General features: G+C 36.8%; 2 long non-coding RNA genes across 2 annotated transcripts; both read left to right on the top strand.

Annotated features, from left to right (window-relative positions):
• Positions 1–56004: 56004 nt before the first annotated feature.
• On the top strand, positions 56005–99389 carry LOC129524064 (uncharacterized). Its single transcript, XR_008667721.2, has 3 exons — positions 56005–56171; positions 63355–63437; positions 94571–99389. It is a non-coding gene; the product is annotated as an uncharacterized lncRNA (long non-coding RNA).
• A 3869-nt stretch (positions 99390–103258) lies between these two features.
• Positions 103259–105878, top strand: LOC129524332 (uncharacterized). Its single transcript, XR_008668118.2, has 3 exons — positions 103259–103432; positions 104642–104787; positions 105835–105878. It is a non-coding gene; the product is annotated as an uncharacterized lncRNA (long non-coding RNA).
• The last annotated feature ends 24400 nt before the right edge of the window (positions 105879–130278 follow it).

Below are 130278 nucleotides of genomic sequence, written 5' to 3'. Positions count from 1 at the left end.
ACTAATTCTCACCAGAGCCCCAATTCTTTCTCTCCTTTGTGGAATGAACTCAGAGTCCATTTATATTGGATTCTAGACTATGTTTAAGCCTTGGCAAGAGGTTAGGAGGAGGGCAAAGGCATTTTATAACACGTGGAACCTTTGATACAATACAGAGGAGAAAGATTTACTCTTCCAATTTTTACAAGTTATTGCTCCTTTAATTAATTTTACTTCCACAGGTGAAAATGGATATACCATTTCTGGGAAGAGAAAAGAAGCCAATTAAAAGTGGGGCATGTCAGTACACTGACCAGAAATGAATGTACCTTTTTAAAAATAAAGAATCTGTATATTCCTGTGGCTCTGATTTATTCCTAAGTTTCTTGTCTCACTCATTAAGGACACTTCTTCAGCCACTAGTGTTTGTGTATATATATTGGTGTGCATGGCCATGTGTATCCCACGATATAAATATAAAGAATTTAATATTCTTTTTCACTACAAATGTAGTTTATATTTCAATATAAAACCTAATTTGACTAAGAAGCCAGGATTTATGCATTATCTAATTTCTCTTGCTATAGTAGAAATAACTAAATTCAGGTTGTAGTTTTAATATGTTCCTCCTTCTTACAATACCTTTCTTCAAATGATTGTGTGTCAATAAAAGTACATGTACATTGGAATAAATGGAAATACTGTAATAAATTATAGCTTCTAAATTCTCTTTAAAAAAAACAAAGTACCAAAATAAGCCAAAGAAATGTCATCTTTTTAAAGTATTGGACTATGTTAAAAAGACTCTATCATCTATCTATCATCTATCTATCTACCTGATATAGATACATAAGCTATATGTATCTGTATAAATACAAATATAGATAGAGTCAGGGCTGGTCATGTGTGTGAGTGTGTGTATGCATATATATGAACCTATATAATAAATTAACTATTAGAGAGGTCCTAGAACCATTTCAATTTCTCTCCCATCCCACAATACTTTTGTTTCTTCTTTTTTTGTTGTTTTGAGAGCATATTTTTAGTGGGAGATGCTGTTGTTTGTGCTTTGTAATGATGAAAACTTCTGTCTTTTTGTTTTTAATCAGTTCCCACACACCGACTGTGTGGCTCAAAGTGTAATATGGCTGTTTTTCTTAAACTAGTGAGCAAATATGAGACTGTGTATATTAGCCTTCATGGTCCTGCTCACACACAGCAAAGCTGATCTTTAGTTTTATCATACCTTATAATTGTTCAAACAAAAATGGTCAGAGTGCTGTGAGTGTTGGGTTTGGCAACCAACACAGTTTCATATGGTAATGAGATTTCCCCCCTGTAGGAGGGCTATGAACTGCTAATTAGCATCTATGACCTAATATTCTTTAGCAACCAAGAGTAATAGCAGTAATTTCCAGTTTTATGCAGAGTACAAGTCTCTAATATTACCAACACTTTTGTTTCATTTATAATTAACTGCATGCAATTATTACAGTCAAGAAAGTAAATCCTAATGTTCCTAGGTAATAAAAAAAAGAAATTATGTTTGTAAAACTTGTATGTGTGTCATGCTGACTGACTGGAGTTCTTTGGAAGCCCTGAGGATCTTTATCTATCAATTAATTTTTCTTTTTGTCTATACCGATATCACCCTTAATTTTAATTTGTAATTTTTAGTTTACTACTTAATTCTTTGTTCTTTGCTTGAAAACTCATATTTATTAGACCCGCTTTTAAGTTCATGAACAAAGAAAACATTTAAAAGCTAGTAACTAGGGCAAAATGTTCTGATATTAGCTGACAATGTGTTTCAAGAGACCGGTAATGCATACCTCTTAGGTAGGGATATACTTTGCACAGGAAGAATGTTTTATGAGGTGGGAATAAAGGAATTTTATTTGAGGTTCTCCCATGAAAGTTATGCTTCTGTGAATGTCAGTAAAATTGTTCTATAATAATTAAAAATGACATTTGAGAAAATTTCCTACTTTAAAAAAGGAGTTAAACCTTATTTATCTAAAATTGTGAAGGACTACAATTTTCTGTAGGAGAGATTTTTCCCCAGATAATATACCCCTTAATACACCAAACTGTATTTTAAATATTTTGATGTTTATTTTCTGAAAATAAAATTAATCTCATGCTTTTCTCTGCATCATTTTCTAAGGTTCTGGATGACACTTCCTGTGCAACAGGGATGTCAAATTAGGTCTTTATCAAGTTAGATGGGTGTAGTTTTTAGAGTCTTTATCTCCACTACCACACCAAGAAAAATTCTACTTTTCTGCCTTCTGTACTGTACTGTACTGGATTTTTACCTCCAAGTCTACTCATAAAACATATTTTGTTGCTCAATCTTAGCCTTTAAAAAGTTTCTGCTTTAGAAAACAGAATATCTATATACTTTAATGGCTTTTTTGAATAAGTAGGGTCATCTTTATGCACATCAATTATATTATACAGAAGTATAATAGTGTAATTAACATTTAGATGCTTGCTCCTTACCCCCACACTGAATGGCTTCAGATATCTGTGCTTTTGTGCTTAATATTCCTTGTTTCCTCCTTGATTGACAATTGCAACTTAATCCTACTGTAACCACCTTAAGTCATCTCTATTTCTAATTCTCATCTATTTTAAGGCCAATGAAGAACGGAAGGTGGCCAAGGGAAACCATATGACAAAGTTCAGTAAATCCTAATGTGATGATATAAAAGCACATGGTGAAACTGTCAAATACTCTAAAACCGTAAAGCATTGCTATTAAACAGAACTGGACCAACAGGTGGGGAATATAATAATGTAGACTTAAGCACAAAGTAAAGAAATACTTATTCAAGGTCTGTTCCAAGATGGCTGAATAGGAACAGCTCCGGTCTGCAGCTCCCAGCATGATAGACCCAGAAGATGGGTGATTTCTGCAATTCCAACTGAGGTACCTGGTTCATCTCACTGGAACTGGTTGGAAAGCGGGTGCAGCCCACGGAGGGTGAGCTGAAGCAGGGCGGAGCATCACCTCACCTGGGAAGCACAAGGGGTTGGAGATTTCCCTTTCCTAGCCAAAGGAAGCCATGACCTGGAAAAATGGGACATTCTCGCCTAAATATTGGCTTTTCCAATGATCTTAGCAAATGGCACACCAGGAGATTATATCCTGCACATAGCTCAGCGGGTCCCACACCCACAGAGCCTTGCTCACTGCTAGTGCAGCAGTCTGAGATCGATCTGCAAGGCAGCAGCTTGGCAGGGGGTGGGTTGTCCACCATTGCTGAGGCTTGATTAGGTAAACAAAGCAGCCTGGGAAGCTCGAAGTGGGTGGAGCCCACTGCAGCTCACCAAGGCCTGCTCCCTCTGTTGACTCCACCTCTGGGGGCAGGGCATAGCTGAAAAAAGGGCAACAGAAACTTCTGCAGACTTAAATGTCCCTGTCTGACAGCTCTGAAGAAACGAGTGGTTCTCCCAGCATGGTATTTGAGCTCTGAAAACGGTCAGACTGCCTCCTCAAGTGGGTCCCTGACCCCTCGTGTAGCCTATCTGGGAGACACCTCCCAGTAGGTGCTGACTGACACCTCATACAGGTGGGTGCCCCTCTGGGACGAAGCTTCCAAAGGAAAGGGCAGGCAGCAATATTTGCTGTTCTGCAATATTTGCTGTTCTGCAATATTTGCTGTTCTGAAGCCTCCGCTGGTAATACCCAGGCAAACAGTGTCTGGAATGGACCTCCAGCAAACTCCAACAGACCTGCAGTTGAGGGACCAAATGGTTAGAAGGAAAACTAACAAACAGAAAGGAATTGCACCAACATCAAGAAAAAAGACATCCACACCAAAACCCCATCTCTAGGTCACCAACATCAAAGACCAAAGGTAGATAAAACCACAAAGATGGGGAGAAACCAGAGCAGAAAAACTGAAAATTCTAAAAACCAGAGTGCCTCTTCTCCTCTGAAGAATCGCAGCTCCTTGCTGGCTACGAAACAAAGCTGGAAGGAGAATGACTTGACAAGCTGACACAAGTAGGCCTTAGAAGGTCGATAATTTCAAACTTCTCCGAGCTAAAGGAGGATGTTGAAACCCATAGCAAGGAAGCTAAAAACCTTGAAAAAAAGATTAGATGGATGGCTAACTAGAATAAACAGTGCAGAGAAGACCTTAAATGACCTGATGGAGCTGAAAACCATGGCACGAGAACAACGTGATGCATGCACAAGCTTCAGTAGCCGGTTCGATCAAGTGGAAGAAAGGGTATCAGTGATTGAAGATCAAATTAATGAAACAAAACAAGAAGAGAAGTTTAGAGAAAAAAGAGTAAAAAGAAATGAACAAAGCCTCCAAGAAATATGGGACTATGTGAAAAGACCAAATCTACGTTTGATTTAGGTACCTGAAAGTGATGGGGAGAATGGAACCAAGTTGGAAAACACTCTTCAGTATATTATCCAGGAGAACTTCCCCAACCTAGCAAGGCAGGTCAACATTCAAATTTAGGAAACACAGAGAACACCACAAAGATACTCCTCAAGAAGAGCAACCCCAAGCACCACATAATTGTCAGATTCACCAAGGTTGAAAGGAAGGAAAAAATGTTAAGGGCAGCCAGAGAGAAAGGTTGGGTTACCCACAAAGGGAAGCCCGTCAGACTAACAGTGGATTTCTCAGCAGAAACTCTACAAGCCAGAAGAGAGTGGGGGCCAATATTCAACATTCTTAAAGAAAAGAATTTTCAACCTAGAATTTCATATCCAGACAAACTAAACTTCAAAAGTGAAGGAGAAATAAAATCCTTTACAGACAAGCAAATGCTGAGAGATTTTGTCACCACCAAGCCTGCATTACAAGAGCTACTGAAGGAAGCACTAAACATGGAAAGAAACAACAGGTACCAGCCACTGCAAAAACATGCCAAACTGTAAAGACCATCGATGCTAGGAAGAAACTGCATCAACTAACAGGCAAAATAACCAGCTAACATCAAAGTGACAGGATCAAATTCACACATAATAATATTAACCTTAAATGTAAATGGGCTAAATGCCCCAATTAAAAGACACAGACTGGCAAATTGGATAGTCAAGACCCATCAGTGTGCTGTATTCAGGTCTCATGTGCGGAGACACACACAGACTCAAAATAAAGGGATGGAGGAAGATCTACCAAGCAAATGGAAAGCAAAGAAAAGCAGGGGTTGCAATCCTAGTCTTGGATAAAACAGACTTTAAACCAACAAAGATCAAAAGAGACAAAGAAGGCCATTACATAATGGTAAAGGGATCAATTCAACAAGAAGAACTTACTGTCCTAAATATATATGTACCCAATACAGGAGCACCCAGATTCATAAAGCAAGTCCTTAGAGACCTACAAAGAGACTTAGACTCCCACACAATAATAATGGGAGACTTTAACACCCCATTGTCAACCTAAGACAGATCAATGAGACAAAAGGTTAACAAGGATATCCAGGACTTCAATTCAGCTCTGCACCAAGCAGATCTAATAGACATCTACAGAACTCTCCACCCCAAATCAATGGAATATACATTCTTCTCAGCACCACATCACACTTATTCCAAAATTGACCACATAGTTGGAAGTAAAGCACTCCTCAGCAAATGTAAAAGAATAGAAATCACAACAAACTGTCTCTCAGACCACAGTGCAATCAAATTAGAACTCAGGATTAAGAAACTCACTCAAAACCACACAACTACATGGAACCTGAACAACCTGCTCCTGAATGACTACTGGGTACATAACGAAATGAAGGCAGAAATAAAGATGTTCTTTGAAACCAGTGAGGACAAAGACACAACCTACCAGAATGTCTGGGACACATTTAAAGCAGTATGTAGAGGGAAATTTATAGCACTAAATGCCCACAATAGAAAGCAGGAAAGATCTAAAATCAACACGCTAACATCACAATTAAAAGAACTAGAGAAGCAAGAGCAAACACATTCAAAAGCTAGCAGAAGGCAAGAAATAACTAAGATCAGAGAAGAACTGAAGGATATAGAGACATAAAAAACCCTTCAAAAAATCAATGAATACAGGAGGTAGTTTTTTGAAAAGATCAACAAAATTGATAGACCACTAGCAAAACTAGTAAGGAATAAAAGGGAGAAGAATCAAATAGATGCAATAAAAAATGATAAAGGGGATATCACCACTGATCCCACAGAAATACAAACTACCATCAGAGAATACTATAAACACCTCTATGCAAATAAACTAGAGAATCTAGAAGAAATGGATAAATTCCTCGACACATACACCCTCCCAAGACTAAACCAGGAAGAAGTTGAATTTCTGAATAGACCAATAACAGACTCTGAAATTGAGTCAATGATTAATAGCCTACCAAGCAAAAAAAGTCCAGGACCAGACGGTTTCATAGCCGAATTCTATCAGAGGTACAAAGAGGAGCTGGTACCATTCCTTCTGAAACTATTCCAATCTATAGAAAAAGAGGGAATCCTCCCTAACTCATTTTATGAGGCCAGCATCATCCTGATACCAAAGCATGGCAAATACACACAAAAAAAGAGGATTTTAGACCAATATCCCTGATGAACATCCCTCAATAAAATACTGGCAAACTGAATCCAGCAGCACATCAAAAAGCTTATCCACCACGATCAAGTTAGCTTCATCCCTGGGATGCAAGGTTGGTTCAACATACACAAACCAATTAACGTAATCCATCACATAAACAGAACTAAAGACCACATGCTTATCTCAATAGATGCGGAAAAGGCCTTTGACAAAATTCAACAGCCCTTCATGCTAAAAACTCTCAATAAACTAGGTATTGATGGAACGTATCTCAAAATAATAAGAGCCATTTATCACAAACCCACGGCGAATATCATACTGAATGGGCAAAAACTGGAAACATTCCCTTTGAAAACTGGCACAAGACAGGTATGCCCTCTCTCACCACTCCTATTCAACATAGTGTTGGAAGTTCTGGCGAGGGCAAGCAGGCAAGAGAAAGAAATAGAGGGTATAGAGGGTATTAAATTAGGAAAAGAGGAAGTCAAATTGTCCCTGTTTGCAGATGACATGAATTGTATATTTAGAAAACCCCATTGTCTCAGCCCAAAATCTCCTTAAGCTGACAAGGAACTTCAACAAAGTCTCAGGATACAAAATCAATGTGCAAAAATCACAAGCATTCCTATACACCAATAACAGACAAACAGAGAGCCAAATCATGAGTGACCTCCCATTCACAATTGCTACAAAGAGAATAAAATACCTAGGAATCAACTTATGAAGGATGTGAAGGACCTCTTCTAGGAGAACTACAAACCACTGCACAACGAAATAAAAGAGGACACAAACAAATGGAAGAACATTCCATGCTCGTGGATAGGAAGAATCAATATTGTGAAAATGGCTATACTGCCCAAGGTAATTTATAGATTCAATGCCATCCCCATCAAGCTACCAATGACTTTCTTCACAGAATTGAAAAAACTACTTTAAAGTTCATATGGAACCAAAAAAGAGCCTGCATTGCCAAGACAATCCTAAGCAAAAAGAACAAAGTTGGAGGCATCATGCTACCTGACTTCAAACTATACTACAAGGCTACAGTAACCAAAACAGCATGGTACTGGTACCAAAACAGAGATATAGACCAATGGAACAGAACAGAGGCCTCAGAAATAACACCACACATCTACAACAATCTGAATTTTGACAAACCTGACAAAAACAGGAAATGGGGAAAGGATTCCCTATTAATAAATGGTGCTGGGAAAACTGGCTAGCCATATGTGGAAAGCTGAAACTGGATCTCTTTCTTACACCTTATACAAAAATTAATTCAAGCTGGATTAAAGACTTAAATGTTAGGCCTAGAACCATAAAAACCCTAGAAGAAAACCTAGGCAGTACCCTTCAGGACATAGGCATGGGCAAGGACGTCGTGACTGAAACATCGAAAGCAACGGCAGCAAAAGCCAAAGAGACAAATGGAATCTAATTAAACTGAAGAGCTTCTGCACAGCAAAAGAAACTACCATCAGAGTGAACAGGCAACCTACAGAATGGAGGAAAATTTTTGCAATCTGCCCATCTGACAAAAGGCTAATATCCAGAATCTACAAAGAACTTAAACAAATTTACAAGAAAAAAACAACTGCATCAAAAAGTGGGCAAAGGATATGAACAGACACTTCTCAAAAGAAGACATTTATGCAGCCAACAGACACATGAAAAATTGCTCATCACCACTGGTTATCAGAGAAATGCAAATCAAAACCACAATTAGATACCATCTCACACCAGTTAGAATGGCAATCATTAAAAAGTCAGGAAAAAACAGATGCTGGAGAGGATGTGGAGAAATAGAAACGCTTTTACACTGTTGGTGGGAGTGTAAACTAATTCAACCGTTGTGGAAGACAGTGTGGCGATTTCTCAAGGATCTAGAACTAGAAATACCATTTGACCCAGCAATGCCTTTAGTGGGTATATACCCAAAGGATTATAAATCATGCTACTATAAAGACTCATGAACACATATATTTATTGTGGCACTATTCACAATAGCAAAGACTTGGAACCAACCCAAATGTCCATCAATGATAGACTGGATTAAGAAAATGTAGCACATATATACCACGGAATACAATGCAGCCATAAAAATGGAAGAGTTCATGTCCTTTGCAGGGATATGGATGAAGCTGGAAACGATCATTCTGAGCAAACTGTTACAAGGACAGGAAACCAAACACTGCATATTTTCACTCATAGGTGGGAATTGAACAATGAGAACCAACATGGCACATGTATACCCATGTAACAAACATGCACGTTATGCACATGTACCCTACTATTAAAGTATAATAAAATTAAATAAATAAATAAAATAAAAAAATACTTATACAAGTTTTAGGAGCGATGATGATGATGATGATGATGATGATGCTATTAACAATGAAAATATGCCAGGCACTGCACTAGCTCATTATAGCATTTAATTTAATGTAATATGTTATGCTAGTGGGTGGATATAATTATTAGTGTTATCAATAGTGTTATTATCTAACATCAGAAAATTTAGACTTTGTCTATGTAACCTTAAATAAAAAAACACACAAATTAGGGGAAGGAGTTTGTAATAACAGCCACACCTGTCTTATTTCAAACCTGTGTATGAGAAGAACTTGTTCTTCTGCCTCCCACTAACAATAGAGTACAAGTAAAGGAAGCATTTTCCACAACCATCAAGAACAACCTCCTTATTTTATCGCTGAAGACACTAAGGATCATAGTGTTCTTGCCTCTAATCTCCTCTCCCAGGGAAGGGAACTTTTTCTTAATTACATTGGACATGAAGCCTTTACTCTCCATCTCTATTTCTCCTGCCATTGGTCTTCCCCACCCACCTCATTACTTGAAACTGCACTTTCAGGTTAGCAGAGTCCTGCTCATTGCCAAATGCAATAGATTGTTAGTTATGTCTGGTGTGTTTGGAATAATTCACATTGTCAACCACTCTCTTCTCTTTGTATTTCTTTCCGTCCTTACATCTTAATGCTAGCTTATGCTGGCTCTCCTCCTTCTCTATCTCAATTTCTGTATCAATTACCTTTACTTTTTACCGCATGACAAGCTCTCCTAAAAGTTAATAGCTGAAAACAACAACCATTTATTTAGTTTACAATTCCACAAGTCAGTAATTTGGGCTGTGCTTGGCTCAGCAGTTCTGGTCCCAGCTGGGCTCACTCATGTCTCTGTGGTTAGCTGCTGGCTTAACTGGGGGATGGTTGGCCTAGAATGTCCTCTACTGGGCTGGCTTGCTTCTGCTCCAGAAGGCCTCGTATCCTCTAGCTTGCACTTGCACAGGACAGCCTGGGCTTGTATACTTGACAACTGCTCAAAGTTCTAAATAAGAATGTGGAATCATGCAAGTCAGATAATCACTTCTGTTGAATTCTGTTGACAAAGCCAGTCTAAAAGGCAACCAAGATTCAAGATGAGGGAAAATAGACTCTACCTCTTTATAGAAAACTTAAAAGCCACACTGCATGGGCAAAGCTATAGGGAAGAGTGAAGAAGGGATTGTGGATGTTTTTTGCAATGTACAACAATCTCTTTTGTGAGTTCCACTTCTCTCACTTCCATTTTAATTGCAAGTTTAACTTTCATGTTCACTTTTGGACTTTTTTCTTCTTTTTCAACTTTTTCCCCTTCAACCATCACATTTATTCCCATGACTTCAGACATCACTCAACAGATGATTATCAAATATCTATATTGAACTCTTACCTTATTCATAAGCTCCCAACTGTAATTTCCAAGTACTTACTAGAAATGTACCTGGTTCCCTATGTGTGCCTCAAATACAAGTTCAAAACTCAGCTCTATATTCTCCCACAAACTTGTTTCTATTTTTTTAAATATCCATTCTCTGCCATTTGTGTTATTTGCCATCCAGAATCATAGTCTAGAGACTTCAGAACCATTTAAGTTTTTTTATTTTTAATTTTTGTGGGTATATAGTAGGTTATATATTTATAGGGTACATGAGATGTTTTGATATAGGCATGCGATGTGTAATAATCACATCATGGAGAAAGGGGTATCCATCCCCTCAAGCATTTATCCTTTATGTTACAAAGGATATAAACAATCCAATTATACTCTTCTAGGTATTTTTAAATGTACACAAGTTATTATTGACTGTAGTGACCCTGTTGTGATATCAAATGGTGGATATTATTCATTTTTTCTATATTTTTTACCCACCTTAGAACCATTTTTGATGCTTCTCTCTCCTTCAGTCCTTACATTCAGTCACTCAGCAAATCCTGGCCATTCAACCTAAATGTGGCTCATCTTCCTCTTTGTTTATTCCTAGTATCACCCAGATTGGGTCCATTGTTGCTTGTTAGATTACTTATGAATTTATTCATTATCTTTTACTCCTTCATATGCACAATCTAACATATCCTCCTCACTGACAATAGTATGCCTAAAACACACACAAGACTACACAGTTTCTTTTGAAGAAGTCTTTTATAATAAGTTTATCATTATTTGGAATAAGTGGAAAGTCTACAGACCCTGGTTATTGGAGATTTGGGGCATTTCTGGGGGTCTGTAGGGTCAAGAACTATTTTATATGTCTTTGTTGTTTTCCCAGTGTCTAACATCCTGCCTGATGGTTGCTTATAAATATTTGTTGAATGAATAGATACATGAATGAATAATAATAGATCTACTAGAGGGGGGAAGAGCAGGCAAAGACTTTCTATGTGTTACGTTAGAAAAGGTAAGAAGACTTAGGCCAGATGCAGTGGCTCACACCTGTAATCCCAGCACTTTGGGAGGCCAAGGCGGGTGGATCACCTGAAGTCAGGCATTCGAGACTAGCCTGGCCAACATGGTGAAACCTCGTCTCTATTAAAAATATAAAAATTTGCTGGGCGTAGTGGTGCATGCCTGTAATCCCAGCTAGTCAGGTGGCTGAAGGAGGAAAATCGCTTGAATCTGGGAGGCTGAGGGTGCAGTGAGCCAAGACCGCGCCATTGCAATTCAGCCTTGGCAACAAGAGTGAAACTCCATCTTGAAAGAAAAAAAAAAAAAGAAAAGAAAAGAAGACTTAGAGATCAACAGTCATGGGTTTGAATCTAGCTGCACCACCTCCTCACAGTGAATCTTGGACAATGTATTTAACCCTTCTGAGACTTGGTTTCTTTGTCCATAAAATGAAGATAATTATAATTAACTTCATGTATAATTATAATTATACATGAAGATATTACTAATCATCTCTGTCATCATCACTGGTTCCAACAAGAGAGTCATTAGTTTCAGGTGTGACAATATGTGACAAGGACTGTATAAGGGTCTGAGATTTGAGCTTGGGTGGAATCCAAGTGTCAAGATACTACTCCCAAGTCCTAAAAACAAACAAATAAAACAAATTGGGGCTCAGGATAAAGAACTTCAACAGGAATTCAGACATAGGGAAAGAACAATTGGAATTGGCTTAGAAGAAAGGAATAGGGGAAGAAGTCTGGACATTACAATAGGAAGCATGGGTAGAATAAGAGAGGACAGACAGGGTTCATTGGTGTTGGAGAGATAAGCATCCCAGCTAGTGGTCTATATATCCTCAGAATCTGGATGGGAATGAATCTGCAGGAGTATCAGTAAGATATGGCTCCATCTGCAATGGAAAGAGGTTTTGGGGCAAAGGACACAACTGTTTTTTTCTATCTGTAAGGTCTTTATTGAGCTGTTACTGTACCTGTTTAGGAGACCTTGGGGTCCATACTGTCTGCAAACAATAAAAGAATCAGCCACTTCATAGGGCATGTTTCAATTTGGTCTCTCTTTTCAAAGGGTTATTCTTTTCATATTTTATGAATGTTTAATTTTCTCTTAATAGCCATGAAGTCATTCTCCTTATTAATAGGTACACAACTTTGATTCCTTTTTTTTCTTTCTGCCCATCTATATGTCAAATTACATGACTATTCTCAATAAATACAGGGTAATAATATCTTGAATAACCTAAAGAATTAATGCTTTTAAAGATAATATGTAATAGCTTAAAATATCTTTCATGGTATGCAAATATATTTGTTCCTAGTTAAAACCTTTCAATAGGAAAGGTAGGCAATTCATCAGAAGATTGGTTTGATTATATTACCTTTTTTCTTCATCCACTTTTTTCAATCACCCTAATCTTCCACATCAGAATGGCAATTTGGCTTCATCTTGCATTCTTGATTCTGATTGATTGGTAATGGCTGCCTAGAGCACAGTGTTCAGGAGAATTCAAAGGTATCATCCAGACACAGGAGCAGAGTCCCATGATTGATTAACAATGTCTGCTATGGAAACGTAAAGGGGAAAGGGCAGAACTTTTGTAGTCTATTTGACAAACCTATTCTGTGTAATGGTATAACCATCTCTTATATCAGTGGTTTTCAAATTACTGGTAGCCATATAGATTTTCTCATCTCAACCGCGGAACACAGGAAATGAACTTAGTGACTACTTTCTTAATTCTCTAAGAATGATACATAATTGCTGCTATACTAAATGCATAGGAGAGAAGTTAATTCTAACATACAATGTATAACTTAGGGCATAAAAGCTTAATTATCTCCACGTTGAAAAAGACTGAAGTCCAATAAGTGCCTCAAAGGCTGCTATAGTTGTAAGGAAGGTCCAAGAGGGAAATATTCCAGTCTTCCATTTGTAAATCAATCAGATCTCTTTTACAGGGAAATGTGTGTGTATATGTGTGTGTGTGGGGTGGGGGGTGTTGGGAGTGCATGCATATATATTATATATTTGTATACACAACATACATGCTACAATTCAGAATTCATTTGAAGACTCTTTGAAGTTTATTCTCTTCTTTTTTTGTCTCTATATAAATTTCTCCCTATGTCTGAGATAAATTCAAATGTTTCCGTATATTTTGCTTTTAATTTCTTTTTTTTATCATGAGAGTACAAAAATGTCCTCTGTCTATGAAAATAATGTGAATGTTAGAACAAATGTCATCAACCCTTGAGATAAATAAAATCTGGATTGTGTAGTCAGTAGGAAAATCAGGCCCATAATATCATGATTAACAGAATCCTTGAAATAAAAAATTGGATGTAAATTTCTATTTCCACCTTAGCACCTGGATCTTGAAACAGCTGCCCCTTTAATCATTTACAAAGTCCTTCAAATAGTGTTTTTCCCTATGTGTGTTATAGCAAGTATAATTAATATAATTTCAGCAAACCTGTAATAATCTGTGTGTAGATTTTTTGAATTGTGTCTAGTAATGTCTTCAGATATATTGAAGCTACTTAAAGCAGGATCTGCTTTTCGGTGCACATCATTTCAATGCCCTATAAATAATTAATCACAAAAACCTACATTAATGCAGCCCTCAGATTATAAATTGGGACCTAGAAGCTAAATGAATGCAAAGTTCACATTCTCCAAGAAATATTCATTTTCTCACATGGCTTATTTTACACAATTTATTTGCTCTATATTTAGAAGCCCAATTAGCAGCCCAATATCATATGCGCAGTGTGGAAAAAATTCCTGTTATTGTGAGCCCTCTGCATTGCATCTATTTCTTCAATGATTATTTACTAGGCACCTACTCATGCCAGGCACCAGGTTAAAAGGATAGAAGAGTTCAAGGGTGACTATGGTCACAAAAACCTTACAGTTCTGTGAAAGACATAAATGATTAAATATAAATAAAAATAGTCATTAGAAATTGTGATCAATGCTATGAAAGATATAAACTGTTGCTTGAGCTAAAAACTAATGAGGCAGGCTCTTTAGGCATGGTTGGACAGTATTTTCTGAGGAAGCCCATTTATACCAGGACTCCCATCTCAGTATGTCCAAGGTGCCTGAGTAAGATCTGTGAGCCTGAGCTCAGTGCAGGGAAGGGTAGAACATGAGGTAGTTCTGCAGACATGGGCTGGGACCTAATTATAAACCATTGATTGGTTTGATGGTGGGCATTACTACAATTAGCTTATTTTTGGTTTTAAAGGATGAGTTTAACAGGAGGATTGTTGGTGGGCAAAAGCAGCAAAAAGAAGATGTACTAAGTGGCAATCGCAGTAATTCTGGCCACCAATTGTCTGAAACCTGGGCAGAAGGAGGCATAGAATGGATGACTGTGATCTATATTTGAAAGATAGAATAAGCCAGGCACGGTGGCTCACACCTGCAATCCCAGCACTTTGGGAGGCTGAGGCTGGTGGATCACCTGAGGTCAGGAGTTCGAGAACACCCTGGCCAACATGGTGAAACCCTGTCTCTACTAAAAATACAAAATTAGCTGGGCATGGTGGCACACAACTGTAATCCCAGCTACTTGGGAAGCTGAGGTAGAAGAATCCCTTGAACCTGGGAGGCAGAGGCTGCAGTGAGCTGAGATCGCACCACTGCATTCCAGCCTTGGAGACGAGAGCAAAACTCCGTCTCAAAAAGAAAAAAAAAAAAAAAAAAGGATAAAGAAGAAAAGTAGAATGAGTAGAATTTGCTGGTGGATTGTGTGGGGTGGGGAGGAAGGCATGGTAAGAGAAAAGAAGAAATCAGGAGTAACTCTTAAGAAAGTGAGTGGATAATGGTGCCATTTACTAAGATAAAGAAAGCTGGGCAAAGGGGCTTGTTGGAAAAATTGAGAGTTCTATTTGAATGAGTTAAACTTTAGATGTCTGTGAGACATCTGGACAGGGATTTTGAGGAAGCAATCAGATAGATGGGGAGTACTTTAGGTTTGAAATACAAATTTGTGAGTCATTACCATAGAGATGGCATCTAAAGCTGTAGAACTGGATAAAGTCACTTAGGGAAATAATATGGTTAGAGAAATGAAGTGGGCTCAGTACTTGGCCCGAAGAACACCAATAGTTAGAGATCTGTTTGAAAAAAAGCCTTGCAAAGTAAATAGGGAGTAAGAAACTATGGATTTGGGAAGAGTACAAGGAAGGTGTATTGTCATGGAATCCAAGAAAAGAGTGTTTGAAAAGCGGGGGGAGAGTCAGCCCTGGAGAATGCTCCTGAGAGGTAGATGGAGTTGCCAACAATCGGCGCTTCTTGGGTCTGGCAGCATGGAAGATGCTCATGACCTTGAAAAAAGCAGGTCAGTGGACTAGTGTTTTGTGATACAATTGGTTGAGTAAAGATGGGGGATCATCAATCCAGGAGAATATGGTGAATAGTAGCATGAGCAAAATCTTTAAGAAAGTGCAAGATGGAACTGAAATTCAAAATAGGGGTTGAGGATTTGGCCTTTCACGAAAAAGGTAGGAAGGTTCACCCTATTGATTCTCTTTCCTCAATAAACTAAGACACTTTGACCGAAGAGAGGAAATAATGTTAAGATCTGTGGTGAGAGAAGAGGGTTTTTCTGAGAAGCTGTATTTTCCTGTGGACAGCCGTGAGGCAGAGCAGCGTCGAAGAAAGCCTCCCATGCCCACTTGCACTGCCAGAGACCCCCAAGACGTCCAGGGAAAACCCGAGGAGTGCGGTCTCACCTTCCTGATCTATTAACAGGCAGAAAGTACTTACATTTTAAAATCAAAATGGCAAAGACTCAGAAAATAGCCAAATTAATGTATCTCTACAGTGAACGATTTCTTACTTTCAGAGGTCAGGTTTGGAAACTGGAGTCTAGAAAGTGTTTGTTTTTTGATCAGGCTATGAAGAAAAAGTTATTCACCTCCACCTAAACACTGAGTATTATTTGGCTTGAATTCTATTTCTAAACCCTCAGTAAAGTTACATAGGTCTTTTAAGAAACATAGATTTTCAAAAAAAGAAAAAAGTTCTGCCAGAATGGTGGAAAGTGATCTTAAACATTTCAATGCAAATTAATTTTTATACCAGCTTTAAGGTTTGAAAGAAATGGGGGCTGAGGGAAAACAAGTGTGAAGGGAAAGAAAATGACTCTTTTCTGACTAGAAAACAATCACTGTTAGACAATTGTGTGGTTTTACACACTCCTGGATCAGAGAACAAACTCGTGTCTACCTGAATATGTGAGGAGCTGGCATTCTTTCTATTTTATAACTCATACCAATCTATGTGGAGCAGAAAGATGCATGAAACAAAAATAGATTTTTCTTCTTAGCAAACAGTCAGTAAACCCCAGAGAGCAGAGTGAGAAAGTGTGTGCCACCACAGGATCTAGAATTAAAGTTGAGGGCAAGTATGACTGAGGAAAAGACAAGCTTTAAGGGTTTGTGACATTTTGCTCCAAAACATAGATGGAAAATCAAGGTTAGATCATTCAAAAATGAATACTTGAAATTTGGTGCAGAAGTTAACACATTTTGCCTTTGTTTTGAGATTTAATATTATGTAAACATGTAAAATAATGTTACTAGCAATTGTCATCACAGTTCATTTAAAGAATGATTTTACATTTTTACAGAAAATATGTTTTATGTGAAAATACAGTTATCCAAACTATTTGCTCTGTTCTTTGTTTAGTTTATGATAAATTTAGCTATTTATATTATGCCATAAAAATTTATCAATATCATTTCACTGATGCCAGCACCTGATATTTGAAAATTAGTAAATAGAATGAAATGTCACTGTAAATCTAAAAGATGTGATGCTTTCCATACAAAACTCTCTGAGGAAGTGGTTTGACCTCAGGTATAGTAGGTATATGTTTAGCTTTAAACACTAGCTCCTATTCTCTATTGCTGTAAGTTTACAGCTCTCAAATTCTTACTAGAAAGAGTTTAAAAGGACAGAGAAGCCAGCTTTTTTTTTTTAGCTTCATGCCTATACAAACTTCCATAAACCAATTGTAATAACTTTGGGGGAAAAAAAACTAGCATCTCTGTATGGGATTGGATGCTACTATTAATGAATACAAACAACACTTATTCTAAATGTGTCTGACATCCTGCTGTGTGAAACCACTAACACATTTTATCAAAGTACTTAATCCAGTGGCCTCATGCTTATATGTCTATACATATAACTTAAAATAAAACAAAAGGATATATTTCCTATTCAGGTTCCCTTTTTAATGTCTAGTATGCACAAGGCCCTAAAATTAGTGTTCCAGGAAGTCCCTACCTTCAAGGATATGAACACTTTTGCTATGCATTATGGGCCTAGTAGTGTCTTACTTCTGTTAAGATTTTAAGGACCAAGGACAGTTACAGCACATCTCTCTGGATCCAAATTACAAATAAGCTTGATAGTTTTTATTAAAATACATGAATCATTATTGCCTAGTTATAACAGCAGAAATGTAATTGAAGAGTAACAGACACTGCTTGGAAAGAATAATTTCATGTTTATAGTATTTTCTAAGAAACAAAACCCCAATCCTAAAATGAAATTATCTTTAAATATTTTTTTCAGAATCATTTCCATAATCCAGGAGAGAATTAGAACACAAGGACATTGCACTATATTCATCTCCTTGGTACTCTGGGGACATGAAATGATAAGAAGAAGAAAGGCAGGAGGATTGGAAACTGTAGCACTCACTACCTTTGGAAGGGCTGAAGGTTGAGGTTTACCTTAGGAGGTTATCCAGTCCTTGGTCTATTTTGGGGTATGCATCAGTAACTGCAGGGAGCAGGGAGGGTGGGCCAATCCTGGGAGGCTAAGCAGAGTGTGGTCTCAGGAGGAGGGGTGTTTGGAGTAGAAGTGGAGAGAAGGCAGGAAGGCAAACTAAGTCGTTCTCTGTGAATCATATTTCATTATGAGCTGTGAAATATCAGAGTTAAGGATGTATTCCTGGAAAATTACTTTCAGGTTGTCTATGAGTATGCTAGCTCTCAGCCAAGCTAATGGGTTACCTTGGTTTTGGAGACCCAGAAGTGGAGAGGACAGATACCTAAAAAATCTCCTTTGGGCAGAGGGAAGACCCAGAGGAAGACAGGCCTCCTGAGTGAGGGAGAGGGAAAGGGCAGTAGGTCTTGGCACTTCAACTAGAAATTGAATTCTTATTTTGACAGACCTATAGGAGCTTCAGTTTACTTGTTCTATGGATATCTGTAGAGATAATACTGTCTATGGATCGCTGTGAAGATTGTGTAAAGTTCTTTGCACATAGTAGATATTCATTCAAGGACTGCTATTAGTGTTAAAGAAAGTGTTCTCTGGTTGTGCCATTAAAGAATTTAAGAAGTGGTTACCTCCACAAGTCTTAGGATTTTTTAGAATAGAGCTATTGAAGATGCTCTCTGAGCCCTAAACTCAAGAGTTATTGAATTTAGGAAGCGAAGGATAATTTGCAGATGACTGGGTGCACGTTGCAAAGAATTGGATGAATGGAGGACTAAAACTTCTATCTTGTTTTGGGAAACAGTAATTCTCTATCAATATGCTAGTTGTGAACAATCTTGATCACAACGTTAGATTCAAAGTAAAGTTAATACCCTGGGGAACCTGAACAAGTTTTAGCACAGCCACATTAAGCACTCGATAAGTAGACCTAATTTTCTCAAGCAAACTAATCTCAAATGGTCGAGTAGCCCAATTTGCAATTGATACTGTTGATTCACATGAATGTGAAAATAACAGCTTAAATCCAAGAACCAAGAAGACAATGATTACTTCACTAAAGTTAAAGTGATAATCAAAGGTCTTTTTCAGACTATTTCCTGGTCTTTTTGGTCAATTAATTGTAGAATTTTTTTAAATGAACTGAATTTGTAATTTGGTCATTGCTGAGTTGTTTGCACATGTGGTAGCTTCCCTTTGTACACAAGCATTCCTCTATGTACAAAATAGCAGATAATGTTAAGTCTCGTATCTTTTTTTTTTTTTCTTCTTCTTTTTGAGATGGAGTCTTGCTCTGTTGCCGGGCTGGAGTACAGTGGCGCCATTTCGGCTCACTGCAAGCTCTGCCTCCCGGGTTCAAGCAATTCCCCTGCCTCAGCCTCCCAAGTAGCTGGGACTACAGGCGTATGCCACCACACCCGGATAATTTTTTGTATTTTAGTAGAGACGGGGTTTCACCGTGTTAGCCAGGATGGTCTCGATCTCCTGACTTCATGATCTGCCCTCCTCAGCCTCCCAAAGTGCTGGGATTACAGGCATGAGCCACTGCGCCTGGCCAAGTCTCATATCATTTTTGATTCTGCTCATTTTGAGTTTCTAAATTGGTTGGAAGAGTCCATGCAAGAATACCTAATATATAGATTTTACTATTAATATTTATAAAATGAGTATTAAGAATTACTAAAAGTTACTCTGCCATAACAAACACACCAAATAACTAAACTTTTAGGCATTGAAAAATCTGACCATGTTTTAGTTTTAAAAAATGATTAAATACTATTTTTTGAATGTTTTGGTTTTGGAAAGTTGCCAAATGGGTTTTGCCAAACACATTTTCCATCATTTCTCAACCCATGTGGGTGTTTTAATGAATGTGTGTACTTATGTTCTGATTAACTTAAACTTAGCTTCACAAAATCTGTTTTAAAAATAATATGACTTCCAAGAAGACTTTAGAACTGTCCTAAGCAGCCACATCTTTACTGTCAAAAAGGAAGTCATAGTTAATGATGAATAAACATAATAGATGTCTAAATTTAGAATGCACATCTAAATCTTAGACCCACATCTTAAATGAGTTGTAATAGCTTTACTAACTGGTGCTTAGTGAAATAAGATTTCACTCTGAGCTATTGCTATGATATATAAAGTGGAAGGTAAAGTGAAACATCATCCATCTTTCCACGTCTATTAAACATACCAAGAAGAAAGATAGCAATAGTGAAAAGACAGTTCAAACCTTTGCTTCTTTCATATGGCAAACTAAATCTTTAAGTATCTGTCACAATAATTTACAATAAACATATTTTAAAATCAACAGTGAACTGAAAACAGGTGTTAAGGAAAGCAATGGATAGTAATACAAAAGCAATGTGCTCCTAGGGAAAAATTCAAAGCTGGTACGCTGGAATCATCAATGAAACCTGGGCTACACAAGAAAGGGAAACTGAACCTGAGATGGGGAAGAAGTCTGAGATGGTCCTAGGCTGGTAGCAGCCCTTATATCACAACTGAAGAATACCCAAATTCTCTCTAGATAAAAGAATTCCCAAGTTAGGTCCTCAGAATTTTTGCCAAGTAAGTTACGTGATAGAAGATTCAAGTTACTAGAAGATAGAACAAAGTCCTATGCTATAGGTGTTCACAATTTAAAAACAAAACAAACACTGACACAACGAAGCAAGCTACCATAAGTGAAAGTCAGACTAGATTCTCAAACAGTTCAGATATTGAAAATTTCAGATATAGTATAACTATGTATAAAGAGTTTTAAAAATATAATTTAAAAACGAGTAACATATTCTGAAATATAACCTAGCTTATTTGAAAAAGGAACCAAATAAAACTTTTAGAAAGTAAAATGAGACTATAGTAATAAAAAAAGCACAACGGACAAATAAAACAAATATAGTTAAGAACAATATTAGTAGAATGTTACACAGTGACACAAGAGATGAGAAAATGAAAGTATAAAATACATGAAAAAATGATAAACAATATGTGTCAAAATGAGAAAACAAAACAGAAATAAATTTAATCACAGAGGTGGAAGAACTATACACAGAAACTGTAAACATTGATGAAATTAAATACACAAATAAATGGGAAGGTACTCCATGCTCACAAACAATGTGAGTGAATTTAATTTCATTTGTTTTGCTTGCTGTACAATTCGATTTCTCTGGTTCATGTTTCTTATTGTTCCAGAAATTTATCACCATTACCTCCTTGACTATTGTGTCTACATTTATTTATTTTTTTCTCACTTTAACACAGATTATTTGTCTCTCTCCTAGCTTTTTTTTCCTCTTGTTTTTTTTTTCAGTTAGGTCTTCATTTGTTTATAAAAATGCTATTGATTTTTGTATGTTGTTTTTGTATCCTGCCATTTTAGAGAATTCATTTATTAGTTGTAACAGATCTTTCACGGAATCTTTGCTGTTTTTAACATATATAATCACATCATCTGCAAATACAGATAATTTTACTTATTTTCCAATTTAGATGCCTTTTTATTTTCCTCTTATCTAAATTCTCTTGGGAGTACTCTCAGTGCTACGTTGAATTGAAGTGGTAGGAGTGGGCATCCTTCCTTGTACTGGATCTTCAAGAACTATTGGTAAGATAATTGTACAGTGTTTGGAATTCAGGCTAAATGAGTAGATTTTAGTTCCTCTTGCCATGATAAACAAAACAAAAAAAAAGCTATGTGAGTTGATAGATATGCTAAGTTGCTTCACTATAGTAACCTCTTTACTGTCCCATAACATCATGTTGAATACCTCGAATATACACAATACATTTTTAAAGTTAGCATATAATGTATGAATCAAAGCAATAAAAAGTGTAAACAATCTAATAGAAAATTGAAAAACACATAAACAGTAATGTACAGAATATCTATAAGTGACAAATAAACATATAAAAATGCTCAATATTGCCAGCAACATTTCCAGTAATCAAGGAAATGAAAATTGACAACCTAATAACATTTCATACTAAAATGGCAAAAACTTATAAATCTGGCAATATCAAGCACTGACAAGAATATGGAACAAAGTAAAACACCATCCATTAGTATTAGAGATCTATTAATAGATCTAATACATTGATACAACTATTGGGAAAGCAGTTTGGCTTTATCCTCAGCTTTGCTACCCAATGCATTTATAACATGCAGATATAAAACTGAACATTTGATAAATACTTTTACTCTGATTCTTTATATTTATTTTATTTTAAAAAGTTTATTGTTGAGGCTTATTAAATTTATTTTCTAATCCAATAATGACTTTTTACCTATGGTTTGAAAAATATTCCTATAGAGAAGCTCATGTGTTACCCTGGAAATAGGTATGAAAATTCAAAATTTTTTATAACTTGATTTAAAACAGCAAAAAAAAAAAAAAAATGCTGGGCATATGGTGGCTCACGCCTGTAATTCCAGCACTTTGGGAGGCCGAGGTGGGCAGATCACTTGAGGCTAGGAGTTTGAGACCAGTTGGGCCAACCTGGTGAAACCCTATCACTACTAAAAATACAAAAATTAGCTGGGGATGGTGGTGGGCGCCTGTAATTCCAGCTACTCGGGAGGCTGAGGCAAGAGAATTGCTTGAACCCAGGAGGCAGAGGTTGCAGTGAGCAGAGATTGAGCCACTGTACTCCCACTCCAGCCTGGGCAAGAGAGTGACACTCTGTCTCAAAAAATATAAATAAATAAAAACAAAAATAAGATAAAGTGAAACAGTGAAAAAAGAAAGAATTGAAATGTTCATCATCAGAAATAAACAGATAATTAAGTTTTGGTATATTCAAACAAAAAACCACATAACAATGAAAATAAATGAACTATTACAACATAAATTAATTTTAGAAATAGTACTTTGAAGGAAAAAAGCAAGGCAGGAATTAATGCTTACAATATAATTTTTATAAAACTAAAAATCTAATTTTTATGTACATATGTAATAAAACTTTTACAAAGCAAAGGAATATTAAATCCAAAATTCAGAATAATTGTTACCCTTAGGGGCAAAGCAATGGGCTCAGAAAGAAATATGCAGGTGGCTGCAGTGGAACTAATTCCTAGCTCAGACTGTGGGTTTATGTCCATGTATTTTATTATTTTACTTTCACCCAAATATGTTATGTATATATCAAATATTGCATAGTGATATCTGAAAAGAGATCTGAAAAATAACTCTTTAATAGTTCAAGGTTTTGAAACCTGAGATGCTATTGAGGTGGATGCTAACACACACGTCTTAATTTCCATGAAATAGGTAATAGATGGCAGGGGAGAAACATGCAAGAACTTTCTGCCAGGTTTATTGGAATCTGAATGAGTTACAGAGGGAGGGTGTGTCTCCTGAGACACTTTAGTGTGGGCTTGACAGTCATATGTTTTCAGTGGTTCAGGAGTGGTCTCATCCAAGGCAATGATTGATGTCTCAGGGATGGATTAGATGACCTCTTTGATCCTCTTCAGCATGTGGTCCTTGGTCGTTCAGTCATGTCCTCCTCTGGGCCTTGACAACTGCATGGCCTCACTCTCTGCCTCTCTTTGTCTCTTACTCATCTACTTTAAATAGTCTGCAGGAAACACAGACATTTTATTTTCAAGTAAATGGTATCTCTCAGACAAAACATTCATCAGAAGAGGCAAATAAATCTAACAACCTTAATGATCAACTCTGGACTTCGAATTCTTCACCTTCTTCAAGGAATGTCTGTGTCTATAGGGACTGAAAGGCATGCATACTAATATATCCACACTCTGCATGATTATCTAAAAAAAAATTTGTGTCATGTGTTTATTAACAAAAAATTAAGACAACTATGTATCTTTGCAAATATATGTGTGTGTGTATATATATACACACACACAATTATATATATGCACACATATGTGAAAAATATATGTGAAAAAATAATTTCTAAGGAAGATCCTGCTACTAATAACCATGGTTTTAGGAACTAAACAAAGAGGTAATATTCACATTGCCAGTCTCTTGATGGCATCTTCATCAGTATCCTGATCAAGGAAACCAACAATTCAGCATGTTCAGGCTCCAGTGATGCTTTCAGGTCTAGCCTAGGTTTCACCCCAGTCACATGGAGGAAGGATCTGTTTCAGAACCTGAGACCAGCCAAGTGTTCATAACACTTAGTCACAACTACAAGAACATATACTACATTGCCACACTTGATTATTAGCTTATATCTCTAAATTTCAGGTTTAGGCACACAAGTGTCTTTTTTTTTTCTGTGTTAGTGTTTACTGGGAGCCCACCACTGACCAAGCACTGAGCAAGGCGTTTGCGAGACACAAAGTCACATGACACCTCACAACAGCCCTGTGAGGTAGGGATGAGTCCCATGGAATATTCCAGAAAACTGCCAGCTCACATGTTAGCAAGTTGTGTGGTACAATCAGGGACTGAATGCAGTTCTTTTTGACTCCAGGTTCAACCGAACTCTTGGTTCCATTGTTTTAGAAAATACAAAAGGTTTGGTCCTAATCTACAGAATCCTTTAACTACATTTCCAGGTTTTGTTTTGTAACCCCCACCATCATAATCTTTTCTGAAGTTTGGAAAAAATAGGATATAATTTAAAAATTAATATAGGTGTGTAGTTTGAAGTTCGGCAAATGAGTACACATGTTCTGCATGGTTCAGGGTTCCTTTCTACCTGGTTCTCTGACATGGGTCTTTATACTAAACTTTTTAGACTCATCAGACCAATTCAATCCCCCCTTACAGGCACACACTCATTAATATACAGCCTTTCTTTTCATGGAATGTTTTCACTTTGTGATTTAGGGGGACTTTGTGAAGTACTTTCCTTTGGTTTCTTCCGTTTGGAAAAGTTTTGGAGGTCTTTGAATGTCTGCCCAGGTACAATATATAAAATGCTTGTTTTTTAAGGACAGGAAATTCCAGCTCCATAGAAAACATCTCATTTATTATATACGATGAAGGGAGGAAAGTGTGCTCAAGGAAATTTTTCTTTTTTATATTCCAATACAAGCTTTTTACAATAAGAATATATTTGTATATTACTTGTGTCATTTAAAATGAATAAATAAAATAGATTAAAGAAGAATTCATTGGAATGAACTGAGACGTGACAGGGTGTATGATGTCACACACATGACCACGATTTCTGATGCTCAAGGCAAATGTCTGTGTTAATTTGCCACTGGAGTCTTACAGCAAACACCGTACTTCCCCCAGCTTCTCCTACCTTTGAAGCAGCAGCCAGCTGCAAGACAGATTCCCACCCAGACGGAATGCAGGTGAAACATCAATACAGCAAGAGCCTAGTCAAAAGGGGGCATGTGGAGTTTGGAGAGTTTTAGAAATTTTTATTGCAGAAACACAAGTGTTAGTGTAGCAGATGGAAGTAATTATGGCAGGAAAACTTTGCCCTATCTTTAAAACCAAATTCCAATAGTGTGAGCTCAGGCTAATGACTATCCTTAAGGACAAGTAAAATCAGACCACAGTGAATTTTAAAGATTGACTTCACATTGCATCAGGTCATGATCTGCACTGCAAAAACTCATCAAAACTTGATTTTATCTCTACCTGATTTCTCATTGGAAAAGGATGTGACCTCAAACTCACTCATCTAAAATTAATATGCTTTCCTGTATTCTCTGTTACAAACCTCATCTGACACTGGTATTTTACAGTCTGACTTGTAGAAAGTACTATTATGATTGCTAATGAATAGCATGATTATTCCAAACTGGAGAAATATGCTTTGTTTGGCTATTTCTTTGCATGTAGTTCTTTCTGAAAGCCTCTTGTTCTCTTTGAAGGAGACAGGCCGATACCTGACATCTCCCTTAATAAATAGTACCATGGGAGTTAAGATGAAGAAAATAAAGCGAAATAAGGTTGAGTGCTAAATCTGTGACCTATAAAACAGTCAGAAGGATTCGAAATAAATCCAGCCCCATGAACTCTCTTGTCTAAGGGTTTACCCTGCAGACTTGGGCACTAAAGTAATTTCTCTCCCTCTTTGGTGTTGTCATACAATTGTCTCTACTTACTGGTGACTCAAAAGAACAAAAAAGAAAACCTGGCTGGTAATGATTATGGATGTACAGAAGTGTGTTAGTTTTACAGTGATATAGTATCACTTGTCAGAGTTCAACACCGTTACTCTCATGGAACCAGTGGCTGAAGGATTTACTGAAAAAGGAGCAGAAGGACTAGAAAAGTACAAAAATTCAGGACCCAGAAGGGATAAAGTGAACTGTTCAGTTTCTTAAATCAGTTTTCTGGCAACATACCCAGTGGCTTACTTTCTATTGAAAGATTAACTTGATATTTAAAACTTGACTTTTTAATATTTTGCTATTCTAAGTAGAGAAGAGAATGATGACCTAAGCAAAAAAAAAAAAAAAAAAAAAAAAAAAAAAAAAAAAAAATTCTGACAATTGTATATCAGTTTAAAGCTAGTCAGTTAAAGACACAAGGTCAAATTCCAAAAGTGGTTCAGTCATACCTGTTTTTTCAACCCAACGGTCTTGTTCCTTTGGACCAGCAACTTGACTTCTCTACTTCTCAGTGGACTCATGCAAACACGGGGGAATAATACTTGCCCTACCTATTTCATTAGGTTGATTAAGTATGGAAGTGAGAAAATACATTAGAAAGAATGAATGGAAGTGTATTTTCCTAGGTGACTCAAACAAGTAATGTTTTCCTTAGGTGAGGAAACCTGTAACCCTCATTTTCTTTTATTTTGTAAGTTTTATTTTTAATTTTCATGGGTATATAGTAAGTGTATATATTTAGGGGCACATGAGATATTATGATACAGACATATAGAACATAATAACCACTTCGGGGTAAATGGGGTATCCATCTCCTCTAGCATTTATCCTTTCTTTGTGTTATAAACAATCTAATTATACTCTTTTAGTTAATGTAGTTATTTTAAAATGTATAATAAATTATTGTTGACTGTAGTCATCCTGTGTGCTATCAAATGCTAGATCTTACTCATTCTACCTAATTATATTTTTGTACCCATTAACCATCGCCGCCACCCCACCACCACCTACTACTCTTCCCAGCCTCTGGTAACCATCATTCTACCCTCTATGTCCATGAGTTCAGTCGTTTTAATGTTTAGCTCCACCACAAATATGTGAGAACTGGGAAAGTTCGTCTTTCTGTGCCTGGCTTATTTCACTTAACAAAACGACCTCCGGTTCCATCCATGTTGTTGCAAGTAACAGGACCTCATTCTTTTTTTATGTCTGAACAGTACCCCATTGTGTATATGTACCACATTTTCTTTATCCATTCTTCTGTTGATGGACACTTAGGTTGCTTCCAAATCTTAACTATTGTGATAGCTATAGTGCTACAATAAACGTGGGAGTGCAGATTTCTCTTTGATACCCTGATTTCCTTTCTTTTGGGTATATACCTACTGATGAGATTGCTGGATCGTATGATAGCTCTACTTTTAGTTTCTTGAGGAACCTCCAAACTGTTCTCCATAGTGTTTGTACTAATTTACATTCCCAACAACAGCATATAAGGGTTGCCTTTTCTCCACTTCCTCAGTAGCATTTGTTACTGCCTGTCTTTGGGATATAAGCCATTTTAACTGGGGTGAGATTATATCTCATTGTCATTTTGATTTGCATTTGTCTGATGATCAATGATGTTGAGCACCTTTTCATATTCCTCTTTGCCATCTGTATGTTGTCTTTTGAGAAATGTCTATTCAGATATTTTCCCATTTTTTAATCACATTATTAGATTTTTTTTTCCTATAGAGTTGTTTGAGTTCCTTATATATTCTAGTTATTAATCACTTCTCAGATGCATAGCTTGCAAATATTTTCCCCCATTCTGTGGATTTTCTCTTCATTTTGTTGACTGTTTTCTTTGTTGCACAGAAGCCTTTTACTTGATGTGATTCCATTTGTCCATTTTCGTTTTGGTTGCCTATGCTTGTGGGTTATTACTCAAGAAAGCTGTACCTAGTCCAATGCCCTGGAGAGTTTCCTCAATGTTTTCTTGTACAACTATCATACCTTCAGTTCTTAGATTTAAGAGTTTAATCTATTTTGATTTTATTTTTGTATAAGGTTTCACTAGTCTGCATACAGATATGTAGTTTTTCCAGCATCATTTATTGAAGAGACTGTCTTTTCCCCAATGTATGTCCTTAGCACCTTTGTAAAAAATCAGTTTACTGTAGATACATGGATTGGTTTCTGGGTTCTCTATTCTGTTCCATTGGTCTATGTGTCTGTTTTTATGCTGGTAATGTGCTATTTTGGTTACTATAGTTCTGTAGTATAATTTGAGGTCAGGTAATGTGATTCCTCCAGTTTTGTTTCTTTTACTGAGGATGGCTTGGTTATTCTGGGTCTTTTGTGGTTCCACATAAATTTTAAGATTTTTTTTCTGTTTCTGTGAAGAATGTCATTAGTATTTTCATAGGGATTGCATTTAATCTGTAGATCGCTTTGGGTAGTATGAACATTTTAACAACATTGATTCTTCCAATCTATGAACACGGACTTTCTTCCCATTTTTTGTGTGTCCTCTTCAGTTCCTTTTATCAATATTTTGTAGTTTTTATTATAGAGGTCTTTCAATTATTTGGTTATGTTTATTCCTAGGTATTTTATTTTATTTGTAACTATTGTAAATGGAATTACTTTCTTGATTTCTTTTTCAGTTTGTTTTCTGTTGGTATACAGAAATGCTACCGATTTTTGTATGTTGATTTGGTATCCTACAACTTACTGAATTTATCAGTTCGAATGGTTTTTTAATGAAATCTTTAGGTTTTTTCCAAATATAAGATAATATCATCTGCAAACAATGAGTAAAATGGGTAAAAAGTAAAATTTGGTGTTTCCAATGTGATAATACACTGTTCTGAGGTGACTGAAAATTATGGTGTAGTAAAACATGTATTTACCTTGTAAAATGTGTGCGATATATTGTAGATGAAAAAATAAAGTATACTTTTATTTACATGAAACAAAAACAACCAAACAAAAATCTCTATCTCTTTGCTTGAATATACTGTCACATAGCAAACCTGTATCAATGATAGTGGTTAGGAGGTGGGAATCTGGCTGATATTTTTTCATTGCATTTCTTGTGTATGCTCTTAGATTTTTTAATTAAGCATTTACTGTTTGTTTGGGTGAAATGTTATTATAAATAGAAAACAGATTATAAAATAGAAAATAGGATCGATTAGAATAGTATTGAACTTTTTAACCAAACTTGCTTTTCTCTTTGTTCTTGGGTTTAGATGATTGAATCACAATCTACTAAGTCCTGTAAATTAAAAGGCAGGGATTCACCTCTCTATCTTTCTTCACAGCTCACTTCCTATAGGCTATTACTGCATTCACTCTGTCGCTGTAATTTATCTCTTTTCTGGCTCCTCTTTTTCCTGCTACTACTGTCTTACTTTAAGCCCCCATCACTTGTGATCTGATTAACTGAAAACTTCTCAAATTATCTTCCTCTCACCAGTCTTTGCTCACTCCATTTCATCCTCTGTTACATCTATTTCCCTAAAAGTCAAATCCAATCATATGTTCCTCCTTTTATAAACTTTTATTGATTTCTGTTGTTCACTAAATAAACTACAAACATCTTAACATGTTCATATTAAACTCTTAACTAGCTGGGTGCAATTTTAGTCTCACATACGGCACTCCAATGACTGATTCTATGCTCTGTTTATAGTAAATCCTAAAATGTGTGATTTGGCGTATAAGACCTTGCTTTTATTCATAGCTTTGTTATTGCATGGAGTAGCCCCTTTCTCTTTGTGATCTAGCAACAGTTCTTTTACCCTTCTGTGCACAGCCTTCAGTTTCCTTGTCCCAAACTTTCTTTTCTTTCCCTTCTATGCCACCCCTGTCCCTTGACTCATTACTAGTTTCACTTGTGTCCTCTTACAACTTTATTTTATAACAAACTATGAAAAAGTTTGGGGTTACATTATTTATATATTCATCCACTTAAGGATAGTTTTGAGTGCCTGTGTGATGATAGACACTGTGCAAGATGGTGAGAATAAAGCAACAAGGAATACAAAGGCTTCAGATGCTGTCCAGTGGGACCTCTCATTACCAAGGAGAGGATGGAGCCGCATTCTACAGTTTGCTGTCCATTTTTTTCAGTGCTTTCACTTTGACTAATCAAAAACATCAGTCTCTGCCTTTCATTAGGGCCATGTAATTTCAGTCTGAGGCTTTTTAGCCATACACTCAGCATTGAACAGTCAAGCCCAGGCAAGTTCCTGATGGTTAGTCATCATCTTCCAGCTCCCAGCTTCTGTTGAGCTTCTGGTCTGACTTCACAGTGTTATCCTGTTTCTGCCTCTCTCTGTCTTCAATCTAGTTAGTTCACTTCTACATCCCATATTGGTCCATTCTGACAAGGTTTCTCATAGGCTGGTAGAAAATGCCGTATCTAAGCTGGTAGAAAATGCTGTATCTAAGAATTGCTTTCTGTTCAAAGTGCTGACTTTAACTACTTGCCTAAAATGTAAAGATGTCAACAACATACATTTTGGTATATTTAAATTATATTTTATTTAATTTAATAATGTAGTAATAGATATGTAAATCATAAATTATGCTAAATAATATATTAAGTAAGCAATTAGGAAATAATGTTAATCTGTTTTCTAACATTCTATGAAAAAATTTTATTGCAACTTTTCACCAACATATTCAGTATCAGTGCATCATTAGAGAACTTTTTGCCTTGTAAAATATATTCCAAAGCATGTGTTGCTCTTTTCTGCTTTTAACTTAGACAAGAACAAATTTTGAAACTAGGTATAGGGTTATGACTAAAAATATTACGCCATAAAAATCTTTTTCTATGTCAATACAGGTGTTTTATCCTGAAGGATATATAAGGCATAGCCAGTTATTAATTTAATTTTTTAAATTTACATTTTATAACTTAAATTCTTATGTATGTAGTTTTGAGTTTGTTTGGATGCTGAAATCAGAACTGAGATGAGAATGTGGATGGAGGTTGTTTATTATGCAGATGATTCCAGGAAGCAGGAGTGAGAGAGCAGGGAGAGTGAATGAGGAAAGGAGAAAATATGAGGCCTGGAGAAAAAGATACAGAGGTTGCTGCTGTGGGTAGGAGGAGCTGGACTAGAAGGTAAGTTCTTCCAGGACCTCTTGTAAAGCATCCAGAATATCTTCCAGAATTGTTCCCTTGAAGGCTGGAAGGCTAGAACATATATTCCCTGACTTCCATTTCCCATCTGTTGAGGATGACCCTGGGGGCTTTTATTTCCCATCCCTTGGACTTCAAGGATGCTACTGTGCAAGAGTCCCACTTGCCCCCAAAGCCTTGGAAAAGACACTGTGGCAGAAAGCCAGTGCTTGAGATAGGACCCTGTAAGCACGAGGAGTGTCTGCCCTCCCAAGATATTACCAAAATGAGAACTGGATTGAGCTGATGTGATGCAGGCATATTCACAATAGTCAAATGAGCCAAATAACATCCTTGCTTACTTTCTATCCTTTTTTTTTCTAATTCATTGTTTCATTGTAATCTTGGTCTATTTTCTGAATAGTTTTTTCTCCATTTTTTTTTTTCCACCTTATAGCTCTTTCTTGGCCTCTGATTTGTCCCTTGTGGGTTTCTGTTGTTGCTTCCTGTTTTTGGTACCCTACCCTTGATCACACTGCCTTCTCCTAAGGCTAATATTGTGTGCTTCATTGTTAAGTCTTTAATGCCTCCCGACCTGCTATACAAAAAACGAATTCACTAAGCATACAATTTTAGATATTTTGCAAATTTAAAAATATATGTAATAATTGCACATATTTAGGGAGAACGTATGGTATTTTCACAAATGCATACAGTGTATAATGGTAAAATCAGGGTATTTAGGGAATCTGTCATCTCAAACATTTATTATTTCATTGTGTTGGAAACACTTCAAATAATCTCTTCAGGCTATTCTTAAATACACAACAAATTATTGTTTACTATACTCACTCCAGTATGCTATCAAACATTAGAATGTATTCCTCCTATCTAACTGTATCATTTGTACCTATATACCAACCTCCCATCATACTCCTAACACATTTTCCAACATCTGGTACTATCATTCTACTCTCTACCTCCCTAAGATTAACTTCCTTAGCTCCTACATATGAAGAAAAACATAAAATATTTGTCTTTCTGTGTCTGACTTATTTTACTTAAGATAATAACCCCCAGTTTCACCCATGTTGCTGCAAAGGACAGGATTTTATTCCTTTTATAGCTAAATAGTATTCCATTATGTGTGTGTGTGTGTGTGTGTGTGTGTGTGTGTGTATAAAATTTTAAAAAATGTATTCATTCATTGATGGATACTTAGATTAATTAAATATCTTGGCTATTGTGAATAGTGCTGCAATAAGCATGGATGCACAGGTATGCGTTTGATATACTGGTTTCCTGACTTTCGAATAAATACCCTGTAATGGGATTGCTGGATCGTATGTTAGTTCTATTTTTAGTTTTTTGAAAAAATTCCATACTATTTTTCATAATGGCTGCATTAATTTACATTCCCACCAACAGTGTATAAGAGTTCCCTTTTCTCTACATCCTCACCAGCATTTACTATTTTTTTTTCTTTTTTATGATAGCCACTCTAACTGGAGTGAGATGATATCTCATTGTAGTTTTGATTTGCATTTTCCTGATGATTAGTGATGTTGATCATTTTTTCATATACCTGTTGAGCATTTATATCTCTTCTTTTGAAAAATGTCTATTCAGATCCTTTGGTCACTTTTTAATGGAATTATTTGTTTTTGTGCTGTTGAGTTTGAGTTTCTTCATATACTGTATATTATTCCTTTGTCAGATGAATAGTTTGGCAATAATTTCATCCATTCTACAGGTTGTCCCTTTGCTTTCTTGATTACAGGTTGTCTCTTTGCTTTGTTGATTATTTCCTTTACTGTGCAGAAGCTTTCAGTTTAATATAGTCCCATTGGTTTGTTTTTGTTGTCTGTGCTTTTGAAGTCTTAGCCAAAAATCTTTGCTTAAACTAGTATCCTGAAGCATTTTCCCTGTGTTTTCTTCTAATAGTTTTATAGTTTCTGGTCTTAGATTTAAGTCTTTAATCCATCTTGAGTTTACTTTTGTATATGATGAGACATAGGGGAGTAGTTTCATTCTTCTATCTATAGATGTCCAGTTTTCCAGAAACTACACCATTTATTGAAGAAAGTATCCTTTCCGCAATGTAGGTTCTTGGTGCCTTTGTTGAAAATCACTTGGCTATAAATTAATTAAGTTATTTCTGGGCTCTCCATTCTGTTCCATTGTTCTGTATGTCTATTTTTATACCAATACTACTGCTTTAGTTACTATAGCTTTGTAGTATATTTTGAAGTCAGATAGTGTGATGACTTTATCTTTCTTCTTTATCCTCAGTATATTTTGGCTTTTGGTATCTTTTTTGGTTCCATATTAATTTTAGGATTTTTTTCTATTTCTGTGAAGCATGTCATTGATATTTTAATAGAGATTATGTTAAATCTGTAGATTGCTTTGGATAGTATAGTTGTTTTAACAAAATTAACATTTCTGATCCACAAACATGGGATGTCTCTCCATGTATATGCCTCCATTTTCTTTCATCAGTGTTTTGTAGTTTTCCATGTAGTGAAAACTACACTTCCTTAGTTAAATTTATTCTTAGGTATTTTTTTTCTTTCACTTCCTTGGTTAAATTTATTCTTAGGTATTTTTTGTAGCTGTTATAATATAAATGAGATTACTTTTGATTTCCTTTTCAGCTAGTTTGTTATAAGTGTATAGATTTTGTATCCTGGAACTTTACTGAAATTGTTTATCAGTTCCAGCAGTTTTTTGGTAGAGTCGTTAGGTTTTTCTATATATAAGATCATATCCTCTGCAAAAAGAGACAATTTGACTTCCTTTTTTCCAATTTGGTTGCCTTTTCTTTATCTCTCTTGCCTGATTTCTCTGGCTAGGACTTCTAATGCTATGTTTAATAAGCATGGTAAAAGCTGGTATCCTTGTTTTCCTCCAGTTCTTCAATAAAAGCCTTTCAGCTCTTCCCCATTTAATATGATGTTAGCTGTGGGTTTGTCATATATTGTCTTTATTATATTAAGATATATTCTTTCTATGTCTAATTTATTGAGAGTTTTTATCATGAAGACATGTTGAATTTTATCAAATCCTTTTTCTGCACATGTTGAGATAATCATGGTTTTTGTTCTTCATTTTGTTAATGTGATGTATCATGTTTTTGATTGATATATATTAAACCATCCTTGCATTCCTGGTATAAATCCCACTTGACCATGTTGTATTGTCTTTTTGATGTGTTGTTGGATTTAGTTTGTTCATAATATATGAAAGACTTCTGCATGTATGCTCATCAGGAATATTGGTATATAGCTTTATTTTTTGTTGTGCCTTTCTCTGATTATGATATTATGGTAATGCTGACCTCTCAAATGAATTAGAAAGAATTCCCTCCTTTTAAATTTTTTGGAATAGTTTGAAAAAAGCTGGTGGTAGTTCTTTACAGGTTTGGTGGAATTCAACAGTAAAGCCATCCAGTCCTTGACTTTTATTTGTGGAAAGACATTTTATTAATAATTCAATCTCATTATTAGTCTGTTTATGTTTTCTATGTCTTTCTGTTTCAATCTGGGTGGATTGGATCCTAGAATTTATTCATTTCTTCTAGGTTTTGATCTAGGTGATTTTTCTAGTGAACAACTATAGACTAACAAATTATATAGTTAATCATTTTTTCTACTGATCCTTAGTATTTTTGTGGTATCAGTTGTAATGTCTCCTTTTACATTTCTCAATATATGTATTTGGGTCTTCTCACTTTTTTCTTTATTAATCTAGCTGTTAGTCTGTCATTTTTTCTTACTAATTCAAAAAATCAACTTTTGTTTGCTAGATCCTTTGTATTTTTTTTTGTTTCTGTGTCATTTAGTTCTGCTCTGATCTTTAGAATCATAATCCTGAAAGACACAATCCTGAATGTCATCATCCCAAATGTTGAAATTTCTAAAGATCAAATTCCTGAAGTAAAAATCCCCAAAGTTTAAAACCCTTAATGTCTACAATCTCCAATATTACAATCACATGATAATTGTATCACGTTAGGTGGAGCTTTGTTATTTTCTTTATGAAGAAGAAAATGAATTTCAATTCAATCCCCAAACCATGTTGACAGACTTGGAATTAGACGTGATGAAGACTTCTAAAATTGAATTTTAAGGTGTTATTAAGTTTATTTTTTCCACTCCGTCCAATGCATTTGGCAGAAAAGTCAGATGAGTAGATTGGCCATGCAATACAACAACAATGAAAACTTAAGTTTAAAAAATGCTTCATTTTCTGAATTGGCATATTTTTCAGAAGACGACATTTCAGGAGCTTTTAATGAAGTAAGCCATATTTGCCTGAAGGAGTCAATGAAGTTACTGACTGGTTTGAAAATACTTATGTGCATGGTGGGATAAGAAGACACTTAGGCAAAGATGTTGCTGTCCAATAACCAGTAATTTTTTCTGCCATATTTGTAGTCTGCAGATGAGTGCATATAGAATCTTTCCACATACCTGAAACAACATAGAAGCTTGGCATAGAAGATGAAAAAAATCTAATGGGAAATACTCATGTCGGTATATATTGAATCATAGAAGAATTCCAAAAGAGCATCACCATGTAGAAAATGAAGTGAATGTATTCTCCAAGGAGAGCTATGTCCTTTAAAATGAAAAGAAGCTATTCATTGTAATGCAAGACTTCAAAATATAGTTAATTAACATGAAAGTCAGCCAGTTCTTGTGAACCATCTGGGTGTCGTTACCTATGATCTATTTATCCCTGTAATACACTTTTTCATATGTCTAAATTTATTTTTAGTTTATTTGTCCCTTTTATTTTATTTTTAATTTTTTCAGGGTTTTTTTTTTTACTATTTTTAATGGTCAATTATGCTATGTATTTCATCTTCACATTATTTCCAGTATTGGAGGTACAAATCTGTAGGTTTTTAGAGAGTTCTAATTCATTTATACATTTTTTGCAACTGTGACTCTATGAAAATGCACTAACACAACATTGACTTTGTGTCTAAGTAAAAACACTGCAATTTCCTCAGTAAATGAATGGAATGAATCTGTAGTTGTGAAAGATAAAAATATCTTGAGATCTTGTCTCTTTGAGTGACTAGTGTGGTGGTGATGCAATGGTGACCCACTAGAGTTTTTCATCAATTTCATCAAAAGACTTAACTTGCCACAAAATTTCAGATGACTCAGTTATAATGCACAAAATTACCGACCATATTGATATGAATTTATACATTTCACTTTTTGAGCTATTTCTTTGTAAATATGGTTTGTCTGTTCATAACTGTTATGCCCACATGATTATCGTTGATATAACTGAGTGGTTACACTTGCAAACATATTTGCTGTTATTGCTTAATTTATTGGCCTCTGAAGTGGTCTGTCATGTTCTTATATGATTCTCAAAGAAATCTCCTTTTACAAGTGTAAATAAATATTTTTTAAAAAAATTTAAATTATTTTTCCAGAATTATATTTTTGGGATTTCGATCTTTTGGAATTTCAAAATTCATAATTAAGATGTTCAGGATTGTGTCTTTCAGGATTGTGATCACCTCCAGCCTTTATTATTTCATTCCTTGTACTAATTTGGTGTTTGCTTTGTTCTTTTCTAGTTCCTGAGGTGCATCATTATGTTGTTTATTTGAAATCTTTCTACTTATCTGATGTAGGCATGTATTGCTATAAACTTCCCTCTTAGCATTGCTTTTGCTGTATTCCATAGGTTTTTGTATGTTATATTTTGATTTTTCTTTGTTTCAAGAATTTTTTATGTCCTTTTTAATTTCTTCATTGGCCCAGTGTTTGTTCAGGAGTATGTTATTTAATTTCCACGTATATGTACAGTTTCCAAAATTATTCTTGTTATTGATTACTAGCTTTATTCTATTGTGGTCCAAAGAGACACTTGATAAGACATCAGTTTTTTTTATTATTATACTTTAAGTGCTGGGATACATGTGCAGAATGTGAAGGTTTTTTACATAGGTATACATGTGCCATGGTGGTTTGCTGCACCTATCAGCCCATCATCCACATTAGGTATTTCTCCTAATGCTATCCCTCCCCTAGCCCCGGACTCCCTGACAGGCCCTGATGTGTGATGTTCCCCTCCCTGTGTCCATGTGTTTCATTGTTCAACTCCCACTTATGAGTGAGAACATGTGGTCTTTGGTTTCCTGTTCCTATGTTAGTTTGCTGAGAATGATGGTTTCCGGCTTCATCCCTGTCCCTGCAAAGGAAATGAAGTCATCCTTTTTATGGCTATGTAGTATTCCATCCCTGAACTTTCAGTCTATATGTGCCTTTATAGGTGAAGTGACTGTCTTGTAGGCAGCATATAGTTGGGTCATGATATTTTATCCATTCAGCCAGTCTCTGTCTTTTAATTTGGGAATTTAATCCATTTATATTCAAGGTTATTATTTATTGGTGATGTCTTATTCTTTTCATCTTCTTAATTGTTTTCTGGTTGTTTTGTATATCCTCCACCCCTTTCTTTCTCTCTTATTGTTTATAATTATAGTTGGGTGGTTTTTTATAGTGGTAACTTCTGACTTCTTTCTCTTTCTCATTTAGTATCTGCTTTACCAGTGAGTTTTGCATTTTTTTGTTGGTTTTCATGATGGTAGATATTTTCCTTTTGCTTCCAGAAGTATGACTGTCTTAAGCATTTCTCATTAGTCTGGTCAAGTGGTGATAAATTTCCTTAGTTTTTGCTTGCCTGGGACTATTTCTCCTTTATTTCTGAAGAATAGCTTTGTTGGGTGTATTGTTCTTGGTGACATAGTATTTTTTTTTCTTTTAACACTTTCTATATATTATCCTATTCTCTTCTGATTTGTGAGGTTTCTGCTGAGAAATCCAATGTTATTTGTATTCTGTCTTTGTCTTTGACTTTTGAAAGTTTGACTATAACGTGCCTTGGAAAATAATTTTTTGGGTTGAATCTATTTGGACATCTTTGAGTTTCCTGAGAAACTCTGGGTGTCTATATCTGTTAGAATACTTGGGAAATTTTCTGTTATTATTTTGTTAAATAGGTTTTCTCTGCCTTTGTCAATCTCTTCCTCTGGAACTGCCAAAATTCAGAAATTTGGTTGCTTTATGATGTCCCATGTGTTACCTAGGCTTTCTTCATTCTTTTTAATTATTTTTTGCAAATCCAACTGAATAATTTTAAAGGACCTGTCTTCAAGTTTAGAAATTATTTCTTCTGTTTGGTTTAGTCAATTCTTGAAACTCCAAATTGTATATTTCATTTATTGAATTCTTCAGTTTCAGGATTTCTGCTTGGTTCTTTTTTGTAATTATTTATCTCTGTTGAGTTAATTATTCAAATTATGAATTGTGTTTCTGTCTTATTTGTATTGTATATCTATGTTCTCTGTATCTCACTGAGTTTCTTTAATATCATTCTTTTGAATTCTTTTTTTGGGTATGATATAGATTTTGTGTTTGTTGGAATCTGTTGCTAGAGAATTATTGTGTTCTTTTTGAGGTGTCATGTTTTCTTGCTTTTACATGTTTCTTGTATCCTCATGTTGATATCTGTGTATTTGGCATAACAGTTACTTCTTCCAATTTTATGCATTGGCTTTTGTAGGGAGACTTTTTCCTATAGAGACGTTTTTCTATAATGTAGTTTCTATATGAATGTTTTTGGATGTAATCAGCATCAGTAGTTTCTGTGACTTCTGCAGTGGCTCAGGCTGCAGTTCTTAGTAGATGCTGTGATGAGGGTTTGCTGGGCACAGGGATGCCAGGTGGGATGGTCCTCAGGCACCAGTGGTGGCAATGGCAAGCAGCGATGCTGGTCCTTGAGCCACTGGATGACATACAGTTGAACCAGGGTAGCAGGGCAGGTCAGGCCAATTTTTGGGCCTCCAGGCAAATTGCTTGGGTGCCAGCAGTGGCAGCAGAGGACTGGCTGGGCAGGGAGTTCTCAGGCCCCTAAGCAGCATATGTGAGGTCCACAATGGTAGAGTAGCAGTGGCAGGCCAGTATTTAGGCCGTCAAAAGTCAAGTGAGGGTGCCAGTGGTGGTGGCAGCGGGCTGAGAAGGTTAGTCCCCATGTCCCCAGGTGGCATGTGTGAGTGTATGCCAGCAGCAGTGGTGGTAGCAGGCAGGGTGGTCCCATCCTCAGATCCCCAGAAATTGCACATGGATGCCAGTGGCAGGAGGCAGGGTGGGCTGATCCTGAGGCCCCTAGATAGTGAGTGTGAATGCCAGCAGAGGTAAGCGGGGTGGGCCTTTCTTCCCATCCCGTCAATGGTGTGTGTGTGTGTGTGTGTGTGTGTGTGTACCAGTGGCAGTGAACAGGGCATGATGACCTGCAGGCTCCCAAGTGATGCATGTGGACACTGGCAGGGGTGGTATTGAGTGGGGCAGTTCTGTTCTCAGGAACCCCTAGATGGTGTACATGGCTTCAGGCTGTGGTTGGCAGGGTAGGTCAATTCCCAGGCCCCCAGCACACTGGGGTACCAGTTGTGGTTGTGGTAGGTGGGACAGGCCTGAGTTAGGCCCCCAGAAATGTGCATGGGTGCCTCCATGGCAGGTAGGGAAGGTCATTTTTCAAGTCCCCAGATGGTGTGCACCAATGATAGTAATAGCAGGTGGCATGGGACTGTTCTCAGGCCCCTGGCTGTCATTTGCAAGTGCCTATGGCAGCAAGACAGTCAGGCCTGTACTCAGGCCCTGGGTTGGTGCCCAGGTGGGTGGGTCCCCAGTTTCCCTGAAGGTATGTGTAAGTGCACAGTAGCCCTGCTGCTGGGGACTGATGGAGATGCTGTCAGTGGCAGCAACCCCAGATGGGCAGCCCTCAGGCTCTGAAGAGTATGAGCTTCAGCTTCCTTCGTCTTGCTGGCAGCCTCCTCTGTACACAGTCCTATCCATTCCCTGGGGTATAGGACACTGCATGGTCTAGAGTGCTGGGGACCTGGCTGCACCACTGGATCCAGCTGGTGTTGCAATGCTACAGCCATCTGGGTGGATGTAGGGTATGTTAGCAGGGCTCCCAGGATATAGAGATGCAGGGGCTCTTGAACCCCAGAGTATATAGTCTGGTAGGGTCTGAGCTCTCAAAATGATGCCCTACAGCAGTACCTTGGGTGCAGAGCAATGTGGGACCCGGTGTAAACTTTTTCTCTGGGACAGTGCCATTGTGTGGATTCCATGCAGCCTTTTTGTACTAGTCTCAGGGCCTGTGTGGACCAAAGGGCTCTCCCTGTAGCTAGGATTGCAGGAGTCCATGGTGGGAATGTGGAATCCTGGGGATCTCTCACTTCCTTTTCCCTACACTGGGACGTTTCTTGTGGCTTGGAGCCAATCCAAGCCAGGCTGGCTGCTTCACGTCCCTCTCTTTCCATGCCACAGAGGTTTCCTGTCACTTCCCTTCTGAATTCCAGTGTTGTCTCTTAGACACTCTATTCGATATGTGATTACCCACTGTCTTCGTTCTTTGTGGAGGAGGCAAGTGCCAAGTGCCTCTAGTCAGCCACTCCAAAGACGCCTCTATTTTCCCAGTTTTCCTCTGCTCCTTTCATTGCCTCCCTTTCAGACAAATTTTCTTCACCTATTTATTTAAACTTGGATCTTTCTTGTTAGAATCATTCCATAAATGTCGGTGATCTTTGGTGACTCACTCGGTCATAATACCAAGACACTAAAAAGCTGATTGAAAGGTCTGTGTGTGAGAGCAGAGATTTCAATGAGTGAGCTTTATTGTAAGATGGTCGGGCAGGGATTTTGACCATTTTCATGGGGACTTCAAATGTTGGAATCTCAGATTCTTTTTTCTTTCTAACAGTTTATCCGGAAATGAATTGCCTAACTTCCTCTCTTGGGTCTTTAGCTTGGCTGCCCATATTCTAGGAGTAAAACAGAGGAAATGATACTTGAGGTTTCAATGTGCAATGAGTTTACTTTCTCTTACTGTTTCTTTTTCATACTAGTACCTCAACTCCATGCTCCACTGTGCCTGGGATCCATAGTCTGGTGACTCCATGGTTTAGTTTCTTCAGGAAATAAGCCTCTATTTTCTTAGCAGGGTGAAGGAAGCGTCATCACCTTGCTGGGCATATGGCATAGGGGTGGAGAAATGGCAGGATCTGAGAACCTACCTGCTTCTTACACAGACTTTCAGGTAACTTTCCTATCTTCAGCCCCACTTTTCACTCTCATTTTCTATGGAAGAAAGCAAGCATCTCAATCCTGGTTTTTCCTAATATTCTTTTACTTGAATAGACTTGCTTCTCATTTATATACCTTTCTGATGCACTTGGGTTCAGCTTTCTTTTATCTCCTAAGTCATGTACTTCTCACCCATCTTATTTCTATTTCCAAATGTTTGTCAGCATCTCTCATTCACTTTTGCCTTCTCTTTCATCCCCTTTGTATTTGCAGGTATATACCTTTTCAGTTTCTTTATAGTCATTTTAAAGGGCCTTCAGAAATATAAATACACATGATCATGTCACCATACTCAACCAAAGGCCCCCCAAAACTATAATTCTGTTGTTTTTGCTATTTACATTTTTGTTGCTAATTGTCATTGAACAAATGCATAAAATAATAATTCACAAAACCAAAGAGCAGTGAAAAGGAGATGACATTCATCAATTCTTGTCTTTATGACAACCACAGTGCTAGGTGCTACTGACATAAAATCTTATTGGATCCTTACAATCTCTATGTTGTTCTATGATAGTCATTTTACAGATGAGGAATTGAAGCTTATAAAAATTAAGTAATTTGATGAAGATTATGAAGCCAGCAAGTAGAAGAACTGAGACTTCAATTTAATGCTTATGTCCTTTTCAGTGCATCAGTGATTGTCCCTAAAGTAATTCCCCTCAAATGCAAGGAAATGTCTCAGAAGGTCAATGTATGCACCACTATTGATGACAATTGATGACAAATATAAGCATCTGATCATTCCAAAGATATTAATGACTATTTTTGTGCTAAGTACTATATCAAATATTTACTTTTTAAATTATGCCCTGTATTCCTTTAGAAATGACTTTTATCTGAAGGATTTGGTAGTGGGGGCAGGGGACAATCTATCTTGATGCCTTTTGCTGGGGCTTACAGTTGAGTTTGTTGTTTGACTGTTTTATATTAATTGAGTTGCTGTATCATAAGGCATTCTTAGCAAGCCAGGAAAGCAAGATGTTATCACCCCTAGAGGTCTAGCTGAGGAACAAGAAACTTAGATGAAAGCAAAGCTTTAACCGTACGGAATACAGACTTGCTTGCTCTGATCCCAGAATCAGAGGACCATGGTCTCAAGCTGGAAATGAAAGGAGGACTGAGATCATGTCATCCAGTGCCTGGGGGTATGGTGAGACAGGGCTGGGAATGGAAATGTGAGGTGGACTCACTTATCATATTCTTCATTAGCTGGGTTTTGCCCGAGGTAGTGAGGGGTGTAATGTGCTAGGTTTTATGTTTGTCACTTGTTCAGCTCTGTTTATCCACTGGCTCAGTTACTTGACACACACACTTATGGAATGAAGCTTTTTTCTCTTGGGCCCCTCCAAGCATCTTCAGTCTCAGCTGCCTTAAGAATGCACAGATGAGGCTAGCATCCATCCTTTTGGATGTGATAACTCAATGGCCCTGTGAGGAAGAGCCCATATGACTTTATCCTTATCACAGTGATGTATTCCTATCTTAGCCATTTTTCTTTTTCTGTGTCTTGCAATACCACTTCCTTACCTTATCCCTAACACATGTGAACACACATAGACACACACATACAACAAATCAAAATGTGTTATCCCAAGAAGCCCAAATTCATGTGTAGCAAACTAAATCTTTTCCCTAATGAAAAAACTTCCATTTTCTTCAAGTAAAATCCTTCTGAGCAAGGCTGTATGTCCTCATTTCCCTTTTATTTAAGGAAGACTTCACTCAGAATAGAGCCTTTTTTTTTTTTTTATCTTCGATGAATATGCTGCTGGCTTCCAAAATGCATTAGAGCTTTCATTATGATTTATAAAGACACACATGCACAAATATATGTAATATATTAAATAAAAACTGTAATACACTTCTATAGACATTGTTATGGCATAGAGTTGAGAGGACTAATTTTATTTGACACTGTCTTTTAGCAGAGACAAAATAATGTTACACTCAGCATGCCATGTGTAAAGAATCCAGGGTAGAGAGGATAAAAATATACAAGAGTAAGAAGCCATGACAGCATAGTCTCATGACACGCTGCTTTATTATTATTCTTAATCAGAATATTGATAGGGTGGGAAGTATTTTGGCACTAAAATGTCCATATAATTATCAGCTGCATTTTATATATATATATATAATATATATATATTATATATATATAATATATATATATATAATATATATATTATATATAATATATATATATATATATATATAAAAAAAACAAGTGTTCAACATGTTTTGTATTTAAATATTTTATTTAGGATGTATTCCTTCCCACCCACAGAAACAAGAGGTGGAGGGTCGGGGATGAAGCAACAAAATAAAATAAATGCTCTGACTGAAGGCATTGTTTCACCAAACGTTATTAAGCTGATAAGGAAAGCTGATACAAAGTTCAGTGTTACAGGACTGGGGATGCTCAGGGGACGGAAAGTCAATTATGGTCTTTTCACCTTTGTATTGTTGTGGCTAAATGCAGAGCAGGTTTGGAAGTTAGAAACTGCTGATGCTGTGTGAGGCCAGTTGAGCGATCTCTGTGAAATGATTTATGATGGTCTTAAATCCATTGTTAGTGGGCAAGAGCCACATTTCATGTGTGATTGGTGTGAGTAGTTCTTCATGACAGTTCCTCTATCGGTTTTCCCCATTTTTGCATCATTATTCGACATTTTCTAGGAACAGTTCTTTCACTCCCTGAGCAATAAAAGAAGCTCTTGTTATTGATTGTCGATAATGTGCCAAGCTCTGTTTTTGATACTTGGCTCACATTATTTCTAATCCTTAAAACAATCTGGCAAAATGGACATTATCTCCATTTTACCCAAGAGGAGACTGGGGTTCAAAAAAATTAAACAATATAACTAATTGTGATTGATAGAAATAGATTTGATTCATGTCCATGGGACTCAGAAGCCTGTGTTTTTCTGCTAATTTAACACATAGTCCCTTTATAAATTCAACCTGGATGCTCACAGATTCTTTCTTTCTGTAATGACTCCAGTGAAATGCCATGATTTTGATCCTGGGGGCCTTGGGACCATGACCACTCAGATGCTTCATGAATTTCTTCAGAAGCGTTTAGTAAAATTAGTAAAGGTAGAACACGTATTTTTTTTAAAAATAGAAATCCACAGTTCAAGTAAAGATGGAGAAATCTAGCTGACCCCAAAGAAACTTAACTTTTGTTTTTTTTAAAAAAAGAAGAAAATAATGAGTAAAAGTAAGAGGGACTTGCAAAAATATAGAAAAACTAGAGCAAACTGAGAGAAGGGTAACCAAAACATTGAGTGGCCCTAAAATTAAGAAGCAGAAGCAATTGGTGAATAAATCAGGAGTGGATAGGCAGAGAGCTGATCTTGCTCATCAATACTTGAAAGGAGAACTATGGGAGAGAAAGTTAACCTTCCACATATAAGGTAGAAGAATGCAGACCTTGGAATATCCAGCTCAGGGATAAAGGGGAACTGTCTCTAAAGTTCCTCTAAAGAACACTCAGGGTTCTTACATGAAACAGGCAGTCCAGAGAAGTAGTAAATTCCCAATTATTAAAGGTGTCTAGGGAAGACCAAGCCTGTCAGCTGAAGGGAATTAAATACAGGGAATTTAGGAATCAGAGAGGTGATTGAAAAAGATTTCCTTTAATGTTCCTTTGAGTCCTGGTTGGAAATTGGCAACCCTGATGCTACTTGCCAAATATATGCCACAAACACTTTTGGATAGAATTAAACCAGCACATATTGGTGTGCGAATAGTTTCTTAATAATAAAATTGGATGACATTATCGAAGCGTTGTGTATTTCTTTCTCTCTTTTTTTTCTTTTTTTAATTTTTGGCTTTATGGATTCTGCCACAGGTTTTAGGCCAAAATGGTTAATTAATGCTCAATTAACACAGCCCCGGTGCTGATTAGTTAATACTATATTTGTATCAGTGATGAGGAAAGTGACAGACTGAATAGAAAATTTAGACAGGGTGTTAAAAATAAGGCAGGACATAAGCCCTACACCTGGTGTGGTCACTGGTCAGGACACACCCTTCTGCCTTCTGTTCAGCTTTTTTTTTTTTTTTTTTTGCATCCTTTATGTGCGTCTCTGTTTTGCTACACACGGCCTTGAGCCAGATAGTGTCGTGAGCTCTCAAATGCTTGTCTGCTACCAGCATTGTCTGATATTCCTCATGAGTGACGGCCAGCTCCTGTAAACAAGAAGCAAACTCGGCATACATCATAGACTTCAAACCATGGAGGGTTCAGTTCCTTTCTATATCCTTGAGGAAAGAAGAAGGGCAAAGAATAGGAGACAGAATGAAGGCCCAAGAGTACTTAAAACAGGATGAACTGAAACTGGTCTACTTTTTAATAGGTCAGGTTAATCACAGACAGGCTGGATTCCCATGATTTTATGAAAGAATAAAGAAATTCCGAAGGTGCATTTTTTTTTCCAGTGTTGGGGACTGAGAGAGTTTTGGGATCTACCTAAACTAGATGCTTCTATTTTAGCATCACAGTGATACAGCTACCATGCATTTATTTTTTTAATGAATTCATTGCTAGACATCAACACTTGTACCATAAATTCTTTCTAGGCATTTAACATCTTAACAGCATTTCAAGTGCACATTGTAACAGAGTCCCCCAGTAATCAAGTTGCAGGAAGGCTGTTATAATAGTCTTTCTCTGTCTCTGAATTGCAGCGGGAAAGGCAGTTTCTTTTCTGTGAACAAAAACTTTTTAAACTAGTTTCTAACAGGGTGATTTTTACTTTTGTCTATGGCAATTCTGAATAACCTGGTAACTATATGTAGAAAAATGCATTTCAATGTCTGTTTTTATAGAGAAGCTATTGAGAGCATTTTGCACTTTGTCCTGATTAATTCTAACATGTGTTCCATATATTTCTGAACATGTAAATACTGTCATGGGACCTGTAAACTGTTGTTCCTTTAGGTGAAGGCACATTAATTATTTTCTCTGATTATGTTTTTCTTGGGGGGAGGAGGAAATTGAGCTCACCCAGGATGAAACATTTTCTTTCTTAACAGTAAATGGATTTAATAGAAATCCCAAAACATTTTGGCCTGATTTCTATATTTGTTTAAATGTTTTAAGATGCACACAAATTAATGCTGAATGAAACCTTTAGCCAATGAACAATAAAATGCTCTAGATTCTACAGAGATTGTTGAAAACTAACAGATCCTTCGTTTATACTTAGCACTAGTTGATGAGGCCTTAGATTTAGTAAGGTTGTGGTCTCAGGACTTATTCTTCAGATAGAGAGAAAAAAAAAGATTTACATATTGAAAAGCATTATTAAAGCGGCAAAATTGCAGGACTACATTTTTCCCCAGGAGGAGTCATTTCTGGAGAAATATCTCTTCAGCATTTTCCCCTCCTTCTTCCCCAAGATCCGCAATGTACCTTTCAAATATGCTGTCTATTTGCTTCTGAGAAAGTGCCTCCATATTTCTCTGTGTGTGGCATGTGTGTGTTTTTGTGTAAACCTGTTACTTAAGAAACATCTCTACAAGCAAACCAAATCTAGACCTGAAGTTCCCACTTCATGAACAAGTGGACCCTTTCATGTCCCATTTCTTGAACATGGTGAGCGCCTATGAGACAAGATAAATATTTATATGTGTACGATGCTGTGTTTCGAACTGCTTTATTGAAAAATAACTGGTTATTTTAAACCTTTTCTCTCAGGGCACTTGAACCCTGAAAACACAGCAAATGTTCAGGAGACTGTGAAAACTAGCCCCAAGATGTCCCCTCTATCAGGAGTTAAGAAACAACAAGGCATTTCTGAAAAAAATTGTGCTGCTTTGGCAACATTTTGACAGTGAGAATTCTCTTGGTTCCTACTCCCCACAGCCTGCTTCTACCCAGCATAAACATAACCAAACTGCTGTTCAATTACATAATGGCCATTTTAATTATTTTGTTTAAGTCATAATGTATATTAGTTCCCACAAAGCTAATTTTTAGCAGGAAGGTAAAACAGTGTAACTCCAAAACAGAAGCTTTCCTTGCAGTGCTGCAGAGGTCTGCATTTAGGGTGGCCCTCCATGTCTCCCTCATGGTTTGGCAGGTCTCTTACCATTTTATTTCAATTATTACCAAAAGCTATCCATGTAGGAGTAGCTCCATAAAACTGAAAATTGCAGTTAGGTTCACATCTTAACAGCATTTCAAGTGCACATTGTAACAGAGTCCCCCAGTAATCAAGTTGCAGGAAGGCTGTTATAATAGTCTTTCTCTGTCTCTGAATTGCAGCGGGAAAGGCAGATGTGGAAATTATGAGTAATGTAATTGATAATCTTAAAGCTTTTAAATACCCAAGCTCTCAACAATCAAGATCTATTTGAGTTCAGAATCTAATAAGAAGTAAATACAATAGGTTTCAATAAGACATTTCATCAGGAGCTCAGCAGCACTTTCACTCCTGCTTTTATGGGCAGTATTATCATCTCATCAGCTGACAAGTTGGAGAATTTTATTGTGACACATAATCATTTTTAGTTCATCATATTTCTCCTTTTTCTTGTGCAGTTTTTTAAAAAATAAAGTTTGCTCATTAAATACAACATTTCAGAGGGTTTTTGTCCCTATTAGATTTAATAGGAAAGGAAGCAGAGTGTTGTTAAAACAAGCTGTTTATTGACAACTAATTTATTGTGTTCCACTGTAGGAGGCTCTGTAAAACACATCATTGTGTTAAAAATAATGCCACTAAGAATTTTTCTAGATACCTAGAATCAGAAAGCCCAGCTATTGACAATTATTTCCAAATTCATCCTACAGTTTATTCTCTAGCCTGGCCCCGAGAACGTGCATGCCATTAAGAGTTAATTCAAATGCCACATTAAATACACCTCAATATTATTTTCATTAATATGCAAATTATTCATAATATCAGGGTGATCTTACATTCAGTGGGAACAGCAATAATGCCTGCTTAATGATGTATTCATCAGTGCCGTAGGTGTCTTCATACTATTACTGTTATATATGGTTTTCAGAAACAGGCTTGACTACAAAGAAAATTGTATTGTCTCTGCAATAAAGGTTTCAATCTTTTTTTCTCTTTTGGTGAAAAAATATCTTTGTCAAGCAGGCAGAAGTACTGATAATCCTTCTAATGTTATCATTTTCACATCCAGATATACTGCTACCAAGTAACCTAGCTTCTGTGATCTGGAGTTATTATCATTACATTTTAATCACAAAGGAATCTCATCAAAATATGGCTTTTTCTTTTTTGATTGAGAAGAAAAATGATTTTCACATTTCCATCATTTTTTTCTAGATCTTCTAATAATATGATAAGCAAATTATTTATGAAATAGTGTCTTCCCTTGCCTAAAACAAAACAAACGAGTATGCAAGTGTATATAAATGAATAAATAATTTCTGGCAAAATAATTCGAACTTTTCATGGCACCAATAACATAAAATATATATTGATGTTTATTCTCTGAACATGTTTTGTCACTTTCCAGTGGAGCAAAAAGGATAAAACTGGTTTAAGAAGATGCAACTTGTGAAATCTGGTCATGATTGCTCTATCGCCTAAAAAGTCATGTGGGGGTATGCGGTGGCAAGGTAAATCAGCAACAACCTCAAAAGGGCATTTACATACCTCTATCCTCTGCATTTAAGGCATTATTTAATGCAAAATTTTAAAATTAAAAATCTCCAAATTTGGAATTATCCTAACTATATAAGCAAAAAAAACAAAAAAAAAAAACAAAAAAAAAACCTTCCTGTGATTGTAAGCCTCAGGTTAGACCACAAACCGTGTCAAACCTTAATACCTCTCTTTAGAATGTTGACTTTCAGTCACAGCCTTCCTGCCTTGGGTGTGCACTCAGCTACAGTTGACAGGAAGAACACATCGATTGACTATACAAAACATTCAAATTAAATGTACGGCTATGAAAGAAAAGCATAAAAGAGGCAGAGGAATTTTCCTCCTCCCAAGCTCACCATCCCAGGATTTCCCAGTGATAAAAATTAAAGCTAACCAAAGGATCTTTTGGAAGCAAGATTGTTTTGCCATGGATGAGGGATTACTGATTGGCTTTTTAACTTCAGCTTTTCCAAATAGTTTTTCAGTTATTTAATTTACTCTACATGGAGTCTATTGATTATTCAAGTTGGCAGTCAATTTTATAGGGCACCCCGCTGTTTCTTTGCTTAATGTAGTCAATGATTGTAATTGCTTGATCAGTGCAGCCCATGAAATAGGTTTTGTGTCTTTTTTACAATGCATTGATGGCTTTATCTGATGCAGCCTTGGCAGGGGCCGGGTTTTACAGCGCTACCCGGAACTCCCAGAGGTCTCTAGATTAATGGCTATGGCGAGCTGCCGGGGCTGCTGATGCTGCGCTCCAGAATGTATTCACACATCTGGCATGCCACACTTGGCGCTGGCGCCAGCTTTGTGTTGTGCAGCTACAGAATCTCTCACCAGTGCCTAGTTAACTGTTTTCACTAAGGGAATGAGATAAAAAGCCATCCAGAGAGCTGTTGGCACCCACTCTCTGTCACTGTAGTCACACATTAAAAATTTTTTTCAGTCTTTTTTTTTTTAAGAGGCAAATGATGTATGGAAACAACAAATTACGTGGAATGTTTATGTTTTGAACTCTGTTTGGATTCTGAAAAGCATCCCATGGGTGTTCAAATTTCCTGTAAACCAACAAGCAGCCCCTCCTTCCTTTAACCACCGCCTTCCCTTGGATGAGAGCATGATAGTATGAAACGCATCCAAGTTTTCCGTATGAGCTGACAGGGGCTTTGGATTTCGAGAGAAAGGTGGATAGTAGAATCACAAATGTGAAAAAGCAGCCTGAACCGCCCTCCACAGTTCATTACAATAAAAGGTAATTCTCCTGTCCTTCAGTGAATCGGGTTAAATTGCTCAGGCATCATTTGCCTATGCCTGCATGTCAGTGTTTCATATTTGCTACAACTTGAATTACATTATTGGCCATGTAAAATGTAGTTTTAATAAGTGGACCAAGAAAAAGTAATGAAATCTGCAATGGAGTTTCATAAATCCATGGACAATATAATTATATAGTACACATACACTATTTACAATGCCCAGGATGACATCTACCAAAAAAAGTAAAAATGTGATAGATTTTTAGACCAGCTGGGCTCTGAGTTGATTTTCTCAACAGAGTTTGACATCGGAACTGGACAGGTACAGTTTCTTTATTAATACTTTTCTCTATGAGTAATAAACTATAAATGAATAATGCATCTCTGAAAAGGAAAAGTCTACTGAGAAGACAGAAAATAATACTTTAAATTCGTAGGTCTGCATGGAACTGAAATTTCATTAGGGAAAGCAACTATATAAGAATACCATATATGTGTGTGCAATACTAATAACCTGCTGGACTATGCGCAAGAAAAAAATATTAAAATTTTCTGAAAATAACCATTCTCGTTTTTAGATTTTACAGCCATTGCGTGATGTCATTGCTAGGATCATTTCACCGTTAATTCAGATTTTAATGCATTTACAATAGAAGGCTCTCCAGCAAACTCCCCCTCTCACCCTTTCCTTTCTTGGCCTTCAGACACATTCTAAACATAATTCATCCATTTTGTGCATAGCCGTATATATTACACAACTTTCTTTCCTTATACAGAATGTTATTATTTAATAAGTTGAACAGAAAGAAGCCAAGTCAGCAATTTATCCCAGTTTACTGCCAGCCAAGCTTTTGAAATATGAAGAAATGCCTTTCTCTCAAGCACTGGGGAAAGCATCTTTCTGTTCCTCTACTCCTAATTTCATTTTACTTTGAAATGTCATAAAAATGACAGTCATTTTGAAATAGATGTCTGAGTCACGTTATCATTGCTGTGTGCATCAAGATGGTCTTGTCTGCATGACTGAAAGCCTGGATCCATCCTCCTGCACCCCACAACACACACACACACACACACAAACACATATACAATGGGTGGCACAGCAAAGAATGACATGAGAGCTAAACAAAATACTCAAAGGAGCTGAAGGACTCACTAATATGACAGCTGATGAAAAGCCTTGCTTCAAACTGATTTAAGATAATTTGTGATATGGGATGAGTGTTTGGAGAAGGTCTGGGAAGATTTTCATTGTTCAGGTTAGGATGATCACACCCATCCTCTCCCCCAGCTCCCTCACAGTGACAAAAGCTTGGCAAGTCAGTTCCTGAGGGAGACCGTGTGCTGTTAGTTGATCCTGTGGTGGGATTAGCTTGATTCTGGGTCTCCATTCATTCATTTCTCGGTTTGCTGAGCACTTATTTGGGAGGCTAGGTCCCTTTTTCCACACCTCTCACCCATCTGTTATTGATTATAAAGTTCCAGAGGGCAGTGCCTTTGTCATTTTCGCTTGCCTTTTATTTTTCCTTTTGGTAGCAAGGTGTTATGCAGATGTGGACACGTAATAAATACTACAGTGCTGAGCTTTGTTGCCCCTACATAAAAGGAAACATGACCAGAGGAAAATAAGTGCAAGTGGGTTTAATCACACAGCTGAAAAGATGGAGAAAGTGTGTGGACAATACAGACTTTTACAAGGATGATAGGGTTCTCTCTTTGGTTATCTTCCTCCCAGAGTACAACGTTGTGAGAAAGAAATCAGGGACAGGAGTAGCTTTGTCCAATGGAAGTAGATTTGAAACCCTACCCTTGTCCTTAGTGCTGTGTGATCTTGAGCAAATTATTTATTATATCTGAACTTCGCTTTCCTTTGAGGAGAAGTACAGAGACTAAAACAAATTGCCCATTGTCATTGCGAGGATTAAACAGGGCGTCATGAAGCAGCACCTGGCTCAGTGTCTGCCACATAGACGGTATTGCATAAATGTTGTTCCACCCAGCTGTGCTTACAAGAGGACAAGGTTCACTTTCTTGCTCTTTCTTTCCTCCTGAATACCTGTGCTACTTGTATGATCTATCTTTTTCCCCCCGCCTCTGGCCTTTGTTTTAATCCAACTTTGCTTTTCATGCCTAATCATACCAATTGCTTCCTGAAGACACAAACTAAAATATGGTTTAGAACAATAAAACGAACACAATGTTCAATAGCTAAAGATCATCAGGTTTGGGGGAATATTACTGGTTCTCCTACACTGCATATATTTCAGAAAAGATCAAAACTTAATTGATACCATTTGTTGCTTGAATTCCTTTACTTGGAAACTTCCCTGGGCTACCAGGCAGCAGAATGAGCCAGGAGTTGAGAAGCCAGGACCTAGTGAAAGCAGGCTATCCTGGCCAAGGTACTTTAGCCTGAAGTGAAAGAGGTGAATTTTAACTAAGGTTTACAAATGAAGCCAAAGATTTAAAGCCAGGATAACCAAAAGCAAAGTCTAAGATGTGAGCGATGGATGCGAATTTTCTGGTTTACATGGTAACAGGAAAGAAATGGGAATATATCTAGAAAAGCAACAAAAGTCTTATATGATTGTCATGAACACAACTGGCCTGGCCCCTCAGCTTCCTGTTGGTATGGGGGTATGTCAGGTTGTCTTAAAGAAAATGGGTTGAGGCAAAGAATCCTGAATATTGAATTCTGAGCCAGATGGCATGTGACTCTCTGCCTAGGTAGCAGACAGCTCTGTGGTTCTCCTGATTGGTTAGGTCCTAGTTTACTTGGCAGGTTAAAGAAAGAAGTCCTTGGAGATAGCAGTCACACCTGACCCTTCTCATACCTCTCAACAATTCAAGGGCTTAGGGTTGATACCATGATAGAGAAGTTGTCTAAGAAATGAAGTCTTCTACCTTGGTACATGCTGCATATTTTCAAACCTACTGCCAATAACAGCAGTTTTCCGAGAAAGTTTATAGCTCTCAGTATTTCTCAGAGGGGATATATCTGTCTACAGAGAAGCTGGGGGGAAATGGGAAGAATGTTCTCTAATATCCCTTTAAAGGTTAAACTCTTCGGATACTCTAACATCAATGTTTGTGTTATTCTCGTACATAGAGATAACCACCCATTCTCCTAGGTTTTTCTGTAACCACTGGTGAATATCATAACATAAATGCTAAAATGGAAATGTATAATAGTAAACTGAAGTTTTATTCATTTTCTATGAATCACAATGTTTGTGGTGTTTCCACCATTGAGTTAGGGGCATTCAGCGTGGGCATTCAGGGTGCTTCGGGAAAGGAGAGATACCCACAGTGATACGAAGGGCAGGGTGGGACAGGAGGCCCAAGCTGTGGCTACAATAGCTCTGATCCTAACCAGATGTCATTCTGGAAATGGGGAGAGGGGTACAGTTTGAGAGATAAACAACTCTAATGGAGGATAAAATTTAATTTGACTAAAAATATACTAGAAGTGGGTGTGATTTTAACTGCTTACTTTGCCATCATCTCACATCTAACATCAAACATTCCTCCTGCTTTCCGCCCATCTCCACCACAATTAACAAGAATAAGGGCCTAAGAACAGGAAGAGGCAGGCTTAAGAGTGAGAAGATTACTTTTCCCACAATTCTGAGTCATAGTGAATATATTTCACATCTACTATGAGGACTGATTAGTGAGAAATCTACAAAAGGCATAACCCTTTCTCTTCCACTTTAATTTTGGCCGTAGTAAAATACTCTGGCTTATATTCCAACAGAAAGAAAAAAAAAGTGTGGGGGGTGTCTAAACCAGCACTTATTGATCACTTAGCATGTATAGGTATTAAGTAGTATACATGCTTTTACATAAATATAAGTGTGCACATTTGTGTGTGTGTGTGTGTGTGTATTCTCCGACATTAAGTTTCATTTAAGCCTATTTACTTAAAGTGAGATAAATATTATTATATTCACTTTGTAAATGGGGAACTGAAACTCAGAGAGAGTCTAAGTAACTTCCCTGAGGTTACACAGATAGTAAGAGGTATATGCGTGGTTCACACCCAGTGTGACTTAACCTGAAACCATTCCTTTTACCCTCCTTCTTGTTGCTTTATACTATGAGTAAGCGGTGTACTTTACACTACGAATATGCACAATTCAAAATTGGCTTCTTGAGCTCTAGATCCTTGGAGGACTCATTTGTGGGTCTGATTCCTGAATGTGGTACATATGTTTGTTATAGAACACTGTGTCCTGCTTGCTTAGTCTTGGACATGTTGGTTGTGGACCCATCCTGGAAAGGTGAACCTCAGCTGCTAGGTTCTGTGGTCTCCTATCTACATATTCATGTGCAACTCCTATGTGGGCATGAAGAGGGTCCAGTTTGGATGTTCTAGACTTTGAATATTCCAGGAAAAAAAATCCCATTTATAAAAAAGCTTTAAAAATATAGACAGTTGTTTATAGAAGAACTGTAAGTGATTTTTACAGCTAGTATTCAGAGAAAAGCTTAATTCAAATGCTACATCTGCATTTTGTTTTAATTTAAAAGCTTTATTATCTGTGTAAAGGACATACTGATATTAAGTACACATATTCAATGTGAATTAAAGATTTGAAAGTCGTTCCCCAATTATTGTCCTTGGTTCCCACAAAATTTCTTCTCCCCTCAAATCTAAGACTTCAAACTTAAAAAAAAATAGGATGATGTGTTTTTTATTTAGGTTGAATGCCTTGAAGATTGAATGCTTCAGTCTTCTGCAACCTGTGGGCAGACAGAGCCACACTGTCTTCCTCTTGGCAATGAGGATATTTGCTTACGTTTTGGTTTGCTAAAACACCATGCCCTTCAGTTACTTACCCAAGTGACATATTCACCTCAGTGATGGAAAAGTAACCTGACTCAAACCTAAAAATAATCTTCACAAAAAGGGGCTATTTAAAAATGTTCCATATGATATTCCTAACCAATAGTTTCATAGACCAATGAATTTTAAAACAATAAAATAGATACAATAAAATAAAAAACAAAATCATAGAATTTTCAAAGAAATATCTGTGATTGTGAGAAATTTGTTCAATATCTCTGAACATAAAAAGAAAACATTTTATTGATCTGCACTTGCATCCTTTAGGTAACTATTAATATGTTAACTATACATTTAATTTGCTATATTTTATCAATGCTTAAAACTATACTTATATGCTTAAATCCACTTACTGATGAGAAGCTCTTTGAAAAAGTCGGCCTCCACAGAAAAGTTTTTATTTTCTATCTTATTATCTCTTTAAAAATAAAATTATATATTCATTTTATTTACATCAAGTATTCTTTTGGTTTACCAACTAATTGTTTTCATTCATGGTAAGCAAAATCTTTTATTGCAAAGAGTATTTTTAAACTTTTGTTCTCATAGATTGGACTGAATGAGAAGTCACTAATTGTGTATCTCTGTGGATATCATATACATTCTAGAGGTAAAACCCATGTTGTCAGTGAACCGTGGGGGTGCTGGCTAGACTTCAACTTTGTCATTAGGGAAACTGCTCATACATGGACTGTTCCTGAGAACTCTAGTTCTGTTAAATGTGCTTCCCTAACATTTTTTGTGCTCCTAATTTGAAACTTTTCAATCAGTTTTAATCTCCACATCCCTCTGCACGTCCAGATTCTCGCTGTGCCTTGCAGAGGAAGTGCCAGCATTCCATGAGAACAACGGTCTCTGTGGAATTTTTGGCTTGACCAGAAGCAGGAAGAGTAGGAAATGTTATTTTAAAAAGTCCCGTTTTTCACACTGCTGATGTCTGGAGAGTCGAGATAAGCTTTGAGCCTACTTCCAAATCTCTGGGTGCTCCTCCAAGCGTGCTGGAAATGGGGGTGTGAAACATAGCTTGCTGAGGTGGGATTGGACAGGGATCAAGACGCAACAGAATTGGCAGTAGGTCTTTTCTCCGTTTAGTTTCCAGGATGCTGGAGGTGAAGCTGGAGTTTTCCCATCCTTAATGCCTTATCTAGAAGACAGCTCTGTGAATACTGGTCCAAAATGTTACTTTTCTTTTTTGTAAATATTATACTTTGAGTTGTTGAGTTTTGGTGAGCCAGAGAGCCCAAAAGTAATCTTTATTCTTGAAATATTTATACATAGAAGCATTACTGAAATAAGAATGCATGATTCCTTGGATTGGATTACATAGTTGTGACATAATTACTTTATTTTTAGTTCTTAGTGCTTAATGGAAACATGACATGGAAGTGGGTGCTGGGGCAGAAACTAAGTTGTGGAAGTGACTGAATGGTTAAGAAGCTGTTGACTCCCCCAAGTCTCTGCATCCTTTTTATTCTTCAAACTATTAACTATTTTCTTAACATTACCTGTGGATTTAGAAAAGATGTAAATCATTGCATATTTGAAAGCTGTTAGTGATGAAATACTACAGTGAGCTCTCCAAAGATCTTTTTTTTAACACACGAGTATTTCCCAATCTAAAACTATATTGTAAATATCTTCAAGCTGCTAAAGATCTAGCCAATATATATATGAGAAAGGAAAATTATTCTTATAAGTTTAGTAAATAAAAGCATCATGTACAATAGCTCTTTTAAATTTAAAAATTACCCTTTATAACAGGTCTCATATATTTACCTATTTTATAACCAATATTCTTTAACCAGAATAGAGAGATGTTAATATTCCAGAAATGCAGTTCTGCAAATAATGCTGGAAATAGTCATTTATTCTCTCTGAAAATGCACAGTACTTATAAACTTTTTTTTTCTAGTTATCTAGGAATTCATGAGAAGAGAGAAGACTCGAGACAGGTTTTAGACATTGGACACTATTGCATGGCAACAATTGAGAACAAAAATTCATCTGCCTCAGCTAATATCCAGTGCCTCCTCATAATTGAATTAAGCAAGTGGTGTAATTAAATGATTCAATGACAGCATTTACTAAGTGGATCCCTCAAAGATGCGCAGTGTAGGGCATTCAGAAGGTTTAAAAGGGAGGACACTTTTTGTTTTAACATGGACAATGACTCCTTATGAAATTGAATATTGTTTTAAACTTTCTCTTCATCTTTCTACTCTTTAATCAAAAGGATACATTTATTTAGCCTATACTTAATATGTCCAGTCTCTGAGTTTTTACTTGGTCATTTGTAATTCTCTCTTCTACATTTTCTCTGAAATCTCCAGTTATGATAGATATCTTTAATATAGACTATCTAAATAAGTATAGATACATATATAACAGCAACTAATGATGTTGCATCTTAATCAGAAAACTATAAACAACCATAAGGTCACTATTCCCATGAATTTGTTACTATGGCTGGAGAAGATAATCTCTTAAAGCAGTGGCTTAACTTTATCTATGTTTGTCCTCATAACGAAGTCCTTCTGGAATAGTCCATATTAAAGTCACCTTGCCCCTTACTTTAAAAAGAAAAATTTTAGCATTCAAGCAAAACTGAAAACTTTGGCATTAATATTAGACCACAAAACCCTGACTTTCAGAAGCAGGGAAATACTAAAGAGGCAAATGGTTGAGGAGGTTTCATTTCCTGCAAATGGAATCATATTAGTGCAATCAGCCTGGGTTTATTCAATGACTCAAATAATATTTTTCTCCTTTAATGAATATTAAATTTACCAATACTCTTTACAAATACTATTTAATAAGGTTTAATAATAAACATGTGATCATGTATAATGTGCAAGCCAAAGAATAATAAGACATAGTCCTTTTCCTTTAAGAGTTGATTTCTTATGGGGCAAAATAAGCACACGAGAGGTCCTACTTCTGCGTGTGGACATTGGGATAGTGCATTGGGGATGAAATATCTCCAGTCAACTATATCTAAATAGCTAATGAAAACACCTTGTAATTTGAGACAATATAAATACACAAATGTATAAATAATATGACCTTCTAATTTTCAGGGATTTTCATAATCCTTAACATACTTTCACAAGCATATGCCACAAATATATGAAGTGGGAAGAGTGGAGTTTATAGAAAATGGAGAATCAAAAAAGTAATTAACAGAGCTGGGTCTGGAGTCAAGTTTTCCAACTCCCATTATTTTCCTGTTTCCATTTCAACCTGGACTTTTTCATTTGAGAGTGACTAGGGTGAAAAGTGATTCTAAATTTTTCAAGGGCAACAGAAATAGTATTATCATAAAAATTGTTCATATTTAAAAAAAGAAGGAACAGATTATCCTTGGTTTTATAGCAATACCATGCTATGGAACACAAACAAGTGTACACCCTTGAGGACTTAAAAATGAGTTATTACATTTATTTGCTTACCTTGGCATCAGTGGCAACATGGCTTAAAGGCAGTGACATGTGGCAGAAAGAAATCAATAACTAGAGATAGATATGCCATGGCTCTAGTTTGAAAGGGTAATGATTTCATTTTTCTTTAGTATTTCATGGACTTTGTCACCTTAAATTAAAAAATAAGAGATCAAACTGGATCTGAAAGTTTAATATTTATTTGAAAATTTTTTACTAAAGTAGCTAGCAGCCTTCAGTGTCTCTTGTTTTTAGTCTATTGTGTTCAATTGTGAGTATCATGTACATTCCACAAGAACTAATTTGTGTTATTTAGGTAGAACTGTTGGATTTATTTGCTTGGCCTTGATTAGATTAGATCTGGCCTTATCAGTTGGGTCATTCTGTTTAACTTCTTATACTTATATTTTATAATATTATAATAAAAGATAAGCACTTCCCATCAGTGCCTGTTCACAATCATTTATCCTTAATGTGTCTGAAAGAAACAGAGAGAAATGAAAGAAGACACTTTCTCATTCATGATTCTTTTAAAAACTGTTCCCTTGTCTTCACCCCTCCCATCCTGATATCGCATGCATGGCTTGTTCTCAGCCTGCTCTGAGACAAGCTAGGGCAGGCCCTGTAATATGATTCAAATTGCAATCTCATGTCTTGCATCCCCCAAACACCTCATCTCCCATGCAACCTGGAACCTTCATTCCAGTCCCCAATTAGACTAATATCTCTGCCCAGCTCCGATTGGGGGTGATGAATCGGCTGGGAGGATGGGGGGAGACAAGGCGATCTTCTCAGCTCCTCTGCATTCCCATAGGCACGCAGCATTTGACAGATTGGGCAGAACTGCCACGAAAGAGTCTGACACAGATGGTGTAATTAGAAAATGCGAAGTGCGAGTGTGAAATTTATCTTTGATCAGCACCTCCTTGCCAGATTGTCATCTATGTTAATATGATGATGGCTTCTTGGAGATGGATAGAAGGAAACAGCAGCCTTGAAGAGGAAACAGAGACTGTTCACTCCATAGAGAAGATATTCTATTTACTTCTGAAATCCAATCAATTTCAACAGGCCAAAATGAAATTGTACTTACTTAATTTATATGAAAAACAAGCCTAACCTGATTCGCACACTTTATTAAGCCTATAATCAATATGGTAAAATCTGAGCTTTAGTTGGAAGGGGAGACATGTTAATTTTTTATGGAGTAATAAATAAAAAAATACAATCTATAACTGTAGGAGCTGTTGAAGACAATGTGCATCTCTCTTTATCAAGGCTCTATGAAAAATGCATAGACGAAAATCACTATACGCCATAGCATTAAAACTCTAGACACTGCCAGCAAAGTTTTATTCTTTACTTTTCCTCCACTCTTTATCTTTCAAAATAATACCTAGGATTTTTACTCAGTTCAAAGTACACCAGCCTTATTTTCCTTGATGTGTTAAATTTTGTGCTTTTTCTCTGTATTTCGCAACTTTGAAATTTTTAAAAAATTAATAAAACACGTTTTTAGTCGGGATTTGATAAAGTTGCTTTCTTTTTATATTACCTTCCTGAAAAATCCAGACATTTACCATTACAAGGACCAAGTATAGCCATAAACCATTTCTTCTTAAGTTTTATATATCCAATAAGAGTCATCTTTTCTTTGGATGGCTCAAAAGGTTCAGGTTTGCAAGCATCTATGATAGACTACATTTTGCTATGATCTGCTCAAATGTTCACATTGATGGTGCTAATTTTCAGGAAGGTAAATTAGCATAATTAATGACCAGCCAAATTTGGGGGTAATACAGTATGTAATTAACATTAGAGAGTTCTGTTGTACCACCTGCCCCCACATTTCATTGTTGCAGGGATCGAACTGTACAGGAGGAAATTTTCCCCTTTGCTGCACTGAGCAGAAAGCAGCTTTCTTCATCAGAATAAGCCATTAGCTGTAATGGCATGTAGGTGTAATGGAATGTGCTCGAAACATCTGTGCTGAGAGCACGGGAGAAATTGCTGCATGCAGTCGTAGGCCTTTGGGGAGCTTGATTAAGGGTTGCTTCAGAGAACTTGAGATCTGGCTTGGGATGCAAAAACAAAAAAAAAAAAGGAGAGAGAGAAGAAAGGAAAATAATGCTAATAGATTTACGGATGTACTGCAGGGAGAGCAAAGGATTTTTAATTTTTTTCTTCCTTTATTGCTCTTATATTGCATCTGTTCTCTGTTGGGCTTTCACTTATTGAAGTGATCTCGAAAAAATGTAGCTCTAAATGCAGTTTAGTGGGAAAGATCATAGCTGTAGAAATAAAATAGGTTGATTTCCCCCACCCCCCATTTTGGTTAGCTAATGGAAAATTCCTCACAACCTGTGAAGAAAAATACTAAGCATTATTTATCTTAAGTGTGATCTTAAAATTAGTCTCAGAAAATAACATGAATATACAGATTTGGGGCTGTAAATACTTTCTTGTTTTTTTTTATTTTCTATTTATTTATTTTTTATCAGTCTCCACAGAGCAGTTCTTGCAATGTATCAGGTAGCTGGGTTATTCATTTTCAACTGTTTAATTCAGTATTTCCAGCAGTACTTTAAGCTGATTTTGAACTCACTTTTTAGACAAAATTTGCATGAATATATGTATTATAGGTAACATGATTTGAACTTCTGAGGACAACAGAAATTATTTTCTACTCATTTATTTTCTCAGCAAATACCTACTGAGCACACGCTAAGTAAAAAATACTTTTTCCCTGCTGAGTGTTTGGTCACCATTGCTAGGAATGTAATACATTACATTTGGCAGCAAGCATTGCTGATTGTATTACCTTAGCCATCTCCTTATTCCATGCTGACTGCTGAAGCCAAATCGATCATGCAGTGATATACATTGATTGCTAAAACAACTGAATTGAATACATCGATTATGATGGGCTTTGGCCATTTTAGAAGTGTTAAAGAAACAAAATATTTGCTTTACTATAGCCTTCACAGTAAAGATAAGCTAAAAGAGAGTTATATTTAGATAATGGGCTAGGGAAGGGTTAAACATTTGTGAAACTCATGCAACCAAAAGGGAATTAGCATTCTGCATGGGACAGATGTGAATGTATTGCTTAGAAAATTAGAAACAAACCTGAAAATATTGGGTGATTTTATGATTAGGTAACTCTTACACTTTCTAATTATAAATGACAATGAAGCACTCTATTTGCTGGAATCTGTCTTCCTTATGAACTAAGAAGCTTGCTGAGCTTGTGCCAAAAACTCCTTGCACTGAAGTTTAAAATATGTAGGAAGGCAAGAATGTAATAAAAATTCAAAAGCTAATAATATTATGGTGGCTGGCATTGTTTACAATGTAGAGCACCTGCTGTTTAAAAAAAAAAAAAAAAGAAAGAAGAAAAAGTGAAATCATCAAACTGTTCCTAAATGGAAAATCTGGGCTCTCTGCCAGTTACACAATGTGTTTCAGGTGCACTGTAAATAGGAACAATAAAAGGTACAGGCGAAAGAATATGAAATGTTAAATCTCAAATACGCGAGAATATTAATATGATGTTTCTTGAAAGAAAATCTTGGGACTCTTCCAGTGTTCTCCTTTGCAAGGAGGGGGTTTAAAATTTTTACACTGCATATGTAAAGTTCTAAAACTTTTAATTGCCTTTATCTCAAAAAGAATACATATGAATGCAGGACCATTTGCTTCAGCTGCATTGCCCTTAGTTGTTTCAGACAGAAAGGTCCATCTAGACCTGCAAACATGAATTGCATTGCTTCCAGTGTCTCTGTTACGTACCTGTGTGTGTGAGTGTGTGTGTGTGTGTGTATGTGAATTCCAGTTTGCAGAATTAAGTCCTGAGAGAAAAAAAAAAGAAGGAAAGAGTAACTTATATTGCCTATTGTTGAATACTAACTTTCTACATTAAAATTAGCATTATGAGCAACTATAAAATATCAGACACAAAGGGTGATGGGATGTCATATTTCTATCTTCTCACTATGAAGCACTTAATAATGGATTCTTCCAGAATTAGACACCTATTTTTACCAGCTAACAACTCATATGTGCCAAATTTCCCTTTCTAGTTCAAATGTTTTCCTTTCTCAATGAGGCATTTTAAAATCAAGTCATCTTTAAAAAATGCCTATTACATTTTAAAATGCCAATCTTTCACAAATCAAACTGAGACATAATCTTAATGCCTATCTTTTAAAAATAATTTCTAGAGTGACACAATTGTTTTCCAATGATAAATGGAAACTAATCTTCAAGAACTCAGCGTCTTTCAAATATACAGTATTTTTAGAAAATGAAAATAAAATTAATTTAGTCATGTCTTTCAGACACTGAAAATTAAGAACTAAACAGTTGCAAAATATTTGGGGTAAGTTGTGTTTGAGTCAGGAAATAAATGGGAATCCTAGGTCCTCTTAAATGTCTTTATCACAATGGTAATGATTAATACAAAAAGGGGGGCTCTGCAATGAGACAAAATAGAAGAAGAATTCTTGCCTTTGTATACCTACTCTACGTGGGATAATATTTGTTGCTCTACCATTTACTGAGTCAGCTTGAGAAAGTTAATCTCCCTTAGCTCAGTTTCTTCATCTTTAAAAGTGGCTTAATATAGCACCTAATATGTACAATTTTTATGAGGATTAGATGAGATAATACAGCTAAAGCACTTAGTCTAATGACTGACACATAATAAGATTTAGCTAGGTTAGTTAGGTATTGTTATTGTGATTATTTCTGAAATATTTGTACTTTCTTTATCACAGCTGTCAAGAGGCAAGATAAGGCATTTGCAATTGGCGGTGTTTCAAAGGACTCCAGATATCTCCAAAGAACCTAGATTTCCCAGGTATGTTTCCTCACATGTCCTTTCATCTGGCATCATCGGTGGTAGAAATTCCATGTCACCCTGGCACTGATTTCCTTTTGACTTTACTATCACACACTCACATTCAGGACCCCATGTAAAGCAATGGGTTATTATGAAAAATATAGGGCCCAACTCTTTCAATAGTTCCTTGAAGAATATGAATTAGAATTAAGAAGGTGGAGAAGCTAGCAGAATAGGAAATGGACAATATTGGCAAAAGAAATTTGTAAGTGCACAGTATAATACGGCAGGAGATTGGAAAGCAGAGAGATCAGATTAGAAGCATAAGAAAGAAGATTAGAAAGTGAGCTTTGCCTCAGACAGACTTGTGTTGTGTTCCTGGTTCTGTCATCTATTACTATCTATGCGTCTTTGGCAAGTAAATCTTCTTCAGCCTCAGTGTCTCATCTGTAAAATAGGGATATTAATACCTACATCATTGTGAGAACTAAATACCAAAATGGCTAGTAAAGTGTCTGACAAATAAAATACATACATAAATATTTGCTGCTTATACCGTAAATTGTCTTTACCTCACTTCCCTTTTTAGATTTATTTTTAGAAATCTACATACGTATACTCTCTATAAAAATCTGTAAGGTGCTTATCATAAAGGAACTTCAACTCTTTAATAAAGAATAATCAGGAAAGTCTATTTCAAAACTAACTTTATGAGTCAAGTTTCAAATATCAGGCCTTCCTCCTGTCTAATCAATATTCTCCAATTCTATAATCTACAAAAATTATATATCTCCATATAACATGATGTAAATATGTTAATATAATGCTGCTAGTTTAGTTATTACAATTATGGAATTAGAAAAATAAAAAAGAGATTTTTAAAACAGCAAGGTTTTATGAAATATCAGATACTACCATGGCATTGAACAACTCATTGTAGACTCCTAAATGAGTACATAATTTGTATCAAGTTTTTCGATTTTGTCAAATCACTTAAACAAGTAGTGGCTTTAGGTACCACCAAAAGGTGGGTACCTTGGATTTGGCCCCAGTCATTTAATGCCTGCCTAGATTATTGAGATGTTCTTTTCAACTTCCATTCCCTTCTCCAATTAACTTTCCACATCATCTCTCCTTAGAGGACAATGATATTGTCATTGTTCTTCCTCTTAAATTCAATTGTCTGCTCTCTTAAATTTTGCAAATCACCTCATAAATCATAATTACAAAATATTGAACAGTTAAATATTTCCCTAGTAATATGATGTACCTTTTGACTACATTCTTGTGCGGGTATTAGCTATCTACATTAGTGCAGCTTACTGATATTATCTTGAAGATAGATATATCTATATTATCACTTTTAAAGTACAAGACATAAGTACTAAAAAAGCAATGATAATATGCAACCCCTTGAATGAATATGATCTCATATTGATTATAATGATGGTGATTACTTTAATGAAGGTACTGAACATGTGCAAAATAGAAACAAACATTCAAGATGAGTGAGTGATGAGTTCTGCCTGTGGTCAGAAGAAAACAACACTCCCAACTCTGCAACCTGATCACATCCCTACTTAGTCCTGTTTGTGGAGCCGCCTTATTAACGACATTAGAACAAAGATATGAAGGTGATGCACAATCATTACTAGTTTTTAACCAAAGATTTTGGTCACAATAAGGACCAATAGCTGTTTCTTTGGACCTCTGAGCCCATCTCTGCTGGAAAGATATTTGATACATTTTAGCATGCAGGAAACAATAAACATTTACGTTTATTTTAAAAATGCTTTCCAATTAACAGTTAATTTTTTTTCACTGTTTTCTTAATTATTTGTGACATTTCTAAGGTTTTTGTGAATAGAGGCATTTGAAAAAATTACAGGAAATTTTAATCCCTTTCCAGATGCTTGAAGTAATGACACAATCTACAGTTTTTAACAACATAATGCATTATATTAAAATCTTTGGGATTTAAATCACACGGTCACAGAAATCTCAAACCTGCTTAAGCAAATAAGAAAATTTAGTGGATCACTAGTTGAAAACTGCTGAGACATTATTGCCTTCAGGCATGACTTGATCCAGGAGCTCACATAGTTACCAAGGTGAAGCTCTCTCCATCTCACCACTGTACTCCCCTTCATGTTGGCGTGTAGGCGTTTCCCTCGAATTTCACCCAGGGCTCACTAGCAGCTCCTGATTTAACTACCCTAGAATTCAAATTTAATGGAAAAGCAAAAAGAACCTTCCCATTTCTCCTTTAGAAATCCTTGGTTTAGTAGTGATTTTCTTGGTTTGGATCCCATGCCCATCTTTAACTATCACCATGGCACGGGGAATGTGACACCTCAATTGGCCAAGACCACTTCAGTGCCTCTTCTAGACTGAGGTATGGAAGACAATTTATCCTAACATGCAGTCTAAGAGTAGGTCTGTTTCCCAAAGGAAAGTCAGGATATGATTGCTAAAGGAAGAGAAAAAAAATGTTGGATGGCGATCCTATGAAACAGCAGACATCTCACTAACTACTGTATCCTCAGACTGGAGTAAGGCATTGCACACAACAGATTCCTGATACTTGTGCGTTACCATTGCAAATAGTGCATCACAGTGAGTACGTGAATCAGACAGAAGTGAACATTAGTTTTGTTCACTCAAATAACAAATATGGAATACCTAGATTTGAATGAGGGTGCTTTATAATTTTTATAGTAATTTATTATATGGGCTACGATAATGGAACAAGCAGGGGAGAGTGATATGAATGGCAATTCCACATAGAGCGTATGGTATGAGGAATTGTCTTATGTGTAAAATTCGGTGGGTCTCCATCATAGTGGCATGGCGTTTTGTCAAATTACACCAATGGTAAAATACTAGGAATATAAAAAGAGCATGCATAACATAGTGTAGTTAATAGGATGGCTACAAAAAAAGTGTGTAATTCTTCTTTATTCATTCATTACTTCTCTAAAATCTTTCTTATGCCTATCATGTATAGCTTGATCACATCATCTGGAGTACGGGTGGCCTTGAATGCCTTGCTAAGGACCTTGATCTTTCTCAGTAGGCAAAAGGGACCTGAAAGGTTTTAAAGAGAGTCAAAATGTAAATCTGGCTCTGAATTACTGTTGACAAATGGCAAAATAAACTATGGAAAAGAAAGAGAGAGGGGGAAGTAGAGAAGGAAGGAGAAAGCAAAATAAAAGGGTTGGTAGGAGGGAAGAAGTAAACTAGAAATGATATTGAGGGACCAGTGTATTTTCCCACTTATCTTCTTCTTCCTTTCCTGCTCTTTTTTCTGCCTTTATTACCAATGTAGTATGCATTCATTTATAAAAAAAACAACTGTACAGAATTATATATAATAAATGTTAAAACCTGTCTTCCAATAGCCCTCCATAAAGTTAATTATTGATAATATTATAGGATGTTTTTCAGATTATGTACTCAAGATCCTTCTTCCTTTTCTCATTTTCTCCCTTTCTCCCTCCCTGCCTCTCTCTCTCTTTCTTTCTCTCTCTCTCCCCCGCTCCAGAAATGGTATCATCCTCTATGTGTTATTTTGTAACTAGCCTTTTTCTTTCAATGATACATCCTGAACAATCTTCCAAGTCAGTACATCCGTATGTATACATATATATGTGTGGATGCATGTGTGTGTATGTATTTTTAAGGCTGTATGGAATGTAATAGCTTGATTTTACTCTAATATATTTAAACATTTTTTAGTGATGGATATTTAAATGGTCTCAAATTTTTTTACCTAAAAAAATGAATAAACCTGCTGTACATCCGTCCTTACCTAATCACGTGAGGATTTCTGTAGTATAAATTCCAAGAAATGAAATGTTGGATTGAAAGAGGTGCAGATTGGAAAAATACTGCCAAAATGCTTTCGAAAATTTTGTACCAATTTATAGTCCCAGCCATGGTGTTTGAGAGTGCCTATTTCCATAGTCTCAAAAGCCTTGCCCTAGTCTTTTAAATTTTTGCCAGTATTATGGGAGAAAAATGAAATTAAAATTTAACATTCCCCTGATCATCTTTCCTTATCTAATTCTCACTATAACCGTGCGAGGTGCATATTATCATCATCCCAACTTACAGATTTGGAGACAAGATTCAAAGATGTTTTTGCTTTGGTTCAGGCCAAAATGTCATGGTTTGGTGGCTATTAGTGTTCAAAGGCTAAGGTAGCCAATGTCCAATTGATGGGGTAGGTCAGACAAAGAGGCATGTTTCAATCAAGAAATATTTCTTGTCAGCTTTCCACCGAACTGTGGAGTTGGCTGTGGGCAATACAATTGAAGTGAAAAAAGCATTATTCTAGCTTTTATATTTGGGTCTTCTGAACAACTACCAATAACTTGTGAGGCAAACTTAGACAATTATCCTGTGAGCCTAGGTGGGAAAAAGCCAGCTGTTGAGTTTTACCTCCCTCACAGGAGGTCCCTGAATATTAATGAGGCAATCACTAGTATTTCCATATTTTTAGCAATTTGCAAAGTAATACCAATTAAAACAAACGTGTCAAGTGAACAGGTTAGATTAAAACACTACTAAAGGACTTAGGTTCTCCTAAGGTAATTGACACATACCTTGTGTAATTCCTGGGGTCTAGATTAAAAGAACAAGTGGTTTTCTCAAGCATTCCACCTGCCCTTGTTCCCAGATGTCATTCTCAGGCCCCATAGTGTATTAGGTATTTCTTAATTGCCAATTAAAACACATGCCACCTTTAGAAAGGTGTAATAATGAGCCTTTTAAAACAATCTATTGCAGAGATTCTTTTTTTGCTTCAGTTGGTAGTTACTGAAAATCATTTCTGTATTTCTGGAGAATATGCTCAACGAGTTCATTCCTCCTGCTTCGGTAGCATATAATACCCATTTCCTAACTGTGACCGTAACCTAAACACTAAATGGCTATTTAAGCATATCAAATGCCTAACACAGTATCTATCACATACTAGACAATCGATATATATGTCGGTTCATTTTCCATTTGCTTTGCTTTATCTTTTTCTAGAAAGTGAGCATGACAATTGGATCTTTGAAATTTAACTACAAATGTTCTCACCTTTAAGGCAGTCTGATAGAGTAGTATTCCAAACTTTTAGCTACCAATACCAACATTATAACAGACCCCAAAACCCAGCAACCCTCCACTTTATTTTCTTTTATTTTTCTGGTAAATATATTTATCGTATTTTCTAGTAATAAAATAATACATGTTCATTTGACTAAACGAAGAAAATCTAGACAAACAATAGAGTGCAATAAAACCTTCACTAACACCACTGTGCAAAAGAGAGTACCAGGAACATTACAAGTATGTCACAGTTTTTATTTTCTAAACAGGAAACAAATCACCACAATTTTCTCCTTATTATTAATATTTTCCATGTATATAAAATTATATTGTTACTGCTTTTATATATATAATTATATAATATTACTATTGTATATTATCTAATTTAAGCATATGTTTACTAATTCTCTGTTGAGATACACTCATTCTTATATATATATATATATATATATATATATATAGTTTTTAAAATATTAAAAGTTGAGCTTTGATGAACATTTTGTGCATCTGCTTTGGTTCACCTGACCAGTGATCTCTAGGTGAATTCCTAGAAATGAAACTGGATATGTTTTAAATTTTGATGCATTATGCCAAATTCTCCTCAAGAGAGGTTGTACCAATTTGTACATCCATCAAAAGATTATGACCATGGATATTGGCTCATACACAGTCTATTGCTACAGTTTTTTCACCTTTGGCAATTTGATTAGTCAAAGATATATTTTTTGTGTGTTGTATTTATTTGATTAATTTTATACATCTGCCTATTTGAGTCTTCATATTTTTCTATTATGATATACATGTTTTTCTTATATAGGTTTTTTTGAAAAAACCTTAAAGGGGGTAGTCATATATGTTATGATTATTTATCAGTTTATTGTCATTTTGTTGTTGTAGTCATTTTACTGTTAGGTATAGTAATTCTTGTCAAACAGGTTTTAATTTTTATGTGGTCAAGTCTAGCAGTTCTTCACCTTAAGCCTCCTGAATTTAGTATCATTCTTTAAAAAGTTTCCTATCCCAGAACAACTACATTTAATTTTTAGAGTTTTCATAAATTTTATGTATTTAATTCATCTGAGATATATTCCAGTATAGATATAAAAGAGGAGTATGATTTTAAACTTTTGCCAAATGCTTAACCATTTACCCTAACATCAGTTATTGAATAATCCATCACTTTCAAATTAATTTTAGTGTCTCATTTATCATATATAAATTTTTATGTATACTTGGCCTAGCAATCTGGCATTTTCAAAAGCAATGAATTGACTTATTTTAGGAAAAAGAGTGTAGAAACGCTCTAATTCCTCAATTTAAAAAAGTATGGCAATGTGAAAAAGCATGTAAGAGGTGGGGTTATAGGTACATGTTTCCCTTTTACAAATTTCTTTTGAGCTTGTTTTTATATACAAAAGATATTACTTGTGAATAACGTTCAAGTCTAAGTTGTTAACTTACTGGGTGGATTATAGTGCCATTCATGGATGCTGAGACTATAGGAAAAGGAGATTAGACGGAGGTGAGATGTCATGTAAAGTGTGAACAGACTGAGCACCCAAGTAGAGGCACTACATGGATGAGTATAGAATACAGGAGACATACCCTAGATTAAAATCAAGGCTGTAAATGTGAACTTGGATGTCTACTGGGGCTGGAGGAACCAAGCACAGCTGAGATCTCCTGAAAAAACTGAGAGCATGGCAGAGCCTCTTATTCTTGGTTACTTGTCCAGACATATGTCAAGAAAGTGTTTGTACAAATAAATGTCCAGTTCTGAATCAAAATCTCTGGGTAGAACCATGACATCTGTATTTTTATAAACTTCACTGGTGAGCCTAAATACAGCCACAGTTGAGAACCACCAGTAAGAGAAAATGGTAGAGGCAAGAACCCTGGCCAACATAACATTTAAAAGTGGACATAAAGCAGTAAAACATTTTTCAGGAAAAGCAGATATATATATATAAAGGTCCTGGGTGTAAATAAAACAGCTTGTCATGGCCTAGCAACTGAATGCAAGCAGGAGTTTGGATATGAATGATGGCAAACTTTAAACAGCTACCATTCCTTGAACTGTTACGTTAAGCTAAACACTAACCTATCTATACCTCTCTATTTATCTAGATGTGTGGATACCTACACAAATATATAGATACTGATATATTATATAAACTTAATTTTTACAACAATCCTAGGGGCTGGATGTTATTATAACCATTTATAGAAGAATACATTGAAGTTTAAAGAGATTAAATAGCATTATCAAAGTCATACAATTGAATTAATGGAAAAGACAAAATTTAAAACCAACACCGTGTTCTTCAGCATTAAGCTAATGCTTTAAGAGCCTTACTCTGGCAATGTTAGGGATGGAGACAAGAACCAGCCTGGAGGCAGAGAGACCCAGTAGTTGAGGTGAAAAGTAGTGACAGCCTTGTTGGTGTGAATGGAAAGAATGGGCTGGGGAGTAACAGGAGCTGAAATTCACACTACCCATTCCTTGGATCTTGGGAATGAGTGAAATAAATGAACTAAATTGGTTCTTGTAATTTTAGCTTGGATTATTGGGTAGGTGGTGGTACCATTAATGGGGGAAAATAGATTTAAGGTAGATGGTTCTAGTTTTAGAAATGTTGAGTTTGACATACCTGTGAGACTTTTGTTTAGTGATAAAGTTGAAAACCAAATAAAGTAAAAGATCCTAAGCTAATTATTTTACTTTATTTTTAAACTTTTTATTGGAAATAGAACACGTATACAGTAAAGAAGATTAAATGTATGTACCTCAATGATTTAACACCAAGTGATTAACTACGTATCTATTTCAATATCTATTTCCTTATGATATATTTTCTGCTTATCTTATAAATGCTGAGAAATGTAGGGCAAAATCTAACACGGTGATTGTGGAGTTGTCTGTTTCTCCTTGACATTCTGTCAACTTATGCTTTATGTTCTTTCTTTTCCCCCTTTTGCCCATTATGGATTAATTTTATTTCATTCTAACTATTCCTCTATTAACTTGAAAATTACTCTTTCACTGTTCTAGATATTACAACATGCATCATTGACATATCAAAGTAAAATAGTAATTGGTTCTTTCTCTTTCTTTCTGGATAATGCAATAATCTTAAAACATTTTAATTTCATTTTTTCTCCTACTCCAATTTATATGTCACTGTTATGCATTTGAATCATATAAATATTTGAAGCTAAATAAGACATTGCATTAATATTATAGTTAGTTTATATAGTCAATATTATTTTAGATATGACCACATACTTATCATTATCTTTGCTTTACATCTCTGCTTGTATCTCCAATACTCCATCTGGCATCATTTTTCTTCTATCTGAAAAATGAAGTCCTTTAGTATTTCCTTGAGCAAAAATCTGCTGATAACAAATTCTCATGTTTTGTTTGTCTAAAAATATCAATACTTTGTTCTTGAAATATATTTTTGTTGCATTTGGAGTTATAGGTTGACACTTGTTTTCTTTTAATACTTTAAAGATAGCAATCCTTTGTTTCTTGGTATCCACTGTTTCTTTTGAGATCTCAGCTCTTAGTCTGTTTCACCTTCAAAAGCAATCTTTTGTTTTTCTTTTGCTTCTTGGGTGTGGATTTCTTTTTCTTTATCATTCTTAAATTTTTTGTAGATCCTTGAATTTTTACCTTGATGCCTTAACATCAGTTCTTAAAAGTTGTCTCAAAGGTTACCTCTGCTCCATTGTCTTTCTTCTCCTCCAGGAACACCCACTGCAATGTATTATGCCTATTCAATGAATCCTCTATATCTCTTACCCTTACCACTGTACTTTCCATCCATTTTTCCCTTCATTTTCTTCTCATGTATTTTCCATTCCACTAACTGTCCCTACAGCTGAGTCTAATCTGCTGTTAAATCTATCTGTTAAGTTCTTGATTTTTGATTACCTTATTTTTGAGTGATAGAATGCCCTTTTTGTTCTTTTTTATTTTTATTTATTGATTTTGAGACAGGGCCTTGTTCTGTTGCCCAGGTTGGAGTGCAGTGCTGCAAACATGGCTCACTGCAGCCTCAACCTCTTAGGATCAAGTGATCCTCCCACCTCTGCCTCCCAAGTAGCTGAGACTATAGGTATGTGCCACCACGTTTGGCTAACTTTTTAAATTTTTTGCAAAGACGAGGTCTCATCATGTTGCCCAGGCTGATCTCCAACTCCTGGGCTCAGGTGATCCTCCTGCCTCAGCCTCCTGAAGTGCTGGGATTAAGACCATGCCTGGCCTTGTTTTTATTTTTAATAGTTTCCCATTCTCTGCTTAAATTATTAATCTTTTCTTATGCCTTTGAACATAGTAAAAGTTATTTTAAAGTTTGTGTTTGATACTCAGTTATCTGGAGCTCTTGTGAATATTTGTCTATTGCCCATTTAAAAAAATGGTTTTTATTATTTATATTAGTCTATTTTCATGCAGCTGATAGACATACCTGAGACTGGGCAATTTACAAAAGAAAGAGGTTTAATGGACTTACAGTTCCACATGGCTGGGAGGCCTCACCGTCATGGCGGAAGGCAAGGAGGAGTAAGTTGTGTCTTACGCGGATGGCAGCAGGCAAAGAAAGAGCTTGTGCAGGGAAACTCTCCTTTTTAAAACCATCAGATTGCATGAGACCCACTTGCTATTACCAGAACAGTATGGCAGAAACCACCCCCATGATTAAATGATCTCCCACTGGGTACCTCCCACAAAATGTGGGAATTATGGGAGCTACAAGATGAGATTTGGGTGGGGATGCAGAGCCAAACCATATCATTCTTGTTATTATGTCTGTTCATGTTTCTGGTTGTTTTTATTGATAATACAAACAACATACACAAAATTATTTACAGATATAATTTGAGGCCTAGGATAATATCATTTTCCTCTATAGAGCATTTGGGGCACTGGCAATTACCTCAATTTAATTTCAGTGATGAAAATGACAAAGTTAAACTGCTGTCTATTCCATTTCATCATTACTTTTATTGTGCAGTTTTTAGGGACCCAACACAATGCAACGGGCTTATCTCCTGGGAAGCCCCTAAACCCTAATATCTGTTCTTGTAACTCATAGACTAGCAGGGTTGTTGTTCACTCTCTCAAAGTCTTAGCTGACCTCTCATGTATAAACAATTTTCCCAAGTGGAAAAGCAGCCTCATACACTAGGCTCTCTCCCTACACCTCTGCCCTGGGTAATACTTCATCCCTTGTTGCTTCTTCAAATATTTGCCTCTAGAGAAGGAATCAGAAAATAAAAAAGACAAATTCAGGTATTAAGAGATATAGAAGAGATAGAATACCATAAAGAATTACTGAGGTAGGGGAGGGAAAAATACTTCCCCTGGGTTGATCAGGAAAGGTCTCTTGCTGGAGCTGACATTGAGACCAGGATAGTGAGAAGGAGGCAACCCTTTAAAGATCTAAGGGAAGACAATTCTAAAAAGAGATGAGAATGAGCTTCTTTGAGACATGGAAGGAAGACCAGGAGGCTGCAAAGTGGAGGATCATGGCAACAGTGAAGGGAAGTGGCATTGTGGGGGCAGACAATGGCTCCACCAGGTAAATTAGAAGTTGAAGTTCATTTATTCTGGTTTCTATGGGAAACCACTGGAAAATACTAAGCTAGAGATGTATGCCTTGTAGCGGTTACCTGGGCTATGGTGTGGGGTTGGATTGTGAGAGGTCGAGAGTGGAGTCAGATCACAAAAGAGGATGCTTCAGAAGTCCATGGAGTGATTGTGTCATTTGAAGAAGGGGGCAGTAGTGAAGACAGTGATAAGTAATAGGAATCAGGATATGTTTCATTTCCCCTTTGAAATGTTTGCTTTCTGTCTAGTTCTGGGTGCATGTGTATAAATTTGCAATATCTCTCTGGCTCAGCCTGCTCAGTAAAACAGCTTGACATCCGTCTAAATAAAACTCAGCAGAGACAGTGCTCCTACAGTAAATAAGTAAATAAATATTAAAGGTAACATAGCTGTAACTGGGCACTGTTCTAATGTGCTTTACACATAACAACTCAATCTTCCAGTAATTCTATGAGGCATAATGAATAATACTAATATCATTATTCCCACTTTAAATATGAGGAAACAGGAACAGGGCTGGATCATTTGCCCAAGACCATACAGCTATGCATGGACATCATTCACTAGTGGCTGCTGTTATTCCTTGATTTTTTTTTGTTTTTGTTTCTGCTTTGAGAGCAGCACCTTGATGTCCTTTTGAGAAATCGCTCCTTTTCTACTCTTAGCCTATGCTGTTCCTGTGGTGCTGACTTCACTCACAGCTCCAAGGGAGGGCATGTGACTCAAGCTTAGCCAATCAGCACTGCCTTCTTCTTGATACAGCTAATGGTTCAAAGATGAGTCAATCAGAAGCAATGCAATTGCGAAATTGGAGGTCTGGCGTCTTTGTTGCCAACATTAGATGGGAAGTGTCTAAGTATGATGTCAGTATAAAAAGAGTGAAACTAACAGAAAAGAATTTGACCCCAGAGATATTGTTGAAGCATCCGGGGCCTTGTACTACCTCAGTTTTACAATTAAGTTGCCCATTAAACTCCCTATTTGGCTAGGCCAATTTGAAGTAGGTGCACTGTCACTTGCAACTGAAAAAGACTTCAAACAGCTGCACCCATCCTTTGAGGAATCCCCTGCACACTCACTGCAGGGAATCTGCAAATAGGGAAAGTTGCCATTTTAAGAAAGGTCCATGTTTCTCTAGTGCACTCAGCCTCTTGCTGCCCAACAAAAAGTTGTTTTCTCTCTCCCACTGATCAGACAGATAGAATGACGAGTAGTTAGGATCCTCAATAGTCCTGTATCACACATTCTGTACTTTAGACTTCTACAAGAAAATGAACAATTCAATTACACGTTTACTACCCAGTTATAAATCTCACCTTTGGTTCCATGCCTCTGGGAAAGGATTGCAAATTATGGAGGGCAGGCTTTGGTCCATACTATTCACTTATTGGATTTGAGTTTTTCTATTTGCCTTTCTAAAGAAAGCTTGCCATGAGTACTATTGGAAATGCTTTCAGACAGGGAAAGCAAGAACTACTTGCTAAGATCTAATTTTCAGTTAGGGGAAAAATAGTTTCTTTTTTCCTGCCTATGGCAATCTCACCACATAACAGACAGGCAACGCATAATGGAGACCCCAGATCCCACCAGAAGGGCAATATGGTGCAAAGAGAAACTAGAGGTTCAAAATCTTTTGTAATTGAGCATTAAGATTTATGTAAGTTCTACAAAGGAAGGGATAGAGTCCTAAGAAGTAGGGCATAAAAGCAGCAACTTTGAGTGCTCAGTCGCAACTATACTCAGAAGAAAAGGAGGCCTGCAGAGGGCCAGGAGTGAGGCAATGAGAAGCATGAAAAGGAGGGGACCTGACTGATTTCCAACCAAAGACCTGACTTCTGTGTCATATTAGAGCAGCTGTGCCTAGGATCACAATGCTGCTTGGGTGTCACTGTCCTGATTTCATCCCAGACACTACTTTCATACTCCTTTGCCACCAAGCGGCCCCACTCCCAACTCAGACTTTTTAGCTACTCCTGCTTCCACATGGATGCAGCAACCTCCCAACACCTCATCCCTCACTGCCAAAACTTCCACCCTTGTTCTTCCTGAACCAGGTCCTAATCTAGAAAAGCATAAATCTTCTGTCACCCCTTTGCATGTCATTCTATAATGGTTTTTTTCATTGTAAATTAATTGCAGTGAAGTGAATACCTCCCCCAAATATATATCCACGGGGAACCTGTGAATGTGAACTTATTTGAAAGCATGGCCTTTGCAGGGGTAACCAAGTTATAAATCTTGAGATGAGATCGTCCTAGACTATTCAAGTATGCCTAAAATCAAGTGGCAAGTGCTCTATAGGAAGAGAAGACATAGAAGAAGAGAGACACAGGAGAGGAGGAGGTGATGTGAAGACAGAGGCAGGGACTGGAGTGATGCATGTACAAGCCAAGGATCAAGAGGGTTATCAACACCATCAGGAGCTAGGAGAGAGGCATGGAACAGATTTTCCCTCAGAGCCTCCAGAAGGAACCAACCCTGCCAAAACCTTGATTTTGAACTTCTGGTTCCCAAAACTGTGAGCAAATAAATCTCTGTTGCTTTAAGCCACCCAGTTTGTAGTAATTTGTTATGACATCCCTAGGAGATGAATACATAGAGTAAAACTCAAATTTCCTTACCATGGTTAGGAGACCCTATGTGACTTGGTCCCTACCCACTACTCAGATTAAATGTTTTACTTCTGCTCGTCTCACTTGTTGTCTCCCTTCCCCTTATCCCCTCTGTTTCTTTTCTCTTTCTGTTTTGTTTTTGTTTTTGTTTTTTTGTTTTGTTTTGTTTTGTTTTGAGATGGAGTTGTGCTCTTGTCACCCAGCTAGAGTCCAGTGGCATGCTCTCAGCTCACTGCAACCTCCGCCTCCCAGGTTCAAGTGATTCTCCTGCCTCAGCCTCCCGAGTAGCTGAGATTGTAGGTGACCACCACCATGCCTGGCTAATTTTGTATTTTTAGTACAGATGCGGTTTCACCATGTTGGCCAGGCTGGTCTCGAACTCCTGACCTCAGGTGATCCACCCACCTCAGCCTCCCAAACTGCTGGGATTACAAGCATGAGCCACCACTCCCAGCCCCCCTCGATTTCTTTAACACACATGTTATTTGCTTCCTAATGGCCTTTGTCTATTGCTGTTGTCTGCTTAAAAATCTCCCCCTCCCCACAATGTTTGCATAGATGGCTCCTTCTTGTCATGCTTCTCTCAACTCAAACACAGGCCTTCCTGAACCTTACTAACCAAAGTACATCTCCCTCCACTCCCCAGTTAGTGTCTACCACATCATGTCACAACACTTTATAGCACTCATCAAAAGTGACAAATGTCTTGTTTATGTATTTCCTAGATTGTGAGCTCAGAGCTCAGTGAAGGTAAAGTTCGTGTATACCTATTTATTCAACAGCTATTAATTGAGCATCTGTTATATACCAGGTAGCATTTTAGACATTTGGCAAATGTAGTAACCAAACGAAATCAGCCTCTGCTCTTAGGGATTTACATTCTAGCTCATTTTCCATGGCTGTCTCCCTGTGCATGAAGCTCTCTCCATTATTTTTGGTCATTCATTCAATGTTAAATGACTATTAATTGACTAATAGATAAAAGCATTAAGTTCTAGTTATGAATTCTTTCCCTTTTCCTAGTAAAAGCTTGGCTCTGTCTGCTTAAGGAATTTAATAAGCACAGACAATTTTGAGATACCTTCACACTTGTCATTGACAGGGCCTTTTTCTTACAAGAACATGGGAATTCCTTCATCTGTCTAGTCCCATCCCCACATTTTCATAATTTCTACTGGTGTGATTGAAAGTATGATTTCTCCCTTAGAACATGTTCTGGGAAGCCAAACAAAAGACCAAGCCACACTGGACTTGCAAGTCTTTGCCAAAGATGGCAGCCACCAGGGCAGTTGGCTCGATTAACCACTGCCACGTCTAAAGGTCAGCCTCTGGGACTGTTTAATTGTGGCCATTAAAGTGTTTGAGCAGCTGCTTCATAGCAGTAATTTGGAGCCCAGGAGAAACCAGAGGCAGCTTCAGTACACCAGGTCATTTGAAAAGAGGCTGGCTGCGCTCCATATGCAGCCTGGTAGCAGCTGGGATTTCCAGAAGTACTTAACCTAGCTTAGAGGTCATGGCCTAAGTAAAAGTAAGATTCCCTTTCTCCCAAAGTAAAATTGTAGAGTAGTTCATTTGCCTCCACATTCCCCCTCATCACTTCATGCCCTCCTCATTTTTCATCTTTGACCCAGGACTCCAGAAACCTTACTAATCAATCCACTAGTCAATCAATTAACAATCAATTAACATGCATTAACTGAGCAACTGTTATATACAAAGCAATGTCAAGATACTACCACATTTTCACTATTCACCCCCTCCAGACCACTCTGTTCCATTCCTCATCAAGCCTGCACCTCAAAGATACAGCTAGCTCATCATGAGCACACTTTCCTGCTGAGCCTAGATACAGGCTCACATTTTTTTCTCAACACAACTTTCTAGGCAGTCACTACTCATTGCCTGGGATGGAATCTTTTTTGCTATCCCTGAATTTTTGTGCAATCTCCTCCTTTGACTTGCTAAAGTTACACAGCTGGTCTGTGGTAGACCTGGAACCTAGGTCCCTGTCTCTTGTCTAGGACTCTTTATGATGTCCCAGTATAAACAAGTTAAATAGCATTTCAAAGCTAGCTAGACTTGTTAACTAAAACAAAAATACAATCTAAGTTAGCAAGAAGTGCAAAATAAAATAATATATAGCATTATATTGGAATATTTAAAATGTAATGTCATATATTACCTGTGTAATATACATGTTATCACAGTTACTTTATAGACCATTTTATTTAATTTTTATAGTAATTCTATATAATAGGTAATATCCTCCCTATTTTATACATAGGGAAACTGAAATTCAGAGAGTTTAAGTAACTTCCTTGAAAGCTGCTAAACAGTAATTGTGGAGCTGGGTTTGAAACCAGGTAGATTCACCTGGCTCTCAATATATCTTATTGGCAGTACACACTGCTACCATTGTTGGGAGATAATTCTCCATGGGTGTCTCAGATTTCTGCACATCTTGTGAACAGACACAGTGACAACATTTTGTTCCAGTCCATATTTTCAAGAATGTCTGTAGAGCAAACAGTCTTCAAGAGGAGAGCCAGTGTCTCCCTCCAAAGAAGAGCAGAGATTTATTTGTTGTCCAAGATATTAAAGATACCATCTCCCTCTGGGGGCAAATCTTGGACAGGTTTGCTTGCAGCCCATTATAAAAGATTGGGATGTTCCAATCTGAGGGTTCCTCAGATGTGTCCCAAATGTGTTACTGCATGCACACAGTCTCCATGGGACCTGGGTGACAAAGGCAACCAACGCAAACATGAAGCTCACATTTGCCTTTTGCTCAAGATTCACATGTCTCTTGTTAGCTTACAAGTAGGGTCAAATCTCATACCCTTCAAAGTTTTTAACAACCACGAGTTCCACAGCATGAGACATTGAAAGAGGCTGGGGTGCTCCTGTTCCTGACTGCCTACTCCACTGGGATTCCGAGTTGTTGGTTCATCCTGTCTTCACCTAAGGCAAGTTATATAGAGTCCCAATCCCTCAGGGACTAAATAAATATGCCTGGAGATAAGTCTGAAGTAATATTAATAATGATTATATTTACCTCTCACAGATAAAAAAATTGCATTTTCATGCATCTTAAACTGATATCATTAGAAATGTGGCTGTTTCCAACAAGATGGGCATTTGGAAGGAAGAGGTGTTATTAACAAGAGAAGATTCTCCCTGTGGGAATTAAATTGGAGCATATCTGAACTGCACTACTTTTTTCAATATGGCCAGCTCTGCCCACCTCTCTTAATATTGTTCACTCATGACTCTCAGGAAAATTTCCTTCCCTTGGAATGAATTCTTAACTTTGTTCTGATTGTGAAGACTTGTTTATGACTGCTTATTGTCAGAATGAAGGTTTGAATATTCTGATTTTTTCCTTCTCAGGTCACCTAAGTTATTAGATCAAATCATATGACAAGGTAGAAAATTTTATTCACTGGAAATGTTCCATAAGAATGATTTACAAGATAAGCTGTTAGAAGAAATTAGAATCACACTTCCAAGAGGAAGTAAACCTTCTTCCATGAAGTAGAAGACAGGACGTGAGGCTCATGGCAGTGTGTGGTTGGGTTTGGCCAGTGGGTAGGGTCAGAAATTCCATTGGTTTTCTTCAGCAGGGAGACAGCAATGAAGGGGAGAAGAGAGGGAGGTCAAGGATGACTCTGATGGAAAGAAAACCAAGTAGATAAGAGCATGAGAGGGATTTTAACAGTTGTCATGAGAATCAGCGGAGAGAATTTGATGTCTGGAAAGTATTTCCGAGAAACTCTGTGCAACACGTTTGTGTTAAATCCCTGTGGCATCCCCTTTGAGAAAATTAGTAATGATCTATATTAACCTTTAATGCTGCTAGACTTCTCTTTGTGTTTTCATTTAACGTGACTCTGTTCAGACTGGCCTCACAGGGCCCCAGCTATGTTTTACACTGAATTAAGGACTTAAAGCTCCTTGTCATTCCTTCCAAGGAATTGTTTATTCACAGGCACGAGTGTTGGGCTACTTTGCTTTTCCTACAATTTTTCTCCAACTAACAACCAAAGTGGATATCAGAGAATGAGGACTAGGGATCCTTTTTTACTGTAATAAGAAAAAGTATAAATACACAAAAGAAGGAAAAAATAGCTTGAGGACAAGAAAGAAGAACCATTTCAGGTCCACATAACAACCTTATGAGGTAGGTATGTTAGCTCCATTAACAAATAAATTAGAGCATGGAGTTTAAGAATCTTATTCAATGGAGAGGATGTGGAGAAATAGGAACACTTTTACACTGCTGGTGGGACTGTAAACTCGTTCAACCATTGTGGAAGTCAGTGTGGCGATTCCTCAGGGATCTAGAACTAGAAATACCATTTGACCTAGCCATCCCATTACTGGGTGTATACCCAAAGGACTATAAATCATGCTGCTATGAAGACACATGCACACGTATGTTTATTGCGGCATTATTCACAATAGCAAAGACTTGGAACCAACCCAAATGTCCAACAACGATAGACTGGATTAACAAAATGTGGCACATATACACCATGGAATACTATGCAGCCATAAAAAATGATGAGTTCATGTCCTTTGTAGGGACATGGATGAAATTGGAAATCATCATTCTCAGTAAACTATCGCAAGAACAAAAAACCAAACACCGCATATTCTCACTCATATGTGGGAATTGAACAATGAGATCACATGGACACAGGAAGGGGAACATCACACTCTGGGGACTGTTGTGGGATGGGGGGAGGGGGAAGGGATAGCATTGGGAGATATACCTAATGCTAGATGACGAGTTAGTGGGTGCAGCGCACCAGCATGGCACATGTATACATATGTAACTAACCTGCACAATGTGCACATGTACCCTAAAACTTAAATTATAATAATAAAAATAAATAAATCAATAAATTGTAAAAAAAATAAAAAATAAATAAATAAAGAGCTCACTGGAAGTTTAAAAAAAAAGAATCTTATTCAAATGTGTAAAGGTAGGCTAGCTGCTAGAAGAACCTCAAAATTCTTGCTGCCAAACCCATCAAAACTTAATTTTTGTCTCGTGGAACATTCCAGTGTAGTTGGCTGTGGGTTACTGGAGGTGGTCATGGGTCAGAACTCCCTCACGAGGCCACACCTAGGTGCAAAGGAAGCTAGGAAATGCAGTCTGGCTGTGAGTCCAGGAAGCGATGATTTTGGAGCTCTAACAAGCTCCACCCACAAGGTAGAATAATTAGTCAGTAGCAGTGGACTCCTTCAGACATAGGTCTATTTGGTGCCAAGACTATTCACTTAGCTAATGTGCTGTATCATTTCCTCTTCTGAAGCTTTATTTACTTTTTGATTAGGGCATATTTAGATAAACAGCTAATCTGCTTCTCCCCTTACACTTCTGCATGTCACAATTTTTTCTAAGGCCAATAGTGCAATATCAGTCTTTGGGGTGGCCTTTTCACAGACTTCTTGATCATGAAACAAATCTTATCAGAATTTTGTTTTCTGATCATCTTTCTTGTAGTAAGATTTCACATTAATTGAAAGAAAAACAGGGTGAAAATAAATTTTACATTTTTATCATCTCCCTGCAATAGAGAAAGGAGGGGGAAGAAAGGCCTCAGCTAGAATAGGCCCCATGCCTGAAAGCATATCAGAGCTAAAGAAGAAAGGGGAAAATGAAAATGATCTTTAGATGTCCTTCCAGAAACTTGTGCCCAAAGATTTGCCCAGGAATATCACATGGATGCCCAAGTGGCTCACATCAAGAATTGTACTAAAAAAGTTCCCATTGTTATATATGAATACTTTTCCTTTTCAACATCTGAAAGCCACATGTGATTTTCAATCAGCCGGTGAAAACAAACTGACAGACAACATCCCTTAGGAAATGCTTGATATGCCATTAAGTTTCAACACACTTCTCCTTCCCTTTCTTGAGCAATCCTATATTTCTGCATTTGTGTAAGTACATATGTGTGGCACATTTGTTCACATGCTGCTGAGGAGAGCAAACGACTCTGCATTCTTTCCTGGGTATGTGCTCATGCAGTGACTACACATTCCTTGCATGGTGAGTGGCGTTCACCACACTGGGGAGTCCACAGGTGCTCACGAAATACCTCGCAGTCCAAGGCTACAGCCTGCCTTGCAAGGCCACGCGCCTTCCTGGCCACCACCCACACCCACAGGAGGGTTGTGTGAGGTGTGTCCTCCTCCCTGCTCCCCCTCAGTGTCCCCATGGTTCTGGATACATAGCTTTTGATGCTATTGTGCTGTAAATGCTAGTTTACATCTGTTCTCAACTTTATGGCAATTGATCCATTTTAGAACCGATCACAGACCATTGCATATAATAATTCTGTAAAATGTTCTTGATACGTGAAGTCATAAAGAAAACAATCAGAGCCCTGAACAGCAGGTTGCCTTGATAATTCAGGGACCTAAAAATTTGGCATATAATGATCATAGTATTCTGACTCCACCTAAAACCCTAAGCATTTGATCAACTTATGTAGTTACTAATATGCTGTTCAGTTTTAGTTATGATTAGAAATTTAAATATCATTCTTTAAATGGTGATCTGATTTTTCTGACTGCACACAATGTACCATGCAAATGTTACACCTTTCCATTGCATATGTTAATTTATTTAATCTTGACAACAACCCTATGAAGTAGGTGCTCTTAGTATCCCCATTTTACAGATTAGGAAACTGAGTCACAATGAGGATAATTAACTTGCCCACAGACACACAGATGGCAAATGCCAGAGCCAAGATTCACTTAGCAAGACTGGCTCTGGAGCTTGAGTTCTTATCCACTCTGCTAAATGCATTAATTTAATAGCAGCTTATTGATATCTAATGATGTGCTCAACAGAAATAAATTAATTTCAAATAGTGCTAAGTGCTCTGAGAAAATAGTCTGATATGGTGAGAGAGAGAAGCATTAATTAGTAGGGGCCAGGGAAGGTCTCTCTGAGAGGTGACTTTTATGTTGAGATTTATTTGATGAGGAGGCACCAGCAAGGCAAAGCTGAAAGGACAAGATGTTCCCAGCAGGAGACATTGCAAGTGTAAAAGCCAAGAAAAAAGGGAGAGCTTGGTGTGTTTGAGGAATAGGCCAGTGTGGCTAGAATATAGTTGACAGGGGGAAAGTGGTACCAGGTGATGTCAGAGGGGCTCGCAGAAGCTAGATCAGTGGAGTTATTCTTAGGATTTATGATCAGTGCGATAGACAGCCACTGGAGCATTTTAAATCATTCTGACTCTTGTGTGTGAAATTAATTGTGATGAGAAGACTAGAATGGAAGAAGAGAGACTAGTTGGGAGGCTGTTGCAGTACTCCATATAAGTTCAGGTAAATGATGATGATGGCTCAGGCTAACATAGTAGTACTGGGGGGAAGTAAGTGGTATCCAAATATGGTGGCGATGACGGGAAACATTTAGGATGTGTTTTGGTGATAGTGCCTATAAATAGAAGCAGCCATCAGGAAAGGGCTATGCCAGGAGCCACCTCTGATCTTCGTCCACCTTGACCCTCTGGCCAGTCGTCAGGAACCGGGAATTTGGAAATAACTCTCTCGTCAGCAAGTATCTTCTGCTCTGGTTTCTGACCTGGAGTTGTAATGTATGGGATCTCTTCAGTGAGAGATCATCATTCAAAATCTATTAGAATGACTTCTAGGAACTGTCAAGGCTGTTTACCTCCCCTGCCTTCAAGAGATCTGTGTATTCACATAACACTGAAGGGCATTCACTCATGCAGAGTGGATGGGAATTTGATAGGAAGATATGTCTCCAAGCAGAGGGAAGAGGTAGAGCAGAATGTAAAGTCAGGAAAATACAAGGAGAATTCAGGTATGTTTAGAGCAAATTAAGCTGGAAAGAGAGTGAACCGGGTGCATTTATGGAGAGTACTGATGTTTTGTGTGCTTTATGTAGGGTAGTAGAGAATCAGCAGCAGATTTTGGAAATGGGAGAGAGCCATGAGCTGTCTTTCTTTTAAAGCTAAAAGGAACTCAGCAATTACCTATTCCACCTGCCTACTATTCCCTTTTAAAGAAAATAGCCCCACTGTGCCTTATCTATGGGAAAGCCTACAAATTTCATTATGTTAGCACTCGTGTTGCACAGGAGTCTTTTGCTCAGAGTAAATCAGCAAATATTTTTGATCACTTAATGTGTGCCAGGTTCTCTGGAAAAATCCAAGATGACTAAGACCGGTCACCTGCCCTCCACTCATTCATACCAATGATGTCAAACTTATCAAACCTAAAACATATAAGACCAAATGTAAATCTCTACATTTGGTCCAGATTTACATATAAGACCAAATGTAAATCTCTAAATTCTCAATTCTCTACCTCATCTACAAGCTTTTGTTACTGTGCTCCTCTGACCAAATCTTCAGGCTCCTCAAATTGAACAGAATGTCAGAAAGACAAGGTCTTAACCATTGTAAAGTAAATATGTCCAGAAAGGAAACAAACTTAGCAATTCAGACATTCAAAACCTACTTAATTGACTTTTCTGAATAGTGAATGCCTTTTAGTTAGCATATTGGTGAAGATATCAGTTTAATTATTTAGCAGAGGAAAGAATAACAATAATTTATACAAAATAAAAGTTTACTTATCTCACTTAAGAATATGAACTGGGAGGCAATCCATGAGTTTATTTAATACCCAAACTGCTATCTTGATGCTTTGCAATTCACTAATGTTGTCTTTATCTACACAGTCATGGATGGCTCACCCTATTCACAGTTTAGCTCCTGGGAAGAAGGAAAAAAAAATGAATGGAAATTAAACCCCTTACTTTTACGAATATGAGCCAGAAATGGCGTGCATCACTTCTGTTCAAATGTCATTGGCCAGCAGTTAGTTACATGATCATACCCGGCAGCAAGGGATGCTGGGTAATCATGACCTCAGCTAAAATTCTGGGATAATAGTGCTAAAAGAAAGAAGGGAAGAATGGATATTGGAGGCCAACAGCAGCCTCTGCACAATGGGAATTTGTGGTGTGATTCTAGAATGCTCTAATATCATTACATTGACTTTAGGTAATATATCTGAGAACCATTTTCACTCAAGTTTGGTTCTCAATTTTAGGATAGAAATGGATCATTTTCAGAATTATTTAAAATGAAGGTTTTTAAGCTCCAATCCTTGTCTGTCGAGGAATCTGCATTTTCAAGAGACGTCACAGGTGATTCTTTTGCAGTTTCCGCAGCTTGGGACTGGTGGCCACTACTATGGGCTACCTTGAATAGAATTCAGGCCTGGTTTATAAGTTGTACATAATAAAAACCTACCACTTGTGGCATATAAACATGAACTTGGGTTTACATTAGGGAATGGTGACCTGAACTGAAGGAGTTTAGATCACTGTTAAGACTATGTTAATCGGCTGGGCGTGGTGGCTCACGCTTGTAGTCCCAGCGCTTTGGGAGGCTGAGGTGGGCGGACCACCTGAGGTTGGGAGTTTGAGACCAGCCTGACCAACAAGGAGAAACCCTGTTTCTACTAAAAATACAAAATTAGCTGGGCGTGGTGGCCCATGTCTGTAATCCCAGCTACTTGGGAGGCTGAGGCAGGAGAATTGCTTGAACCCAGGAGACGGAGGTTGCAATGAGCTGAGATTGCGCCATTGTACTCCAGCCTGGGCAGCAGGAGCAAAACTTAGTCTCAAAAAATAAATAAATAAATAAATAAAGGCTATGTTAATCAAACTTTCTCACACTAGATCTAGAATTCCTTGAGTATAAAGAGATTATTATATTTTGAAAAGTTGACTCATTTATCTCTTCATGCTGTAATAAACACAATATTAATAAACTACTATACTATTTATGTGGTTTTGTAAGTACAATTTTGGGCCTTATCTCATTTTGTCTTTCCAGTAAACAAGATTTTGCAGGTGAAGTAGTTGAGAGATAGAATTGCCTTGCTCATAGACTCCAAACCCAGATCTTCTTGCTTTCAATGCCAGTGTTTTTTTTTTCACCATGCTACAGTGCATCTCTTTGTTTCCCATCCTAAGTTGAGATCAAAATAGAAACAGCTCAAAATAGAGCAGAAGCAGTGAGCAGAGTGAGGAGTAGACAAATGCATTATAAAAAGCATGAGGCAACAAGAGAGAGGGGTCTCAGAAACATTATACTAAGTGGAAGAAGCCAGACACAAAAGACTTTATATTACACCATTCCATTTACATGAAACATCTAGAAAAGTAAAACCTATAGACACAGAAATAGATTAGTGGTTGCCTAGGGCTAAGGGTAGGAACAGAGATTAACTGTAAACAGGCATGAGGGATCTTACTGGGGAGAATAAATTTCTAAAACTGGATTATGATGATTGATGCACAACTCAGTATGTTTACTAATAATCATTGAATTGTACATTTATGCATGAATTTGATAGGATGCAGATTATAACTCAATAAATTTGTTTTTTAAAAGAATCATGAGTTAATATTAGAAGTATAGATTTTATTTTCAGTTCTGCCACTTACAACTTGGATTAAATTGAGAAATTAACATAACCTTCCTAAGATCCTTCTATTAGTCAGAGTCCTCAGAGAAACAGAACCAACGGGAGATTACATAAATAAATGGAAGGTTAGGGCGATAGATAGATGATAGATAGATAGATAGATAAGATAGATAAACAAACAGATCGATAGATAGAGATAGATAGATGATAGATAGATAGATGATAGATAGATAGATAGATGATAGATAGATAGATAGATAGATAGATAGATAGATAGATAGATAGATAGATGATAGATAGGCAGATGAGAGAGATTGAGATCTGGAGACCCAGGAGAGTCAGTGATGTAGTTCTGGTCTGAGTCCAAAGGCCTGAGAAACAGAAGAGTCAGTAAGTCTACTGTAAGTCTCTCCTACAAGGACAGAGTGTACATTCCAGTTCAATGGCAGGTGATCAACATCTAGCTCAAGAGGTCAGGTAGAGAGAGAGAGAAAGAGAGAGAGAGTGCTCATGCACATTTTCCCTTTCTCTGAATTTTCTATTCAAGGCCTCAACAGACAGGATGATGCGCACCCATATTAGAGTGGACAATCTGGGCAATCAGCTTTATTTAGCCTATGATTCAAATGCTAATCTTGTCCAGAAGTATCCTTACAGACATACCCAGAAATAACATTTAACCTAATATCTGGGCATCTCATGGCTCAGTCAAGTTAACATACAAAATTAACCATCACAACTCTGAATTCTCATCTCTAAAATGGGGATAAAATTAGTGTGTACCACATACAGTGTTCTATCTTCTTAACACATTGGAAGAGACAAAAAATGTTGGACATCCTTGGCATTAGGGCTGGAAGTTTACAATCACATGTAAAATAAGTCATGATAATTCACATATGATAATGTTGGTTAGGGATAAAACTGTCAGTAAAAGATCATTAAAATGACACTTAAAAAATACATTAAGGACAATATATGAGGACCATGATGACTGATTGTGACTTCAAGTTCAGTATTCTATTTATCTACATTATATCTACAAATATGTATTTAAATTGGTACATTCCATACCTATATATGTGTACAAATTCATGTATATACCTGAATATATGTGTACATATATATATATGTACACATGTTGAAATGTTGATCATATGTTGATCTCCTGCCATTGAACTGGAATTTACACTCTGTTTTTATAGGAGAGACTTACGGGGGCACTTATTGGCTCTCCTGTTTCTCAGGCCTGTGGACTCAGACCAAATACTTGACTATTTATATTTCAAGTATACTTTCTATATATATTTTATATCTGTCTCATATATATTTACATATACATGTGTGTGCACATATATATATACACATGCACACATTCCATTTATCTGCAACATATATTCCATCTGTGTGTCCATGATGATTTGACAGCAGCATTGAAGCAGGAGATGAAATACAGGATATCTTACGTAGCCTCTTGTTCTTAAATTCTACAAAACAAGAGTAATTTTGAAGTGCATCTGTCTACCTTGGCTGCCTTCAGATTTGTGAGTAGCATCTAGCATTCCCTTTTACTTCACACCTGAAATCTAGAAACCACTCTCCTATGGGAATATACACTTGAAGAATGAACTTCTGTTTTGCCTTATGAACAAGAGTCATCACAAAATAATGGCACATGCTGGACGACCTGTCTGTGTTGCACCATTTGTAGTTCACATCAGAACATTACAGCAACAACAATGATCAGGCAAACAGCTCTGATTACTAAACACTATTTCCATTAGGCCGATACAAATATGCCACTCCTCTTCTTTCCCTGGAATTACTTCCTGACAAAAGATTATTTAAATTATTTTAAGATGTTTGTTTTATCATCTTCTTCCTTCCTCATGTGATTTTTGAGAGTTTAGCTTTAATGCATTATGTGCCTCTGCTGTAAGCCTTGTCAAAAACTTGTCAAAAACTAATTACATTTTTTAAGTCAGAAAACACTTGATAGCTGATTTTTTTTTAAATATTATTTAAGTCAGTATCACTTTTCTATCTAACATTCCAGGAAATCTGCCATGTGTATGCTCATCCTTCTTTAGGTCCAGGATGCACTTATAAAGAATGCAGTGCTCTAATAGGGCAGAGCTGAAATTCCCTCCTGTGTTGCAGTGGTTTGCTGTGCTATTTAATGCATCTTTAGCAGACTGGCACACCAGTTTCCTGATATAATTTAATGTTAAATAACACTCCCAAGACTGTGTCAGGAAATAAGCTACATGTGAAATGTCACCTTTGAAGAAAAGAAAACAATTACAGTTATGACATGCAATTTGTATCAGCCTCTTAAGAGATAATCAAAGAAAGATAACAGAATACACTAGCCAATAAATGGGCTAGCAGGGAGGAAAAGAGAAGAGCCTTTGTATTTTCATGGTTCCATTTCTCTTTGGCACACCCAAGCCAGTCTTTTTCTGAGTCCACTGGATAAGCATTTGTCATAAGCTTTACTGTACCATGGAGTTATGATTAATATTACAGCTCAAGTATAGCAGGTTGAAAGACCACATTCATTTTCAAAGTCACGTCGCATTGATTAGAATTCACTGCAGGTTATTCAAATAACGATCCTCTCTTTCCCCAGGAGAATCTCTGTCTGATTTTTCTTTATCCTCATTAAAGATCCCAGGTGCAGACAAAGCTTTACGTACTTCTAATTTGCATTATCCTTGGGAAGGAGGTAATTCACATGCCTTCAGTATATAGCACTTGTTTTTGTAGTTTGCTCTTTCCTATCATCTATTTAAATAAATCAAGAAATTTAGCCTTTATAAACCCTCAGACAATAGAAAATGCCAAATTTTATTATCCTTAGTAATGAGCCCATGGATCCCGAACCCTTCATGATAATTCAGATAAAATGAGGCATTTTTGTTCAGTTCTTGGCTGTACTTCGCTTAAAAAGACAATGATTTTTTTTTTCTTTCTCAGGGGAAAAGGATTTATTTTAGGAATAAAGAGCAGCACAGAGCATTTTTCGGCCTTATCAGAACTGAAAAGCAAGGGTTCATCATGAAATAAATGTAGCACTCAGATAAACCTCGGCAGAACTTGATATGTTGTTTGGCTAATTAGATAAATTTATATGCGAGGACTGATCAATTATTGCCTCGGTTGAGATAATTTATTAGCTACTCTTCCCAATTTAGCATTTTCATTGAATCACATATGGATTTCATTGGCATAAGGTGTGGGCCTCAAAATTATGACAAAGAATTCTGCCTTGTACTATTTTTACCTTTAGTTTTTGTGTAATGAGTTTAGCCTGAAGCAGACTGACAGCATTGTTGACATTTCATTGAGTTTCCATTTCTCAAGAGAGAAGAAATTTTAGCTAATTAAATAATGCTAGAGTGTCTTAGAAACTACAAAAGCAACACGAAACCACACGGCAGTCGCACTATATTTGTTAAGACCACTTGTGTATTTCTGAGATGTTTAGAAAATTGAAGTCTGCATAACAAAACTTTTAAAGAGACTCAGAGGCTCAAAATGATGTGGCTGGCATAATTGGAAAGGTAGGAGAAGAACAACTGAAAGAGAATTTTCATACAAATAATCATTGTTCAGGATGTGAATGGGGAGTGAATATGATTGTTTCCTTGGGTATGGTACAGCAGCTTAACTGTTCTGAAAATTGTGTATTTTATATGTATTGCATGTGTGTGTTTCACGCTGAAAGTCACATGTGTTATTTACAGGGTGGAATCGCTACTTCCAGGCCAGGGAATCAGCATTAGCTATATATTATATTTAGGTATTAATGAAAGCTGATCTCTAGCCTCCTCTTTCATTTTTGGGGGACAACATAGTTGCTATGATCTGTGAACATGCTCTTGGTAAGTCTCTTTATACATAACCAATATAAAATAAAATTAAATATTTTATTGGCATTGGTATTAATTTGTTTCTGATAAAAGGATGTGTAATCAGGCCCAGAATCTCATTGACTCTGAGTGAAATAAAATAGAGTGCACAGTTGGTGAAAAAAAAAAAAAGCCCTTTTAATTCAATGAGGAATTATTTCACATGAAATAAAATTTTAATGAAAAATGACTGAAGATTCTACTCAGGTATGTCTTTTCAGTTGCGCTTGACAGAGCATCACTGTGCATTTAATAAAAATATGAGTCAATGACAGAATAGAAAGGCAATACAGAAATGTTATTATGTCCACTCCGAGAAATATGCTAAATCATTCTGATGACAAGAGACAATATAGCTGTTGACATTCTAGAGCCATGTTGAGAATTATAGTAAAGTGACATGTGAACCTACCCTGAAAAAATTAAATTTTTAAAAAGAGCATTGCATAATGAAATAGACGCCTACTCTCTGTATATGTGCACCTGAATGTGTGTGCACATGTGTGCATATGGGTGTAATATGTGCACACACACAGGTGATGTGTGTGTGTGTGTGTGTGTGTGTCTTCAATCTTGAGTATCTCAGAGAGGAAGGCATGGAGAATCCAGAGAGATTTATTTTCTCTTTAATCCTCAGGAAACCTCAGAGATTTCATTGACATTAATTAAGCCCACCCCAGGATCATGGACTTGGTGGGCTTGGTGAACTTTTGTTTTAAAAGGCAAGCTTGCCTGCCAGACGAGTTTTTTCCCAAGCTCTCATTTATTGTGGTTTCCAGCAGGGGATCTTGTTTCAAGGGATATGATCAAAGTAAAGGACATTTCTTCTGGGACATATTTTACATAGATTAAATCTCATTATGCAACTTATTCTTTAGTCTATATTCTTTTTTATGAGCTTCTATTGTATGAACAAATTTAACACAGCAAAGTGTGAATTTATTACATCAGATACACTGAGCTCCAAGGAAGGTAAGGTCCAGTAGAATAACACTTTTAGTTTTTCTTACCTACAGTGAATTTCAGCTCACAGAATTTTAGTGGAATCTCATTAAGGTATACATATACATATATAATATGACTGTGGACTTAATATTTCCATAGTCTTTGCATAATTTCCGTTTCAAATACAAGTGATTCCTTTAAGAATCATGTTGCTATCTTTTGGTTTTCCTTCTCTATTTTAAACTCTCCATTTCTTTATGATTTTCATTTTAACGATAGGCAAGTTATTTTGGTTACATTTAGGAATATGTCACATTACTGATCACAGAAAGTTGTCTTTTCTCATTGAAAACTAGGAACTTGGAAACTTGAAATAGTGTCCAGCAAATCTTATACTGGAAAATGGGTATTGAGAATGGACATCGGTTAATTTCATAGAGCTAATTCAAGCTAGCACCAAATTTTTTTTTATTATACTTTAAGTTTTAGGGTACATGTGCACAACGTGCAGGTTTGTTACATATGTATACATGTGCCATGTTGGTGTGCTAGCACCAAAATTTACAGTTCTGAAGAGTGATCATCCAGTAGCAAGCTCTTTCATGCCTAAACATCATTGCTCTTGGTTTAATGTCTTCAGAATCTAAAAAAGACAATAATAATGAGTATAAAATCTGCCTTTTTATAGCCTCAAAATAGGAAAAAATGTCATAAAACACAATGTAAAAGTCAGTAGTACTTTCCCAGAACCCTGATATTTAGACAATGAACGTTTAGTTTTTCAATTACTTTTTGTAAGAAACTATATTATGTGTGTGTATGGTGAACATGTATTTCAGAATCTGTTAAGAACACATGTTCAATAGATAAGTGGAAGGGGTGTTATATTTTAATAGTTTCATTGTTATTTGATTGCCAAAGTAAATTACATATTTTCAGATCTAATCTCGTGTTTGCTCTTCTGTGATATAGTCAGCCCTACAATTAAAATTGTCAGGGTAAACTGAGAAATTGATTTTTTTTAGCCGGACAAAAGGATAGGATGTGCAGTCAAGCTTCAGGTTAAATTGTCCTGCTCTTTCCAGCAATTTTCTTCACCATTTGGTCTCTAAAGGTACAATTTCCTTCAGTGGAGTGGAAGTCCTCTCTGTTTCAGTTCTCAGCCTCTCTGCTATGCATTTAATGAAAAACTGACTTATAATTCTATTTGTTTTGTAGTGTCTGAGGGGATCCTCTTGCATCCTATCTGTATGTTGGGTACTTCAGTAGGATGACTGAAAAAGAACCATCTTAAGAAGCCACCATGTTGGTCAGTTAAATGGCCAATCAAAACATAGACTTCTTTTTCTTTTACTGATCAATGAAGTCAAATTCCCTGTGTAAGTGGTTAACTCATCTTCAGAACTTGAAACATAATTAAACCAGAAGGAGTCTGTTATGATTAGAGGTGAGAAGCTGGGGCTAGTTAAGCCATAACAAAGAAAATGAATTCAAATGAAGCTTTGCACAAAATGCAGTTTTCCTTTTCTGATCATATTATGTAAAATGTATTTCCTAATGCTTTTGAAAAACAAAGCGATTTATATAACAATTCAAAAGTATATCCAACATGTCTGACAAACACATATTCTGTTCTTTGTGGATTTCAGACACTTTACATTCCATTGATTGTATTTTCAGAATTTTTCCCCTTCCTCTCCGTGGTTTAATGTCTTTATGGTGACCTTAATAATCTTCAGTAACCTAATTTAGTTCACTACTGAATAAATATTTCTCTAGATGACTTTCACATAGCTTAATAGTGTATGCACTACCTACCTTAGATAGTAAGTTCCTAAAATCTGTACTATTTATTATGTTCTAATTCTTTATGGCTATAATAATTTCTATCAAATTTCTACTATCTAATTAGATTTTGTAGCTTTTATGATATAACACAGAGAATTTTTTTCTCTTGGTATTAAGTTAATCTTAGATAACTTCAAATAAAATGAATATCATCAAATTTGAGAAAACGTTTAAAAGAAAATGCATGTTCAAAATGTGCTTTTTGTCTATTTCATTATGAAATGCTCCTTTATTATTTCACCCTATTTTCATCAAACTATTTTCCCCTCGTTACTTATGTTGTAGTTATTCCAATGTTTCTATCTTATTATCTGTTTGTGTATCAATCGAGGTAATGGTGCAAGTAAAGATAGTGTAGATAAACACATAAACAAAATTAATGTCATGTAAATTTTGGTCAAATGTGAAGAGTGACATATTCTCTGGTAAGTTAACTTGTGGAAAGTACAATTTCTGACACCATCCTAAACTATCAGTTTAGAATTTTCATCAACTGACAATGCTCCCTTCTACAGCATGGAGAGCTGCATACTTCAGCACTGGATTCATTTAACTCTGCATATTGTTTTCAAAATGAATGAGAGTGACATGCTCTGATCAAATGTTCCTTTTATATTGCAGCAGACAATGAGGTCCTCCACCAGTGCTTCCTAGAACCTGGGGACAACACAGTTGCTATGCAGCCAATCCATGCCCTGGATGCAAGTTTCGCAGGCTCCAGTATCATTCTGGTCATTCCTCTGCAAAACACTACTGAAAAAGCAGTTACGCATGGGATCTTGAATTTTCCTGCAAAAAAAATGTATTTGTAAGCCCTGGATCTAGAGATCTAGAGGCCTATTGGTTAATAATTAAGAGGGTGTGTGTGTGTGCGTGCATGTGTGTATGTGGGTGATCCAATACATAAGGTGATTTATAAAATACAATACTGCCAAAAAAAGTCTCTTTTAATGCCCTAAGACTTAAGAGAGCTGCAGTCTTTTGTTTTGTTTTGTTTTGTTTGCTGTTGTTGTTTGGTCTAATTTAAAAATAGTCTCTTCTAAGCCATTAAGAGAAATAGATACAGTAGAGCGAGTCCAGGGCTGTGAGGCAAGAGAACTAGTTTTAACCCTGCAGCGGGCTGGCTAACACTTAGCAATTCATTCTACCCTTCAATGGAAGACTAAACTAAGCTGAACGTACCCTGTTTTCTTTCAGCTATAAAACTATGCCTTCTGAATATTAATAGCCAGATTTGTACCTACCAAGTAAAGAATGAAGGAATTTGTAAAGGAATTTAAGTCCAATGTCTTCATGGCTTTAATAATCTGAGCCATTTTCTCACTCACTTTACTACTCAGCTTAGAGAGACTCCAATTTGCTCTGTCTCACCTCAGACAAAGCCTCTCGAAATGTTGGTCAGACCTTCAGCGGGAGCAGTCAAGCAGCAATCATTGTAATTGGTAGGAACTAACATTTAAGAACCTGCCCTGTACTTTCACTGCTTAATGTGCTCTCTCTATATTAACTAATTTCATCTTCATAACAGTCGCAGGATTTATATACATTCATATATTGTAAGTAGTCCCATTTTGAGGATGAGCATACTGAGGTACTAAAAGCCTAAAATTGTTTCTCCTGTAAATGTGTTGCACTGACAACCAGCCAATCTGCTTCTCGGTGCAAATCTGATGAACCCAAGCCAGATTCTAGAAAGTGTGTTCATCCTTAGAGTCTACCTTCAGCCACAGTGATTACTGAATTACTGTCTGGATACTGAACAGTTCTATTATAAAGAAATCTTAAAAAAAAAAATCTCCTTCCCCAGTGACCTAATAAAGAGTGCTCTGTGCCCAACGGCCTACTCTTGGCCATCTTCACCAGCCAGCCACACTTCAGGCACTGCCTGAAGGGTGCAAGCCAGGACCCAGTTCCAAGCTGTGCAACTTTGACTTATGAGATGGAGGAGGGGGATGAGAGCATGTGATGGGGCCTTTGACAAAGGAAAGAGCTAGTTCTTGGTTACTGAACATGAGCCCCAGGTTCCTAAAAGCATAAACTGTTCTTGTTCTTCTCATATTATACAATTTTTATTTAGTAGCTAAATAATAAGCAAAGCATTATATAATCATGTGTTAGTGACTTATTTCAATTTTGCTACCAAGAGAAGAAAAATTGTTATCAAAATGCAGAGCATAAATCTTGGAACTGTCATTTGGATGTGTCACACCAATGTGTTTGGTGATATGAACCTACTATGTGCAGACGTAGGGTTTACAGTCACAAGTAGAACACGACTTGGGTGGGCCCTGCTCTCTTGGAGCTCAGGCAAAGGCCAAAACTCCAATGATGACGTTTTACTAATTACTGAAGACAAAGTGTTATGAACATGGCTTGATTACTAATCGCTCTGCTCTCTTCTGAAAAGATATATTTCATTTGAATAACAGAAAATCCTTTGAAGCAAATGTCACAAGGTAAAAGTCATATTGGTTTTTAAGCATATACAACTTGGGATAGTTAGTTAAGCATTGACCCGGAACAGGGGTGAGAAACGGGCAGTATTTAAGAGCATGCGCAGCCCTCTCAGAACTCATTACATGTCAACATTCCGATGTAACAAAGCCAGGAATTTTCTTTTCGCATTTGACCATTTCCCTTTTAAGAGATATAGGTATATTTAGAAGAAATTGAAGCCCAGAGAAGTTAAGTGAGTTGCCTAAGGTGCCCCAGCTAGTAACTCAGAGTTAGGATTCTAATTCACTTTTTCTGACAGCTACACCAGTTGTTCCTAGTTGACAGGTACATGGCTGTTTCTAATTGTCCCATCTTTCCATCCATAAGAGTTACAAGGATTTCTTTCCTCTTGGTTTTTGTGTAGGATAACTAAATAAGATTTCTCAATCATATTTTTAAGTACTAAAAATAGATTATCCATATTATTCGTATAAATATTTAAAAATACAAGAAAATAATAACTTACAACATACCAGTTATAAATCTCTGTTAACATTTTCTTATATATCCTTCCAGTCTACCTTCTTTTTCTATATATCTTCATATGGATTTTCAAATAAGTAGGTTTTCTTTGTTTTGTTTAAAATCGTTTCGAATTGCTCTAGAATAAAGAGGAGTTACCTTTTTATATAAAAAATGATCTAAAACTATAATTTAAATCCTTTGGGATACCTTCAAAATTATCCTAACATTAAATACCAAATAAGACTCCATAGTACACATCCTACAATGTTTGGTTACTTGTGAGTGAGTGAGCAAGTGTGTGTGTGTGTGTGTGTGTGTGTGAAATGTATCTTATTCAACCAACAATATAATCTAAGTATATTTCCATGTCATTAAATATTGTTGTACATTATTTTACATCCTTTAATAATACTTAATTATACTAAGTACCATAATTTATTAACATATTCCTCATTTTAAACATTTAGGATGCTTTCAAATTTTTTATTCTCATAAATGACACTTGAAGTAAGGTCTAGATGAACAGCTTATATAACTAAATGTTTATACATATTTATAATTTTTTCTTGAGCTTAAATTCCAAAAAGTAGAATTTTAGAGTGGAAGGTATAAAAATTTACAAAATTTAAAAATACTTTATGTCCAAACTACCTTTAGAAAAGTTGCATCTCTGTACATCCCACCAGTGATATATATATGTATGCATGTATATGTGTATATATATATATATATATATTCTGTCACCAATATTAAATATTATACTATGCTCTCTTCTCCACTTTGACAATTTTATATGCAAAATGCAGCTAATTTCTTTAAATCAGCATTCATTAATTTATAGGGAAGTTAAACTTATATTTATTGGTCATTTGTATTATTTTGATTATTTCATGTCTATAGGATGCCCTTTTCTTAAAACTATTTGTGAAATGATCTTCATTGTAAATTTTTCTATGTTGTAGGCTTTATAGCCTATCAACGGTCAAACTCTAATCAGCAACTCAGATCAATATAAAAACTAATGTCTTGAAGATGGGTTTTGTGAGAAGATTGTAGACAATGGAAGGGGACTCCTTCAGCGATTAATGTAACAGCTTAGTTAAGATTTGATTACCCATGTTCTCTAAAGAGAGTACAGACAAATTTAAACATGGGATAAGTTGAGATCTAATGAGCATCTTCATGGAGACAGTTTGGGCACCATAAACTCCAATGAACTAGGTAGACGATATTGATTGCTGTATTTGACTGGTAAACCAACTTTTCTCAGGAAATATTAAATTTACAATATATACCAAACAACTCCTGCATTATGAGTCTAAATCACATGAAAATAGCACATTTTATTGTGATTTCTTTAGACACCAAAAACTATGAAGCTGAAGTTTGCAAAATTTTGAAAAAAAATGTTACAGCAAATCTCAACTTACAATTTTGGACTTTTATGGAACTGAGTCAAAGTAGGTTGCAAAGAGAAAATGCACATGTGGATTCAATTGTAAAATGTGTAATATAATTTTTGAATAAAATATGCACGTTATAAATATATCAGATTATATTTATAGTGTATAAATTGTATAATGGGGTTAGAACTATTTAATATTTTTTGGCTTTCATGGCTTAACAGACAGGAGTGTCATTTGCTCCTTGAAATTAAAACACACCCACACACAGTAACTCCCCACACTGTCTTTGATGAAGAATCTGGCCTTCTAGTTCATTTAACACGAAATAACAGATTTGTGTTGATGGTGCTTTTGTTCTTGATAGTGAGAGAACTTGTTACTGAAAAATTAGCTACTCACCCTCAAGCAATCACTAACATTCCAGTTCCTGAATAGAAAAGGGGAGAGGAGAGCAGATGGAAGCAAACAAAAATTGTATTAATAATACATAACAAAGTGCTGCTAAAAATGATATTTCAATAGAGGAAAACAATAGGAAAACTGCAGTTTTCATTGGATCTTAATGTATTTATCAGTCTCTAATGCTTCCATCTTCAAGCAGTTCTCTTTTATTGACACGACAACACAAATTGCAGAAGTAAATTGAATCACAGACTCAGAATGTAAAAATCAATGAGAAATAATTTTGTAGCACTAAAGTGAATAGTGTAATGCTAGGTATTCATTTAATTAACCATGAGCCTTTCCACATAATGCACAATCATTGCCAGCTTTTCAGCTCATAGTTGTTCCAGGAATAATGGGTTTGGGATTCATCTTTAGAAAACCTGCATTAATATTTGAAAGCGTTTAAATCCATTAGTGGGTCATCTGAACACTGCAGGTCACTTTTACATTGCTAATTGAAACAATAGTAATGGGTTATAATCTACTGTCTAATAATGCCTGGAGTGTTTTACCGCTTTTATATCTGCAGATTCCAGGAAATATGTAAATTTGTTGCTGAACTGTTATAAAAATATGGAAATTTAAGCCGCAGACATCAAAGCATTTTTTCCTAAAAAAAACACCGCGTTAATAAACTGAAGAGTTACACTACATTATGGTGTCAGGATAAATTCCTTACTCTAGACTTTCCCTGTTCTCTCTTCTGTGCTCTGGGCGCAGCATCTGGTACTCACATTTTCCACGTTGCCATTAGGAGAAAGTGAATATCATTAAACCAGTGAGTAAACAATCATGTCATTGTTTCCATATGCAAGCTATACATTGACTCAGCCTGCTGGGTCCTGGCTGCTTTTTTTATTTGCCCTACATGAATTTATGCAGGCATTTTATTTTTCATGGAGATTTTCAATATATATCAACATTTTCTTGGATGGGGGCAGTAAATGTGGCAGCAACTCTAGCATATGAAATGAGAATATGATTTCAGTGTGAAAACACACGTGTGTAAATACATACACACATAAAAGGAAATATATAAGAAAGAGTAGCTTTCTGAATTCTTGTAAATTGAATGTCATACAAATTGATACTTAACCAGAATTTTCTCTTTTAATTAAACATGCATCATGCCCTTACCTGCAGCCTCCTATGCTTAATTACAGTCTGATTGTGCAGAAAATCCAGAAAGATACATCTCATTATAATAAAGAAAATGCTTTGGTATAGGTAGAGATTGTGTATGCATGCATGCCCATTTTATATAAATAAGATATGTTTTTAGGAGCACTTTATGCTAAAGCTCAAAGGAAAATAAGGACTTAAATCTATTCACTCTTTATCAACATGATCACATTAGCAAATTTGGAGGAGAGGGGATGACTACAAGAAGCCTCAGAGAGGGTACTGAATTTGGTGCTGTATCAAGAAAAGCAACATTTTGATTTCCGGTTTTCATCGCCTTCTCAAATGTATTTATGCCAAGGAAGGTGATGTAAGTTGGAATCAAAATTCTGATTTCATCCACAGGGCACTGGTGAGAGTGCTTCTAAGCAAGGTAGTATGAATTGCATACACAGACCAGAAGAATCCATGTATTAATTGTATTGCCTGTAGAATTTAAATGAAACATTTTAATGACTTTAATGGGGGTTGTGGATAAGAAATGGGCCAAATATCCATTGGTTCCTGAAAATAGAAAGGAAAAAAATGGTTTGAGATGCTCATAAGGACATTGCAAAAAGGAAAACTGACCTTGTAAAGTCCTCTCTTAAATATTCCCGCCATGTTTCCTGTCTTTCTCCATGCACTAGTAAGCTCCCTTTGAAGTCAGTATTACTATACTTGAATCAGCAGTACAGGACATGGAGAAAGATGAAACAATGACCCCAGAAGTGAGTTGTTACTTTATCAAAGAAGGACAAGTACTATTAGCCTATAGTGCAATAAATAGCCACCTCAAAGGTATTTTTCACTTTTTTTCAGCTAAAGGAATTGACAAAGGGATTGTGACCTGATGCTTCACAATGAGAACCCTGTTGTGATTAAATGGTATGACAAATTGGCCTTTGTGTACCCAGTTATAGCTCTTACGAGTTTTATTGTGCCTACAAAAGAGATAGGTACTTAAGGGTTAAGAGAAAATCCCACAATAATATCACATATCCAGTGAACCGAGAAATCCTATGTGAAGGTCAGAAATCCCTTTCCAACCCCTGGGAGTTTCTATAGCTTTACCCTTCTAGTCTAGCTGTGTTATGATAATACCAAGCATGCAGAAACCCAAGAAACCAAATTCTTGCCTTTTTCTTTAGGCAAATTGTGGTACGTTTTCATTGACATATATAAGAACATATATAACTGAACTGACACTAGAACTCCATCACTCTTCACTCACCATTCTCTATCTTAACAGCAATTAACACTTTTATTTTAGAATTCTATTTGTTTCCAGAATGGGGAACCTGGCCACAGTCATGAATGAAGATTTGGCCCAACTTGTCACCAAGAACACACTACTTCCTTTTCCTTTAGGAGTTTAGTCATCCTTCATTTCTTTTAACTAACCTAGTGGTGCACATTTCAAGATGTAAAGGAAACTCTTTAATGTAAAAGCTCTTCTAGTTCTAGGTTGCCAATCATTTCCTTTTAGTGCATTGAAAGAACATTCATTTGGGTAACCCGATTCCTTCCCATAACTTAAGACATCCATTAATGGTATGTCATTCATTGGTTCACTGGCTATTAGCAAAGGAAATGCCTGATCTTGCTGCCAGGAGTCAGGGAAACAAATCTCTCCATTTTAGTGTATGCGCTTTGCTTTGCATTTCGGTGACTTAGCAGATCCCTTTATTTCTGTGTTAATCTGTTAGGCAATATGATTTCTTGTCCAAAAGTGTTGTGACCCTGGTTCTGGGTGAGATGACAAGGCGAGCACTTTGGCTAAAAGGTGACATCCCTCTTTCAGCCATTCCACCAGACCTTACTGTCTCATTTTTTAATTTTATTCCTAATTTTTTCATTTATTATGATGGTTTAATTCTTCATTCCTTCAATAAACAATATTTACTGCTTCCTACTTAAGAGAAGAATTTAGGAACCTACCGTATTCCGATGCTTATTTATTGTTTACTAAAGTCACCCAAGTTTTAGTCTATGAATATATGGGTAAAGACCACACACACACACACACACACACACACACTAGCTCACAGTTACATGGATAAGTTCTTCAGCGGAGACTCTGAGATTTTGGTGCACCCATCAGCTAAGCAGTGTACACTGTACCCAATGTATAGTCTTTTATCCCTCGCCACCTTCCCACCTTTTCCCTCGAGACCCCAAAGTCCATCGTATCTTTCTTATGCCTTTGCATCCTCATAGCTTAGCTCCCACTTACAAGTGAGAACATACGACGTTTGGTTTTCCATTCCTGAGTTACTTCACTTAAAATAATGGTTTCCAGTTCCATCCAGGTTGCTGCAAATGCCATTATTTCATGAATAAGAGTGAGTTGCTTGCATCAGTAAGTTGATCTTATTTTCTGTAGTTTTTGAAGTTCCAAACTGTTATTGTTCTAAAGATTACAATAGTCTTTATATTGTCTATTAAGAAGCACGAGGCCTCATATATTCTACCTTTGACTCAGGGACAGTTCCTCCACCCATGAGGGAAGACCCTGTCCCCCAGCTGTGTGTGACTTTAGGAGGGGTAAACGTAGAACACTGAAAGGTGTGTGATCCTACCTAATCAGCAGTTCCCTAGAGTCATCCTTAAATATCAATGAAATACCAGCTATCATTACCAGCTAAACATTTATCTTCCTAATGACACCATTTTGTAGAAGAACACAATTCTCCCTTCTCCAGAAGTAGGAAAATGGCAACATAAATACAGCTTATTGATAATTATTAGTATGATTATTACTTGGACATCATAAATAATAACAGCCAACATTTAATATGCGTGTAAAAATCTGTCAGACACTGATCTAAGTGTTCATATGGACCATATTTTATCAATCCTAAAATGAATATTTTCTTTCACATATTCATGGCTCTGGAATTGGGCTATGTTTGACAACCTATAGGAAATTATTGTTTACTTGGCATTGTTTATTGGTTTATAAAATATAATGAGTCATATTCTATGAGATAAAGTATTAATTTGTTCAAAGACCACAGCAACTTTGTGAGTTAAGTATTATATTATATTCATTGTGTAAATGCAACTGAAATACCAATGCAATTAACTATCTTGTTCAAGATGAAAAATTATTAGTTTATAGAGGTAGGATTCAAAGCCAGGCAAAGTGATTCCAGAGCCTGTGCCATTAATCTCAATGCTTTGCTACTTCTTAAAGAGCAAAGAATCTCTTGCACGAGTCTTTTAATTTCCTGCCTGCATGGTATTGTGTGTGTTTTATCACCCAGAATTTAAAAATACGCCCTTATACGTTTCTTTCTCTATCGCAGGTTAAGTTGAAAGTTAATGGAAGCTGCAAAGTGTTTGCCTTCTATATCTGCAATGGAAACCCCACCTGCTGTCTTCTTGATGTTTTTGTTCCTTGTCTTTAAGACCTGGTCTCAAATTCAGAAGTTCAATACCAGCGTCAGTTTGACTTGACACAATCTATGGTTGTAGTGTATTGATTTCACAAATTGAGCCTATGGTGAGTTTGAATTATGAATTGAGAGAGAAACAACTGTGGTGAAAACTGAAGTCATGAGGTTTATCTATTCAGAACATTCAATAACTAATTCAAACACAAAGTTTTTTTATATGTTTAAGGCGGATAAGGTATTGAATCTGATAGCTTTATGGGTGGGTAAGAAGAGATAATAATAAAACTAGCCCCCAAATAGAATAACAATTTAAAAGTAAAATAAGCATGTGTTCATATTAAATCACTCTCGCTTTCACTATCAAAAACTAAACTATCCATGTAAATAGAATAAACAGATGTAATTCTACTAACTCAGCCTCATGTACAATGATATCATTACTTCATTACAACAAATAGCATGACAACTTTATCATAATTGTTTAGATAATCAACATGACAGTCTCAAGCAAGTCATATGTCTCTGTCCAATAATGCAGCTAATGAGTTAAGGTGAATGTTCTCACTAATTTGAGACACCACTTGAGGTGCATATGCTAAGAAGCAATGTCTGGGCTGGGTGCGGTGGCTCACGCCGGTAATCCCAGCACATTGGGAGGCCGAGGCAGGCAGATCATGAGGTCAGGAAATCGAGACCATCCTGGCTAACACGGTGAAACCCCATCTACTAAAACTACAAAAAATTAGCCTGGCGTGGTGGCACACGCCTGTAGTCCCAGCTACTTGGGAGGCTGAGGCAGGAGAATGGCGTGAACCTGGGAGATGGAGCTTGCAGTGAGCTGAGATTGCACCACTGCACTCCAGCCTGGGCTACAGAGTGAGACTCTGTCTCAAAAAAAAAAAAAAAAAAAAAGAAGCGATGTCTGAGCAGAGAGAAACACAAGGTTCCTAATGAAGGCAAAACAGGTACAATATGTCATGTTTGTTCAATATTATAAATAAATTGTATCATATTTGTATGTATTTGCTTACAGACTTCAAATGGTATGCATAAATCCTAATTTCAAGTTAAAAATTGCCACCTTATTTGAACACAGTTGGAAGATGTAGAGTGAACAGTTATAGACTCTCTTTGAACTATTAGATTTCCTATAGAATCATGCTAACTAAACATAGAATATGTTCCTTTATTAATGACTGTTGTAAATGGAAGAAATCATGGATCGGCTGGAAAACATTATTAATTCATCATTCTTAATTCATTGTCAAAAAACTCACTTCTTCAAATTAGTCTTACTATTTTTATTCATGGCACAGAAATGAAACTCTGTCATCAAGAAGCTATTGGACACCTATATGGACATGCATTTACCTCTCTGCCCAGTGCAATTATTTATAAATGTCTGTGGAAGAATAGAGAGAGGAGGGAGGAAAGGAAGGGTAGATTATTCTGTATCTTTCAGGTAAATAATTTATTTGTTTGGTTTAAATAAACCACATTGAGGAATATCAATCATTTAAGGTTACTTGTACACAGCTTAATAACCTTATGCAGCAAGATCTTGGCCCTGGTACCTCAGTGGTTTCAAAGAGTTTAATGCCCTCTTTAAGTGGGAAGAATATTTTTCACTTCAGGATCTAGACTTATAGGTCATTTGGCCTCAACCACATCTTGACCATTAGTTTAAACCTAAATCCAGAATTTTGTTATCAACTGATGAAAATTTAATTACCTTTGTTTATTTTATGTAGAAACTACTGTGGTTCCTTTCCTATTGTCTAGTACAATTCTGTAATGGAGTCATAATCAAAATTACTTTATTCATATAAAAACATTGATTATTTTTTATGTGCCTAATATTGTTCTGTGGACTATGAATATTAGAAGCAAGTATATGATTATTACCTTTAAAAATCTTTCAGTCTTCTTGAGACATATATTGTAAATTCATATGAAGTTAAAACAGAGTATTATTAATTCAACCTTCTTCACCTGAGGTTCTTCCTCCACCCCCTCCTCCCCCCCAAAAAAGTTAAAACACACAGCAAAGCCTGACTTAAGTGGCATGGAGTCATAATAAACATTACATGGGAAGTTTATAAAAGGACGCAGTCATAGTCACAAGCGTCTTGGTCAGAGAGGGCTCCATGGTGAAGAAGAATTCAGCAGATCCTGACTTATGGTTAGTGTCCATGGAGGTGTCTTGCTGGGCAAGGATGGGGAAAAGATAAAGATTCTTCATTTAGGAAAAGTATAAGTCAGAGAAGCCAGAATGAGCAAGAAATGATTGGGGAATAAGAAGAGTAGTATGTCCAGAGGTCATGCAGGGGATATGGCCTGATCAAGACAGATCCTGGATGGCTTGAAATTTATTCATTCAATAAATATTTACTTGAATACCTACTATATATAAAGCACTTAGCTAGGAGCAATAGACACAACTCTTAAGAAACAAACAAGTTTAAAAATTTTGTCCCACCAACCTCACGAAGTTTGTCCTTTTTTTCAGGAAGAGAGAGACAAGAAAAGAGAAAATATGAAAAACACCAGAGCAACACCTAACTCTTGATTCCTGGGTTAGAGAAGGCTTTTTGTAAGAAGCCTAATACTAGAAGGCTATGAAGGAGTTTGCCGGGTAAAGGGGTGGTGGGAGAAGGGAGGAAACAAGTCCAAACTAATATAAGGTCAAGACACAATGAGAGTGGACTGAATCACAAAGTCTGCCATTTTTTTTTTTTTTTTTTTTCCAATATGGTTGGGGAAACTAGAGATGAAGGTGGAACAGTAGTCAGATCATGGCCGGCCTTGAGGGCCATACCAGAGAGTTTGAATTGCATCCGGAAGGCAGTAGGGAGCCATGGAAAACTTTTAAGTTGAGTGATTAGAAACAAAACTCTCTCTGTCAATGGAGAATAAATTCAAAGGGCAAAAATGGAAGCAGCACACAAGAGATGATGGAAACCTGAGCCACAGTCAAATATACGTGGCTAATGATTGGATGCAGAGACTGAGAGAGACAAGAGCTTGAATGCTTGTGTAAATCAAATGGGGCTTGGTCAGTAGACAGCAGTGAAGGCATGAAGTCAGTTACGAACTTTGGATCAAGTAAACAACACCACAGAACCAATATTAAAAAGATATTAATTTTTGGGTGATTGAAGTATTGTTTCAGGTGAGAGAGACAAAAAGCAGGGAGAAAGGACAAATAATAGGTCAGCTTTGGAGGAGATACGGAACTAGAAATGAAGATTTTGGAAGTGCCTACATTTAGAAGATAGAGAGAGGATAGACTACTAAATTAAACTGAAAAGCATTTGATTGATGAAGGTTACATCTGGAGAGCACATAATTGAGTAGGCCAAGGAAGAGCAGACTGTTTAGTAGTGGCAGATTCCTCTGAGAAGGCAATATTTCTACAGTCAACCAAATGTATTTAGTGTTTACTATGTGGCAGCCACTAGGGCTCATACCCTAACAGGATAGACAGAGAGGTTAGACAAACAGTCCTCTCCCCACCCCTCAAAGTGTACAATGAACCGTATAAACAAAACAATGCACAAGTTACTAGCAACTTAAATGTTTCTAGCACTTACTATACTTTAGGCATTGTGCTAAGGAGTTTACTTATCTCATTTAGGCCTCACTACTCTTCCTAACTTCTGGATAAAGAAACTGAAGCTTAGAGAGTTCTAAATCAATGTTTGTAATAACTTGTAATAGATTGTTCAAATGTAGCTGTAGCAGGAATGATCATGATCCACTTGGAGTTTTTGAGGAAGAAACATGTGATTGGCAAAAGGGCAATATGTTCAGATAGGTGAGATAATACATGAAGAGGTCCAAGGATGAAGGGTGCTTACTGCTGGCACTCTAAGAAAGTTTTAGGAGAGACCATGTACTAGGGTGGACACAGCTGAAATTGAGATTGGAGCGGTGAGCAATGATTTGTATGCTTTACTAACTAGGCATTTGGGCTTACGCTATAGATTCCAGGGCCCAATGACTAACAGGTTTTAGATTTGTGTTTTAGAACTATTAACTGTGTTAGCCAGCTCAGGCTGCTACAACAAAATACCATAGACTGGTGTTGTATTTCGTTTTTTAAATTAGATTATTTTTAACTTTTATTTTAAATTCAGGGGCACAAGTGCAGGTTTGTTACATGAGTAAATGTGTCATGGGGATTTGTTATACAGATTATTTCATCATCCAGTTATTAAGCCTAGTATCCGTTAGCTATTTTTCTTGATCCTCTCCATCCACCCACCCTTTACCCTCTGAAAGGCGGGTGTGTTGTTCTCTTCTATGTGTTTTAACAACAGACATTTATTGATCACAGTTCTGGTAGCCAAGGTCAGGGTGCAGCCAATTCCATTCCTGGTAAAGTCCCTCTTTCTCACTGTGCCTCACATGGCAGAGAGAGAGAGCATCCTGATCTCTTTTTCTAAGAACATTAATCTCATCAAGGGGCTCGGCCTTCATGACCTCGTCTAACCCTAGCTACCTCCCAAAGGCTCTATCTCCAAATACCATTACACTGGGGGTTATGGCTTCGAAATATGCAATTTGGGGAAAACATAAACCTTCAGTCCTTAATATTAACTTAGCAGCTCTGTGGAGTAAAGATAGAAGAGCAAGCACAGAGACAAGGAGGCCAGTAAAGAAGCTGATGTGTTGAGTGATGGAGGCTGGAAATAAGGCCAAGTCAATGGGAAGAGAAAGGAAGGAGATCATTCAAGAGATGCTATGGAGAGAAATACTCAACCTGAAGGCCAACGTGACATCAGAGCTAAAGGAGAGGACACTGCTTGGAATGAGTCCCAGATTCCTGACTTGGGCCAAGAAGTAACTGGTGATACTTTTTTTTTTTTTTTTTTTTTGAGATGGGGTCTCATTCAGTCACCCAGACTGGAATGATGATGCCAATTTTTAACAGAGGACTTTATATAGTCACTTTGTCCTACCCCCACTCCCACTCAAAACCATCTCCTAAGCAGTAGTACAAGAGAATTAAATTCAGTAAGCACCACAACAGAGAAAATGTTGCAATATTTCAGATGAGGTGATTATACAGAATTATAGGAAAAAAATCAGATTTCAGAAGTTTTCACAATGGGTAAAGAGGAAAAGAGAGGCAGAAATATTGACCACTCAAAACTATTCAAGAAGATTAGCAGAAAAAGTAGAGAATTAAAACCATAGACAACCATGAATGAACATCTAAAATGTGAAAACAAAAAAAAAGTCCTCAGATCACCTGGACTACAAGAATTTTCCAAATAGAAATATGCTTAGTGAAATCAGCATTTCACTTTGAGGCCTCATTTGAGTGGTGAGTAAAAGAACATGCACTGGGGTCATTCCCTGAAGGCTGTGACACTGACCATAGGAGGTTTATGGCTCCCTCTTCCTGGCCTGTTCCTGGCCTGTTTGTGACATAGAACATTGGACACCCTTCTAGGCTTTCACATCATGATGATACAGTGAGAAGGCCACAGTTCCATGAGTATAGCCTATATCTACTTGAGGATGTTTCAAAATTATTTTTAAGATGGCTAGGAATAGTCTTATGCCCTTTGTCTAGAAAGAAAAGACCTGTCAGTACTCAGGCCCCCATGCATCATCATCCCACTTCAGTCAGTTCAGAATGTACCAAAATGCATGGTGGGTGCATGTATCTAACTAAAGTGTTAGAATTTTCATTACTAGGAGAACTGCCTTCACAGATTGTGTTCCACTGCCAGGACAGGGGTAGAGTCCACAAATGGTTCTGAGACATGATTTGAACTGCCAAACTTTGAAACACAGAGAAACGGAAAGCTGAAGCAAGCAGAACCCCATTAAATGCCCAACCCTATGATCTCTTGGGAAATGTATCCCCATCGAGCCTTTTCCCCTCCCTTCCCACCCGCTTTGGTAATAGTTCTGAGCAAGGATCAGCTTCAGCTGTGCAACATGCTGGCCAAAATTTCAGAAACCCTGGAACCAATTTATTCCATCTGGAAATTAGTTTCAGCTTTTATCGCTGTAGAATTTAGTCAAACCAGACCCTATATCCAAAAGGAGTTCCCTGTTTCTTTACTGTTAAAATTTTTTCTCTTCTAAAGCACACTCACTTAAAAGATTTAAAATGATAATCAACATCAAAGATCTGTGACTTTTTTTCCCACACCAGATACATTTTCCCATGCAGTGTTTCTCCCAGGTTGCTCCCTTTCAAAGACATAAAGAAATTTTACCATTGATTACCATAAACAGGGGAATCTGGAGAATTTAAACTGTCCTCTTGTAAATGTATATTTTAGTAAACTTTTCTATTATGCCAGGCAGTGACTCACTTGCTTTCCTAAAACAGCAGCTAGATGGACTGCTTAATCTTCTTGCCAGAAAAATACAGAACAAAATATTAACAATTAAGTTCAAATAAAATCATGGTCCCTAAAATCAACTTTTACAAACATATAAAAAGTATGCAACACTGAACGTTTCAAATAGCCTTATACATAAAATTTCTTTGTTTCAGTCCATCTGCTACTGATTAAACATTTTATATTTCCATTGTGATTAATTATGCTATTTATATACTTGAAAATGATTTGTTTGGAAAGGTATGGTCTAGTGTAAGTCTTTCATTTCTGAGAATGACAGCCCTTCCAAAAGTAGAGCAACACAATGCTCTCAGGAAATCCACCATCTGCTTTCTTATGCTTTTATAACAAATTACAAACCTATAGCAAAACAGAATTGAGAGAAAACAGAGTATAAATAATGCTAATGGCATTCATTTGAGATGTTCAAAAATGTATCCATTTTTAATTAAGCCAAGATATTCTCTTGGTCCCCAAAGAAAACTGCTTTAGAGTTAAATCGCCAAATGGCCAGACATTTTCAACCTGGTCTAGGAGGCATTCTTAATTCATTCTAATCTAGGCTGAATTTATCAGGTATTAGAACAGACCAAGATGGTGGACACCAGGCCTCTGTGTCTCCTTAATCCCATGAAAAAACCGGAATAGAGTTATAATATACATAACTGAGAAAAAGACATGCTCTGGACAGTGTGTGATAGACCATTTTTCAACATGACTGTTTGTTGGTGCCAACAGACAGGAAGGACCTAGTGCCAGCTATTTCCCATCATTTGAAACTTAGCTATTGTTTCAGTTTTGCATGACCAAACAGGCATCTGAAACCACAGAATAAAACCATTTTATTCTGCCCAGCCAAACCATTTTCAGTGAAATTTCATAAATCCAAACAAACTTGCCCTCAGACTAGAATAAAAGTATGCCAAATATCAGGACGTGATTTTTTTCTTTTAATGACTACTGTCCATCTCCAGAAAGAAGGATTCTGTTGCAAGGAATCCTCCTAAAGACCATCAGCAAAGGTAGCCAGCAGCCACAACTGACATTCTGCTTACTCTCTCTTTCTAGCAGATGCCCTCCTCATTAACACACCCAGGGCTTCTGTGGCTCCGTGTGCACTGCAAACCATTAGCTTGCTCTAGTGTCTCTGTCTTTTCTCTGCTGTTTTCTCCATCCCAACTGAAAGCTATTCTATGATTTCTGGCATCTCTATTAAGTAGTGAGTCGCATGGAAATGATTAACTTTTGAACTGCAAAACTGAAAACACTCTTTTGCACACTGTGGAAATGAAACATGTCATGCAGCAAACGGTTTCCCCTGATGGAGTTTGCAGCAAGAAAGAGAAATCATTGGCTGAGATTTCGGTTTTGTTGTTGTCATTGTAGATCAAAAGTATGTGATCATCCTTTCTGATAGCTTTTTTTCTCCCCTTGGTAAACAGTCTCTGAGTGAGTTCATTAAATATTTAAACAGCCCTGGTATCTATTAATGTTATCAGACACATGAAATATGTCTGATGGATTTATTCTGCCGTTAAGGAGCCATACCCCAGTGTCCCTCCTGGGACAGTGCTCCAGCTGTTTAAACCATAATTCCATCACTAGGAGGCATGGTGAAAGCACTGACCTCTTTGAAACGGACTCATTGCTACTCAGCCTGTAAATTGCAAATGAAACCTTTCTGTAATAATGTTAAAATATGCATGCATAGGAATTAAGGCACTTGGGTCATCAGCAAAGCCTGGTGCGTTTTCTGTAACCTCTAAACAGCTGGTAGAAAGAATCCAATAAGTCAATTCCTTGAGAAGATTAGCAATTAGGGGGTGTGTGAGTCTTTTTGGGTTCAATAGCTCTCCCATCATATATTGGGGAAATTTAATTAATTCTCTGAAGCTTTTAAGTTTTTTAAATTCCATTACTGTTTATTTGATCCTGTTTCTCAAAGGAGATAAATTATGTTGATACTGTGGTCCTTACTTATCCTCCATATAATCAATCTAATATGAGATCATGCATGAGGTCCTTCAAACTGTGAGCTAATTTGTTGTCTCATTTTTACCTGCTTCATGCTTATGAGAAAACAACCATGACAAATATGATAAAGGATGTCTCGCCAAGTCTTCCACATGAAGGAAAGAGATAGTGTTGTTCACTTCTGATAGGTTATCCATGATATTTTAAGTGTGTTTGTTTTACATCAATTTAACTTAACATGAAAATCCTTAAATAACTTACGAGAAATACTGATAAAGTCACGTGTTGACATCTGAAGTTTTCAGTTTCAAGAATATGAATTGGATGAGTTGAACTCATTATCTTAAAAAAAAAAACTTGTTATTCTTTCTGAAGCCATCAAACAGGTGGCAGACTTGGCACTTGAAATATAAACCAATCCTTTAGTGTCGCTCAATGTTGGGTACGTACAACCATCAATGCTAATTGAATAGACAGATCAAACTAGTGAAAGACAAAAATCTGGGAAGTATAGTGAATACACTAAAGGACAGAAGGAAGATTTCAAAAGATCTGACAAGTAGGATAACGGCCGAAATCTAATACAATAACTTAATGGCAATAAGTGCATAATTTTACATTTCATTCTCTTTTTTTTTCTTTTTTTTTTTTTTTTTTTTTTTGAGATGGGGTTGCCTCTGTAGCTTAGGCTGGAGTACAGTGACACAATCTTGGCTCACTACAATCTTTGCCTCCTGGGCTCAGGTGATTCTCCCAATCCAGCCTCCTGAGTAATTGGGACTACAGGCACACACCACCATGACCAGCTAATTTTTTTGGTAGAGATGGAGTTTCACCATGTCGCCCAGGCTGGTTTTAAACTCCTGGACTCAAGTGATTCTCCTGTCCCGGCCTCCCAACATGTTAGGATTACAGGCGTGAACCACTACACCTGACCTATATTTCATTCTTTTGGGGAAAATTCTATAGAAAAATGGGAAAATATGGCTGGGAAAAGACAAATGAGGTAAATGGCATAAGACAGTGTGTTCCAGTGAAGTTCTGGAATCAATGAATCCACTAGCCTTTGCACATTCTTCTGTCTGTGAGAGGGGTTAATGCTGAGCATGTGTGAGATGGAGGTTAGGGGCAGTAGGTTTGTCCTTTGCTTCTCTGCTTTGTGCTGGAATGAAATTAACATGGATAGAGGAAGGACTCTGTAATCTAGCAAGTAGTAGAGAGAATTAAGAGAAGCCACCTGGCTACATGTACAACTTTCTCTCTTAACTATGTCAGTCTATGTGGGATAGACATACATGATACAAATCATTTTTACCTCTAGCTACTAAGTACTTCTGTATTTTGAGACCACAGTTAAACCAAAAAGTGAAGAGTCAATAGGCAATCAAGTAAACAACCCTAATTTTGTGCAAGAGATGAAATGTAACTTTAATGTGAGAAAAATTAACAGTAATTTTAGTTGGCTTTATGAGTCAATTCAATAAAGACTAGCGATAAAGGCTAATATAATCTTATTTTTCAATGGTCCACGTAGAAGCTAGTCCAAAGCTGACAATATAATGCAGTCCTATATAATGCAGTGGTCACACTACTTCTGGAATATCGTTGTCCTTTAGGAAAAACAGAGCTTAACTGGGGCATCCCAGGATCAAACCAGATGGAAAGAGAGCTGAAATGATCAATGACTATCAGCACACAATTAGGCTCAGTAAGTGAATCAAACCAGGTTAGGAACAGGTACTGGAAATGTGGAAAGGGGATTAGGTCTGAACTGTATGGTACTTATTAATATAATTAGGCTAGTTGGTGGGTGTTATAAAGGAATCAATTTCACCTGAACATAAAGAAGCGCTTTCTAACAAGTAAAGCTGTCTGAAGATTAACTAAGCTGCCTTGGGATATAGCAAGTTTCTGATATTAGAAGTGCAGATTATAAACTCATTTGGTTTGGTGAAAGATTCACACATGGGAGAAGAGGCTGGATAAGATGGCCTGTAAACCCTCAGAGTCAATGAATCTATGATCTTTCAAAGACCCCAATGAAGGATTAATATAAAAGATATTCCAGAATACATAAATGGCAAGTCTCTGAAAGAGAAATTTATACAAAGAAGATTTCAAGACAACACTTTCAAAGTAGTAATGCCCACTTTTTCCATGGTGAAAAAATTGATATGGCAAAGGAGTATTCTCACAAATTCAGCAAATCCAATTCAGTTCTCCATTTTGAAAACAACACTTTAAGCAATGAAAACACTATTTGAATTTCACCAGAGCTTTGGAAAAAGATATATTTAGTGGTTATTAACCTAGTACTTATTCTTCCATTGCACAAAATGCCTCTTTTCCTGAAGAATCCCCTGCAGAGAATTCCCAGGCTGGGGCAGGGCAGCTGCCTTGCAATTGGCATCCAAACCACAGGGCATAGCCAATAATAACTTGCAGTTAAAGTAGCTGCAAGACAAAGATGGTAGTCATTTAAAATAATTTCTGCCACTGGAATTTTTTTAATTTTTAATTACTTAAGGGTCAATTCACCTGGAATTCTGGGTTTAACCTCTTTAACTATTTTTTTTTTTTTAAGAATCAAGGGTATAGAAGGTATAGGCATAAAGCAATATAAGTACTCCTTCATGGGACATAAGCTTTAGGGAACTAAAGATAGGTTAATTCTATGCCTGATTCATTCCATGGACCATTTAACGAGAGTCTTCGGAATTGTTCAGCCAATAATGAACTCACAGGCTCTAAAGGTAATCACTGCTGCAATTATTAAAATTTACACCAGAATTCTATTACCCTTTCTACAGATAAGTGTCTTGTATTAAGTGGTCTAGAAGGAATGCATAAACTGGTTCAATAACACCAGAAATCTCTGTTATTTGTTCTTTCTTATATTCATTCTCCTCTGTCTCCCAAGCATGGGACCATGCTTCCAGTTAATTCTAGGAAAATATTTATTTTTTGTATAGTAATTTAGAACTTAAACCTGTTTTCTCATGTGTTAGCTCATTTAATTCCTATAACCCAGGTTCTTTCCATTATTGATAATTTTAAAAGCTAATCTCTTAATTTGATAGCTATTTACTATTCTATTCCAAGAATTCTTCATGTATTATCTCATTTCATACAACAATCTCCATGAGATAAATATTATTATTATCCTCATTTTGTGAATGAATAAAAAAAGCTTCAAAAGGTTAAGGATGTCACTGCAGATCACAGACTAGTAAGTGATGGAACCAATATTTGAATGAAGGGAGCTTGATCCATGCTCTTCTCCACTACACCCCAGCCCACATCATCTTGAGGTCTCCTTTGTGTCTTCACAGTGCATTCTAGTACATAGATTCTGCCACAGCTAATGGAAGGTTGTTAAAAGAAGCATGACAGTATTTGTCTTTGTTTTGAGTAAAGATGATCCCATGGTTCTTTTAACAAGACACATAATCTGAATACAAAATTCCCCTTTGACTCTTATAAAGATAGCAATAGTAGTTGTGATTATTATAAAGGTAAACAGTGTGAAGTATTCAGTGGGTCAATGAGTTCAGTAGTGTTGTAAGATGACAAAAAAAATCAATCTCTGTCTTAGTTCAATACAGATAAAAATCCAGACATCAGCTGTGAGCAAGCACAAAATGTAATTTCAATTTTGTTATTTTAGTACTAATTCAGAAACCAAATACTTTTCAAAATGGCATAAAAAGGTGGCTATAAGCCAAGAACTTCATGTTTAACGTGATGTATGGCATTTCCTCATGTTTAAAAGTATGTGTATCACCTTGAGTACTTACGCAAACAATCTGAGCACAGGTTCCTTTTAAAAGTTGGTTGACTCCAGTCCACAGAACAGTAAGAAACATGTGAAACCATTAGAAAAATTTAATTCCCCATTTTATGCTAATTCCAGTTTGAAAATAAAATGTGTTCTAAAGAAAAAACTGAGTTACATTCTATAGACCTTTCAAAATCATTCCTAGTAATTATAAAGAGTACTTGCTGTTCAATTTCAACCCCATTGTTCAGATGTGCAGGCAGACCCAGGAGTAGCTCAGTTTCCCTTTGTATTTGTTGTTCATTTGAAAAATAAAACATTATCACTGTAGACTCAGTAAGTGGGCGTACTCAAGATTGGGAGAAGTCAAGCACATTTTGAGTCCACCGATTGCTTCAAATTATATTATTTTTCAAACATTTTGGGTTTGAGGAAACTCAAAACACATTTTCTAAGTTCTCTTTTCCTTTTAAACCCATGTGTTTGGTAAGAGAGATTTAATCCATATGTTTCTGATTCATTTTGAGTTAACTCATCAAATTGTTGATTTTTAAGATCTATTTGATGTCCAAAAGCTTTCTGATGGTTGTGATTTTTCCCTCTGAAATAGTATTTTGTTTTTTCATGTGTAAACAAACATGGGTCTCAAAGATTCATGCTCCATGTACCAAGAACTTAAATGGGTGCTAGCTCATTCAAACCCACTTCACTCACCCAGGGGGAGTTATGACATCTATAATAGCTCAAATTGCTCAGCTTTGTTTTTCTTTATATGGCTTTCTCTTCAAACCCAACTGGAATCACATTATGGATACATTTTATAAAATCTAAAAATATATTTTTCAATTATGTCTTATTTAATATAAGCAGGAGATAAAATCCACAAAACTTTTCTTGAAACTTGCTGTTGGTAGGAAGCCATGTCCATACTGAAGACAAAAGGAGAGAAAAAAGAAAATTGTCACTATACTAATAAAAATCCTGTTGCTCATCTAATGGTCCACAAAATGAGATCAAATCATAACTCGTTTGGGGAAGTTTAAACAGGTCTTTAGAATTCTTGTTATGTAATTTAGAAAAAAGGAAACCAGAAGTTTTAGAGATTGGAATATGTGTAGCGGAAGTTCCCTATCTTGCTTTGCTTCATTTTTTTTTTTTTTTTTGAATCCGGATGGAAGAAAATGAAGGATACATGTTGGTCTGCCCACATAATTAAAATGCTTTAGCCCAAGGCGATGTCTTCCATCATTAAATACCATTGATTTTAACATCCCTCCCTACTAAAAGAAATGCTATCAGATGAGGTCCCAATAAATTATAATATTTCCCATGAATAAAGAGAGAGAGAGTGAAGAAAAAAAGATTTCACGTGTCTTATGAAATCCTACAGTGCCCTGAAGCCTAAAGCTGTATACACATAACACAGCATCCATTTCTCATGGTCAGGGAAGAATTTTTTTTTTTTTTTTTTTTTTTTTTTTGCCATGAAACATCACGGAAAACTAATTTTCATGCACAAATGTCTGCCTAGTGTACAAATCTGTGAAGCAAACATCCACATCTAACGCAACAAATTACTCTTAGGTTAATCAGTGGTTGTTTGCATTACAGATGTTTTTAGTGTGAACAATATATTCTCACACTGCAGCCCCTAAAGGGTTCCCAAAACATGTTGAACTCAGCCTCCAGTATGAGAAGCAGGAAAGGTATGGTGCTTTGAGTAACACTGAAAAAATAAAGATAAAGGAAATATTTCCTCCCCTAACTTCTAGAGAAGTCATGGCTGATATGCCTGGAGAAGCTGTCCTTGCCAGCCCAGAAGTAGATGATGCTCGTTCCACTGTATGAGAAAACTCTGGAAAAGAGAATGATAATTAAAATTCTTTCTGCTCAGATGAGGAAAAACATAAGCAAGCAGACAAACAAAAGCCAATCAAGCATACCTTGAAGACACTGTGGGTACATTTTCAGACCACAACTATAAAGTGAATATCACAATAAAGTGAGTCATATAATTCTTTGGTTTCTCAGTACGTATAAAAGCCATGTAAAAGCTATGTTTACACTATATTATAGTCTATTAATGTGTAACAGCATTATGTCTTAAAACAAGCTTGTCCAACCCACGGCCCATAGGCCACATGCGGCCCAGGAAGGCTTTGAATGCAGCCCAACACAAATTCATAAACTTTCTTTAAACATTATGAAATTATTTTGTAATTGTTTTAGCTCATCAGCTAGTTAGTTTTAGTGCATTTTGTGTGGCCCAAGACAATTCTTTTTCTTCCAACGTGGCCCAGGGAAGCCAAAAGATTGTGCACCCCTGTCTTAAAATATATACATACCTTAATTTTAAAATACAAAAAAAAATTTCTTTAAAAAATGGTAATGATCATCTAAGTCTTCAGAGAGTCATAATCTTTTTCACTGATGGAGAGTCTTACTTTGATGTTGATGGCTACTGACTGATCAAGGTGGTGGTTGCTGAAGGCTGGGGTGGCTGTGGCAATTTCTTAAAATGAGACAACAATGAAGTTTGCTGCATCAAATGACTCTTCCTTTTACAAAAAAAAAAAAAAAAAAAAAAACTTCTCTTTAGCATGCATTGATATTTGATAGCACTTTACCCGCAGAACTTCTTTCTTAGTTGAAATCAGTCTTCTCAAACCTTGCCCCTGCTTTATCAACTAAGCTTATAAAATATTCTAAATTCTTTGTTGTCATTTCAACAATGTTCACAGCATCTTCATCAGGAATAGATTCCAACTCAAAAAAAATAAAAAATAAAAAACACTTTCTTTGCCCAATTTTAAGAAGCAACTCCTCATCTGTTCAAGTGTCATCATGAGCTTGCAGCAATTCAGTCACATCTTCAGGCTCCACTTCTGATTGTTAATTCTCTTCTCATTTCCACCACATCTGCAGTTATTTTCTGCACTGACATCTTGAGCTCCTCAAAGTCATCCATGATGGTTGGAATCAACTTCTTCCAAATGCCTGTTATTGTTAATATTTTGGCCTCCTCCTATGAATGACAATGTTAAGGCATCTGGAATGATGAATTCTTTCCAGAAGGTTTTCAATGTACTTTGCCCAGATCCATCAGAGGAATCACTATCTATGGCAGCTATAGCCTTACAAAACATATTTCCCTTTTTTTTTTTTTTTTTTTGAGATGGAGTCTCCCTCTGTAGCCCAGGCTAGAGTGCAATGGCACAATGTTGGCTCACTGCCAGCTCCACCTCCCAGGTTCATGCCATTCTCCTGCCTCAACCACCCGAGTAGCTGAGACTACAGGTGCCTGCCACCACGCCCGGCTAATTTTTTGTATTTTTAGTAGAGACGGGGTTTCACCATGTTAGCCAGGATGATCTCAATCTCCTGACCTCGTGATCTGCCCGCCTCAGCCTCTCAGTGTGCTGGGATTACAGGCGTGAGCCACCGTGCCCTGCCACAAAGCATATTTCTTAAATAATAAAATTTGAAAATTAAAGTTACTCTTTTATCCATGAATTGCAGAATGGATGCTATGTTAATAAGCATGAAAACATTAATCTCCTTGTATATCTCCATCAGAGCTATTGGGTGACCAGGTGCATTGTCAATGAGCAGTAACATTTTGAAAGAAATCATTTTTTTCCTGAGCAGTAGGTCTCAATAGGGGGTTTCAAATATTCAGTAAACTATGATGTAAACAGATGTGCTGTCTTCCAAGACTAGTTGCTCCATTTGTAGAGCACAGGCAGAGTACGTTTAGCATAATTATTAAGGGGCCTGGAATTTTGAGAATGGTAAATGAGCATTGACTTCAACTTCAAGTCATCAGCTGCGTTAGCCCTCATCAAGAGTGTCAACCTGTCCTTTGAAGTTTTGAAGCCAGTCATTGACTTCTTTTCTTCTGTAGCTATGAAAGTCCTAGATGTCATCTTCTAGAAGAAGGCTATTCGTGTAACTACCTCCATCTGTGATCTTAGCTAGATCTGGGTAACTCCCTCCATCAGCAGTTACTGCTTCACCTTGCACTTTCACGTTATGGGGGCAACTTATTTTCTTAATCCTCAGTAACCAACCTCTGCTAGCTTCAGAATTTTCTTCTGAAGCTTCCTCACCTCTCTCAGCCTTCAAAGAATTGAAGAGAGTTAGGGCCATGTTCTGGATTATGCTTTTGCTTAAAGGAATGCTGTGGCTGGTTTGATTTTCTATCTAGATCAATAACGTTTTCTCTATTCAGGCTGTTTCACCTTCTTATCATTCATGTGTTCACTGGAGTAGCACTTTTAATTTCCTTCGACAACTTTTCCTTTGTATTCTCAACTTGGCAAACTATTCAGTGCAAGAGGCCTACCTTTTGGCCTGTCTCAGCTTTTGACACGCCTTCCTCACATTAAGGTTAAATATTTCTAGCTCCTGATTTAAAATGAGAGATATGTGACTTTTTCATTCAAATGCTTAGAGGCCATCGTAGAGTTATACATTGGCCTAATTTCAATACTGTTGTGCCTCAAAGAATAGGGAGGCTAAGAAAAGGGAGAAAGGTAGGGAAACGGCTGGGCAGAGGAGCAGTCAGGATACACACAACATTCATCAGTGAAGTGTCATCTTATATGGGTGTGGTTTGTGATGCCCCAAAACAGTAATAACATCAAAAATCACTAATCAGATATCAGCATAGCAGATATAATAATAATGAAAATTTTGAAATATTATGATAATTACCAAATTGTGACAGAGATAGGAGGTGAGCGCCGGCTATTGGAAAAACGGCATCGACAGACTTGTTCAATACAGGGTTCCTACAAAACTTCAATTTGTAAAAAATGTAATATCTGTGAAGTTCAATAAAGAGAAGTGCAATAAAACAAGGCGTGCCTGTAGTTGTTCCCCAGAGCCTTCTTTCGAATGGTCATAAGCCAATCTCCATTGGTCATTCATTTTTTTCTTATTGAGTCCTTTGTAACAGCATTATCTTAAGAGTGAACTATTTAAAAACCTTGACATTTCATTTTAACTATAAAACAGTAGCTTAATGCTGGCCATTAGTGTTCAATTCACTAACCAAAATCGTCTTGCAGAAACAACACAATGTTCTTGCAGAAATAATGTTGGAAAAACTTGCACCATAATAGCTTTTATAAGTATATATACCACATACACATATACACACATATAAACATACATATAAACTAGGATTTCAGTATTGAACAAGAACTATCACCTTAAGATTTTTAGACAAATTGGCACTAATTTCTTAAGAGTAAAAGTTTATCTAGATAGTGTATCTTTGAATCTTTTGTATATTATAATTGAAAGGATTTTAAGATAAAAGTGAAAAGGATTGCATAACTCTGAAGTGAGTATGTTTGTCACTTTGATGAAAACTGAAGACAGAACAGCAGCATTACCCATATCGCAATCCAACTGATATCACCAGGAGGTAAATTCTTCCCTTTGAGGAGCAAGTGAAAGAAACCTCTAGCACAGTGGCTCTTCATCCCATTGCACATTAAAACCATCTGGGAAGCTTTTAAAAAAATTCAGTGCCCAAGTCCTACCCTAGACAAAATGTATCAGAATTTCTAGGATTGGTGCACAGGTATCAGTATTTTTAATAGGTTGGTGCAAAAATAATTGTGATTTTGCCATTATTTTATGGCAAAAATTGCAATTACTTTTGCACCAACCTAATAAAAGCTCTCCCAGTTATTTGTAATACACACCTCAGCTTAAGAGTTTTCTCTCTGAGAACTTCGTATTTCCTTGGTATATCAGCTCCAGAGAGTGAGAAGTTAGGTACTGGAGAAGAGAGAAAAGAAGGAAAGTTCCCAGAACAGCTGCAGCTACCATATGTAAATAATGATGTCCATATCCACATACACATGCTATAATAATAGATGGAAAACCAAATAAATATGACTTTAAAATCAAGTTCCCTGTTTATAATCTTAGAAAGGGGAAGATTAATGACTTGCAAGAACTTTTTCATTAATACTGTGAGTGATACTATGAAACAAAATGATATAGTTCCTTTTAATCATAAATAATGCATTTATCAGCTTTCTAGTTTTTGTTTCTTCGGATATTTTGTTATATCTGAAATAGTGGTTCACTTAGGTCTTGGTGCCCTAGCATAAATCTGTCTAACCTTGAAACTAACTCAAACTTGAATATCATTCTCTGTGCCAATTTGGAGTTAGACGGAAGCTCCAATTTTTGATGTTCAAAACATCAAATGTATGAAGCAAATGCTGTTATCCTTTATTTAATCTCTACCAAAGACATCTTAAATACTTATTCTTTAATAACCAAAAAAACTGGTGTTTCACAAGTCATTTGCCACATAATTTCTTATACTCCCTAACTAAAATACTATAGTTATAGAATTTCAAAAACATATCTCCCATAAGAATTTAATAATAACACAGGAGAAAACTTTTAACTGTCACCTTACCTGTCAGTAAGAATTTTAAGTATATTAAAAAGTGTGTAATCTTTTCCCAAACAGTAGGGTCTAAAATGTCTGCTGGCCGGGAGTAATGGCTCATACCTGCAATCCCAACACTTTGGGAGGCCAAGGTGGGAGGATCGCTTGAGCTCAGAAGTTTGAAACCAGGCCTGAGCAACATACAGAGACCTCATCTCTACAAAAAATTTAAAAATTAGCCACACATGGTGATGCACACCTACTCGGGAGGCGGAGGTGGGAGGATCACTGGAGCCTGGGAGATTGAGGCTGCAGTGAGCTGTGTTCCTGCCACTGCACTCCAGCCTGGGCAACAGAGCAAGATTTTGACTCAAAATGAATAAATAAATAAATAAATAACAAAATAAAACATCTGCTTATCAAATCAAATGAATTTGATATATTACAAAATAAAATAATGAATCTTCAGAAATAATTAAACTAAATTGCTTCAAGAACTGTCAAAGACCTAAAATATCTTAGAGAAATACACAGGTATAAAGGCACTTACTATGTGTCAGACACTGATGTACATCTTGCATTGATTCTCAGTGTCTGAAGAGCTGGCAGAATACTTTTCTCCATTTTATTAAAGATTATCAATGACCTCTCTTCTTTGAAAATGGGTGGACTCCCATTTGCCCATATCTTACATTATGCTGGAGCATTTGTACTATTAACCACACTGTCCTTTTGAAACTTCTCCATTGTCTTCCATGAAACCTGATGTTCCTTTTATATCTCTGGCTTTATCTCCTTCTTTGTGAGTTCTTCCTCCCCAGGCCACTCCATAAATGAAGCCATTACCCAGATTTTCACCTATGATCCTCTTCTGTCCTCATATCTTTTAAGTTGCATGTTATCTTAGCCCCTCTTGTTATTTCCATCTTCTCTTACTTGCCAATATCTTAGACCCATTATTGCTCTCCATCCCATCTCCAACCTGCTCCTCCTTCTTCATTTCCAATCTCAGTGAACACTATCAACCCATCCACCAAATTGCCCCCAACTCAAATCTTAAACCTGAGTCCTTCTAAAATACCACTCTCTGAGTCCACATCTACTTACTGATCCAGATTGATGAATTCAACATTGTTAGGCTACCTAGACTCTATCACCATCTCTCCAGCCTCACTCCCACTGATTTAGTTCCAGTCTTCATTTCTGGGGGTTGTTTGTAATATCCTTAAACCAATTGCCTTAATCCTCATCTTGCTCATTTCAATCTAGAATTCACAAAGATTTTAAAATACAACACTGAATTTGTTGCTTGGTGCTTAAAATCTTCCCCAGTGCATTCTCAACTCTTCCAGATAAGAGTCCAGAATTTTTGGCCTGGTGGATAGGCTCTTAATGATTTGTCCACCAATTTCTCCAATGCGGTCTCTTCCTCCTACCACACCTCACCCCGCTACCCCTGCCTTTCTCATTATAACCTTAACCATGCTCTGTGCCTCTAAAGCCATTCCCTCCCTGGAATTTTCTTCTTGCCTCATCCTAACTTTTCCCCCACCCTTCTGGAAGACTTCTATTTATCCATCAAAATACCCGTCATGTATTAGCTTCTCTAGAAGCCTCCCTGGATTCATAATGACCCACAAACTCCTACCCTTTTCTGTGCCATAGCTCTTTTCCATTCACTGAGACATTATAACCTTTCCTTACCACTAAACTGTAAACTTCTGGAATGTGAGGCCGTGTCTTATTGTCTATTCAGAGTTTAGCATTCCCAGTACTAAGGAGGTATTAATAAATATTGATTGACTGGATCAATAATGTGCTAATGAATAAAAGCACCCAAGAATAGTTACATTTTAATGCAAGCGTCTTAACCTGAGCCCCCTAGATGGACTTCAGGGAGAATCTACATGTGAGTCACCTGAATTTCACATGTGCATTTCCTGAGAAGAGAGCTCATCGCTTTCAGTATGTTTTCCTTTCTTTCCTGTTAATAGTTAAGAAATACTATGTGGAAGAAACCTTAAGGGGTTCACAATATGCCTCAATTTTAGACATGGGAACCCTGAACTGTCTTCCCAAAATTCATTACAGGCAGTTAACATATTGGGGAAAGTATTAACACATAAATGTTTCTGCTCCTAATCATCAAGCTAGCAGTTATCCAAAAGGAGTCAACCACCAAATATGGATAACATTTATTAACTATATATTTAGATGTATTTATATGTGTTCAGCCAAACACATTTACGACAATTACTTATTTCCTGCTCTCAGCACATGTTGAGGTTATCATCAGCTTTAATTAAAATAAAGACAGGCTCGGGATTGGATAAATGAGTTGACAAATCACATAGTTTGTGGGAAAGCATTGTGGCTTACACAGCTCTTTTCTAAGTTATAAAATGAATGAAGCAGTGAAATATCCAGTTTCTAATTTGGGTATCAAATAATCACAGATTTGAGCATTCAATTTCAATTTAACTAATAATTGCTGAGAACTGCTTGGTGCAAGGCATTGTATTAGGGGCTGGCATCGGAGAGTCCATGCTGTTAGAGGCATGGGCATAATTGGCACAGAACACACCGGCTGAAGTGGCAAAGTCCCAATAACTGTTTCTGAATGGCTCAATGATTTTTACCCAGAATAGCAGTTACTATAGGAATACTCACACATAATTTGAGTTTAAAATTTGAATTTGGAAAATTATAAATCATGGAGAATTCCTGGGCCAGCCTTCTGCTCCACCCCCCTCAGGTTATGGTTCAGACAGTGAATGGTGGGACTATAAATCTGCATTTTAACTGAGTGCATTTCAAGTGATCCCAATGGAAATGCAGAAATTGCACTTTAAGATCGTCCCTGGAACATTGGGTACTAGCTTTGAATTCCAGATATAGCAGCCAGCAATAGAATTTTTTTTTTTTGAACAGTGTCTTGTTCTGTTGCGCAGTCCAAAGTGCGGTAGTGTTATCATAGCTCACTGCAGCCTTGAACTCCGGCGTTCAAGTGATCCTCCCTTTTCAGCCTCGAACTCTGGTGTTCTAGTGATCCTCCCTTCTCAGCCTCCTGAGCAGCTGGACTATAGGCACGTGCCACCATGCCCAGTGAAATTTTTATGTTTTATATTTTGTAAAGATGAGGTCTCGCTATGTAGTCCAGATTAGTCTCAAACTCCTGGCCTCAGGTGATCCTCCCACTTCAGCCTCCCAAAGCACTGGGATTACAGGTGTGAGCCACCACGCCCGGCCAAAAATACATTTTGAATGTCTCCTACTCAAACGTATGTCCCAGGATCCAGTCGTGGCCCTGATTGCCATCCACCCTCATTCATATCCAGCCCTGTGGGTAGAAGGGAGCCAGATCGTGATGCAACTTGGATCCCAGATTACCTCCAACAGAGGAAGTGTTAGTACTAATTTCCCTTATCTTACCACTATTTACTGAAAAGTTAATTCAATTATGCTTTAAAGAGCTAGTCTTGGCGTCTGACCAAATATGAATTGGCAATTTTGGAATGTTCATATACTTTAAAACATTACATAATACTGCCTATATATTTAATGCTAAATTAATTACTTTGGATGAATAGCTTCAGTCTGTTTTAAAATATATTGCATTATTCTGCTCATACAGCCACAGGAAATAACCTCACCTGGTCCCCCAAGCCACCAAGGCTGGGAGAGATGCATTGAGTAGTTATAATGCTATGGTCTTTCCCTTGCAGAACAATTATATATCAGCAGTTGTTAGTGCCTGATTGTTTCTGGTCTAAGCAATTGGAAGCCTGTGCTCCTTCATTTCTTGTCCTTCTGATTGCAATATGAAGCTCTTTTTCCTTACCTGAGATGTGTAAGGTAGCCCTTCCTATATTCCTTTATGCCTAGGTAAGTCAAGGTCACTTTGAAGAGTCAAACTCAAATGTCAGCACTAACGTTAAGACTTGCAGTGGGGGTGGATGTGTTCTATTTTCTGCCCCCCAGAGTTCACTAAGTCTGAATTGCAAAATTCTTTTTCTTCTTTCCCTTTGAATTCTGATGAGGTTTTCAACTCTTGACTTCATTATACAAACAGTTTTATTTTTTTAAATGGAGCTGCTGTTAAGGCAAATGGGCCTGGGGATTGATGAAGAAACAAACTTGACCGCCTGCTTCATCAGAGTACAACTATTTTTCTCAGAGCACCATGCTACAGGATTCTGTTTTCTCTCATCTTTAGACCAAGAAATTCTAACAGAGTTTATAATAACCGGGGAATTGTGACTGGCTTCTCAAAAGAATATTTAAAAACACTCCAGATTCTTACCCTTTGGAGCATTTAATCTTTAAACTATTCTAATCTACTCTGTGTTGGGTTCCTCACCATACTGGACTTCGTTCAGTTCCTGGAACACACCAAATTGATCCTACCCCAGGGCCTTTGATAGGCTGCTCCTACTGCTGAGAAGAATGTGTCACGCTCTGTGTGGTCAGCTCGACCACCTTCAAGAGATGACCTTCAAGTCTCTGCTTAATGTTGGCTCCAGGAAAAGGATTTCTCTTCCAATGCAGTTTAAAACAGCTTTCCCTAGTTTTTTTTTTTTTTTAATTTTCCTTTTTTTTTTATTTGTGTACATTTATGGAGTACAAGTGTAATTTTGTTACATACATAGATTGTGTGGTGGTGAAGTCAGGGCTTTTAGGGTGTCCATCACCCAAATAACAAACATTGTCCCAATTAAATAATTTCTCATGATCCCGCCTCCACTCCTCACACTTCTGAATCTCCACTGATTATTATTTCATACTCTGTGTCCATGTGTGTGCATTATTTAACTCCCACTTGTAAGTGAGAACATGCCGTATCTGAGTTTCTGTTTCTGACTTATTTCACTTAAGATAATGGCCTCCAATTCCATTCACGTTGCTATGAAAAACATTATTTCATTCTTATGTATGGCTGAATAGCACCCCATTGTGTATATGTACCACATTTTCTTTATCCAATCAACCTTTGATGGGCACTTTGGTTGATTTCATATCTTGCTATTGTGAATAGTGCTGCTATAGACATATAGGTGCAGGCATCTGTGATTTCATACAGAAGTTTTGCTTTTTGCTTCATGACAATTATAATACTAGTTAAAAGGTATTTTGTTTTTACTGCATGCCAGACCACGTTCCATGTTTTTAGGAGAGATCAGTTTATTTAATTCTCATTATAACCATATGAGTATACACACCTTTACTATCCCTATGATGAAAATGAAGAAACTGAGGCATGAAAAGTTTTAATAATTTGTCCACAAACAGCATATAAATTTCAGAGCTAGGATCTGAACCCACAAAATCTGATTCCAGAAATGGCACTCTTTAGATAACACTGTGCTGCCTTGCAATTAGAAATTATATACATATGTATTTATTTACATATTTATTGTCTGTGTCGCCCTCCCGAGTGGAAGCACCCTGAGGTGAGAAAGCACATTGATTCTGTTCATTACTATCCACCTAGGACCCAGCATAGCATTTGGCAGATAATAGGCACTGAGTAAAAGAAGACAGCAAGGAAGGAAAGAAGGAGAGAAGGGAAAGGAATGGATGAGAAAGACAACTAAGTCAATACTGAATGGGCTGATGCATGATCAAAGGGATGCTATAGTTTCAGTGGTGCTCACTCTGACTTCATCTCAGACCTTAATGATAATGTTCATGGAGGAAAAACCCAAGCCTCATTTTCGAAATGTAAACTTGAGTTCGTGCCCCAAACTGTAGACCACACTGCTTGAATGTAATAATCTTACTTCACCATAAGCACTCTTATATCCTGTAATGTTCAATAAAAAAAGTACTGACTGTAGCTGAAGTATATCTAGGATATGGGCACATGCTCATATTGTAGCAGCAAACACAAATCCCAGTGCCTACTTATTGTGGGCTATAAGCTAGCAGTATGTTCCAGGCAGCAAGGAGACTGTTCAAAAAATTGCTTCTGCAGGGAAAATGTAGTGAGTTGCCTGTACAAACTAATGTTAGGCATGTCTTACAAATTGGTGCAATGTGGGTGGACAATATTGAGATTGGGATACTTGGCCACACCCTCGACAGGCAAATCTATGCCAAACAAGTTGGTTTGATTTCAAGGTGACAGAATGACTAACAGAAACCTGGCTCCCATGAGGTCAGGGCTTACTGTGGCATACACAATGTCTTCTTTTTTAATTAAATGGAGTTTTGGGGAGTTAGATGGGGGAAGAGAAAAAGGATGGCAGATGAGTGAAGAGGGACCTAAGGCTACAAGAGAAGCTGGGCTTTGAATAACAGCTGACCCACAGTGTGTTCTCTAATGCTATTTGGGAAATGATGCTTTCAGGGAGCACAGAACTTGCTCCTGCTTGCAGAGCAGACATTCGCGGGTGCATGCTTGCAGGAACATGAATTATACTCCTCTGTGTCTGATTTGTAACTACACCTGTACACTCTTAGAAATGCTAATAGACAAATATAAATTTAGGTACAAAGGAAAATCTAATAAGAAGAGCATTTGAATGAGTAAGAAATGTCTAATTTTTTGCAGTCATTAGGACTGGAGGAACATGCTTATAGTAATTAGGTAAGATTGATTTCGAGGCCGAACACCACCCACAATTTGTGTAGTCTGGGGGTCAGGCGGGCAGCTGCAGAAACCGCTTGGCTAATTATGAGAATTCACTGTTCGTTAATAGAATCTCTCTCCACAAACAGCAGCTGTGTGTTTGCTCACGCAAATTATTAATTCTGGCCTCGCCTCAGCTGCAAGTTTCTGCTGTGTGGAAAGGAATCCTCAGATAGTAGTGTCAGTTATCACCCAAGCGATACTGAGGAAGGAAGAAAAATATGAAATGAAAGAAAATATCTTCTAATCACAGGTGTATAAAGATTTTGCATCTACCTCCCTTCTCTGCCTTTCACTCCCAAACAATTGAATGCCAATTTTGGAACTCATTAATCTGTAGGCAACCTAGCGAGATCTAATTTATACCTGTCAGGAGCAATGGGCAGCAGCTAATAGGAAAGTAATTGCAATATAAGTCTGCTTTCTCACTTGATAGTATGCAAGATTTTAATGACAGCCCTTCTCCACTGGAATATCTGACTGGCCAACAGATATGTTCTCTCTTTTGCAGAGAGTCACACTGTGAACAAAAGAGATGTCTCCTTGGGTTTTATTATATACTGCAAATAAAGTGATAACGACATAGTAGATGGAACACGGATGTACACCTATTTATTCTCTGGAAGAAATGAAAGGAATATTCCTGCAACATATAAACTGCGAACTAGTATTCTCATATTTTTATTTTGTTAAAAAAAAGTATCTGGCTGGAATCTAATACCTATATAATATATTATCTCCTGTTTAAAATTGAATTGAATATCTATATTCAATAACGACATAGTTTGCGATGTCTGGGTGCTTAAGGAGACTTAGGATTCCCATATTGTACTGGAGTGTTTAGGAACAAAGAGCGGTATATATTACATAGAAAAAGAACAACAAAAGTGTCTGTTTATTCTATACCCTTTTTCTTCCTCCCGGGATTGTCTTAAACGGGATTTTTTTGAGAACAAATTAGGAACATGGAAGGTTATCTAAGGTTATAGAATATGTTTGATAAGCAATTTTTTGCACATGACTTCTTGTTTCTTCGTTCATTGTCCTAATGGGTGATCTTCTAGGTGATCCCTTGGTTCAGACAGGACCTAAAAAGAACATGACTTCTGGAGCATAAAGCCTAAGTTCAAATTTCTGGCTTTACATGTCTTCCCTATATAGCTTTGAACAAATCCATTAACTTCTCTAAAATGTACTCCCTTCACATATAAAGGGAACACATGTGGTTGTGATAGAATCAAATAAAAGCATATACAGGAAAGCACTTTCGAAGAAGACATACTATTTTGTAACAACTGAAAGTACTTATGGGGAGAGCATCCATTAAAATGCAAATTTCTCGAGGGAAGGAAGAGAGAAAATGGCTTACTACTGTACACCACATGTATGCTGCTGTCATTCTTGTTTTCAAACCAAATTCAACCAATCTTTTAGGGTATTTGATTTGAGCTTAAAATCTGTCCTAGGCATTGTAGAAAATACAAAGTAAATAAAGCATAATCCCTGCCTGCAAGTGGCTTATCATGGAAACAAAGTCAGCGCTGATACTGTTTATTTCTTCAATAAACATTAGAGGCCCCACACTGTGACAGACAATAGTTAAGAAAACAGTGTGTACATGGAGGGGGAGAGAAAAAGTCAGAAAACGTGAGTCCTAGATCCCAGTCTGCATAAATTAGCCATGACCTATGAAAAGTCACTTCACTCTTCCAAACCTTAGTTTCTTTAATTGTAAAAAGGAACACTGGGATGGGTTGTTTCAAAGGTCTTTTCCAAGTCTT

The sequence above is a fragment of the Gorilla gorilla genome, chromosome 7, assembly GCF_029281585.2.
Source record: "Gorilla gorilla gorilla isolate KB3781 chromosome 7, NHGRI_mGorGor1-v2.1_pri, whole genome shotgun sequence".
NCBI lineage: Eukaryota > Metazoa > Chordata > Mammalia > Primates > Hominidae > Gorilla > Gorilla gorilla.
Note: the sequence above shows the minus strand (reverse complement) of the source record. Positions and strands in the feature narration are given on the sequence as shown.